The sequence below is a fragment of the Cydia pomonella genome, chromosome 6 (genome assembly GCF_033807575.1).
Source record: "Cydia pomonella isolate Wapato2018A chromosome 6, ilCydPomo1, whole genome shotgun sequence".
Taxonomy (NCBI): Eukaryota; Metazoa; Arthropoda; class Insecta; order Lepidoptera; family Tortricidae; genus Cydia; species Cydia pomonella.
The window spans coordinates 18812883-18956394 of record NC_084708.1 but is presented as its reverse complement, the minus strand read 5'-3'; the positions used below and the strand labels follow the sequence as shown (position 1 = coordinate 18956394).

The 143512-nt window shown below is 37.6% G+C and overlaps 2 protein-coding genes across 3 annotated transcripts; both read left to right on the top strand.

Moving 5' to 3' along the window:
- Window positions 1-59445: 59445 nt before the first annotated feature.
- LOC133519194 (uncharacterized) lies at window positions 59446-61240 on the top strand. The gene has a single exon (XM_061853174.1). It carries the CDS (start codon window positions 59514-59516, stop codon window positions 60729-60731), a length of 1218 nt encoding a protein of 405 aa, XP_061709158.1. The 5' UTR covers window positions 59446-59513; the 3' UTR covers window positions 60732-61240.
- Window positions 61241-79244: 18004 nt separating this feature from the next.
- On the top strand, window positions 79245-135142 carry LOC133519193 (cell adhesion molecule Dscam2-like). 2 transcript variants are annotated; one of them, XM_061853173.1, is made up of 37 exons: window positions 79245-80012; window positions 89408-89480; window positions 94693-94894; window positions 101584-101726; window positions 102380-102562; window positions 104430-104570; window positions 104798-104915; window positions 105104-105317; window positions 105399-105621; window positions 109884-110037; window positions 110277-110428; window positions 110856-110946; window positions 112203-112378; window positions 112584-112865; window positions 112942-113061; window positions 113145-113348; window positions 113424-113571; window positions 113680-113837; window positions 113916-114236; window positions 114323-114393; window positions 114481-114598; window positions 114702-114851; window positions 115074-115223; window positions 115494-115664; window positions 116592-116715; window positions 117215-117396; window positions 118310-118477; window positions 119106-119306; window positions 119710-119916; window positions 120315-120505; window positions 120760-120868; window positions 121229-121513; window positions 122212-122397; window positions 132845-132967; window positions 133794-133941; window positions 134602-134650; window positions 134913-135142. In XM_061853173.1, exons 1-36 carry the CDS (start codon window positions 79992-79994, stop codon window positions 134612-134614), a joined length of 5721 nt encoding a protein of 1906 aa, XP_061709157.1. In that variant the 5' UTR covers window positions 79245-79991; the 3' UTR covers window positions 134615-134650; window positions 134913-135142. The 2 variants fall into 2 exon arrangements, with proteins under 2 accessions (XP_061709157.1, XP_061709156.1); XM_061853172.1 differs by lacking the exon at window positions 134602-134650 and having other exon boundaries at window positions 79246-80012.
- Window positions 135143-143512: the final 8370 nt, after the last annotated feature.

Genomic DNA, 143512 nt, shown 5'->3' with positions numbered 1-143512 from the left:
CTCCATCATGCCATGCGCCATGTGTGTGGGAGTAACAATGGCATTCTGGGTATCATCGCTAACAGTTTGGACTCCCCCAAAGCGAGACACTGGAATAGTTTGCATGTAATAAATTAACTGATTTTTTAACTATTATAAATATTTATTTTGTGATTGTTTATAATTTTAAAGTATCTTTGTATTGTAATATTTTTTAATGTCCTTATTTATTGCTATTTTAACTGTGTACGTAATTTTAATAATTCTATTGTAATATGGATCATTTCTTATCTGAAATAAGGAATTGAATACGAATAAAATAGAAAAAGCGCACAGTACGTTTGTATTCATCAAAACATAGAAACACTGTTCAATTCGTTTCTTCTATTATGCTATTGAAATCAATCTCTTCTCAATCTCTGACGTCGCATTATTCAATACACGTGTGAAAACCAACATTTTGCTGTCCGTCTGCTTTTACCCTATTTGTACAACGCGACGCCGGTCACCGCCTTACAAAACACCGGAATCGTACTTGTGTACCGCCCAGAGGTTTCATTCTAACCGCTTGTAACACAAGGGCGAATCGACCACTAATTCACCAGTAAAAGTGCTTTCACACAAAGGGTATGTAGATCACGCTTATATGGTTATTTCGAGTGTTCACCTCACTCGCACTCGCGCAGTCAATGAGAATAAACGTCCAGATAATAGTCCAACCCAATGCGTCCAGACGGCTGTATAGATGTCCTGCACGCTGTGTGAGGCTTGATATCTTGCCTCTGGGAATAACAAATAAAATAAAAACTACCAGATTCGAACTTCTACTTGAAAAGCTTTGTTAGAATACGATCCGTGTAGTCGAACTACGACAATTTTTTTGCCCTAACAAAAAAGTTCTTGGCAACTTCATGAAGAGGATAAAAACATTAAAAATGAAACATACGTTATTACGACATTATTTGTCATAAAAAAAGTTTCCCCTTCATAGTAAAAAGACATAGGTACTTTAATTAGGTACTGATTATGCAAATTTGCCTATTTGTTTAACTCGCGTGAAAGGTACCGTTTCATCCCTTGGTTAAGATTTTACTATTCTTTAAGCTCCAGTTTAGCTTATTGTGACGGAAGAGTAACTACGGAACCCTACACTGAGCGTGGCCCGACATGCTCTTTGGCGGTTTTTTATAATTACTACCACATTTTTGACCCGATGCTTCAAACAAAAAAGTTACTTTTGACACTGATATTTCCGATCCATATCGTATCTAGACCTAATATGGCACCTTTATTTCAGCAATACTTTAATGCACCCACACCAATTTGTCATTTTTATCATTAGCTACCTACCCACACAATCAACAGACTAATCTATACACGGCACGCATTTAATCAACTGCTTGTCGTGACCGTTACCTAAAACCCATGATTTCTTTCTCGTATCAATTAGCAAGTTGGCGGGCACGCAGGCGGTATAAATCAACAAACAATCGTGACGAGTTGCCGGTCCGAGCCCATGCCCGGCGTCTATCCGGGTGCAGAAACGTAAATTCAATCGCGTACCAAGTACCTACAGGCGATTCCAAAGCTAAGCTGGAACAGTTAGGCGTGCTATCTGATTACGAATAGCTGTTATTGGTCTCAAGGTCCCATTACACTGGGGAGTTTCGGAGAACTAAGCTCCCTTGAGCTCTGATACAAAGGCAATAAGTAAGCGGTCAGGTCCAGGCCGCTCTCGTATGCTGTGCGGGTCGCGCCCGGTCTAATTACTGACGTGATTGCGAGACGGGACGCACTGCCTGCGGTCTGAAACATGAAAGAAGAAATTAATAGGTTTCCATGCGAAGAAGATAATCAGTTTCTCTGTAAATTTGGTACGCTAAGGTTTTGTTTGCCACGAAGATTGTTATTGAATATTAATATAGTTATAAACGACAAAGATGTTCGATCCTCATAAAAACCACGATTGACATAAAAAATACAAAACAAAAATTTTGTCACAAAGCCAATGTACAACGAGGTGCATAGCTGGACAGATTATAAATAAATTTATTCATAAATTGAAAATGCAATTTTGCAGCTGTATACCTGCGAGATTAATAATCACTATAAACAGATTGAATGGAAATTGCATTCGAATTAGATTAAGATTATGAGATAAAAAATCAGGGGTGGTAGGTTATCTGAGCCAAGATAAGGCCAACAGGCCAATTCGAACGTGTACTGACAAACTGACATCAAACTTGCATCTAACCGATATGACGATAATAAAACTTGCATCCAACCGATGGCGATAACGATAGCTGTACATTTGCACAATATAGGTACGTAATCGCTAAGAGAATCAACTTAAACCATCACCTGCCCGCCACTGCACTTCAAACTATTTCTTGATCATATGACAGAACACCAAAGTCCATAATCGTATAACACGCAGTTGGAGTCGTGCAAGGCTATGCGAGCCTTTGTCAAGAGGCTGATGGATGAGGCGGATTTATTACTCGGCGCGAGTCTCGCTTATGAAACACTCGCAACACCACACTTTGTGCACGGTAGCGAGGTGTTTGATTAAAATTACTAAGCAAGGACACCGGATCCAGACTCTCACAAAGAAATTCTACAGCGTGACGCTCTAAATTCAAAGGCGTAGTATTATGAGTTCTTTAGACGCTACAAACATTTTCAATAATACATCCTTTGTAAATCTCGTATCTACAATGCGACGCAGTATTTACTATTCCAGCAACTGATAGTATAACTTTATTCCTTTATTAATGAAACCTGTGTTCATAGTTCCGGTTGGTAGCGAGAATTAATATTTTTGGTGTATGCTATGCTCATACTTGCAGAATATTTAATATATGAAAAGACTTTAAAGAGGGTTAAGTGGAATTGAACCTGGAATGAAACCAATAATTCAATAAAGACCAGTATGTGCCCGGAAAACTGAGCTCGAACAATGCCATTGTTTCGAATGCAAGCGTGCGTTCCACTTATTTGTTATTAAAATAACTGCAAACAGATATGCAGGCGCGACAAGAGTTTACGTTAGCGCCGGCCAGTGTTACTCTTTTACATTTTATCCTTTTTATTTGCTAGCGTGGTGACTATAGAGTTGGAATCGAGAACTTGTGCCTACGATACGATATGTGAAAACGTTTCGATTATTGGCTTTAATACATAAGAATGAAAAACTATCTCAGTACGTCAAAAAATTTCCTAAAGATATTATGGATTGGATACACAGTGTCAAAAGTGACGTTATTGTTTGAAGGCAATGTTTGATGTATCTTAGAGTTCAAATCGGGCCATTTTATATTAGTTAATATTTTTTAAATAAAGACAATTTAACGAAGCATGTACTCTTTTTGAAAGGTAAGTTTATTCAGACAAAAGCTTGCTTTAATCTTTAAAAATATGTAATTGTTAACTTACACGCGCCACATACTTCTGTACATACAGTATACTAACTTTGAATAAGATACATATTTCTATACATATATATATATATTAATTTATTTTTATGACCTTTACCTCTCTCCTTCATTTTTGTTCGAACATTTAGTAGGTAACACGATTATAGTACTTTTACGACTAGTTGCGTTATTATTTAAAAGAAAAACCTGTCTGCCTGTCTGACTCACTAACCGAGCGTTCCGTATATTTTTTCGCGATTTCGGGGTTGGTCCCATAGTAAGTTGCTCAGTATGGCCTATATATTCAGCCCGTAAATTATTGCAGGTGATTAAATAAACACCGTGTATAAGATACATATGTTACAAGAATATAGTACCTATTTATAAGACCTCTCTCTTCCATTTTTGTTCGAGCATTGAGTGGATCGTCGATCGTAGTATTGACCAAACAGTATCAATTTTATTAAAGTCAACCGAGTGGGAGTTACATTGCATACACTCTACGTTATCGGACACTTTTAGTGAATTCGGTTCCAGTTTTATTAATATATAAAACAAATAACTAAGTAATAAATGAATGTTTGCAGGTTTTGTTATATAATAAAATTTTCAAGTTTAATAAGGCGTATGCTTCAGAATGATTGAAACACCCGCAGTGATTTTTTGTCTATTCTCACATATTACCGTTGGATTAAATCGATTGATAATTAACTAGCAGGCTAGTAGGCAGACGAACGTGAAAGTCGTAAAAGAGATTGTGTTAGCTAGTCAGATCCCCATATAGCGTTTTCCCAAGGGTACCAAATGGCACAAGAATGGAGTATAGTTAATAAAAGCCAGCTTTTTCCCTTACCAAGTTGAATTTTCCAGTGCACTGCTCGACAAAAGCGCACCTCGTTTTCACTACTCGTCTATATTGAGTGCAGGCTTCCGTTGCGAAATGCGTCTAGCAATAAGTAGTCTTGCACTTCTTGCAGTCTTATTCATTTTCTTCCTCTTAGTGTTGTCATGCCACGGTTTCATATGACTTTCTTTCTTTACGTATTGATTTAAATATGCATGGTAACCTCCAAACGTTCCTCGAAAAGCCAAAAATTCTATTTCGGATTTAGGTACCGGTAAACATAAATAATAATTATTATTTAATATCGGTTCTAATAAAATTGAACTTGGCATAAATTATGAAATGCGCATCAACGAGAATAATCAGTGCATTCAAATGAGGATCATTTCGATTGGCATTTGGTGTAGCTAATTTTGCAAATGGCGAGCAGTTAATATTTAATCAAAGCTCCGGTCAGCTGTATCCGTTTATTATACCCGTGAATTATATTTCAGAGGAATAGGGGTCATTTTCGAAGAGGATAATTAGGGTTAGTTTGTGCGGTTGTGCAGGTCGGCGGTGACCAGTGGTTGATTGCAGTTGCCACAACGGCAATGAGTTGAGTGTGCGCGCTTGTGACGTCACACTATGGTTATGTTGGGGTTGAATAGAGAAGACACGGCTTAAATATATCACGTAACAAAAACGTATCTGATAATTTTATAGTTTTAGTAATATCTCCAGAAAATAATGTCTCACTCACAACTCTCACAAGTCATCATTAGAATACCTACTCGTATCATAAATTGATATTTTATATCAAAGCTGAAGCTTGATTCCTCTTGTTTGCTGCATCAGAATTTTGCCGAGGACCGCCTAAAATGAGCCAGTATAAGGTCGTGGACTGACCGAAGGTGACTAACTGACTTCGGAGCGACGAGCGGGGCGGCGGGCGACGCGGCGGGCGGCGCGGCAAGCCGCTGTCATCCAATACAGGTTCTAACAAGTTACGGCCCGATTCGAAGAATGATTAAGACACGTTTAAGATCTTGGAAAGATCGATAACTAAACGATATGTCAAAATTGAAGTTTATTTAGATTCCGCTGTGATCCCAATAAGATCTATCTATGATATTTATAACGTCAACGTGACATTGGTTGCCCGAATCGAGCTGCTTCTGGCAATATACGACATAGAAACGATATCTAAATGAGAACGTATCTAAACCAGAACTTATCGTAACGTTATCGTATCCCATTCTTCGAATCGGGCCGTTATACATTGTTCGTGCCCCTCGAATCTCGGCGGCGCGAGCGGGGCGTGCGTCCAGTCTGCGCCCTAATAGTGATTCCCGGTTATGATTATTTTTTACTGATCCCGAGGTCACAGTAACAAATGTGCCTGAGCTAAATGCTCGCCTGCGCTAGATAGGCGATGGAAACATAGACCTATACGTGTATAGTCGCGCAATAATTAGTGATTGACGTGTGTCGACAGTTGTAGGGCAAATGTTCCATGTGTTCGCTAGGATGGCGCTAATTCACAATCAATGTAGACGGATGGATAGAATCTCCATCTATCTGGAATAATATAGTGATTGTATACGAATATTTGATATATGTTGGTAAACGAACAGTAAGTCAGACATATAATTGGCCTGTGCGTATCATTCACACCTTTATTCAAGCATTTTATATAACGCAGCCGGAAAGATCGACGGAAAAAGACGTTGATGCAGAGTCCTACAGGATACATTTATATCGAATAAAAAAATCAACTATCATAGTCACAAAGTAAAAATAAAATCAAATAAAATTGACATAATCCTCAGAAACCTACAATGATTTTTTAAGGCACTTTTATTAGGTCGACCTGTATGAAACTATGTAATGGAATCTAAGGTAACTAATTTAACCATCTTCCAAGGATCGTCATGAAAATTGGCATCTGTATGTAGTTCTGATGACAAAACAATAATATGGTACAGTAGAACTGTACTGATGATGGAGCCGGAAGATATGAACTGGAACTTCATGATGGAACATCGTATCATAGCTGTGTTTGGATTTGTTAGAAAAGACTTGTAATGAACTTTGACCACCATTAGGTTTCAAGGTCTGATGATGAAGCCGGAAGATAGGCACTGGCATTCCATGATGGAATATCGTATCATAGTCGTGTTTGCACTTGTGAGAAAGGTCACGTAATGGACTGTGAACACGATCAGGTTTCAAGGTTAAAAAGCGTGTTTTTCTAGTGTTTTTTAAACTATTAATTTATTATTAGATATTAATATATTGTTTTTTTTTTAATTCCCCATCGGCACACAAACCTCCTCAAGGTTTTGCCTACGATGGGTATTGTATTAAATTCTAGACTGTGTAACTGGTTAGTTTATTCAATAAATTAAAGTATATATATATATATATATATACTTTAATTTATGTTCATGTATGTTCATTTGATATATGTACTAGTTTATTTTCGGTAAACCTGCATACATCTATCTATCACAGACGCAGATCGAGAGAGTCTGAGCTAAGTCCTAATTCCAATATAATGAGCATTGGCAACTTCACATAAGATGTTGAATAATTTCATGCAGGTGAGCTCAGATCATGTCGATCTGCGTTTGTGCCAAACAGTGGGCCGTTTTTAAGTTGGTGACGAGCTAAAAGTTAGCAGCAAAATTGATATTGGGTTTTGCGTAATTGCCTGACCACAGCCATTTGTGAAATATCTGAAATAAATACAATAACCACTGTAACATATTACACGTGTATGTCTGCCACGTTGATTGCACCGCAGGACGGACGGGCGTAATTATCATAAAGCGGCCGCAGCATTCCGCGGTCACGCGCCCTGACGGCTTATATGTCCTCATCTCTTGTCGTAATCGAGCGATGAGAGCGAGATTTCTATGATAATATTAGTACAAGAGTTCCAAGCCAGCTAACCACATCCTGAACTGTCATTATGGAAGTGTAGCGGAAGAAATAATCACAGTTATAAATGTTAACGCATTATGATAAAATAAGGTTTTTTGCTACCAGCTCCATCCCATCCCACACAAGTGGAAAAAAGATTAGGAAATATCCACTTGACAAATTGCTTTACCCTCTATTTTTTTCCTACCTACACATTTACATGCATACCAAGTTACATGCTTTTTTCGGTTGAGCGGGACTATTAATACTTAACTATTTAGATAAAGATGAGATGTCCTAGTGGTAAGAAGTGTGGTTTTCAAACTTGTATTTGTAAGTTCAAACTCGGCTCATGCCAGGTTCTCGTTACCAGTGTAAAAATTTGACTAATCCCGATAAGATCTAGAGTTCCCTTTAAGTTGAAAGGTCTGATGCCTAAAACTTTAGTAAAAACCGATAGGAGCACACAACATTCCATAGGTAGACTATCCCTCATAGCGTCTACAAATAATGTGTTTCGACTTCATACAAGATTCAGCGATATCCATTGCAATTCGATCTCTGAATGGAAAAAGCCTGAAGGGTTCTTTTATTGGCGGCCCTTACACTCGCGTGGCACTGACTTTGCTGTTTCTAAATGGCTCAGGATGACTTGCACACTTGATGTAACGCTAAAAATTTTGCAATATGCTTAGATTTTCCAAAATAAATAGAAGAAACCTTTTACTTTACAGATATTCTGAAAGCGTTTCGATTCAACATTCCTTATGCGAACTGCCAAGGAGTGGAATGCCCTGCCCGAGTCTGTGTTTCCGTATGAGTACAATCTGAATCTCTTCAAGGCTAGAGTAAATAGGTATCTCATAGGTAAGCGTGCTCCACCGTAGACCGCATCATCACTTACCATCAGGTGTGATCGTGGTCAAACGCCTGCCTATCCTCCATAAAAAAAAAAAGTTTTTTACATATCCACGCTCTGGTTCTGAAAAACGATACAAACACTCACGTTTCATCTAATGACAAAAATAAACAATAATTTTACACACAATGTGACGGCTGGCTTAATTATACAGTTCATAAATCATTTACTGAAAATGTATTGTATACATGCATATCGTATCGTGTTTTTAGTATCATCTTTTAAACAGCCATGTTTAGATTCTACAGACATCTTAAATTTCACTTAACTTCATTTCACCGTGCCCTTTTACTCATGCATTGAGGTAGTGAATATATAGAAACGTGGATTAGCGCGAGTTCAGTGGGTCGAGAGGTTGTACGATGTGCCGGCAGTTTGTATTACCATCACTTACCAAGCGTAGATGAATCGTACACATAGAGATTTACTTTACTTGAACAGCTCATTGGTTCATTTAAAAGTCGGTTTCACCAGTGCTTGATAGGCGATTTTAATATCGACTCAGCTGAACAGGGGAAACGATGAATGTAGTTTGATGCGATAGAAAGATGCGATCAATAATAACATTTAATTGTTTTACTTTACTCTAACTTTGACATTGAAATTCTTGTGATAATTAACTTGTCGTATATATTCTATACTTTATAATGATATTTTTTAGAACTAAGGCGGTTCACTAATGACTTAGCTATTTTTTAAAAGGTACAACCATATATATTATAAGTAATACCAAATTATACCTAAGAAACGTAGCTATACGGGGCTGTACAAAAGAGTTCATATTCATGTAACGGTGCATCTGATTTACGAAAGGAATACTTTAAATAATAAATGTAACCTGTCTTATTTATGACATACATAGTTAACATTTCATAAAGTGATCCTGCTCGTTAAAACATCTCTACCCAATGTATCAGCACCGAAAAAAGTATATAAAATACTTTTTACGCAATTAAGCTGTAACAAATTGGTGAAATCTCTAATAAATAATAAATTTGACCGAACACCCATTTTCAGTTCGAACGTTGATCAAGAGAAGTTTCAGGGGAACTTTATATAACTGCCCGGAGCGACCTCAATTTATTAGAAACGGTCTCCATTTAACTAAACCCCGCGTAGCGGCCATCCATTTCCTAAATCAATGATCGCAAATATTCCAAAAATGTAATCTACCCTGCAGTAAGGCGTGAATTTCATTAAAACGCGATTGTCTGAAGTGTTTCCGGCAGTGCCACGAAATTAAAAATTTAAGGCGGGAAAAGCAGGATACAATGTTTACATTTGGGCTCTCTACGCTACACCACGTTTAACCATTGGGGACATATTCCCTCTAGCAGATCAAATCATTCACTTTCAAATTGACAAAACGACTTTAATTTGCCTTACTAAGACTGCCTTAGCAGTTTCAAACTGACATACGGCCCGATCCGAACAATGCTTCTAAGAAGACACAGGGATACGATACCAATCTGTCAGTGTGAAAAGTGACATTTATTTAACCAAAAAACGTCACTTTTGACACTGACAGTTTCGGTATTTCGGTACCTACCGTAAATTCTAATTTTATTGTCTCCGATACCCAAAGGTTGTCTGAAAGAGATCGCTCTTAAGCGATAAGACCGCCTGTTGTTACCTCTATCAAATTGTCTTTGTTTGTTTATGTGCATTTGTTGTCAACTATGTGAGTTGTTCAATAAAGAGTATTGTATTGTATTTATCGCTGTTCTTAGCTTTAGAAGCATTGTTCGCATCAGGCGAAATATTCGCTAATGTCTGTGTAACTTACTTTTTATGCATCTCGCTCGTAGTCGCATAGTAGAGTGAAAGTAAGTTACGCACATGCTAGCGAATATGTCAGTCTCAAACTGGTGGTAGCCGTACTTATCTTGTTGTTTTTTTAGTTATGTTTTTTACTTGATGGAAGAAATTAGCTACTTTTCCTTTGCTAAGGCAGTGTCTTACCTGAGCGAATAACTCGCGAACGCGAAGCGGCGCGGCGCGGGTGAATTCAATCCTTTGATACCTATGGAAGTGCCCCACGTGGGCGATCTCCGAATGTCGTTGGGCCGCCGCGCCGCGCCGCGTCGCGTCGCGTCGCATCCGCGAGTCATCGCCCACGTAAGCCGCGGTGTAAGTTTATTTGAACTTGGAAGTCAAACGGCGGTCATTGTTTATTTATGTTTTTTAATAAAAATCGCTTAAAGGTCAAAGGGAGGGTTTGTTTTATATATGTATTTACAATAAGATCCCTATCGTTTCGGTTGACCCCGAAAGTCAGCAGATTAGGCGACGCAAATGGAACTAATTAGCCGCACGCCCGGATCCGGAGAGTTTCAAACCCCTAAAACTGTCATTACTTCAATTTTGCTTTCCAACCATTTACATATGTATCGTGCTTCTTTATCCTAATTTAAGTTAAATAGAAAAATGAAAGCACATAGGATTTCAGTCTAATCACGCCTAAGACGGCCAACAGTCGTTTGGTCAGTTGGTCTGCGGCTACCCTTAGGGTTGGCTGTAAATCTGGCCGGCATGTAATTGCGTCGGGGATGTAATTACGAGGCCGCGGGGCCATTATCTCGAGGTGCGGCGCCGAGAGCTCGGTCCGAGTGTGTGCACACAATGAAGATGGAAATATTTTTCGTAATTTTCGTCATATCCAGGGCTATATGACTCACTTGTTTGGATGTATTCGGCTTACCCACTACTCGGATTAACAAAATTACCTATCAGACTTCGGGCGCAGCGTGTATTGAAAGTGTTATAGTCCCAAATAGGTTACAAAATTATTGTTCATTAATAGTTTTCTTCAACAACAAACCGTGATACTGCTATCTCATGGTCAACGAGATATAATAATAGTAAGATATAAATAGTCAATTAGGGTTGCCATTTGCTATACGTCCTGCGTACACGTTTACGTACTGTGTCCCGTATATCAATACAACTGTACAATAGCTATAGGTAGACCGCTTAAATGAGTCTTCGCCCGCGCGGTACAGGGGCGCGGGGGTAAGACGACAAAGGGGATCGAGAGAGATGCGGGCGGCAGGCGCATTTTTGCCGTAGCTCAGTTGGCTAGCCACGCGGTTAGCAGTCACTCGTGTTAATAAGTTCCGGGCGCTTGGTGAAATATACACATGAGATTACATTCTCAAGATGCCTCGACTTATCTTTGGACAGAAACTTAATAGTCAAACCAAGCAAATGGCTTTTAATGTGTACACATATTTTAGAAAGAAGAAATTGGACCCGAATTCTATTGAGTATCAACAATTGATTATAAATCTGCAGGACGATTCTGATGATGACGATAACTCCGAAAGTGAAGAATCAAGTTCAAGTGATATTGATATGGACATAAGTGATTGATTTATAATTTATAAATCACTTTCGAGTCGTCATCATCAGTATCGTACTTACATATTATTATAATCATAATTTGCATTGAATAAAAGTACAAAAGTTAATTAAGTTTGTTGTTTTATAAACTTTCAATAAAATTAACGTCATATTCTTTCCCATTAAAAAAACACCAACTATTAACCGCTATAACGTCACATATCTCAAAACCTGTCCAGTGCGCATTTCACCTCTTGTGTATCACACTAGGCGCGCCTGCCGCCCGCTCCTCTCTCGATCCCCTTTGTCGCCTTACCCCCGCGCCTCTGTACCGCGCGGGCGAAGACTCATTTAAACGGTCTACCTATACATAAATGAATGGTCACAATCAGAGATATACAAAGTAAATAATAATTAGCAAAGCTATGTAAATATGAATTTGAACCCCTTCCCCATCGTACGCCGTAACGCCATTACTACCCCATTGTCCAATATCAGTCCCAAATAATTATGGCAATTCTATAGTTAACATAATCTATAGATGATATTTCAGTCATAAATATCTTCATCCAAATTTGGGCACATATAGTGACCACTTCCCTTTAGATAGACTAAACTCGATTTCTGCAGCCCGTAAACAACTACAAAACCTTAGAAAAAGGTCCTTCCAAGACACATCGGTGTATTTTCATTTCTCATAACATCAACTTATGCTAAATAAATAAACAAAACTCCGGGAAGCAAAGTGTTTCAAGTGTAGTACCCTCGAGCGCAGAGTGCTGCTTAGCATAGATTCCAGCACAGGCAATAAGCACCCCGGGGGGGAAATAGCGGCTAGATTACCTTGTAATTGTTACGGGAGTCTGCTTTTTTACATATTATAATTGTAATGTTTTAAAAGTAAAGATAGTTTATTTTCCAACTTGGCATATTATTTAGAATGTCGTCAAATAAAGCTACGCTGGCTCTAACCCTACACCAACTGCTCGAGAAGATTTAAATCCATCCTCAATTGTAGGGGGGATAAAGATTTAAATTCATCCCAATATGGGACCGGCAAAAACTTTAATTTTGTCTTATGTAAGATAATTGGTACTAACGTAGGTAGTAAGAATTTTTATACTGTTACTAACAAACTTATGGATCAGTACCCCTAGTGTAAATTTGATCGACATCATAACGTGACGTACGCGTTTGCGTTAAGTCTCATTTTGTATAGGATTTTGAGTTTCCAAAACGTCCCGCTTGGCGCGCTCTTTCTAAATCCAATACAAAATGAGACTAAACGCAAACGCGTACGTCACGTTTCGAAATCGAATTTATTTACACTAGGGGTACTGATAGGTCTGAAATAAATGTTTTTTTTTATTAATTACGAGTACTATATTTAATCAAACTCTCATAAATAAATCGCATTAAAAAAATTAAGTATATAAAAAACTGAGCCACTGACAATTCATGTAAGTAATAGGTAACTAAATAAAAGAAAATAAACTCCTTATTTAAGGGCCAGTACTGATGTACAGGAAAAAATAAAACGAATAGTAAAAGCTAGTGACCCAACCGAGTCGTAATTGCTGCAGGACTGATCTCCCAACTCAATTACCAACTTACTATTCTGTCATATGGTTCCCTACTTTATAACGTAGGTAATAGAGGAATTTTGTGGACAACATAATATCCAAAATGCTAAGTTTTTAAAAGCCCTGCGCACCAGTTTTTTGTAACCTTTCATTCAGTTTTACAAAGTGGTGCCGATTGCGTAATAAAGTGAGGCCGGCTATAAACCGGGCGCATCAGTAAATTGGCCGCTCAGTTCAGCCACATCAGCGGTCGCTGGAGTCCGGCCAGAACTTTAATGGCGTTATTATATCCCGCGATAACGCGTGCCTAGTCTTTATGGGGCGTGGACCACCGTCCTGTGTCCCGTGCCCGATGTGCATTTTGCCCTCTCCTCATTCCTCATTCTGTACTGCAGGCAAATTATGGATGGCTTTATCCATGTGATAAGATAAGTGACACTTTAATATCACTCAATCGAAAGAAACGGACAATGTATAATTTATCAAGCTGTCACATAGATAAATACGACTGTCATATCCGTACTTCTTAGCAACATCCTTGAATACAATGCTGAAGAAAGCGATATCGATTATGGATCGTAAATACACACTTACGGCCCGATTCGAAGAATGATTAAGACTCGTTTAAAATCTTGGAAAGATCTTTAAAAGATCAAGTCAAAACTGACGTTTATTTCGATTCCACTGTGATCCCAATAAGATTTATCTACGATATTTCTAACGTCAAAGAGACATTGGTTGCCCGAATCGAGATGCTTTTGTCAATCATAGGACATACACACGATATCCAAATGAGAACTTATAATATCTAAACCAGACCTTTTTCCGACCGATATCGTATTTCATTGTTCGAATCAGGCCGTTACAAGAGTAATAAAAACGGATCACTTTGTTGAAGTCATAAACAGTTTTATTTGCTCATGAGGTGTACATTAGTAGCATATTCTACAGTTCCTAGCAAACTGTCTAGCTTGGGTAAACTTCCTCGAGCTTTGTTAGCGTAGAATCGTTTATTTCACTCCTGAACAAACATCTCCGCATTTCACTTCCTACTAATCTTAACCCAAAACCAAAAGTATCGTGTGCACTGTTAGTGCTTGAGAAAGGAGACCTAGGCTCTCCGAAACATGTCGCGCGAGTGACTAAAAACACGTGAGTAGAATCCGTAGAATTCGTCTAGTATTGTGTGTATTTGATTATTTTATTCAAATCTATATTTTTCATTCTTCCGTTTATTATTAAGATAAGGAGATCTTCCAGAATTATATATTTTTACAATCTAAGCTATGCCTGTTTTGATAATGGATAAGGAAGGTTCAATAAATAACTAAATCAGTATTTTGTAGGTACTTAGTTGGTATGTAAAAAGAGTTTACTTGTTTATTAGAGTCATCCGCACTCGATATACTATTTTCATACTTATACATATATATTTAAGCGTTAAGGCCGGCCGTTGTTTACCTCTATCTTCATGTATTATATGTGTTTCCATCTACATTTATTCTGAGGTTGTGCAATAAAGAAGATTTGTATTGTATTGTAAAAGAAGAAGAGCTCAGTTATAATTAATCCCCCACTTAAAGCCAACATCACACATTATCAATTTAAACACTGAGTTTAACAGAACGTTAGCAAAAAGTAAGATGATATCCTATCCTCAGGAATAAAATATACATCTATCTTTCGTGTAAAAAAAGGTTATTAGTATTCAAAACGCGAATCGAAAACTTTATAGATACAAGCACTACCAAATCGAGAACCTGGTCGTTTGCTTGTACAACAGCGACACACTAGTAATCCAATTTAAATTTTGGTTCAGTTGGTCACTATAAATAACAGATCCAAGACTTTGAATACAATTCGATTAGCCATTTAGACGGTGCCTTTGGCTTGAATACTACAATTTGAATGTAATTGTAGACAATGTCGGGCGAATAAGAGCAGGAGACCTTTAGTATATTCAACTACGTTCGATCTAGAAACGTGCGTTGTATACGAATTATTCTCGGGCTTGTTAAAAAAGGCATAGTCGAAAAAGGTAGAGGCCGACATATGGAGACTCCCATGTCGACCCGCGTCGCTCCCTACGCTGTTACTTTTGCTTATCGGGTGAAAGCGAATTTGACGCTTAAGTAAACCATTATAATTGCATTTTCTAATAACGCTTAGTTGTGATGGATCTCAAGGGCACTATTACACTGGACCACGGTCGAGTCCAATGCATTCGAAGAGCAACGCTAATATGACTTGTTTTAATCGACCACGTAACATACCAACGTCCTAATCTAACCCTTTTCCAGCTGACATCTCTTTAATGACCAGTACCGGTTGGTGCTTTTATCTACGGATCGTTCCTTTAAAACTTCAAATAATTGCATTCTCATTGAAATGGAAAAGTACCTATCCTTTGTGACATTATTTTGCAAAACGGAGTTGCATTTCTAAGAAGTTCACCTTTTGCTCTCGAGCACAGACAAAGATAGTTCAGAGAAAACCATTTTTATTTCGTCTTTGTTTTCTTTGTGGAGCGAGTATAGTGCGCAATGAACTATTTACTCGCCAATGGAGCGAGCTGGTGGGCTGGAATGAGCTTGATTTCGTTTAATGAATCTTTTAACGGAGTGGTGGAGAGATGGGGTGTGGTCTTTGATGTGTGTCGTTGCTCATTGTCGCTAATTGCGTTGATACGGGCCTGCGGACCCTAGCTTTCAGTTTCGCCACCGATATTACACAGGAAAACCTTTTGTTGTTATATGACAGGACCATAATAATTGTTAGTTATGTAAGTAGCTACTACAGGATTATAATTTGACTTTATACTTACAATATTCCCAATTAGGTTCAGTGAAACATAGCTTTGATTTATGATTGTATTAGGTGTTACCTACACATAGCTTTTAACCTGATTGAAAGTAAAGCTAAAACAAAAATATTTTTTATTAATATATCTATAACATCTATAAACTAGGTAAGGTTGTTATAAATACAATTTATAAGTAAGTTTTATTGGTAGTTAATATCCAATGTTATTTTAAAGTAGTAGACTTTATTTTTCCTTATAAAATAATTCATAACGCAAAGTGTCATGAGTTTTTTTTCTTCCAAAACGTCACAATTACTGTCATATCATAATCATAACTGTTAATTCCGATTCGATTAACTACGCTCTGGTAGATATGAGTTAGCCAAAACTTTCTATAAAATCGTAGGCCGGTAAAAGGTATTATTGAAATATCCGTCCAACTATGATATGAATAAGACACAGAATTCCAATATTTAAAGAAACGACATAAATCGCCGGCCGTCGCGTTTATTCACGTCGAGGCGGTCCGGAGGAGTGTTTCGGAACGAAGAGGCAAAGTCCAGAGTCACCAGAGGCGGCGGCGGGCGCAAGCCGGATATTAACATCCGGATCCGCGGAGCTGCCGGGCATGATCGTAATAACTATTTTGGCAATATACATGAGTTTTGCATTTAAGGGAAAATGAGTGGAAGGTGTTATGGTTAAATTGAAATTAGACGGTTTGTAAATTAACGTCAGTTAGTTTTTGGTTTTGGAAGTTCTTAGAGGCGATGTGAATGTTTCCGTAATGAGTTTCTTAAATTGATTGTTGTCACTCGGTCTGTAAAGAGTTGAAAACTAAAAATTATAGTTAATAGGGAAGTATAGCACGTACATACTCGTCCATACATAAAGAGAAAATGTTTTTCCACTTCTAAATATTTTCAATTCTCCATGATGTTTTAGTATGTTATTGAAACAACATACTAAAACAGTATGGTGTCATAATCATAATTATACACCTGCCATATTCAGATTTCTTAATATACTTTTAGATATACTCGTAAAGTTATGCGTTGCGGTACAATAGTATGAAGAATATAATATATTTTACATTGACTGCATTTATTTCTATACGGACCACTTAGTCCATGTTCACCTGTTATAACAAACTGATAGCTCGTTCACTGCGGTTTTTGGATCATTATGTGACACAATCTCGTTATTTTTTTTCTGTATATTTTATAAAAAACAAAAACAATCGATCAGCTCAGGTATCCTCTAGCTATCTCATCTAGCTATACATCTTCTTCCTAGCGTTCGTCCCGGCTTATTGCCATAGCTCATGGGAAGATGGGAGCCTAGGGTCCGCTTGGCAACTAATCCCGAGAATTGGCGTAGGCACTAGTTTTTACGAAAGCGACTGCCATCTGACCTTTCAACCCAGAAGGGAAACTAGGACTTAAAGTGTTTATTCCGGTTTCCTCACAATGTTTTTCTTTACCGAAAAGCGACTGGTAAATATCAAATGATTATACGTATCGTACATAAGTTCCGAAAATATCATTGATATACGAGCCGGGGTTTGAACCCACGACCTCCGAATTGAAAGTCGCACGCTCTTACCGCTAGGCTACTAACGCTTCACGGGCTACGCAAGCATAGTTAAACCCATGTCAAATTTTCAAAAGTATTAGGCAGGTCTAACTGCCATTCGCAATTTATTTACAAATTTACTTACATTACTTATAACCCCTATGTACAGATATAACTAAAAGTACTTACTATTGTTATTACTACCGACATAAAGATGTCGAATAAAACCCATTCTGCTAAAACTAATATTTCACAAATAATCCGCTCTAAATTTAACAGGTTCCTTATCGAAATAGTTGCCAATTAAGTACGAGTATATGATTTACATTCAGTACTGTGGTAACACTTTGAAATCCTAAATTGTAAGCTTACCTTGAGATGAAATGAAAGCCTGACATAACATATTAATTAAACGTTTGTAATTGTTATGTTCCTGGCAAAGAAATAGTCTATATTCTGTATCCATAGTTGGCAACGTAGCATTTCGAACTCATAAAATATAGCCTGTTCGTATCTCATCCGACATAATTCAGTAAACTATCCAAACTTTACTTTTTGCCATTGGCGTTTGACCCACCAACCTATTTTTGATCTTGTCTATTAAACAATGTAGCCCACGATGATACTGGTGGCTACTAACAACACAAGGGCCAATTTGAGTTTTAATTATATGCGATCTGATTCCGACACGATACTGATCTGTCAGTGTCAAAAGTCACGATTATAGTTCAAGACAGAAATCGTTATTCTAGAAGAGTTACTACTTCTTACTATAGAAGTTTCTATGTAATTTATTTAAATAAATTGAAAATATCATATTCCATTTTTCTCATTTCTGTATATCGGAATACAATCTTCTATGGAAATAAATTGCCTTTGTCTTGGAATAATATTTTCTAGTTAGTTATATTTCAACTTTATAGCAGAATACCTTTATGCAAAACGAGAAACACTAACAAGCCTGCAGGTAACACAAACATTCTCGATAATCCTGTTGCAGCGGAAGCGGATACAAAAGTAATTTTAAACTAAAGCAGCTGCTCGCGTGCTCTAATTCAGCGATTTCATTAGTTCCTACATCTGTACTGAAATTGAATTTCTTGGCAGCGTTTGCATTTTTCCGACGACGCTCAGTATTCAAATGAATGTAGCAAGGCAACCGATATACCGAATTATATCGGAACTTGCAAGAAAACTGACTTTTTCTATGTGCTCGTACCTGTCTGCAACTGGAAACACAAATATTTACTCCCGAGCCTACTACGGTTGAGAGATTAAACTCCGCCAATAAGTTGATTTATTATCCTACAGTCGTAAGCTCTCCGAAGACGCTTGTCTTTCATTATTCATGAAACATCCCGCATCGGCTGCCGATCCTTATTCTAGCTCTTCCCTTCTGATTTTGTATCTTTCCGGGGTTTTCCCTTCGAATGAAAGATAGAGAGAGTAATCGTATTTACTGTGGATCTGATGGAATAGGCTTTCCGTTGAGGAACCGGATTAAGTTTCCGCACTAAATACTAATGAGAATCTGGGTAAATGGCGCAGGTGCCGGTGGGTAGTTTGTCTGTCGGCTCACATTTCGGGCTTTGCTAGAATTCAAATCGTTCTGATTTTGTTTTGTTTTAGTTGAGACTTTAAAAGTGTAGTCTGTAAACAACAGGGTAATTCGTTCAATCATTGGGCGGAACGGGTTGTGTAACTATGTCAATTTCACTTGGAAAGTTACAGGCTAGGGTCGGAAAACGGGAAATGTTACAATTAAATTGAATTAAGAGTCCCCAGCAAGCTCGGCCGAATTTCAACTTCCCATACAAACCGGAGTTTTATTCTCATTTTAAAACTACGTGTTGAATTGTAATGAAACTTTCACATGAGGTATATCTATGCCTCTTATTAATTTATATAGCTTCAGCTTATAAAACAAACGAACAGCTTATGAAGACCAAAACAAGTTTTGTATGAAAAAGTTAAATTCGCTGTATTTTTTTAACTGTGGTATCTAAAGCTACATAAACTATTTACAGGCATAGATATACCTTATCTTGTTGTAAGTACAAAGTTTCAGAGCAAACTAGCTAGTTGTTTTTTAATGAAACCCTAACTACGTTTGTATGGATGGTGATCCTATATTATTATGTTCCATCATTGTATCTACCCTTGTTCTACAGACAATAAATCAATTATGAATTATTATTATGGAGAACCGAACTTGCTGTGGAATCTTATTATAACAAATTTCATGTCAGTAAAACAAATATTAGCTAGCTATACTTATACTCTTAAATCCTTCACGTTCATAAATAATGATAAGAATTTCAAAAAATGCTTTTATTTCAAAGATTTAGAAACTTGTTTAATAACTAGGTTCTCTAGTATATTTCGACTGCCTTTATTTCTCAACTTCCTATGTTTTAACCTAACTAACTTTAAAGGTTATTTGTTCTCAATACTCAGCAAGTTTCGTGACTTTAACACGGTACTCGACTGAAAAGCTATCTAGTATATCACGATTGTATAAAATACTATATTATATATTTTCCAATTTAAATAGTACATTACGATACAAGTGCGAAAAATAGGAAATTCGAAACGAGTGGCGATAAATTAAAACACGACCGAAGGGAGTAAAATACATTTACAGTACATATGGGGCTACTTTATAGCACTAGTGCGAGAAGTAGCATATTATGTTACTGTGTCGAACATTTAAAGGGCCATATGTACTGTAAAACGTTGTACGATACATGTGCGAATAGGTAATTCGCAACTCGTGTCGATTTAAAACACTCCTTTCGGTCGTGTTTTAATTTATCGCCACTCGTTTCGAATTTCCTATTTTTCGCACTTGTATCGTAATGTACTATTCCACATTCCTTTTTGTGTAATACATGTTTATCCTATAAATTATGTTATGTATTTGTATTCTTTGTCTTTCTGGTTCCTTGTTGTACATGTTGCTTTGCACTTCTTTCGCCTTTGTACTTCTTACTAATTGTATGTTTCTTTTAATATGTATTTTTGTACAATAAAGAGTTTACTACTACTACTATATCAGTAGCTGCGCAAAAGATTGCTATTAACTCTGTGTCCTTTAAGCATTGTCCTTCGTGGCGATGGCAAGATTGAACAATAAACATTCAGGAATGAATTGCCTAGATTAATTTACCAGCAGCCCATCCATTTGAATTCTCTAAAAGGAAAATCCAAGCAATCACTTATTCACCAATAATGTAACAATTTGATCGGTCACTGTCCCCCCCTTGCACTGGCATGTTCTACTAATCGATTGCAGAGTGTCAGTCGCTTAGTGAAACTAATATAATTGCGCTCTCTAACTACGTACGGGGTTTTGAATTCCGGGTCACAGATTGACTGGTTCGCTTACAGTTTATCGCCTGCCAACATTGGTAATCGGAATATATAAGCTGGTGGGGAAGGGAGGGCGCACTGACCCGGAAGCGATGCGGCGCGCCGGATATTAATTTCTCCAGTCGAACGCACCGCGAGAACCAACACTATTAATTAACTCATTCGTGGAAGAATCACGTTGTAATAAGAACTTAAATAGATTGTATTAAAAGCGTTGATTATTTGAAGTGAGTTCTGCGGATAAGGTAATGTAACGTCAGTAAACGTTTATTTTAGATAACTGTTTATGATAAGAAGCTATGGACTGCTTCTTGTAAAGAAAAAAAAATTAAGATAGTAATAACTGCATAAAATGTCAAACAGCATATACAGGAAATAAGCTAAATTGAACTGGAAAAGACAAAAAACTGAAAATAGCATCTAAAAGTTTGATGAATTGGCAGCGGCAACGACAGCTATGCAATTTATAACGGAATTTTACATTGACATTACGTGCGTCAATGCTGCGCTCTGAGCTGCAGCTGTCGCTGCTGCTGCAATCACCATACCATCGTATTTACTCGGTACATACAAGCACATAACATTTTACAGACGCTTAGTAATTTAGCCAAACTTTTCATATAACAATGATACCAACTCAAAAGTATAAAATGATTTCCCAAATCATTCCAGACGTCTTCGACAACTAAGGAGATGTATATAAAGAAAAGATCCTTTCGGGCGTCCCGTTCGCTAACTTGCGTGGGTGCATGGAGCGGTTAACGAAAAATAGTATGAGCAACGCTAAGGGCGGTTTCAGACTAACATATTTTTCTGCGCGTTACGGTGGTACGAGCCTATACTTGGTTTTTACGAGCTTACACCCGCGTACGCGTACACTCGTATCAAACGCTAATCTGTACCCCTAGTGTAAATAAATTCGATTTCGAAACGTGACGTACGCGTTTGCGTTTAATCTCATTTTGTATTGGATTTAGAAAGAGCGCGCCAAACGGGACGTTTTGGAAACTCAAAATCCTATACAAAATGAGACTTAACGCAAACGCGTTCGTCACGTTATGATGTCCATTAAATTTACACTAGGGGTACTGAAACCGCCCTAACTAACTTGGACACGTGCGACTAATTTTACCTATGCTACGGAAAATGCGGAGAATTTTCTCCTTTGGAATTCGAATTGTAAAAATAATTGAGAATATCATACTCCGCAATCGAATTCTCTGCATCGTTAACATCGATCTCTGCCATAATTGTATGGAATCTGGAATGCAATATTCAGTTTTGCATTCGAATAATAATAGTTGTATTCAATGAAATTGTGTATAATATAACGATTTATATTTGTTCATATTCATGTTCATTTATTTAGTATTGATTAAACATTGTCACGTTAATTTAAATATACAGTAACACAAATTCAATTTAACATTAATAAAATAAGAAAAAAAATATTATTGTGGTAACAGGTACAGGTACAGATAGATTAATTATGGTCAATATACATATTTGAACTTAAAACGTATACTATATATACTTAATCCACGTAGGACACTCCATAGTTATCAAAGGATTGAATTCACCCGCGCCGCGCCGCGCCACGCCGCTTCGCGTTCGCGAGTTATTCGCTCAAGTAAGCCGCTGCATCACACAATTAAAATATTTCCATTCGCATCAAACAAGCTCAAAAAAATAAAAGAAATCCAAAAGGCAGTTTATTTTAAAACAACTGCTACCAAGTCTCTCACCCGTAACCAAAGGCTAAATTAACAGACGAATTATAAATGCGAGTCTCCGGCAGCATCGAGAAATAAAAGAATAAACACTCACTAACCTTGTTTACCGGCGGGAGCCACTCTTATCGCGTTACCGAGGGGAGGCGGTGTACGTACAGGACGCTGTTAAGCGAAGCACACACTCTGCACACATCATTAGCGTCAGGGTTGCGACTCGGTACTGACCTGCGCAACCTGCTTATTGTTGAAACGGGACACGAAAATTAATCTAGCTATTCTCACTAGCATCTGAAAACTTTTATTAAATATTTTTTGGAGTGATACTTATTAGGTTAAATAATATAGTTGCGAACATTGAAATACACAAACCTAATAGACTATTTTTGTGCAGTCAAATAGATTCTACTATATCGATTTCATTTATTTATTAACATTTAATAGTGATAAAGATCCCTGTCTTCCTATCAAGATCTTAACATTGTTAATTATTTCCATAATTATCCATTTTTATCAACGGTCCCAAACGTATTGCTGCCGTTAACGTAGTTAAGCACTAATGAGTTAGCTTTACGTTGTTAATTATTCCCAGATGGCGGTAAACTTGAATTGCCAATTAATTATTGTTTATTTTACTCAATGGGGTTATTTTAAAAGTAAAACTCATTTATACCTACTTAGTTCGTACGAATTAGTGACATAATAAAAAAATATGCCCATGGGCACGATGAAAATTAAAAAAAAATCTATTACCACCCGTGGGCAACTGGGCATAATATAGCTCATTCCATGTACCATCTCATTCCAGTATGCTGGCATACAATAACACTGTTAATGAGCAAGTGTGATGAAAATAAATTAAGCACACAGACTATTTAATACTTTTCTTAAAACCCTTTCATCTTTGAACATGGCAATTTGTAGGCTTAGTTTTTAATGGAACATCATTTACTGCAAACGACACATTTCTGACTTTTTCGGGTATCTTTTTTAAGATAATTCCTTTCATATTTATTAAGCCGGAGACATCTTTCTTGCCGCACCCTATTAGTGACGTGTTTCTAAATTGACAACATTTCATATTTCTGACCCTATAATTTTATTTTTTATTCTCTACATTTTAATTAAACTGTGGAATACGCTAAAAGTTTATTGTTGTCACTAGGCTTTGTATTGTTTTTTTTTTAAATTAATTTTTAACAAGCAGAAACGTCTGCGAACGATGCTATTTCCGATCCAGAGGCCGTGAGTTCAAGTCACCCAAGACAGTAATTTTTCCACTTACAAATTTATTCTAATTATTATTTTTTTAAGTTTACTTATTCTAAAATGGCTAGAAGCTAGTTCTTATCTCGATAGAAAAAAAAACATGACTTCATTAATCTGACGTTGTCTATCATTTCCAATGTTTTAAACTGCGTTGTTGGTTTAAAAAAATGTTGATAAAATATCAGATTTCTACGACGATTTGGATATCATAACGGATACTGATACTTTAATACGACTTATTCATACAGGATACGACGGATCGATGGATAAACACTGACGAATGTAATGTAATTAAATGTTTGTCCGATGTCTTCGACGAATCATTTTTGAGACGAAACAGTATTTGGTATACTTTGGAGGAGTATTTACATATATAAATAAATTAAGATTAAGTACTTCACCCCCGATTTAAAAACATAATATATAGGACATTGCATAACTGTTTTTTTTCGAAACGTATATGTTGCTTAAACGAATTAGTCAGAACTTCAATCATACATTTAGTTTACCATAATTCTCATAGCAGTAAATCATTTACATGAATCAAACTCTCAAAATTATCTGGCTAGCTGGGGATCAACCCTACCGCTTCCCGCTTTTAAACAGAGAGACAGCCCTGCAGTAAAGCGCGCTTGACACGAGGCGGCCGTAATTAGAATTAAGCGGGACAACACGCGCCTGCTCGCTGTTGGCTCTTCCTCTGCTCCACAAGGTACCATACACATAGACTTGTATGGATGTTACGGCATTTTAGAGCGGTAATGTCGCTGTACCTTCAAGAGGACTGCCACTGAAACTTTAAACAACGAGGTCTATTTTCAGTAGGCTTCACTTAATTAGGCACCTAAATTGATATGTTGGCTTATAGATGAGAGCAGGGCTTGGTTTACCAATGAAAGAGATGACATGTCCACCGATTATATGGGTCTATTAATCGGTGGACATGTTTATGGTAATAAATAATCTTAATCTTATTACCTTAAATATATATCACGATCAGGTGGCTTCTTAAAAGCTACGACAATGCTAATGTAAAAGAGACTAGCAGACCAATTCGAAGGTACAGCCGATGTCAAAAATTATGTTTATGTACTAATAAACATAATTTTAATATTAATTATGTTTGTACCTTAAAAAAAAAAATTGTACCTTACTCTTTAGCAATAAGGCGAAAAACTGAAACACATATTTGACGTCGACTTTACACTGACATCAGAATGACGTTTGAATTTTATTATGCTATTTTGTTATCTTGCATTTCACTCGTACTTGTCCGTACATATACCGGCGCGGGCGAGACGCACGAAAACTAAATAATATAATTCAAATATCATTGTGATGTCAGTGTGTATTCGAATTGGTCTGTTATTTTAATCGGTACAAGCTTTTATCGCTGTCTGTACTATTCTTCCCACAGGCAACTAATACTCATCAAGACAATTCTAAAAACCCTAAACACAATTAGGTTGCGTTGTTTTATCACAGAGTTCCTATGGCCATCTCCTGTCTCCATCATCAGATCAGCTCGATAGTATCACAATATTGCATTGTCACCGGACTTACATAAGTTCGCAAATTTTCAGCTTCATTGGAAGTAGGGAAGTGGGTTGAATTTAACTTGCAAGATTTGACCTGTACATACATAGATAAATACATACTTACAATGCAAATTTAATAAAAGCTTGTTAAAAGACCCATCGTAGACAGAGCAGACGAATTGCCAACCAGTTGCTACCAATTTACGGAAAGGCATCAGTAGAAATAATTTTTTTTTCATGTCTTTACCTATCACGGAACAAAGGTGCTCCGGACATTTAGGAGGCGCGCCTGCCTGAGCTGAGGCCAACACGAAGAAACCCATTTCACACTTTAATTAAATTTAAGGGGTACACTGAGCGGATGCTGCTCTTGTCCGTGTCACCCGCCAGAGTACAAAAATTATCGAGAGATATGGAATCCAAGATGTTCTTAACCCAAAAGGCTATTGGGTGAAAGCGATGGACTGCATAATACTTATAGGGCTACTGGATTTAAAACCGAGAGCCTGCCTAATTAGATGGTATTATTATTGCAGAATTGATAGCTATGGGTCCGTTTTTTATATTACATGCCTATAACATTAGAAGTATAAAGTTAGAAGACTAAATTAGCAAGAATGTTTTTTTCGTCTGAATTATCTTTCATTGGCAACAACCAATGCGATTAAATTGGTTTGTGTAAACTTTCATACCTACTATGTACCTACAGTCAGCTGCAGAGATAGATGACCCTGCAAAAAAAATTCTATGCAGAGGGGTCAGGTCACCTCACTCTGCAGCTGAGTGTACAGTCAACTGTAAAAGTATGTATCAAGATAATCGTCTCATAAATATGATGCTACGCACTTATTACACTGGAATAAGATGCTATGGGACATATTTTTGAGTAAGATGTGTACACCCATATTTTTACACTTTACTGTACATAGCATACCTACCTATTAGAATATTTACACAATATAAATTGCGGTTACCGGTTCAGTTCGTGGTAAACACATCATTTAAGCGTTTGCTCTTTTGAGGTTACAGACAACCGGCCACCGGAACAGTGATTGATATGGTTGGCGACTAACGTCAGCCCGTTGATTTATTGACGGTGCGGCGATCGCAACCGGCCTGTTATTGCTGTAACTTTGTTCGCAGTCAGCAGTCAAGCATCCACATAATAACCAGTGAAAAAGTCAAATTGTTACAAACATACTAAACTACTACTAAATTACAAAATTTAAAACGCAACACATAATTTTAACTGAGATCACTAGTGGGCTAACATCTAAAAAAAACATGGCTTGTTTATCGAAATGCCTTTAAATTTTCCAGTGGGTTTATCAGTGTATAGTGGTCATGATGACATGAGTCATCCACGTTGACGCGTAGATTTGTCAAATCTAACCTTTAATAACATAACAATATGAGTCAAGGTATGCGTCGTCTTGAATGACACGATCTGTAGTCAGCTTCATGAGTATCACGACACATTATCGTTACTCCTCTACGATGCATTTTCGCCACATACAGGGAGCCTGATTTAGATTATACATTTTGTAACGGTTTTGGTCCTATTTTGATATACGGCCCGTTTTGAAGAATGATCAAGACACGTATAATATCTTTAAAAGATCCATAACTAAACGGCAGATAAAAATTTACGCTTATTTCGATATATTATTTTCGAAAAAATGATATTTCTAATGTCAAAGTGACGACATTCGTTGCCCGAATCGAGCTGCTTCTGTCAATTTTACGACATACAAACGATATCTAAATGAGAACGTATCTTATTCTTCGAATCAGGCCGATGACCTTGAAGACCGGTCACTCAGATTGATGCATGCGAAAATTGCCTAAGAAAAATTCGTGACCACATACCGAAAGTTGCAGTGCAGAGATACCCTCGACAAAACTGGTGAAACCGTTGTTCAACTCTACTTTGGACAATAATTTTGCCATCCATTCTAGGCAGCTTACGATTATTATTTGTGGATATTTATCGTGAGGAGGTCTTGTTTGCATAAAATTGGGGATCAGTTGGGGATTTGTATGTTGTGTCGACCAGTCAATTTTAGTTTTTGTTCAAAGCGCGGCAATTCAATCGTTCCGTTGATCTAAAACGCCTGCACTCGGTAAGCGATTTGAACGACGTTTGACAAGCGCGGTCAATGCGCTAATGGGATTTACCTGCGTCAATATTCACACGTTGCTTTTAAATTACGTTCGCAGTTCAATCACTTAATAGCTCTGTTTTTGCTATTGGATATACAAACATCATAGATAAGATTCTAGATAGATTCTTCAATACCCATTTATTTGGGAATTGATCGACCTGTTAATAGAAAACATTTTTTCATTCAAAAATTCGTTTCTGTAACCCAATTATAATACAACCTTTTTCATATCATAATTTAATTACCTGTAAATAAGCACGTGTACATATAGAGTATTCTCAGTTCATTAAACACGAAACCTATGGTATTGCACGTCAAAGTTGACATCACGACATAACATTCATGTGTGTACAGTCGCACACTCGCCTTCAGATACATCGAAGCGGTCTTGGTGTTCAATAATATCCGATCACACACTCTAACGCCTTGGCAAAAGAGGCGTGTTCAGATATTATTGAACAGCTAGGCCGCTTCGATGTATCTGAAGGCGACTGTACATTAAACGCTGTTCTCATTTCTAATTTTGAAATGCCCTTTAATCTGATATCCATATTGTTATAGTAAGAAAAAAAAAACATGTTAATTTTTAATTTTATAAAGCCTATATAGTTGATCATCATACATAATTCTGACGAATTAAACGATACCTCAAATATTAAAAACCGGCCAGGGGTTTGGACTGTGGAGCATGTCAATAAAATGGACATACATATATGCAGTCGCTCGAAAAACATTACCCTCCTTCTGAGGCAGTCGGGTAAAAATCATTCGTTCTATTTTCTTATCAGCTTTGGTGAGTAAAATATATTAACTAAAGTTTAAAGCAGGTATTTTACCTGCTAATTTCACCTGCTTCACAGACAATTTACACGTGTCCCTATTTAAATAACGCTCAGCTCAATTTATTAAACTCAAGTTACAGCAACGTACTAATATTCGTGTTAGAATGTCACAATGTTCCTCTAGATTAATTCATAATTAACGTGAAATTGAATTAAACGTAACAAGACTAAATTGGCAACTAACACGAATGCTTCTCAAAGAAGGGTTACAAGATTTTCTGAGAAATCCTACCCCGTGTACCTTTGGAATTAGTGTATATTAAAAGATATTGTACATATCAGTTGTATTATTTCGTATACTGAGAATGAAATGTTCGCCGTTAAGCCGGCATCAAATTGAATTACGTGCAGTTAGGTAACTAGCTTTAGGATCGACGAAATACCTTTTTGGAGCTCTGTGGAATGGAAAGGATTAAATGACAAGAGATTTATTTATTATTAAAACGAGGAAGCATACATGTTTGCGTAGACTTGATGGCATTACAAAGCAAAAATTTATAAATCACAATTTAATGGCGTTATAGCTAGGTATACCATTATACCTAGGTTCGCCGATGACTTTGTCCTGTTGTCATCTTCAGCTATGGAACTCCGCGTCATGCCGCAGGACCTAAACAGGGCAAGCCTTGAGGGTGGGTTAACAATGAACATGTCAAAGACTAGTGCACCAATAACAGTAGAAGTGGACGGGGGAGAAGTAGGATATGTCCATGAGTATATATACATGGCCCAATTAGTCTTCTTTCAAGCACCTAGTATACATACCGATAACAAAATTAGCCAAAAAATGCAAGTACATTTTAACAGCAGCTCGTAAATATGGGCCAAAAACGTAATTCCATGTAGACTTAGAGATTAAATAGAATGAGTATAGATTTATGTGAAAAGCCCTCTAGCTAGACTCCAATAAACTTCAACGGCAACCAATTACACAAAAGTTACACAACGGCTGACGAGCGTACAAAGATTTGGGTCAGTTAATCGAGGATCGATAGCATAGAGTTAGCGACTTGCTGGTAACTTTGAGGTCTCAATAAGTAAAGGTTCTTGTATTTTATTGCTTGTACGCTGTTTTATTCCTTGGCTAGAATTGTAAATACTTTATTATTTATAATATATATATATATATATATATATATATATATAATATAAAATAAAATAATCCATCTGACAGTAAAAAATTGCTTACATACATTCTCGTGGAACGTTTAGAAACCTACATATTCATTTTTTAAGCTGCATCTTGTAGTTTTCTTAGGACTTCGACAGAAAGCTTAATTTAAGTGAATTTCAAAACAAATTTGAGGTAACATAGAAAGGGTTTAATACGTATATCCTAAAAGTTTTAAGCAACCGGTTTGAACCGAAATCGAGGCAAATGTTGGTCGTTTAACTGTTGTAATGGCCGCCCATAACCAACAAAGGCCAACTATATTGGGGCCAGTGTCCAGCGCGCAACAATTAAGTTGGTTAGCGGGACAAAGTTGGAGGCACGCGTGACTAGGTTCTCTGTATGTGTGGGAGGGAATATGCCCGACGCTGAAACGAGGTAGGGTTTGAAAAGCATGGTATAATATCTGGTATTTTAACGACATCTTGCAGATAAAACTATTAGGTTACTATAGGTTTTAGTGATATGAAATAATTCTGAACGAAAAATTTAATTTACTCTTAACTACAACAGCATAATAAATTTTTGTAAATTTTTCGATTGACAATGTATTCCGTACATCGTAACAGTTGTGAGGTGGCGTCATTAACGCGACACTTGTTAAAACAGAGTAACGATACATTGCTTGCTGAATATATGGAAAAATAAAAGTCTTTCATTCATAAAACCTATGAAAGTATGTTCAATAAATCCTAAACTTTAATTATTTGGTCGTATCAAAAATACACGCTGTATGATTGCTGTATACTGAAGCAACACTAAATTGCTAAGAAAATTTTAACATTTTTTTGTTCTAAATATATTATACAAAAATTATTGCAACGTTGTGTGATTGACCGTCCGTCCAAGACTACGGTACTTTCTTCTAATAAAACCATTGTTTCCATCAACTGTCAGAGCTAAGTGTATACTAGTGGTAAGGTATAGACAAACCCTATCCAGCCTGGCTCCTGTTCACCAGTCAACGTTTCGACTTGCGCGATTAGTGGATCACGTCCGACCCAGCGGTGCGTTATTCCATTTTAACTTCGTTCCGTGGCTCTAGCAAATAAACTGCGAACTTGCACTCACCCCTCTGGCAGTACGGAGTTTGTTTAGCCTCGAGCTTAATCATAATATCTCACTATGAAATTATTTCCGGGGCGTTTAAAAAAATCTTACATACGTATTTAGAATGCTAATCATTTTTATTGCTTCATTTTTAGTAGTTTATAGTCAATATAATGGACGTGGTATCAATAATGAGATGTAAACCATAAATCCTGTAAAATAAATATTTGAATCCAGTTTCATAAGACTTACCATAAACAAGAGTAAATAAAGCTGCTTTAGTTTGACGTTTCATTAATTTCTGTCTGCTTTAAAAGTAATGGCGCCATACAGTCCATGACTAGAGAAAAAATGATTTACTTTGTTTTTAATGTTTTATTTTAGCATCTTTCATTGAACACGTGGAAAACCTAAAACATTCAACGGGGCATTAAACTTTTAACTCCAAAGCGGTAGAAGTTTTACAGGTATCAGTGAAATATCAAAAATACTCCATTTTTTCTAAATGTCTCATGATTTGTGCCGTTACCATACTCAATGTCAAATTTTTAAAATCATTGTTTTTTATTAGGGTTCCGTAGGCAACTAGGAACACTTATAGTTTCGCCATGTCCGTCTGTCTGTCTGTCCGTCCGTGGCTTTGCTCCGTGGTCGTTAGTGCTAGAAAGCTGAAATTTGGCATGGATATATAAATCAATAAAGCCAACAAAGTCGTACAATAAAATCTAAAATTTTTTTTTTTTTTAGGGTATCTCCCCTACACGTAAAGTGGGTGTGAATTTTTTTGTTTGGCTCAACCCTAGAGTGTGGGGTATCGTTGGAAAGGTCTTTCAAAACTAATAAGGGGTTTTACGAAACATTTTTTGATAAAGTGAATATATTCGGAGCTAATCGCTCCGAAAGAAAAAAAAAATATGTCCCCCCTCTAATTTTTGAACCATAGGTCCAAAAAATATGAAAAAAATAGTGGAAGTAGAGCTTAAGAAAGACATTAAATGAAAACTATAGCGGACATAATCAGTTAAGCTGTTTTTGAGTTATCTCAAAAAGTTTTCCCTTCATAGTAAAAAGACTTACTTTAATAGGCAAATTTGCATAATCAGTACGATTATGCAAATTTGCCTATTTGTTTAACTCGGGTGAAAGGTATGGTTTCTTCCCTTGGTTAACAATTTACTATACTTTAAGCTCCAGTTTAGCTTATTGTGACGGAAAAGTAACTTCGGAATCCTACACTGAGCGTGGCCCGACATGCTCTTGGCCGGTTTTTTATTTAGGACTTGAGAGATTGTCCGGAAAAAAACATTTGGCAGTCTGTCTGTCTTGATCGTTTCTGTATGGCAAACTTTTTGTATTACACATTTTAATTATATGACCTCCTATCATGCGTCCACTTCAGCTTTCTGTGATTAAGCTCTGTTCACCGAAGTATACACAAGCTACCATTAATTCTGGTCTAATTCGCCTTCAAATTAATACGTTTAAACAGCCTTTGTTAATTATTGGATTAATTATTGGAGTAGTCTGATCCTGAAGGCTTAATTGTGCGCTGATCATGAACGTCATAGGCATAAGTTAAATTACAATACCCGGCTTAGCAGTGAGTAACCGAAATACATATCCTATTCCACACTAGTTAAGCGCTATCCGGGAAGAGGGGAAACGAGGAATTGTTTATGGGAATTAGCAAGTGTTATCAAGATTTTCCTTCAACGAAAAGCAACGGCATAAATATCAAGTAATATAGTTGACGACTGGTTTGGTCTAGTGGGTAGTGACCCTGCCTACGAAGCCGATGGTCCAGGGTTCGAATCCTGGTAAGGGCATTTATTTGTGTGGTGAGCATGGATATTTGTTCCTGAGTCATGGGTGTTTTCTATGTATTTAAGTATTTATATAATTGATGTTTTATATTTTTATATTGAAATTATTGATGTTTTAACACACCCTATAAACTAAGTACTTCTTCTAGTTTCTTGTACCGTATTTCATGTACTTACCAAATACATAACCAACCATTCTATGTTGTTGTTGACACCAAGAGTCCTTAAGACTGTCGGTGTTTAGCTTTCGCTCTGAATTAATATAATTTATATCAATCAGTGGTAATCGCTGTGGGCCACACATATTGTAAATAATATAGTAATTATTTTTGTTAGTATTACTTGTAGTGGCTGTTTGTTTACACTAATAAAGAGAAAAAAAAAAAATATATATATATATATATATATCGTTGTCTAAGTACCCTCAACAAAAGCCTTATTGAGCTTACTGTGGGTCTTAGTCAAATTGTGTAATAATGCCCTGTAATATTTATTTTTATTTATTTATTTAAGTATAGTAAGTACGTACGACATAAAATCTAAGAAATTCATTGACACGAGCTGGGGTTGTAACCGACGGACCTCTATGTTTCGTTCAGAAGATAGATGTTAAAAATATTAGAAAAACCACAGAATTTGTGGTTTGTATCTAGCTTTCTTGTTTTCTATTATTGTTGCATATTTTTACTCATGAAACATGTACAATGTTCCAGTTTCTCAAGGTCCTAATTCATTTTACATAAAAAAATAGTACTTAAGTAAGTAAAAAAAAAAAATCATCATCATCATTGGTTTTCGAGTCCATTAAAGACTATACAAACAGTGTCAGGTCGGGAGACGTTTTTTATTGCTGATGAAAAGGTAGAATGTATGATATCTTACATATGTACTTGGTATGCCTTAGCTTACTCTGGATGTGAACAAACAAAACTTATACAGTGAAACTTACCGCAGTCACTTTACTCTTTCAGCAAAGTCTGACGCATTATAGCCAATATTTACTTATCGATTACATCGCGAGCACTCAAACAAAACATCATCAATCACACCGCTTTCACTTAACTCTACTTAACTCGTACTTAACGCTTTTATGTGCATGAATCTTGAAATATCAGATAATGATTTGCTTTGCTTTACGAAAGTATCGAGATGACTGCTTCAGTTTCCTAGCTGTATTACCAATACCAGGTGTATAGCACGTTTCATTCATTTTACGACATTTGCTCATTATTACCATCATCCATGACTGGTCACATCGACACAACCCTAACCTAAGTACAAAAACGAAAAGTATAACCAGAGGGGCGACACTCCTCCGTTCGAGCATTCCCGGCTCCGTTCGGCTCAGTATCGCTCCGAGCAATTAGGGTTGGCACAACTCACCTTTCTATGCGTGCACGACCACAGAAAAGATAATGACTTGAATTTTGACAACCCTAAATAGCTGAAAGAGATAGTGCCATACATTAGAAAGGGACAGCATGATTCGTCCCTGAATCGCTGTAAAACATCGGTTTTGTAGGAAGTGTCATTTCCTTACGGTAATATTATTATTTGTTCTGTGGTGTAACTTAGATACAGGTGTATATTTCTCACTTATAGTTTAATAATAAGTACTTTATATCCTGTATATGACTGGATAGTAGGTACTCATATCTACGTTTAAAGTACTTTATATCCTGTATATGACTGGATAGTAGGTACTCATATCTACGTTTAAAGTACTTTATATCCTGTATATGACTGGATAGTAGGTACTCATATCTACGTTTAAAGTACATCAATGGATCGGATCACTGTATTGAATATAAATGTTTAAGAGATGAATTTTTAGCCGTCATGTTTTTTTGAAAATAGATATCAACAGGTTAATAATTGAATAAAGTATCAAATAAACTTGACTGTGTCATAATTAAAAACGGCCTAAATAATTAAGTCACCAAAAAGAACAAGAAATATTATAAATATATGGTTATCGAGATCCCCTAAGTAAGCGCTAATTTCAACACTAATATTAAACGTGATTTAATCGAGCATCGACAATATACAACGAGCGTATGGCAGCCAATAATCGCAGAACGTCCGCAAAGTTAAAATCAACTCACGTATCCACTCGCTGCCGACTTAAGTTGAAGTCACGTTGGTTACTCAAGCGAAGATAATAATTCTTTATGGTTCAACTGCCTTTCCGTTGATTTGGGTGCGATAACACGATTACATTCAAAATCGAATTTAATCTGTCAAAAGTTAGCAGAGTCGAGCAAGTCATAGATAAATTGAAATATTAACTTATGATAAGGGTTTATTACTCGTATTCACTGAAAATTACTACCACTATTAAGAAACCGAAAAGAAAAATGAATGCATGAAAGAGGGAAAAAAAAATATTTTGTCGATCTTGATCTAATTTTTGATGCAAGTTTGTAATATCATAACTAGATAAGTTAAACAAATGTAATAAAATGTATTTTACTACAATTATAATTATTGCGTAGGTTAAAAAGTTGTCTTAGTTGTATACCTTTATCTTCCTATTTACTATTTGAAAAAATCCTCGTCGTTTAAACGTACTACGGGCATAGTTACGATTTAAACGACCAAGAATTTTTGGATAATATCAGTACAACTTCTGTATCTAGCAATAAATATTTCATATTGAAACTAACTAAGCAATAAACATGCAAAATGTTTCATGGATATAACTTTAATGTTGATGGTACGATTTAACCAATTCGTCGGCTAAATCGTACCGCTGGCAATCCCTACGAAAAAATACATTTTGACTAAGTTAATTTAGTTACTTACATTAAGTAGGTCAAGATACTGAACTTTAAATGCATATTCAAACACGGTTGTATCTGCCTCCATTAACAAAATATTTATGTTTAAGTAAAAACTGGCACGATATACCCGACTCTCCCCTAAAAGTTATGCAGCAGCAATGAGTTAAAAGAGTCATGAAAGGAATGAAATGGCACTCGTAGACACTTCAAAAGCTTTCGAACCTACAGTATAAAGGATTGAGAGTGATCAAAGACAATTCGTAGTAAAATAAATGTTTCATTAAGCCAGTCTAAGTTGTTAAGAAATTATTTTTGCGCTGGCGTATGTTATTGTCTCTTGTGATTTCGTTATTATATGATGATAACGAAAGGCGGGTGGCACCAAGAAAAATCTACGAACAGAAACAACGTTAAATAAATTAAACTGATATAGGTAGTATATGCACATTGAAATGAGTAAACAAATTAAGAGTACTAGACCTTTCTTAGGTTTTCTTGAGGCTAAGCGAATTATGGTGCCTCAAATGTGTCAGTGGCGAATTGATTGCTAGAAGAAGAATATTATGTTGTCATTTTATTTCATGTAACTTGAGAAGCACTTGGATTGGAAGGATTAGAGGTGTTCTGCGGCATAATATAAATTATAGTGTAACAAAATAGGAAAATGCGATAAACACCACGAGTTGATTACCATCCACAAAATCAATAATTAAACATTAATTTAAAGAAAAATAGTTCTAATCGAATTTTGTAATTTAATAGTCCTTGGTTATTGTAGAAAAATCTTATTAAGGTACCTACAACCTGCGACCGAAAGCTGGAGAGCGTGTAGTCAAAAATATTTATAAATATTCATATACTGAGATTTTTTATAACTAAGGTCGCTAAATACGATGAAGTTTCTAAATAATAAAATTAATGAGAACAAACCAACATATTTTGTTTGCAACTTATTAACAAACCTTAGGCCATTACGTTCTATAGGTACCAATAGTAGTAGATAATACTGCTTCTAATCTGAACTACAAAGAGTATTTTTAATTACGTCTTAAAATTATTTGACCCGGTTCGATAAATGTATCGAAGAACAATTTATTGTTTCAACACTTTCAACGTCTAAAGGAGTGTCTAAAGCGCAGTGAATGAAAACTTTTATCAAGACCCCCATAATCCCCTCACCTGCGCAAGAGAGATAGCCACCTCTCACGAGATTAAGGTTTTCTAAACAACGAAGTACTGGATAAGCCAATAAAGATTTTTCCGATAGCGGAGAGACGCGGGTGTTACAACTTCGTGTAAATCCTGTTTGGCTTCGTGGATTTGTAATCATGTTATTATAACTTTTTGAGCCGTAAATCGTAATTTATTTTTCTGTGTTGTGATACTTTTAAAAGTCTGCTCGAGCGAATATATCTGCTTAATCGGCTTTACTGATGCGTAGCATCTTAATTAGACGATATGAGATTATTAAACGGCAGATATGAAGTATTTTTAAGTTTTTTTTTTCTACGCATTGTTATAATAAAATTGCATGACATTAATTTTCATTTAATATACTATAATTACATCTCGGCTTTTAACAACGCCTTTACCTACATCTAGACCACAACCTGTCCTCGTGGTATTATACAAGTTTGCGGTTCCGACATAAACGAGTCGCTCTCAAGCAGAGCACAACCCATACCAACGGATGCTTTCAGTTTTTTGTGTGATATATGCTTTCAGAAGCATTTGTTAACGAAAAATTTAATAATAATAAATATAAACCAAAGGCTAAAAATAAAGGAAACATTCAAGTTATTATTGTTAAAGTCTGTATAGTATATTTTTTATGATAGATATATGTATATATTACAATTACACACACAGTACATACATACTTACATAAAAATAGTACATTTTTATGATATAAGTATTCTTCAATTTTAATAGTATCTTTTTAGGAAATTTTATAATAAAAAAAATATTGATAATTTAAACACATAAATACTTAAAAATATTAGAGAAGATTATATATATAAAAAAAAAAAACAGAATTAACTAACAATAAAAGGTAGGTACCCAAAATGTTCAGCTTCGATTTGATTTATTTTGATATAAATATGTTAGAGAGAAGTATAAAAGAACAGACACGTTTTGGGAGATATTGTCCTGTAAACTGACTAACCACACTTTTGCCGCACCCTCAGAGGTTCATGTACTGTGTACCTATATTGTGTATGAAGGTGTCAGTCATGGATGCAAATATAAAAAAACAAATGAATTGAAATAAAACACTTACAGTGCAAAATGTTATATATATGTATATTCATATAAGTTGCAAATTGCTGTACCTATGGATACTGCATTATTAATATTTTTCTTTTTTTGTAAGTAGGTTATCTACTATGACTACGTGTTTGTTTGATTCTTAATATAATTGTAGATTAATTTTAATACGCAACTGCAGCAATAAAATTAATAAAATATATAAGACCCATTTAGGAGATCAAATACAGCGATGGAGCAAACAATAGTAGATTGTGTCACAAGGGAGCAAGATAATATATTTACTTTTGAACAAAGCGAAGGATTCTATAATAGAATCCCGAGAGTAATTTTGCTAACATGTGATACGTACTGCTTTTTACGTCACCTGGGAAATAAATTTATTTCAAATTATTATTTAAGGCTAAAATAGTATGCAAATAAATAGTGTCCTCCTAGCAGAAAAGAAAAAGCCCTTTTCCGAATAGGTGACGTGAAAAAATAATATGTCGCCTCAGTTACCTTGACTCATAGTTTACGCAATGGGTAAAACGATCGATAAATAAAAACTATCGATATAAGTATAATTTGTGCCGAATCTTTTTTTTTATTGACTTTACAATGCGGAGGTACAGTTATAATTATAACATAATATTTAAAATCTACCTACTATTAAACCAGGGGGCTGAGTTTTCAATTTCGAGCGCTCCTATTCGTCACTCGAAAATCTGTGGAAAACTGCGAATTGATCTTTCAGAAACACGAGCAATAAAAATTGGGAATCAAGTGGTAGTGACCACTCGTTTTTAATTATACGAGTATTAGTAGAATTTAAATGCCTAGTAGTGGAGATAAATTGAAGGGAATTACACGAAATCGAGCACTCCAAATTCAAAAATCGACGCCTAGCCCGAATAACCAAAAATCAATGATACCTATAACTAATTATGTATCTATCTTCGGCAAAATAATTAAATCGAACGATGTGATAGTTGTATAGAAGGGAATTTAATTGCGTATCAGTTTCGCATGCTTCTTAAATTTAAAGCTATTTCCTTTTAGGAAGGTATTTTGCCCGAGTTGTGGAAAGTGACACAGCAGTACAAAGGCTTTTCCGCCTTCTATTTAGAAAGAGTAAGGTTTTATGTTTCTATAAAAGTAGTGTATTGTGACTGCATTTTTCTTTTGTAATGTACACGGTCGGTGTTGGCAAAGGGGGTGTAGCAGCGCTGCGAGAGGCACCCTTTATCGCCGGGGCACTATTTGCAGGGGCCGATGTCACCAAAGCAGGCTGGAAGCGAGCGCTCTTTTAATGTTTTAGTAGTATGTTACCTTTACTAATTAAAAAGCTGTTTCCTTCGTTCCAATTTAGATAAACAATCTGTCTATAATCTGGTATATTAGTAAATATTTTTTAAGGGAGTTTTTAATACTTTTACAATGACTGAGGCTAATCAAAATGAAGATTTTGACATACGTAAGTAAAATGCCATCAAACATAACATGTAAAAAAAAAAACAAGTCTCGCAACTCAGTTCTTCTACCGTAAAAAGTTATGAGATCCATGTAATACCAAGTCGGTTAATTTATTCAGTCCCTACTTAAGGGAACTTCTCTATTAAGTTATTACGTAATTAGTTAACAACCTCTTATAGTGACCTTATCAAGATTAAAAATCTTTTATGTTTTAAATAAACAGAATGATTTGGCCATCGCATGGAAACATAATGTATCTTAAAAGTAACACATAAATTAGATTGTTTAGTGCGATTGCCAAGTCATAAGCACATTCGCTATCATCTGCGTCACTTACTTTCTATACATCTCGCTTGCACTAATATGTGAGTACGAGTGAGATGCAGATTAATCATAAAAATATGACACATAAAATGTCAAAAATATGCGGAAAACATTGACATTATAAACGGTAACCGCCTGTACCTTGGATAAGGATGATATGGAATAGCATGCACTGGACGAGCTCGAAGCTAGAACACAACTCATAACGTTTTATTAAACCCGTTTCCCAGTCAGCACGCCCTAACTGGCCTTCTTCACTTACGAGCTAATCAAACAAGCTCGGTGGAAATGGACAATGTTTCCATAAAACCTTTGCAATGAATATTATCTTTGTCATCTCTAGGTGCAAACACATTTAGTGGTCAGTTGAGTCTTGCAGATAATTTTCATCGTTGTAATGATATAGATGTTGTATAATTATTATATAAAAATATATTTTATATAACATATATTATATAATGGCGGGATGACCTGTACAGATTCCTGAACAACTGGGCGGAGGAAACACCAAATCGGGAGTTGTGGAAATCAAGAGGAGAGTCCTTTGCCCAGCAGTGGGACACTCAAACAGGCTAATAAAAAGAAAGTGTATAATGTCATACTAGTAATTATTACTCACCCTAAGTAATATAAGTGAATATAAGTTAATGTTCTGATTATTTTTATATTGTTTTATTTACTGTATTGAATTTGATTATTATTATCTTAATTGTACTTCAATGGACATCGACCTAATTATATGTGACTTTTGACATGTAAAATATGTAATTTTATCAATAAAGGAAAATGAATATGAGTATGTTCAATGTTCGCAGACTGTTAACATACTTTGATATAAACTTTTAATTACCTTTACTTTATTTAAAAAATAGTTATTTTAGCTTACTACAATTGAACAGATTAGTTCAGATCTTACGTAACGTTTAACCTCAACCTCTTTTGTACAAGTTACTAACGAATGGCATGAGTTCCCGCCGCTCTCGGCTCTAGAGTGAGTTTTGATTTAAGACATTGTTCAACATGATAATGAGAACATTCGAGGCAAATCTGTAACGACTAAAAGTTGGTTGATATTTAAGAGCTATTTAGCTCTGCTACAAAATTATAGGAATAACTAAGTTTTATATTTAGAAGTCTTAAGTAAGTTGACAAGTAGCTACGCTACGTTGAACTTCTTCAACATTAAATTATTTAGTATGGTCTTCTTCCGTTATTATTCTCGGAGACTAAACACCTTGTCAGTTACTTAGTGAATTTGAATAGTGAGGTGATATAATAAAAATTATGCCATTATTTCCAGTCTTCTTGATACCTACTATTATTTCAAGAAACGATTCTGCGTTTCCTTACTCTCAATTAATCATCAAAACACACCATTAACTCTAAGCAATTTTAATTAAGTTTACCCTTCAATTACAACCCCGTAAAATATGACTTCCGCGTGATCAAGCGAAAACGGAATTTCAAAGCTCGCCTCGAAAACACGTCTCATTGAACAAGAGTTCAGTGGGATATACTCCATTAAGGAATAGTCGGCGCCGCGCGGGCGACGCACGTTTGATACTCGCGCTAATCAGAGTAACAGCTCCCTTGGTGCTCGCGGTTGCACGGCAGTACGGTGTGCAGTCGCACGGAATGAAAGATAAAACTGTCGTTTTATGAACTAGACAGTATGTAATGTTTATATATTGATAGTTCATCATGTAACTACGAGTACGCTTCGTACTAAATCCAAATGTAGGTCATGCGGTGTGGCGGCGACATTTATCAACGGATACCTTAAAATAAATAAATATTATAGAACATTATTACACAACTTGACTAAGTCCCACAGTAAGCTCAATAAGACTTGTGCTATAGGTACGTAGACAACGATATATATAATATATAAATACATATAAAACACCCATGACTCAGGAACAAATATCCAAGCCCATCACACAAATTAATGCCCTTACCAGGATTTGAACCCGAAACTATCGGCTTCATAGGCAAGGTCACTATATGTGAATATACGCTATCCGGTCGCGATCAAGCAAACAAACATGCAAACGAATATTTGTAATATTTCTAAAACGCAATTAAAAATAGTTATAGCATTGAAAGGTGTTAAATATTGAAGAGCTCCTGAAAGAATATACATACAATTTTGGCTAATTATATGGCATAATTATGGGCATAGTTACCTAAGTATTGTTTGCATAGTTCCTAAAAAATCAACGTCGATTAATTACGTGAATGTAACATATGCTCGCTGCTTGCAGGTGTTCATACTTTAGTCATAAATCACAAAATGCTAACAACGAAGCACCGCTCCCAACCTGGTGTCAGTTTGACTGCGTGTTATATGAGCGCGACTAATCTACGAGATTGCAGCTCGGCCCTTCGCGACAGAGGCGACGTCAATTGCCCCGCTAGGCATTGTTCCCTCGCTGTCGCCGCCTCTGCGCGATGAATCTGCCCATCTCTCGGATTGATTCGTTGAAAGGATTCCCGTTTCACTGATGGCTAAGCAACGTTATACTCAAATATAGCTCTTGCCCAACTCACTACACAATTATCGGGCCAGCTTTAAAATAGTCATAGAATCGTTATATCGCATCTTAGAATATACAGTCTCCGTAACTGGCTGCCTAGCGCGACAGTTTCCAATGATAGTCCCAAGGCAATCTAGGCTGTCTTATCTCGAAACATTGTGTTTATACTTTTGGGACTGAGTATAAGCACTATATTATTGTACAGGTACATTGAGATAGTCCGCCGGTAAGCTAGTAGCCGTAGCTTTAAATTTTAATTTGCTTTGTGGGCTATCAAGTAGAGGACCAAAAAAAGGGCTATATCTACATATAGATCATGTCATGCGTTTATATTCGATAGATACAAAGATTGCGATTGGGAAGCACACTGAAAGCTTTGGGCAGATGTCGCTACTGGGGACCGGCCTTTGTTTACGTTTTGTGACTTTGGCGGGTTCTTTACTTGCAGTTAGTAACGTAAAAATGTCATCATCTATACTGTATAAGTACATAAACTTCAAGCAAAGCTTCTAGAAAGAAATGTATTAAATAAACGTCTAAACGTAAACGTATAAACGTCTGCTTTTGCTTAATACAAAGGTAATCTTTGTTAAATTTGAAGCTATGTTCTGTAAATTCATTGTTTATTTAAATTTTGTTTATGCTTACGTGCTGTTTTTTACTTTTACGTTGGAAGTATATGATCAAAACCACATCTTTAGTGTACACCTGTATAAACAAGAAGATATTCCATATGTGTGCCCACCTATATAATATCTCAGATATTAAGTGGTGATTCGTGCGTAAGGAACACAGCATGTGTGGCCAAGCCAAGCTCTAAATTATGTATCTACTTCATTAAAACTTTGCTCACCTGTGTATTTAATCTTTACTAAATACTTTTTTTTTTTAAATGCAGCCTGTATAATTGGGTTGTATTATTTACCTTAATTTTTACGCAAAGCTTTTTTCCACCGATTTCTGCATAACGTGTCCTTGGGAAATAAGTGATCTTCTATATTTCCATGATTTGACGCACAACATGAGGCATTTTTGAGAACAAGAAGAATGTTTTTAAATTCTTCGAAATAAAGTATGTTGTTTGACAATTCTTATGGCAAAACAGAATATAGAATCATAATGCGCCAGCTGGCGTGATAAAATGTCAGTTTCAAAATTAGGAATTTTATCTTTATGAATTTCCCGATGAAAGTCTAAACTGTAGAGGACAGCGCATGCTTTGCAGTGTTATATCAATGTCACAGTCAATGAATAGTTTATATTTCCTATTTAGGCCACAAGATGGCAGACCTAACGTGCGCGGCCCCGATAGAATACTATAAATTCAATTTTTTGCTAATAAAAGTAATAAATATGAAATAACTTCGGCAGGTTGGCTACAGATAGATGAGCCGCGTAGCTACGGTGCGGAGAGGGAGCGAGCGAAGCTGTTTTAAATAAAAATCGCAGCAGTCGGCGCGATCGAGTTATTGCCTCGTAAATTATCGTTTTCAAATGAAACAGTCGCAAGCTGCTGCGGCGTGCAACGTGGGTCAAAAATGGAGCATTAAGCATCAGATTTATACATTTCTTTGAGTCTCCTTTTGTAACTGTGAAATTTACGTCTATCGTTTGGAGCAAGCTTAAATAACAATGTTAACATATGTGCCAGTTCGCAATACGCGTACAAATGACTAAGTAATTATTTAACCATTTATTTTATTTTCTTATAATTTAATATAAATAAAAAGAGCATTTTGGACAGGGCCCTGCTATAGTACATTACGATACAAGTGCAAAAAATAGGAAATTCGAAACGAGTGGCGATAAATTAAAACACGACCGAAGGGAGTGTTTTAAATCGACACGAGTTGCGAATTACCTATTCGCACATGTATCGTACAACGTTTTACAGTACATATGGCCCTTTAAATGTTCGACACAGTAACGTAATATGCTACTTCTCGCACTAGTGCTATAAAGTAGCCCCATATGTACTGTAAAATTATTTTAAATGTTTGACGGCAAGGAAGTAAGTCTAAATAAACATTTTTTTTTACAAACGGTTCAATTTAACATAGTATGTATATCCACACTGTTTAGATATTATATTAGTTATAGTTAGTAGTGTATTTAAAAAATGTATATTAAAAAATACTCCTATTTAGATGTCGATAATTTTTTCGAATATTTTTTTAGTTCTAGGAACATTAAATTTACCTAGGAGACCTTCAATGTGTTTTATTAGGTATAACAACATGTATAATCAAAGTGAAATTAATAATTATACGGTCTTCTTACTCGAAACGTGATTATTTTGTGTTTATTTGCTCCTCAAAATGGTAAACATAATAGTAAAAACAAAATATGGTGTGCTTTTATGAGAACATAAGAAAAAACATCAAATCTATGACTAAAAATTTAAAAGTTGTTGAGCTTACTAGTGGAAGCTATGTAACGTTTATGTAAAAAATGTTACCAGTGTTTATCTTCGAGGTCAGCATCTAATAAAAACGTCTCATCAAATCGTGTACCGCGTGGCTGGGGCTCGTAAACATTTATCCTTACGCGACTCGCCATGCCAAATGGGTTATTGCTTTGTTACGTACGGGCTTATTATCCCAATTGATGTTCAAGCATATTTCTAGCCGTTCAAAGCGTGAAACTATTTTTATTTTACGTTATTTCTAGTAGCTATAAATTGATAAAAGGACATCCGAAGATCCAAACACAACAAAATGGTTAGATGAAATATAAATATCTTGAGCTTCCAAGTCTTTCAGCGACAGGAAAGAAGCCACACAATACTTATAGGTAAGGGGTGCTTCATTTAGAAGAAAATAAACAATATGCATTGGAGTGCATAAAACAAGAGTGCTTGCTTATTGTTTTTTTTTTTTAAATTATGTTAGAATTGCGGTACTTCATATAAATGTACGTAAATACAAAAGTACATATAATAATTTTATTATTTATGATAATATCATCATAGTGGCCCTCTAGTCTATCGCTTTCAAAGTAAATGAGACTTTATCTCGAAGCCTAAAAACGTATTACTGAATATTCTGTTTTTACGATGATCGTTATAAATTTCCTACTGAATAAAATCAAAAGAACCAGTGACCTAACATCAGTAGAAAACGTAAAATATATTTCACTCTAACACACCTGGACTCACGTTGCAGCGCCACATTGACTGCATCCGAGTGAACGCAAATCCGGCAATCAGTAACCTGGTGCAGCTTAAATAAATCAGAGACCGCAACCCGCGGCGGGGCAGAGGGTAGGGCGTGTGGAGACAGTGCATTCAATCTCGAGAGACACGATCGAGTATCGACCGCCGATTACTGAGTTATGGCTGGTCGAGTCACAAGAGATAGAGGAATATACTTTAAAATAAAACTATGATTATGGATCGCGTTTCGAATCCTTTACAGCGTTTCTGGTCAACGGCAGATTGAGGAATAAATCTATTCACCTATGTTAACCTCTACTGGCCCACCGTACAAGAAAATTTATCAGCCTATTTTGGATCAAGAGTATTGGAAAATAGAGTTGAATTTTTTTTTGTCTTAAAAAAAAATCATAGGCAACTCTGTTCCATTTACTAATGATTCAAATTTCACTGGAGGTAATTTGTACTAGTATTAGGATATTGAACCCCAAGATGATAACATTATAATGTGGAAAACTACATACGTATATACAAAAATAACGAAATAGGAATTATAATTTTGAAGGCTGGTTTTACATAAAAAAAATATAGGGTTATAAAGGAACCGACGCTGTCTCACTGGACAGAAAAATTGAAAATAGAGAATAGTTTCGAACTGCGGTAGCCAACATCCCCAAAGAGCTTAGAAGATATGGCACCTGAAGAAGATAAAACAGCTATGTACTTGCAAGTAGGTACATAATATATGTACCAAAATCTCCTCCAGAATGTTTTGGTCCATCCGCAGACTTCTTTATCCTACCGAACATCGATACAATGTGTGGACGTATGATAAATTACTAAATAATAATTATTTGCTTCTTTAACAAAGGCTGGTGTGCTTGGATGGTGGGAGACTTCACAACATAAAAATATGAGGAAGAATAAGAGGTAGTCATTTGCCCTGCAGTGGGATACCTCGTAAATAATAATAACGTTTGTCCCTAACTTCTCACAAAACATATCTAATTTTTTTGGTACATTTTACCGTTGAAAGTTTTTGTTTACACCGCGGCCTTAGTAAGAGATGGGTTAGTCTGTTCAGGCCAAACACGATAAGTAATTTAGGCATTTGCGCTGCGTATTAGATGCATACAGCTCAGAGCTCTGAATAGAGGTGCGCTCTATTGTCTCAAGATTGGGGCTGTGGTTCGTTGCCATACTCCTGTTATAGTTGGAATAATAATTATTGTTGCCTGTACACACCACAACCGGTGATAAGGCTGAGAATTTGTACTAGAACCATATTCGAACCATGGCGCCCTTCTAATTCATCGCACGAATCTGGATTCGCGCTGGCGCACAACATGATATCTAAATGAGATCCAAATGAGATAATAATATATAGTTTAAATTCAAATTTCGAATTGGGTCGTTAAAAACATTCGCAATGTTTGTGGTTGCGTTTGGAAGGCCAAATACGGCTTTCACTGAACCAAAGGTTTTATCTGACAGAATTAGTTTTTGTGTTCCTAAGATGTAGGTGTTTAAGAAAAGTGGAGAATTTTTGATGCAGGCCCTCACCTGCATAAAAAATTCTCCACTTTTCTTTTCAGCAGGAGGGTTTTCAGCTTTGGCGACGTCTGAGGTTAATAACTGTTTAAGTTAAGGTACTAAGTCAAGTTTGGTATAATTTACAACGAAATCAAAGATGTAGACCATACCAAATTTCATCCAAATCAGTTCAACGGTTATTGATTCTCCATACAAACTTCCACCCCCCCTTTCACACACTTAAGGGATGACTTTCGGGACAAAAACTATCATTTTTCCTTCTACGGGACTCAAACTATAATATATTAACTATATTAAATTTCAACTTAATCAGTTCATCGAAGACACCTACCATAAATGAATTCGAAATCCCCGGTTTATAGGAAAACGATACCTAACTTGTCCTAGCAGCGTAAATGATGTAGAAATCAAGATGAAGTTAAAAGAAACATTTTGGTGCCTCCATTTCTTAAATCCATCCCTGGGCCCTAAGAACCAATCCTGCCAAAGGAAATGAATGGTTCACAAAACACCATCTTTCATCGACTACAAAGGCCACTATAAAGCCAGGGTACTAAAATAAAATAAGCCAGTATCACACCTGTTTCGTAAATGACTTGCATATATTATTATCTAAACATAATGGCACGCGTTTTAATTAATTGGATGATGGTTATGGATTAAACAAATAACTTTTTCTGTATAAAATAATAATAATAAATCTGTAACCCATATTAACCCGGTCTTTTCTACTATCTACCTTATATTATCTACCTTATACAACCACACAACAAACCAATACAACTAGACTATAACGATATACATGAAAATGCAGTTCATCTCTAAATTTACAGGCTTCCTGCACAAGCTTAATCCTATCGCGCTCTTAGCATAATTGAAAAGGGTAAAAGCGCGCATGCAGCGCTACTCGAGCGTGAGACGTTTGTTTTCCATGCCTCAGCCGCGTTGTCCCAGCTTGATGTAGATGCATTGTGTTTTTGGAATTATACGCTTACAAATGTAGATATCCTGCTTTGCATAATATGAATAAGCGAGTTGTGATGACTGGAATAAAAAAAGTTGTATATATTTTGCTTCACGGTATTCTATCTGAGGTATTTCCTGTTGTGTTTGTCAAACGGTTGGTTCCTGCTTTGACATATGCTGTGTGGATTTTACACGGTATGCAAATAAATGAAATTGTTTGAATAACTGTTCAAATTATTTCAAAATTAAGCACAGTTACATAAAAGCAAATTGACATTAAAGCTCAATGGGGACTTAGTAGAATTGATGACCCAGAAGAGGTCACAGCAATCAAGTGCTCGCGAGCAGCCGATGGTAATCAAATAAACGGCTAACTTCGCCTTCATTACTTGATTCATTCGATATTTTCCTCCTCCTTAATTTCTCTCCGGAACGATATTTAAAGAGGACTCAATCCGTGATTAAATGTCGCCCAAGGTTTAGCGCTTTGAACGTTCGCTTGTACTTCGGAAGCCCGAGTAAATTTAATAAACGCACAAAGGCTCTGTTTATTATAAAGAGGTGTCAATACCACCGACTCCAGGCCTACTAAGAGACTCATTAGTCGTTGCTATAAACTAATTGGGTTTTCATTGCCAAAATAAGCGACCGTAGTTATGCAGATAACAACCAAGTTAATTTTTTATCAATGCAGAAAGTTATAAAATCCACTCAGTTACGGTGTAAGTCACTTTGACAAAAATAAAATGTTGGTCGCTTTCTACAGAACAACGGTCTAAATCTTCTTTGTTCTAAATATAATATGGATTAGGTTCCAGTCAAATACAGCGATAATCAATACCATGCCGCTAAGAGTTTGATATTATTGTCACTGTAACAAGGTACGAAAAATCTACATAAAGTTTTAAATGCTTACATTCTAGAAGTCAAAAATAGAAATAAAATAAGCAAGCTGCAAATTCGTAATGGTAATATGTCTGGCAACTATGAACCTACCTATGGCACATAGTTCTATGGTCACGAATGGAAGTCACGGGATTTCGTTTGATATCGCATCGAAGCTTGTAATAATATACCGCTAATTAGTGACACTTTTAGGTACTATTTACTGGAAAACCACCACAAAACTATTTTATCGACTAGTGCTTAACACCCCTGGTGGTTAAATAATTGATCTAATGAAGTCGGGTTTCTTTGAACAACATCGCTGTTACCAACCGCTTTAAGTGACATGTATAAATAAATTGTTTTTTTATTTTCTCGGCGCTACTAAGACAAATTGTCTCGTAATGCTTGCTTTTGGGTGCAGACAAAAAAGTCTTAGATTTATTTAATTGGTTCGCATGTACGCGCAGTGGCAATGACAACTAGTGATTTTCATGGAAATGTCTGTGTACGGTCACGTCTGAAAATATCGATACGAATGAAAAAAAGTGCCAAAAATATATATACACTACTTTATTGCCCATATATTAAAGTAGTGTATATCTAGGTACATATTATTGGCACATTTTTTGTACCGATATTTTCAGACGTGACTGTACATAGGTACAAGTTTTCAATGCTTTTGATTATAACTATTGTTATTTTGGCAGCTTTATGATTACAGTAAGTTATCAAAATGGTTCTTAGTTACAATCAATTCTAAAACAAACAAAAAAAGAAACGCCTTAAATCATTACGTACTGCCTACAAAAAATAATGCATAAGTTTACATACATATACATTTATGTATCAACAAACGATGTCACGATAGTAATTAATCCTCAATATCCTTTGTCTCCGTATCAGAATATTGTGAACAACGCTGCCTGAGGCGTTCGGTGTTACGTTGCTTTTCCCTCCTGGGATCTGCTGGGGATGAATAAGTAAATAAGAAATATTATTTTTAGATTTAAAAAATAACATATTTGGTTGTTAAGTATGTTCCTAATTATTACTTAGGTAGGTGCTTAGACAAATAGCGCAGAGCATTGATCGTGTTCAATGCAACTTTAAAAACCCTAGATAGGTAAGTACACAATTCTATTGTAGCGTACGAGTGGTTGTAGTCCTCAAACTCGACAATATTAATTTCTAAAAAACTTTAATTATGTATTTAATACAATAACTTAACTATAAAAGAAAAAAAATAGTCTGAAGAAAGTCATCTACTGCACTAGTCATAGAAATAAAATGTTATGTATTTTAATTGAAGATATTTATTACGGTTTTATAAGCCATTTTGTGTGCTATTCAACGCATATTTATTTTCGTTTCATATATAAACGGTTCATATATTATTATTAACTGACACAAGCGATCATAACTCATGAGAAGTGGCTCGGCTAAAATATTGCAGGAAACACGCCAATATTTTATCTCAGCGAAATCTTTTAAGGCATCTATCAAAATACATAAATCCATTAATGTGTATTCGTAACATATGTGCGCCCAGAAATAGCTTCGGCTTCTTACCTAAAACGACACACAGTAGATTGCACACGGGCCAGATAAAAGCTTACAAAAATGTGTCACCATTTTCGAGATTTTCGACTCTAAGAAGAAGGAGATACGAGTGAGGATGTCGTGTGCGTCGAAGCGTAAGGCAGGCGAACGCGCGGGCAGTCGAGCGTGCCAGCGGATACGGGCGCTCAAAACTGGGAATGTGCTGGACTCTGGACGATTCTGGCGGTGGCAGTCAAGCGATATGAAAACCTGCTTCAGATTCAGCTTCATGTACACGGAGGACATGTAGCTTCATATAGCAAAGGACAGTTAGATAAGAATAAATTAGTTATTTCCTCCAACCATCCCCAGTTATTTTTTGAGTTTATAGCTGCGCTCTGGACTTGACTACATTGCACTACGAAATCCTAATCTTATTCAAATCGCAGTGTTTCATGCATCAAATATGTATTATAAATAACGAGATACTTACAATAAGGAATATAAGCTGCAATAATATATCTCAATATATTCTTCATAGCCTATTAGGTTGGAGTTTTCATAGCGAGGTGGTATTGTTCCTAATAGGGTTGTTTCCAATTTTTTGAAACGCTTGTATTACGTTCTATATTAACTAAAAGTTGCCCTAATATTCAACTTTTATACTAAAAACGGCTTTAAATATGTTAAATTACCAAATTATATTTTGACGGATGCTTTCGCGCCCAAAACGCTCTTTGAAAATTGTGTGACGTCACAGTTTACGGTTTGACACATAACTACATACACACGTAGAAGATACGAGCTGTCAACTGACATTTGTCATTTGTTGTTTATCGCCTAACTGTCAACAGTGTCAATCCGAGAGTTGTGACGTCATCAGAATCTTCAAAGACGTTTCGAGTTTGGTCACGTGACGTGTGCCAAAAGATATTTTAAATTCAATATTTACAAAAATATGGTCATTACAGGTCCCCCAAAAGTAGTTTAACATGTTCTTATAATCCAAAAGAATTTATTGGGATACAATTATACCCTAAGATTTGTAGATGGAAACAACCCTATTCTGCCTCAAATTTCAGGCATATTTTTAATAGGTACCTGAGAGCTAAAAGAAATGTTTCAGAATGACAATGCAGTAAGGTTGGTCATTAATCACGAGGAAAGCACAGCTATTTTAAAAGACATTTGCAATGAAATGCCAGAATACGGCTGTGGTCGCGAAAGTTATGACTCCGGGCGAGGGCACGGAAGATGGAAGTATTACCCGTTCAGATGGATTTATGTGTCCAGCGGTAGCTGCCTTTTATTGCGCGCTATAATACTGCATACTGAGCAGCCGGCTGCACCTCACTGAATATTTAGATGCATCTGGTTCTAACCGTTACTCATTCCAACGTGCCCAATCTTGTGCAAGCTTGCCTGTGAGAAATATTTTCCTAAAATTGTAACCTTTTTCTTTATTAGACGTTGTTGTGTTGTTATTTAAAGTAACTAATAAATATAGGTAAGTAGGTATTCTGATTAGGACTAGACAAGATAAAAAAATACGCACTTTGTTCTGTATTTACTTAAGTATCGTTTATTTACATGAGTATCGAAGACTAAATCAATGTTTTATATCTTCATATAGACCTTGTACAGTGTGTCGATCCCAATGTTTCCACCACCACCGGCACCGGGCACAAAAGAGATGCTTTCTAACACTACTTTTACTATACACACATCGTGTACTTATAACATACAAGACCTTCAGACAAATTGGGAAACGAAAAAGCTATCTTACCTAGAGGTTTCTTACGTAACATCGTGGCCAATTTTACGGGCGGTGACCACTGAAATAGCGGGACAGGAGGGTGGGAGGAGGGGCGTGGCCCAGGATGACTTATCTTTGGCCTTAATTAATTAACGTGAGATGTCTTGTTTGCTACTAATTAATCGAATGTATCCAGGGACATACCTACATTTATCACTTTTATGCGTCCTTTTTACAACCTTCTCCGAAAATTACACAAAAGACAAGATAATATATATATAAGTAATACTTAAGCCCGGTACATTCTCATAGCGCAGTGTAGGAAACAATTCTGTCGCACGGGATTCTTTTCGTTTGTTCTATGGCATTAAAGCACCACTGATCACTTCATAAAATGCCTTTCCTCTATTTTCGTATCACTAAAAACGCTTGAGAAATGTTATAATGACATTTTGCGCTTAATTGATTAATAATGAGACCCAAAACCTCGAGGCTGGTTTGAAACACACCTGGTAACGTGATATCATTTCGAATTTAGACGGATTTAACAGCACCATTATCCCCGAAATGTAATTCAATACGTTTGGGGCAGTGCAATCACTGCCTTTGAACTGGCACTGGCACGGCCGGCAACCATCCGTGTTTACGTTTGTACGACAATCAGGTCGTGTATTGCGCAATGAACGCTCGAACTCAGGTGAATTTAATCGTTGGATAAACCAGTATCTCAAGACCTGTAACAACTATGGGTCCAGAACTACATATCTAAGTATATTTTTTTATATGAGTTTGCCTAAGGTTTCGACTTGCTGGTGCTCGGCATGTTGTTGGAATTTCGCCAATACCTTTGATATCGAACCGAATGGCTTGGTTTTACTTGTACATGCCCGGTTCTAATAACCTGTCCCTGTTGCTCCCATTTCAATGTGGCAGTAATGCTCGATATAAGTGCGTGCTGTGCCAATTGTTTTCCTGAAATAACCTTGTAAATATTGTCAGTACCAAAAGTTACGGATCAAAATACGCGTCAAAAGTATATATTTTTTAATGGCTTAACAAATATATATAATTAAGTCCCTGTACTTATTAGAGCATTGACAGATACATTAAATCGCGAACAGTAGAGATATATCTCTATTTGGAAAATAAATCCAGGAAGGCAGGTACTTGTTTTTAATAACACGTCGGTGGCAAACAAACATACAGCCCGCCTGATGGTAAGCAGTCGCGTTAGCCTATGGCCGCCTGCAACTCCTGAAGTGTTACATGCGCCTTGCTGACCCTAACAGTCCGCACTCTCGTTGAGCTATGGCAACCTTACTCACCGGCAGGAACACAACACTATGAGTATGGTCTAGTGTTATTTGGCTGCGATTTTCTTGAAGGTACTTCCCCAGTTGGAGCTGGAAGAGGTACTTTTGGAGTATTGTTTCATCCGCCTCTGTTGATGCTGACTGTACCTAGCAGTTTATTAGATTTTTTTTACACAATAAAGTCTTATTTCATAATTTAGTAATTAATAATGTTTATTCTTCACCATACTTTGCCTACGGTATATTCAAGTTAAAAGTACGAGTAAAACATCTCTTTGCAAACACAATGCGGTGGCCGCCTGGGGCGTACACCGCATCGTCTAATTACGAGATGCTTCCAGCGTAATTAACCAATCACATGCCATCGTGGCGGTACAATTTAATTATTCATAACAATTATGCACATTGAATTATGTGCCCTGTCGTACTTAGGTAAATAAAGTAGTAAAAAGAAAGAAATAGTTATAAGGCATAGGCCTGTGAATAAAATAAAATAATTAAGACAAAAAATATTACTTTGCTTATCCGCGAAACGATAACGTGCTAGTTAATCAGTGCTAACCCGTTATACTTACTTGCGTATTTTTACATGCAATTAATGTTCCGATCCTCTCACTGCAAAAATAAATACGCAAATAAACAACCCATCACCGAATATACAAAACTCGACACGTATTTCGCCTCTCTACGAGGCTTCCTCAGGAGATGTTGACGGTCCGAAGTCCGACGACTAAATTAGTTGTCTAGAATGGTCAGCCATATATACTTTAATACATACCACAATATTCACATATATAAAAGTCATAGTTCCTGAAAAAAAAAGAAAATACAAAAAAGACGTATACTTCTCATGATGGCGCCTGATCCTCATGGTCCCCAAAGCTCGAATTTTAAGGAACGTTAACATGAATTTCAGAGGTTGTATGTGTCAAATTTTATTACTGTCACTATTGTTTGAACCCCAATTAAGACCTAAAATCTGTTTTTGCAATCACAATATTTAGCCCTAAACATTTTTCTTTCATTAATTTTTATAAATTTGTATTGCATATCATTTGTGTACCAATTACGGATCTATTAATGTATGTTTTATTGAAATCTGCTCTATAATTTAGGCACTACAAGAATAAAATTGATTAAATATTAGGAATTCTTTCAAAGTGGCTCTACAGATTTTTCTTTAATAAAACAAGTGTAAACAGGTCTTGAAGGGCAAGAGAAATCTACCGATATGTCATTTTTTTAAATCCGGCTAGTATCCCAAGCTGAATCATCAGTACTTAAACCCATAACCCTACTTTCTGATTAAGTCACAGTCGAGTAAAATGTTGATATTGGGGTAGATCATGTACAAATGTATAGACAAAAGTGGAATTCATATTCTCCCGTGTTTCCTATTAAGAGAATGTCCCCGGGAAGTGCATTAAGCGCTAAACCTAGATTCAGCAAGTATTTTCTATAACAAGATGTAGTTTTTCCGCAAAGATATCCAGCACTTTTTTGTATAAAATTTAATAAGCTTTAATGTTGTCTTACACCATATTTTCCTAGACAACGTAGACTTTGAGTAAAACGCGAATTTCTCCAGGATGATACATATTTTTCTAGATGGCTGCAATTTTTTGAGGTCCCCAAATGTCATGGTGTGGATATGAAAAAGGGGGCTTAATTTATATACATATCAAATTTCAGGACTGTTCCAGAGATTTCGAGGTTTGTTCTATTCCGATTGTGCTATTAGCGAATATTTGACGTATGTTGGAAATTTTGAATTCGTATCTTTAGCAAATGTTTGACGTATCTTAAAGTTCAAATCAGGCCATATTATTCATAAAACTTTTCAATCAGAATGTGACGTTAGTTTTAAATTGCCAGTAAGATAATAATATCATTTCAACACAAATACGCAGTTATACAATTGTTCTAATTAAGGATCTTCGGCGTCTGAGGCTATGACTGCTATCAGCTATCGACCATCAGCGGGGTTGAGTTATGGGTGTGTGTGAATTATTAGCGCGTTATCCGACACCGCGGGCGACGGTGGTGCTGCCGGGCGCGGTGCGGGTGCCAAGCGAAGGAGATTAGAGATTACATTTAGTATTAGACAGGTTTTCCGATGTCTCGAAACTGGCTTGTTAACCGCGTTTTACAATATTATTTCAAAAGTGTCTACATCCATGCCTAGGAGAGACACTGACGATATCCTACATTCATTTGAAGACATTTTGGATTACCTGCAGTTATTCACAATCGAAACTACCTATCAGTACCTGTGGTGCTTTTTTCTAAATATTTTAGATTAAATCAAAGCAAGTTATTTTAATATAAATTTAAAAATAATACTAAAGAAAGATGAAGGCTTAAGACTCAGTAACACGAGATTATTCCACATGACGGATCATGTTGGCATATTTCCACACGGCGACATGCCGCCGCGTCCTGCTCATTGTTCCCTGATCCCGGACGGAATTATTTACCTATTTGTGTGGAGTAAGCGAAGTGATGAGTGGCGGACCGGAAACGATCCGCAGATCAACGTAAGCCGGGCTAGAATGGCGGTTTGTTTACTGTGTAACAAAGGTATAAGACACACGAAGTCGTGCGATGCCAAGCTCCGCGGCGGATCTGCAATTAAAAGATTTATATGACAGTGTATCATACGCGTACTGCTCAGAGCTATGGGCACTTACATACACAGGTTTCGTGACTTTTAAACTGTCGTCAAAGCATTAACAAAAATTCTCGGAGCGCGGTGTCATGCGTTTCATTGTTTTCTGTGCCTAATCTCGCGTGCGCTACAGTGTTCGTGTACAATCACCGTCATAAATACGTATACACTTTTCTCCTTCGGCTATTGGAATAAAGTGTACATTTTGTATACTTGCTTACGCCCGTGATTGGACAAACTAAGAAAGCGGCAATATGTTGTAAATTCTTACGACCTTTCTCATTTAGACAGCATTGTGCAAGAAACCCTTGGTTAAGCTTTACTTTCTTAACCTCGTATCTCCCTATACTGCCATTTCAGAAACGACTTTATGCTATACACATTAAGATGGTATATAGTAAGGAAACGTAAATAGACCATGACGTTTACAACATAATTGCATGTTTAGAGCCTCAATTCACTCGACTTTAATCATCTTAAGTTCAGCTTGAGCCGTGTAATACAAGGTCTCTATTGTCTTGAGACCCGATGGAATCCGTTTGGTCCGGTAGGTAGCTTTTGAATAAAATATCTGCTTCAAGACTATCTTAGAGCAAATAACATATATAGTAAGTTAATTATTTTTAAGCGTAGGTTATGCATGCAATTTTGTATTTAAAATAAATTTATTCGACTCTATATTTAGATACATATATGGTAATATTCACTTGCAAAATTTGGAAATAGTCATCTGTATACGTATGATTATTAAAACGAAATGACCTCTCTTGTCCAAGACAATATTTATGATAAAGACACAATAAACCAGAAACTGTAGATTTTATTTTTTTCTTTTTTACAAGAAAGGATCTAAAACTGGGTCAATAGTTACAATGTTGACAAACATGGGTGTGTTTGTCGTCCGAGCTGCCAAACTCATTCTTATTACTTACAACTTTATAAAACCCGCTTACTTTTTTCGTAAAGTACTTTGTCTCTATTGCGAGCTATATCCCCGTGTACCTTTTGGTTAGGTTTCTGACAACAATGCGTAATCGGAGAATCTATATTATTTTTTAGCGTATTTTTATCATGCCTGTCACTTTATAACCAGCAGTGGCAGCATGGTTTCTTTTTTATCGCTTGTCACTATGCCCGTCACTTTCGCACTTACATACTTGTTAGAACGTGACAGGCGTGGTGGCAAATGATAAAGAGCCGACCATCTTAGTCCTACAGTATGTACGATAAAATCCGCAGCTGATAAGAACCCGGCCGTGCTACCGCCGCTGATATCCAGCTGGTACAAGTTTTAAACAAAAGGCTGAATTACATAATTTATTTGATACTGGACACGTATCTGTTTGATTGACACAACTGTAGATTACCGATACATTTTATTTATTTATTCGAAACAAATTTTTGTAGGATCAAAATCCACTTAGATTACTTGTCGTTGTTGTTGTCTATATATTCTATTGATTTAGTTAAAACCTTAAGCTAAGATGTCATTTACGATAGAAAATTAAAATCACCAAATAAGCCTACAGTGGCCAAGGCCGGAATCGAACCAGCCTCTTATACATTTGCGGCAGATGCTATAACCACTAGGCCACCCGGATCACAGGGGTATAAGTGGAAAAGTCTCGAGTATAATTATGCAATCTTCGAACAGCTAGGCGTTTTTGATCGTACTTTTTAGAGCTACCATTGCCTGTTTGCTTATTTAATCTTTTACTTAGCCGATTTGAGTGTCCCACTGCTGGGCAAAGACCTCTTCTCAGATTCTCCGTATCTCCTGATTTTGTGCTTCTTCCCTTGTATGGTCATTTTTAACACTCCTGGGTCTGAAGACGCTATCTCCAGCACCGCCGAACACTCAGGGTTGAATCGGGGTTATTCGGGAAAGGTTGGCTTGGGTTCTGTGCAATGTTGTATCTAACCCATTACACCCCCGTTCTTACGTGCTAAGAATACAACAAATAAATAGATTGTTGTATAAAAATGTCACTGTGTATTACAAATTCATATCGGAAGCGCGTAAAATTTTACCGATCATCTTACTGGCCCGTACAATTCTAGATTATGTAAAACGACTTCCTGAGGTTAGCCCCGGGGCGATGTGCTCGATAAATTTTGTTAATAACAGCCCAGGTACAAGAAAATCTATCCAGGGACGGTACGGGGTGACGGTAAATAAAAAGCTCCACGTCGTTGTCACAACTTTTCTCATTTCCTAGCGGACAAAGCCTGGGGGTCATTAGATAGCTCGCTGACTCACTCACTCCCTGAATGATCGACGAAGGCTGCATATTCCGCATCAGTCTAAAATGCCATTTATGATTTAGAAAAGCTCAACTCTTAAGCCTTTTTTATTTTACAAACACTTTGTTGTTCAATATCAATGGGAGGGGACCTTTGTTTAAACCTACCTTGTCTACAGCAGCAGAAATATCACAAGAAAATAAATTCAAATAAAATTTGACGTGGAAACAGTGAATGAAAATAGATTTGGTAATTTATTTAAATTCAAGTCGTGCAAAGCTTTGCTTTATCGAATTAACAACCCTGAATGTTTTCTGTCAAAATTCGTAATGTCGACGACTTGAATTTTTATTGACATAATTTGAATGGAATATTGGTTCAAAGAGCGGATCGCTCCATCCAGTCGCGAGGCCAATTATTCGCTGATATTACCTTCCATCGTCTTTGTTTCCGCTGCATTCGCTGTGATTCATTTGATTGCTTCATTTGACATTTCAGTATAAATTTTAAAGTAACAGTTTAAAAATCCAGGATAGGTACAATGAAAAATTCATTATTAATTTCAATCATCTTTGCCTATAATTGATATAATAACTATGGAAAGTTAGCTATAAAATACAAATTAAAAAGACCTACATGCTTATTCTCATCGTAACTACCGCTTATAAATTTGACCTCGATTTATTATGGATATAAATATGATCTGTGAGTACCAAAAGTGAAAATCCATAAGCTAGAAGCGTCACTTTTGAAACTGATAGATCATATCCATAACAAATCCAGATCAAACTCATAATAAGTTATTAGGTATAGTCAATGTATTAAATATTGACACGGACAAAGTGCCAAAAATATGTATACACGACTTTATTGCCCATACATTAATTTAGTGTGTACATATTTTGGGCACTTTGTCCATGTCGATATTTAATACCTTGACCGTACAAACAGAATACGCCTTTATTTTATAATAATAATAAGAATAATAAGATATTTTCTTTCTCGACCTCCAGTTCCTGCACCGACGTTGATGACGCCATTATTTTCAGAGTCCTGAATGTTTCACGCCGATGCTATGTTCACTTATTTTTGATGATATCACTGGCGCGGCACGTATACCGTCTGTGACGTGATACTTTGACTATTTAATGCCTAAGTGGCAAACACATTTTATGATTCTACTCATTAATCTTGGATCTACTGGTTGGATCTATCGAGAATGAAGGAATTACCCCTATAGGATAGGTATTCTTAACCTCTTACATATGCTATTATATTAAGCTTTTTGGCAGAATACAATTTTTTTTAAAATGATTTATGAAATGCCTGATGGTAAGCGATTACCTTACCCCATGGACACCCGCAATACAAGAGGGGTTATAAGTGCGTTGCCGGCTTTTGTTGACCTAGAACTATGGATTTGGCAAGTCATATCGTCTTATACTATAGGTACAAGTATATGGAAGAATCTATTAACTACATACATTTTTAATGAAATCATAAGAAAATATATAATATACCTACAAATTTGTGCGGAATCATCGGTGGGAGAGTTCGACTCGCACTTGTTTGTTTTTTTATTGTTTAGAGAATAAGAGCGTGGAAAAGTTATTTTGAACACACGCTAGAATGTTTCTTCTAGTGACTGGACGTCTTACATAGTCAGTCGCGCGCGCGCATTCGATCGTGCCGGGCGGTTTTACGTTTGCGGCAGTTATTGTCCGTAAAAAACAAAAATGACATCGTTAGTGAAGTGCAATCAGTGCAATATCGTAATAGACGAAATGTTATCTTACATCCAAAATAAAATCTCAGTGATAGACAGGGGCACCTTAATTAAAATATGTGTGTCTGCGTTCACCACTGAAGAAATAAAAACGTCAAAGGCGTTATTATTTGAATCGTTACCAACGGATATACGAAAAATAGTGCGTAAAAATAAAGGACAGGAGCAGCGTGATCTGGAAGATATTGTCAATCTAATATTAAAAACTGATCCTGAAGTTTTGCCGGTGTTTGTGGCCAGAAATTTAGAAAAACTACCTCCAGTGACGTTTGACCATATAGATGTCACGAAACTAATAAAAGACCTTACGTTATTTAAATCGGAGCTCAATGAAGTAAAGTCTAACTACGTTCGTATACAACAGCTTGAGGAGGTACGTGCCGAGGTACTTAACATGAAACAAACTTCGCTAAGCGGCTCAATATGCAATGTAAATTTAAATAAGCGTGGTGCCGCCTTTTTAGATAGTGGCCCTATGGGCATGTCGCATTTTAATGATGCTTTGCTGGACAATTCCATCCAAGCCCCCATAACAAATTCTTTATCAGCGTCACATACTCGAAATGAACTGGAACCATCGGAGAGTTTTATAGCTACCGTCGAACAAAAACATGTTACGCGTAGTCCGCCCGGCTCACCGCTGTTAGCAACGGCCGGGAGTGACGTCATCGTGACCGAGATAGAAAACTGTCCGGCCGGCACAGCTGATCGGCAGTGCAATGCACCGGAGATAACGCGCGGTCAGCAAAATAAGGAAAACGAAAACGGGGACCCCTGGATAACTGTAGAACGACGAAAAAAATATAAAACTAATTATCGTTATGCAGGGTTAAGGGGCATAGCCCGTGACGCAGAATGTAAATTTAGAGCTGCCGAAAAGAAAGTGCCCATTTTTATATCTAATGTTCATAAGGAGGCCAACGAAAGGGACATACAGGACTATGTGCGACAAAAAACAAATGAGACAATTAATTTGCAGAAAATTATTACGAAAAAACAGACTGAGCATAACGCATACAAGTTTTTTGTTTCTGAAAATAAGGTCTCATTATTTTTAGATAAAACCTTATGGCCGCGAGATATTATATTTAAGCGCTTTGTGCATTTCCGACATAGATATGCGGACAAAGAAAATATTGAAAACGGCCTTAATCACAATAATGAGTAAAATAGTGTGTAGAATGGCAAGTTATAATTGTAAAAACGTTAAGCGATCAATAGATAGTATAAAAGAGCTGTGCCAATCTTGTGACATAGTAGCCTTGCAGGAGACATGGCTCCTTCCTGACGAATTATCCTATCTAAGCTGCATGGATAGTGATTTCTCCGCCACGGGTACTTCAGCAGTGGACACATCGGCTGGCATGTTGCGTGGTAGGCCGTACGGAGGTGTGGCACTTCTGTGGCGGTCGAGCGCCTTTAGTAACGTGAATGTGATACAGTGCGATAATCCGCGTATATGCGCTATCAAAGTGGAGTCAACAGATAGACACTTTTTAGTGGTGAGTGTTTATATGCCCACGGACAGCACGAGCAATCTTCCCGATTTCACAGACTGTCTGAGCGCGGTGAGTTCTTTAATAGACAATAATAATATTGAGTCGGCATATATTTTGGGAGATTTTAACGCTCATCCTACCGAACCTTTTTATAGCGAACTTATCGGTTTTTGTGATGATCAGAGATGGAGTTGTGTTGATGTGAAGGAATTAGGTTTGAACTCGGATACCTACACTTTTATAAGTGACGCGCATGGTTCTAGGAGGTGGTTGGACCATGCTGTTGTGACAGAATCTTGTTTAAGTTCTATTATCAAAGTGTATGTTAAGTATGACGTGTTATGGTCGGACCACTTTCCCTTGATATTAGAGTGTCAACTAGATGTACTAATTCCTAAAATAACTAGTCATACTCTTTTGGATAATAAGGTGTTATGGGGGGTTAGAAGTCAAGAACAGATTGATAGGTATAGGCAAGAATGTCATAATAAACTAAGACTCATTGATTTCCCGGCAGCCCTCAGAGAATGTTCCGATCATAAATGTCACAAAACTGAACATTTAAAAATAATTAATACTATGTATACTAACATCGTGTCTGCCTTGTGTGAATCTGCTGCAGCCAGTCGAATTTTAGGCAAGCGTAGGAAGAAAAAGCAGATAGTCGGTTGGAATAGGCACGTCAGCCAAGCCCATACTGATGCTCGTATAAAGTTCCAAACGTGGATATTGCACGGAAGGCCCCCGCAAGGTGTCATATTCAATCAAATGTGTGAGAGTAGGAAGATTTTTAAGTCCCGATTAAGGTGGTGCCAAAACCACCAGGACCAGATCAAAATGGACATCTTAGCTACTCATCAAACGAATCATGATTTTCGTGCGTTTTGGAAATGTACCGAGAAGTTAAATAGTAAACCCGGCCTTCCGGTGAGCGTGGGGGGGGTAAGTGACCCAAGAGGCATAGCTAATGTTTTTAAAAATTGTTTTAAGGTTACGTCACCTTTAGGACCTGCAGCTGGGGCGCTCGACCCTGAGATTCGTGATGACATATTGGGAACAAGTTTTACTGCATCTGAAGTCAGACAAGTGATAAAATCTATTTCAAAAGGAAAATCACCAGGTCATGACGGTCTCAGCGTCGAGCACCTCCAGTTCGCGGGCCCCCACCTCGCGAGGACACTTGCTATGCTCTATACCCTCTGTGTAAGCCACTCATATTTACCGCCTGAGCTCATACGAACGGTAGTGGTTCCTATTGTAAAAAATAAGACGGGGGATCTGTCCAATACTAGTAACTACAGGCCAATATCTCTGGCCACTACCATAGCTAAAGTGTTTGACGGCTTGCTGAACGCGCGATTGCAACAACACCTGCAGCTGCACGACAACCAATTTGGGTTTCGGCCTGGACTTTCCACCGATAGTGCCATCTTGTGTTTAAAGCATGTCGTCAGATACTACACAGATCGAGAAACACCTATCTATGCCTGTTTCCTTGACCTGTCGAAGGCGTTTGATCTGGTTTCATACGATATCTTGTGGAAAAAACTCAAGGAAATTAATGTTCCTTGGGAGTTAATACAAATATTCAAACATTGGTATGGAAACCAGGTCAACGCTGTTAGATGGGCAGGTACATACTCTGATTGGTATAGGCTGGAGTGCGGTGTTAGGCAGGGAGGGCTGACGTCACCCTCGCTTTTTAATGTGTATATTAACTCACTCATCGAGGAGCTTAGCAGTCAACATGTTGGCTGTCATGTGGACGACATAGCCGTCAATAATATAAGCTACGCGGACGACATGGTCCTGCTGAGCCCCTCGGTGTGTGGGTTAAGGAAATTGCTGAGTACCTGTGAAAAGTTTGCCAATAATCATGGGTTGTTATATAATGTAAATAAATCCGAATACATGGTTTTTAGCGGGGGAAATAAAGCGCCTAGTAGTGTACCGGAGATTAAATTGTATGGTTCTCCACTAAACAGAGTGCAGCAATTTAAGTATTTGGGGCATATACTTACTCCAAGTCTTAAAGACGATAGTGATTTAGAAAGGGAGCGTAGGGCGTTGTCGGTGAGAGCCAATATGTTGGCCCGCAGGTTTGCTCGTTGTTCCAACGAAGTTAAAAAAACGCTTTTTAAAGCTTATTGCACATCTTTTTACACGAGCAGCCTGTGGGTAAACTACACTCGAAAAACTTACACCGCCCTACGCGTACAATATAATAATGCGTTCAGGGTGTTGATGCGGCTGCCCCGCTTCTGCAGCGCATCAGGGATGTTTGCGGAAGCGAGAGTTGACTGCTTTTATGCAACAATCAGAAAGAAATGCGCGTCCCTGGTGCGGCGGGTGCGGGATAGCCGCAACCGCATCCTGGCCATGATAGCGGATAGGATTGATTGTCCTTATATACGACATTGCTGCAGTGTGCACATCTCTTACAATGCTCAAGTAGTGGGGTGATGTGCCCACTGTTGCAATGGAGTATTTATTTATTTGTGTACATAGCCATAGCAATATAAAAACCTTAGATATAAGAATACTAACGTAGATAATAAGATAATGAACTATTTTGTTACTAACCATGTATTATGAATCCTTGTTATTTGAAATAAATGATTAATAATAAAAAAATAATAGTGTAGACAACGTGTTAGCTAGGTACAGGCACAGTATCGCAACGGCCACTCTTTAACGTTTATTACGTTTAGAAACTTCCGAAAAAATTCAACTGTCTCTCCTACACCTAGCTATTTCATCCCAAACTGCAGTCCATACTCTCTCTTAGTCAAATCTCTTAAGAGTGACACGAACCCGCCCCCATATAATCGAACTTTCGCTTTCATTTTAAAACGAGATACTAAAATGACATGAAATTAAACTTGGCCTGGACATTAAAGTAACATATATCTATGACTGGTATTTTTTTCGTTTCTATATTATTTTTCAAACACGATTGGTACGCTGCCACGTGTCATCTCCATACAATGTATAACCTAAAAGCACTAAATCTCGAAAAATTTTACTGATTTTACATCTAGCAGCCTCCTTGTTTGTGCTGTATCCGTGGACATTTCTAAATTGACTTTATTTTGTTAAGAAATCGTAAACCATTGATAATGTCATATAACTATTTATTTCTTTTAAACAAGTATTTAATGGTCTATGATTGCAGACTAGTTCTATCAATTTAGCTAAATAGGATCCACAGATATAAAAGAAATATTAAAATCCTGGTTCAAATCCTGGTAAGGGCATTTATTCGTGTGATGAGCATGGATATTTGTTCCTGAGTCAATGGTGTTTTCTATGTATTTAAGTATTTATAAATGTCTATATATTATATATATCGTTGTCTAAGTACCCTCAACACAAGCCTTATTGAGCTTACTGTGGGACTTAGTCAATTTGTGTAATAATGTCCTATAATATTTATTTATTTATTTATTGATATTTTTGTACCGTCTGTACCTATGTACATACAAAACTTCATCTCCATCGCGTTGTGCCGGCATTTTGCTACGGTTCATGATAGCCTAGGGTCCGCTTGACAACTAATCGCAAATAGTGGCGTAGGCACTGTTTTTACGTAAGCAACTGCCATCTGATGACCTTCCAACCCAAAGGGTAAACTAGGCCTTATTGGGAATATTCCGGTTTCCCCACGATGGTTTCCTTTACCGAAAAGCGAGTGGTAAATATTTCGTACAGAGGTTCCGAAAAACTTAGTCGAGTTTGAACCCGTGTCTTCCGAATTGAAAGTTCTACGGTCTTACCGCTAGGCCACCAACGCTTATTGATATATAAAACTTCCATTCTCTCCATTTTCGTTGTATTACAATTCTTAGCAAAAAAAAAACTAATACCAGATATTCATGACAAATTTCATGTTATTACAGAATAAGACATGCTTATTAAAATGAACACGTAACTTGGATTTTAATGGCAGGATCGTTGGAATCTTAATATTGAAGGAATGTCATCGTTTTTGCTCTAGATTTTTCATTTATATTGAATTTTTCTCTGAATACGGCCGTAGGCGGAATTGGCGCACCGAATCCCTCGCATGTTTTGTTACACATTGCATTTGTTTTATTGCGCGAAGCGTTCCTTTTGTTTTACATTTTGCATTACACCGTTGCGCCGTTTGCCGGTTACGCTGTGCACTGTTGTAGTACGCTAGTAATGGACACCACGAAACTGTTTCGCCTGGGGACATGTTGAACGGAATTCCGTGAAACGGGAACTTTGTTGCGACAATAGAGGACATTTACGTTGCATGGCGACCTGCGCTAGTGAATATAAAAGGAAACGATTCAAAAAGTGTTTTCGAGTTATGTCATCATTGTTTCAATATCAAATAGTTTATGGCTCTGGATATTTACTTCAACTTGGTATTGGTATTTATTTGAAGTAGGATATTATACATTCTTAGTCTGTGAGAAAATTAATATTATCTATGTTTTAAACAGTGTTGGTAATCTGTTTTGGTTTCCACCATAGCGTAGACACAACTAAGCCAATTTCTTTAATAATGTGTTAATCAACGACCTGAAACATGACGATCCGTCTGGCCTAGTGGGAAGTGACCCTACCTGTGAAGGCAATGGCCTTGGGTTCGAAATCCGGCATTTATTTGTGTGATGAACACATATATTTGTTCCCGAGGTGTGAATCGCGGGTGATTTCTATGTATATAAGTATTCATACGTATATTATATATATCGTTGTCTGAGTATCCACAACAAAAGTCTTCTTGGGCATATTGTGGAGCGTATTAAATTTGTGTGAAAATGTCCAATATTTATAAAAATAACGATCTGTTTTGTTAGCCGGTGATACATAGACTACATTAATAATTATCTTATAAAAAAGACAAATAAAAAAATCCTTCATCATGTTGACTCTTTTGTAACATTTTAATGGTTAAAACTCATTTTCTATTTCAGCTAAGTCAAGTTGGGTCAAGAACTATTGTAGCATTGTTAAGCTCTGTTTGTAACAAAGGCGGTAATACGCGAGTTCTGCCGCTTGCGTTAATAGCCTTATTACCGCACAGAGGCCGGTTCTGTTTTCACATTTGATAAAGTTTTCAATCTCGTTTTGACACGACCTTGAGCCCGATTCAGATTTAACAACTTTTTTAGTTTTTGATCATGTTTTGTTTGTGCATACGAAATTGAAAAACGTATTTTGAGATGGACGCCAATCACCAAGACGATCGTCCAAAATCCAGTTCATAACCATAGGAAGTTGTGTAATCTCAATCAGGGTCCTGAAGACCAACTGTCATTTTATTTTATGGCAAATACAAACAATGTAAAAAGTTATCTAGATTCAATTAAAACAATATGGTTCACCTAACAGGCAAATTATAGCCATTCTACCAAAATATGTACATCTATATTTTTGCAATAAATGATATCTTATCTTATCTTATTATCCTGACGGCCTGTCTGGCCTAGTCGGTAGAGAGTGCGGCTATATTAAATCGTACTACATACTACTAGATTTCTAATTGAACAACCTAGTCTTTATTTACACATGAAGCACCAAACAATGTTCCAATGGAATTACCCTCTACCTATAATCTGAGGGTCTACCGCTACCGAGACTTCTAATAATCTGCAATGGTTATCTGCCTCTGATCAAACATGCCTAGTCTTTTAAATTGTTCTATGGTTTACTGTCATAAGTACGATTTAAACGACCAAGTATTTTTTAATTGTAAATGAGACCCTGCCTATGAAGCCGATTCTCCAAAATCACTTTGATTCAGACAAAAGTCCATAATAATAGAATAAGGCAAACTAACATACAATAAAATTAAAACTTATACTAATAGTTGCTTCAGTCGGTAGGTATGACTAGTCTTAATTTATTTACAGTATTATTGCAATGTAATGGCATTATATTTTTTATGTTATGTCACGTGTCCACCTACTTTTTGTTCTCGTTCTGATGAACGGATGACGAGTAATGGAATATAGGGTTGTTTAACGCATTCACTGCCACCGACGCATATATGCGTTCACCGTCATACAAGTTTGTTCCTAGGCCACGCCCCCTGGCAGTGAATGCGTTAAACATTTGCTAAAACAAGAGCTCGAATAATATCCATCATATTATAATTATAGTATGTATTCTATAAATATGTGGTAGTTTATTGTTATTATTTATTTATGTAGTTTATAAGTATGGTTTGCGTTTTTATTTGTACATTGTTGTATATATTTTGTGCAATAAAGTTTAAATAAATAAATTAAGTCCGCCATTGTGTACCTCTATGTATTGTGCAAAAAAGATTAAATAAATAAGTAATAGTATTCACCACACACGTTATAGTCGAATCCTTTATTCACTATAAAGTTTTCAAATTAGTGATTATATTTACAATCCTTGAATTTCTCTTGCAAAAACTTCGTACGTTCTAAATATAATAACTAGTTCCGTTTTAAAATTGTGTCTTTAATTTTATATTAAATACATTGAAGCCATAATCTGGGTTGATCCACGAAATAAATCCACTAATATTACACTGAAAAGAATAACGTTCAGTTTAATTTGCGGAAAACGTGGAATAAAATGCTAAGAATTTGGATTCCCCTGTGCTCAGTGGTAATAAGAACTTCGTAGCAGTGTCTACGCCTCGGGTCTACGCCGTAGCAATGCACGAGTAATGCACCGGGGAACAATGCTCTTTCATTCTGTAACCAAATTAGTTCCTCGAAAGTTGCTTTGAATTTCGAAGATTAGCTAGACTCGTAGCATTAAAGTTTGACTATATGATTGAGGTGCTTGCGGCGTGACACTGGCAAAGTTGTGAGCGTCTGAATAGAATTAGTTGCATCGTGTTGCGCGCTTTGAGAAAGTAAAGATGTGAGATAGGAGCGGTAGCGCATTCAAGTTTTCGAGCGGTAGAGACATCGTTTATGGACAAGCAACAAATGAAACACAAAACTTGATCTGGATAACAAAAGTCACGTCATCATTTGTTACGTTAATACTAACGTACTTTGTTTTTGTCCTTTAAGGATAGTTCCTTAGATTAAAAGAGGAACAGTGTGAAATCTTTAAAAAAGTTTTAAATATCAGTGAGAAAACAGCTAGGTTAAGTGAAAAGATGTCCACCTAAAAATATTAATTCAAGAAATCAAGAAGTTTGTTTCAAAACCTGAGTAATTATCGCTTTCGCTTTAAACTCAATCTCAAGACGACTACAAGAACTCGGAACAAAACAGGGCGTGGTAGCTTCATGTCACGCTACTTCGCGAAAACACAGTACACACAATTAAACTTTTGCTAAACTTCGAACACGTCCACTCAAAGTTGAGATCTTTCGATAGTTTCAAATTCAGATAAGTGTGACTTAATTTTCATGACCTCTGCGCCTAGGAATAAAACAGCTTGCAGAGCGGTGGGAGTGGATATAGGCTCCGGCTTGGGCCAAAGTTTCTTTAAACAAAGCGATGAAGGAAACCGGACAAGTTCGAAAAATGGAAAATAAACAAGGTCAAATGGCAGTCGCTTGCTTAAAATCTAATACCTGTGTCATTTTTGAGTTTGGATTGCATGAAAAGCGGTCCAAAGTCCTTAGATTGATATGTTGTTGTTTACAACGATAAAGAGTTATTAAAAGCACATTATCTTTCACATTGAAGTTTGCGGTAAATAAATCTCATTTTTTTTAAACAAGATAATATTAAAATAGTATATCTTATGGTAAAAACTATTTATATAACATGCTTACTTTCATAATTTGTAATTCGAAGGGAATAATTTATTTACTAACCAAAAAATAGCATACCATCAGATCGACAGCGCAGGCTTCGTCACATTACAGAAAGCTCATCCACCTCAGCAGCGGTATCATGGTCGCATTTTTATCACTTGTCATGTTATCCGTCACTTTCGCACTTACATACTTGTTAGAACGTGACAGGCATGGTGACAGATGATAAAGAGCCGACCATCTTAGCCCCATAGGTTTCGTCAAAACAGAACGGTAGTTACAAATAAGTCATCTGCAACATGTCATGTTAAAAGTAATGAACAAAAAGTGAGTATAGTAATAATAATAAAAAAAGAGGAAACCTATATTCTAATCCGGTAAGTACCCGGCAAAAACGTCCCCATAACACCGGCGGCGTTCCCACGTTGAACAGCCAACGATATACGTTGGACCAGGTACGAACCAGACCTAGGATCCCCTATCCCCCCCACCTTCCGTATCTCGCAAGCACTCACCCAGGTCCCTCACAAAACCCTTTTCCTCAGAATACCAATACCAAGGCCTGGCTGACTCGACAGCAAGAGGGGCAAAGGGTGTGTGTGTGCGTGCGTGCGTGAGTGCGTGCGTGCGTGCGTGCGTGAGTGCGTGCGTGCGGGCGTGCGTGCGTGCGTGCGTGCGTGTGTGCGTGCGTGCGTTGACATGTAAGAATACTATACTAATATTAATAATCAATATAAAAAAACAACATATTGTAGAACGCTCCCTCTTTCGACTTAACTACTTGTTTAATCGAATGTAAGAACTCGTGATACAACCGTCAAATAGCAGCTCCGCCTTGTCGCGCTCCTTCGCGAAGATACTGCCCCGGCACACACAATTAAACTTTGCTTTAACTTTGTGTACGTACACTTAAACTTTAAAACTATACATAGTAATGAAAACCAGTGCAGGTGTGAAATATATAAAGACAATCTTCAATGTTTCTCATTCATGTCAATGGCCATGTTTATCCCCCACGAAACTGAGACGATAATATATGCATTTAAGCACTCTAAAGATTCTGGATGTGTGTTTATTGTTTTGTCATGATTATTTTTTTACATGATATATTAGCAATGGTTATTAGAAGGTTATACATATACATATTGCATTATAATAATACTGTCGAGAACTTCTAATTAAAATATATCTGTGGACTCAATATAAGTACAAAATGTACGAAATATAATATAAATTTTTGATAATTGCCCCCAATTTTCACAATAAAAATTCAAGATTTACACTGATAATATCGTGATTATATTTTATTATTGCACCCTTACATGTTAATCACAGAGTACAGTCAGCTGCAGTGAGAGGTCCCCCCACCCCCGCATACGATACCTACTTGATTTTAAGAATCGAATCAGAAAATGTAACCTTCGTTCCTGTTTAATGTAATTTTTCGATATTAAGGTCTTTATCCAAAATGAAGGATCATGTCAAATGCAAGTAATCTACCATACAAAATAAAATTTTATCTTGTTACAAAATAGGATAGGTACGAGTAAATAGGTAGAGATCACAAAGGAAGCATATGAATGTCCTACTAAAAACAAATACCACTGTTTTTAACTCGTATTTAACCTTTGACATTCAACATTATACATATAAAGACGTAAGACTCAGCGTTTCAGCGGACTGCAATAATGCTAAGGCATTAAATTAAGCTTACTGTAGTACTATTTCAATAGTTTGACAAGTCAAACGCTCCAACAAACCATTACATATGTGAGCTCTCATTAGTCTCAGTGACTAACAATTCAAAGGTCAGTTAATACTGGATTGTCTTGAACTAGCAATAGGAACAGAGTTAGCCACCAAACCCGAGATCCGCGGGCGCTGAACCCGCGCTTTATTTCGTCCATTAACATAATGGAGTACCGGCATAGAGCATAGAGCAAACAACACGGCGCCCTGAATGGGGATGGATTCAATTAGAAGAAGTGCGACCGCCTGAATGCGAGGCGCGTGAATAGTGCCACCAGACTTTTATACTGACATTGCTGGGACGACTCGAGCGTCCGTGTCGTACGATAAGAGAGACCGTCTTTGTCTGTTAAGTGCATACGATTTGAGTGATTTAAGACGGTTCTTGCATCACGTTCAACTAATTAGGGTCATAATAGAATTATGACAAATTATAAATAAGTTAATAATATTGTCTGTGGTTACTCGTGCACGTGACGTGATAGTTACTTGTGGTAGTACTCGTTTAGAACCCTTCCTAGTTTTCCATTGATCATGAACGCTGTAGAGTGTTCGAAACATTGGGATGTATTTTAAATGTATTATACGCTATAAATCCATTTCCATAGTTTGATTTCATAATAATAAGTTAATTAATATTTTTTTCTTTGTAGGTAGTTGGCGCTATTTATTATGTTTACAATTTAGCATTTTGAAGTCACGCAAAAAAGACGCCAGTCGTCGAGTTGTAGAAACTTGCCCGTGCTACAATACATTCCAATAGCATTTTGAACTAGTTTGAAGGTTGTAACGGGGACAAACTGAGAATGAGAGCATAGTAAAGGCCTTAAGCTTTGTATTAAAACAACAGCGCCGTCTTGTGATATCTTTGAGAGGGTTAAAAATAAATAACGTTGTCCAACAAAGCGAATCTTCATTGTTCATATGCGTATACGTTCCACGTTTTCCACGTTTGTTCGTATATAATGATAATATTCTGGTAAACGTGAAGCTAAACAGCTAGGGATTATAAGGGATTATAATATATACCTTTTTTTTTTTTTTTTTTTACATTTTAGGTTATTGTATTTTAATGTGATATTGTAAATTTGTAATTTGTGATATGGGTACATTGCCTGAAATAAATATTATATTATTATATTATTATTATTATAAGGTACGATATCCGGTTTTCATGAATTATCACATCAGGTACCTCCGCAGTGCTATATTTATTACATTAGGCGCCAAGCTTTATTTTCTCGTCCGCACTTTATACATGGTTTGCCTAACGAGTATTATTTATTACAAAATAATGTGGTTATATTGCCAAATAATAAAACATCCTGATTTTTCATCCCGGTTAAAAATTCGCTTAACATGGATGCAATAACCGGGGACATTTAGAACTAACTTCGGCAATATTGCAGGTGGTGACAATAGAACCTGAGCAAGTTAGCGAAACTGCAGAATACACAGTACAGTTGGTTGCCCAAGTGCGGGTGAGTAAACCAGTGTAGCCTGACCGTTTAATCCGTGATAACTAAACGTAATCAGAGACGCTGGTTATAATGGGTGTCCTGAGTCTGTCTCACCATTGCTCCTCAAACGAGCGGAATCAGTCAGATAGCCGAATTCAGTCGTGCGAGAGAGCCACTTATAGGAAAATCGAACTATTGTACAGAATTCGATTTGAATTACTAGCTAAAACTTCGCTGAAGTCACACTAAACGAATTTCTTGGATCGGCTCTAAAGTCCGATCTAAAATATATGATTGTTAAAAGGGCGCTGTTATTCTCTTGTATAGGGTGCAGTTCAATTCAGTATGAAAAATTTAGTTCCAATGAAATTCCGCAATATGGCGCGTGATCATATATCAGGTCAGGTCAGGTTTTACTTCACTCATCTACAAGGAATATATTAGGTAGTTACGTTCATGGTGCAGTAAACAAAGAATAAGGTGTTCTTCTGAAAATTGTCGGGTGAATCCAAAAGAATAATAATAATTAAATATTTGGGGACAATCTTACACAAATCGACCTAGCCCCAAACAAAGCAAAGCTATGTACTATGGGTACTAGGCGAGGTTATACATACGTATATAGATAAATACATACTTATACTTATATCTACGCAGAAAACACCCATGACTCAGGAACAAATATCAGTATTCATCACACAAAGAAACGCCCTTACCAGGATTCCAACCCGGGACCATCGGCTTCGTAGGCAGGGTCACTACCCACTAGGCCAGACCGGTTGTCGAAATGGACTCTAATGTGATGAATTTAAGTGTGATTTTCGGAATCACCCGACATTTTGCTGTACTCGAAATAGCCCGAATTACACAAAAAAATACAAAAACTTTTAAAAAAAGACAGCTTTTTATGATGTAGGTACTAGGTACAGATTCAGAGATTCAGATTCAGATTTCACTGCGCAATATTTAACGTTAACCAGTGCGTATTTTTTTTTACATAACCTGCCATAAATGTAAGTTTATTTACGCCATAACATTGCTTTTAACTATAATAGCCTTTTCTTAGAAATACCCACAAATGATTACGTCTGGAAGCTACGATGAACGACGCCGTAGCAATTAAGTGTCTTCATAGAAATTCATTTCACTTTAATTTGTGTCTTTTCATTCATCTGTCTCGACAGCCCGCGGGGCAATCTTGTGTCTCCCGGCGCCCAACCGCAGTTTTACTCACAGCTGTAGGGGCAGCATGGTTCCATTTTTATCACCTGTCACTATGCCCGTCACTTTCGCGCTTACATATTTGTTAGAACGTGACAGGTATGGTGACAAATGATAAAGAGCTGACCATTTTAGCCCTACTGATTCTGAATACTCTTGCGATAAGTTTACACTTTCAACTTTTGTTGGTAAGAGAGTTAGGTTTTTGTTTCTTTTTAACACACACCAATGTCAAACGTCCTGTAAATTGAGGTTTAACAGATTTTTGTAAGTTAAAATCTACAATATTTCTAGGAACCTTATTATAATGTTTCCTAACAAAAATACCTATGTAAATTGAATAAAATAATTTTACGGCTTCGCTCAAGTGTTTTTTTAGTTACTCGCGCGACACGTTGTTTTGTTTGGAGTATGTCTCACGTCAGTTTTAATTTGATTAGATTGAATAAATACTATCCAGTAGCCTTACCACTAGCTTGACACTAACCTGACTCTGACATATTCGCTAGAGTATGCGTAACTACTCTCTATGCTTGTCACTCTTACTGGTATGTCAGTGCGAGCGAGATATATAAAATGTACAATAAGTTACGCAGACTTCAGCGAATATGTCAGTGTCAAACTCGTGGTAGCCGTACTGGGAGAAAATACTTTATTCTAGTTCGCGTAAAATCAAAACTCTACAAAATAAACCCCAAACGGGCAATTTTATGAAGATATTGATAATAAATTTGCCATTTTCTTCAACATGTAGTCCTCAGTAATGCTGTGCAGCATCACTGCTGCAACAATGCAGTCAGCAGGAATTCTGCACCGCAATACTGCCAAGTAACGCTGGTAAAAAATACCCGTGGGAATTGAAAATGATAAAAATGCCTATAGGTAACCAAATTCTATCCAAAACGGAAATTATTATACACAAAAATTTTTGATCCGACCTAATTATCCCTTATTTGCCAAACCCGCTATCTAATCAGAAACATTATTAGAAAATAGAAACGCTTACGTGAAACTAATTAAGTACGAGAATAAGGGCAGCATGAAAGCTAGTTCATTAGAGAAGTGATAGCTCGACAAAACGCGTCGATGCAGGCGCATCCTGCAGCGCGCGATTAATTAGGACGGAAGATCGCTGACGGCACACAAACAACGTGAAAGATATTGCGCCCTATGGAATCCATAATTTACAACACGCTGTATGAGAAGAATCTAGAAAATGATATCATGGAATACAGTGGATACGAAACAGGTAAGAATACTTTTAAATGTGCAAATGTACTTAAGATTTGTTTTCCGTCACAAGCATATATTATGTTGGTAGTCGTGTTATGAAAATATAAACCAGAAATATATCACCCGAGTGTTTTGGTAACATGACGGCAATTCGCGACACAGACGTTTCGTAAGCCTCTGCGTAATGAAGTCATGACCCGGGTTTTATGTCACAGCAGACCCGTTATCAGCAGGATCACTCATAGACGACTGGCCAAAACCTTTCCCTAACCCATACATTTGTTCTTTTCTTCGTTGACTATGAATTGAAACTATCTTATAGACTATAGTTAATCGTTTTGATTCAGCTAACCCTGTGTGCGAGTGTCTAGTGGTTTATATGCCTTTGTATCCTCAAATTTTATTTTATAGGACTATTAATTTCATAGAATTATCATACCAAAAAAACTAGGGGTTTTTTAAAACTACCATCAAAACTCCATTGAGTAGGTATTTGATAATAACTTAAATCATTTCAAAATATTTGATAAAATAGCTTTCATTAACCTACCTTGAAGGAATGAAATTAACTATTTGTGTGGCTTCAATATATTCTTAAATTATACTCAGATTTTTAATTAGATTTTTAATTTCTTATTCTGAGATAAAATAAATAAAATGGAATTGAATGAAAGCATTCATTACAAATGTAGAAATGGTTTGTTTTTTTAGCGCACTGGATGGCAGCGTCATATCAGCTCGGTGCAGTTTCATTTTCTTTTCATCTGCGTCTTCGCCCCCCTCACCCCCGTGGGATTCACGACTCTCTCGTCTCAATAACCAAGCGCTACAAGTACCTACAGGTTGCATAATGAAGTGTTTAAAGTATCATCGCTGCGTTGCGGGTCCTATTGTTGTTTAAAGCATTGAAAGCAGCGAATATTAAATTGGGAATAAGTAGTCGAGATGGGACTGTTATCACTTGACCTATTCTGATTAGAAATGGCAAACAGACAGTATCTTACGCATGATTTCCTTAAAGTAAATGTTACGTTAATGCCATATAGGACAAATAATGTTAGGAATGAATGTTGATGGACGGAGAGCGGATGGTAGACCCAAAAAACGATGGATGGATTGTGTGAAAGAGGATATGAGAAAGAAAGGAGTGAGTGCTGAGGTGACGAAAGATAGAGGAGAATGGAAGAGAAGAACATATTGTGCCGACCCCACATAACGTGGGATAAGGGCAGGAGGAAGAGTTACGTTAATTCTCAGAAAGTATAGCGAAATTATAAATTCCTAAAGGTATATGTGATTAAACTTTTTCCAGTTTCGCGGAAACCGGTTTAGTAGATGTATGTACTTTGTTAAAACAATCAAAGTGAATCAGGTTCAAACCATCAAAATGAAACATTATACCTATTAAGACGCCGTAGGTTAGTGTCCTTCGCTCGTTCTCACTGAGCGTAAGCGTGAGCAAGATGGATGTGCGTGCTCAGGACCGCGGATATCATGTTTTAGAATTTTAGTTTTCTGTAAAATTTAACGAGAAAAGTAATCGATGGGTTTTCTTTAAAATATAATTGCGCATTTTAGAAGTAATTTTTAGCTTTTGTGCATATATTGTTACAAATTTTTATAATGCGTCTTAAACCTACCTATATGTATGTTCGTGATTTTTCTCTATCAACAGAAAATTAAATAATCAGATTCGAATCCATGATTTCACTAAAGAAAATCTTCAAGATTACTCATAAAATTTTTGGCAACCGTATTGTTATCTAAAGGAGCAATACGATTTATCAAAAACTCCGCTCTGTGAACCTACGAAACCTTAAGGTTTCCCGTTTATTCTGTCTTCTGTAAATTTATTTATTTCCGTCCCGTTTTTTCTATCTTCTGTAAATTGATCTATATCAAAAATATTTTCAGCTGAAATAATAAAGCTTCAATGCAAGGTATACCCGTAAATTAAATTTTAAGCGAAGAGATTCCTCTTAATGGAAATCCCCTCTCGCATCATGTTTTGCTGTCAAGGAAAAAGCGAACGAGTAAGTGGATTGAAATTGAATGTGTTTACTGCTGCGGTAAACGAAACAGTAGATAAGTTACGACCTCAGTTATTGCGGAGTTACGGCGTAGTTGCATAAGGTTTATGGCAGTGAGTTGTCCACCTGGCTTTAACTTGTTAAAGGAACCAAATATGATCTATGTACTGTTTAATAGACGCGGGTTCCGCAAACGTTTCTCAATTTGCGACGATTTTAAATAAATCAAACTAACAAAAAAAAAACTGTGGTTAGGCTTCACAAACAGTTATCCAATCTGTCAAATGGTCTAAAGAGTAGCCGGTAGTAAATAATAAGATCATCAGCATCAGGGTCAGCGCAGCATATCTTTTTCTTCCATACCTCTCTCTCGCCTCTCGCTCGTCATCTCATCATTCACTCGTGTTCGTTTCATATAATCTCTCACACAGTCTACCCACCTTTTCCTCAGTTTTCCACTCCCATTCTTCTCTCCAAATTCAATCGTAATAACTTTCTCGTCACATAACCTTCAACCCTCGGCATCATATACCAGTACCACGCAAGGCGATTCGCTGTTAAATAAAGATACAAGTATTTAAAAAATGAGCAGTGCGATACGGAGAGACAAAATGGTTTTATTCGTAAACGTCTTGAAATCTCAGAAACTGTTGATAATCGATGATCCTTCACCATTTTGATATTTCTGTTTGTTGGAAAGATACAAAATTGAACACAGATTTTAAGGAGATTGCTATGTTTTATGAATAAGGGGGAAAATAATTCTTGACCCTCCGCTTATTCTGTAATTTTGACTTATGTTAAGTATGTAAATAAATGTTTGCACTTATAGGTATAATTTATCACTGTCTGTGTTCACAACGCGTCGTAGACATGTTGACGACAGCAGCCGCGTGTCATCTGTCGTCACGACTGTCGCGACGAGCTCGAGCAGTTTAATTAACGCCTCGAGGTGAAATCGAGATTTACCTCTTGTTGATCCATTCCGTTTGTTGTGTGACGCTTATAATGTTTTCGGAGTTTTAACGATCTTTACGAATCATTAACTAAATTAAATTGTGTTTTGCTTGAAAGGTCCCTTTTTGCAAGGGTTTACCCTGTTTGGCAATTGTGTAACACTCTCTGTTGTGAATTCTTTTGATTTTTTTTTTTGCCAAAAGTTCTTATATTTAATATTGAGCTTCCCTTTTAAATAATTTAATCATAATGTATACGTTTTATTCGGCAAATATACGCGTATATACCTTAATGCATGCCAAAATATAGGTAGGATTTTATGTGTTTATTTCCTGTAAATTCTGTCACGCGCAATAGGATAGGATATGTAGATACAATGAAAGTCCGTTACGGAAAAAGTTCTGAATTGAAATTTAACTAATGTTTCCGCTCACAAAGCTTCCCTTTCGGGTACCCAGTGGTGCTGCTGTCATGACCATTCCAACTTTTCGCAAACCGTTTGCAATTAGTTTCAACATTCCAAGTTTTAGCACAAATAAATTCCCCAATCTGAATTGAAATTTATATTTTACCTACGTATAGTTACATAAATGAAATTTTTTGAAAAGTAGGTAAATGCCAATTGCATTAATTTTTCATAATAAAATGAGTTCTTATATTTATATTTAACTATCTGATCGTCGCTAGTGCCGTCCTTTTACAAATTCAGGTATTATACAATACATTTATTCCACTCTAGGACTATTTGCCAACTCCTCTATTTCACTCATCGTTGTATAATTTCCCATCGGAATTGCAACGTAGAAACAAATACCGATATGAAAATATCTACACTTCTAAACGTAGACTGATAATCTACAATGTTCCGTAGATCCGCTGCGGAAAGATCAACAAAGAGATGCTATTCCAATCAGATCGAAAACAGGTGAACTATACGCCCTCCTTTTATGAGTAACACTGACTGATTCGAGGTCACAGTTAGATTGGTTACGGTTGTTTGAAGCCAGTAACCAATAGGAATACGCAACAAATGCACCAATCAGCAGCGACCAGGACACGGACAAAGGCTTCAATCAGAGATGAGTTTAGCGCAAGAATCTTCGCAAGTGTGCCCATGCCCAGCACTATTAGAGATTGGATTAGATGCCCAGATTTGGTGACCAGATGTGACAGTCTCGCGCTGAATGATGGTCCCTCTGGTCCCTATGATAATTCATTTTTATTTGGAGTATCTGTCACGTAAATTAATGTCTTTAAATAATGTTTGAAAGATTAGCACATAAATTTATTTAGAAATGTAACATTTAATAAAAAAGTATACTTCTGAGACACTCGTGCCCTTAAAAATAAATAATCAGGATACTTAAATCTAAAATTTTGTGAGATTTGACTGAAACCACCTTTTCCCTATGTTTGCTGTGAGGCCCTTTGTGATAAAAACATTCAATTATTTTATCTATTCAGTCCAACCAAAACAGACTTGAAAAAAGTGTCATAGGATGCAATATCACTTTAAATTGGTTTAAGAAACTGACTAGTAAAATAATAAAATTCAAATTTAGGTAACAAACCGAAAAACAGATCAGATAGGTATCTAATGTATATAAATGCTACCTTTTAAAACCGTCTATACAATTTTCGAAGATTTCATCCTGCCTCAGGAAAGCCCTACCAATTAATCAAACGTCCATAAATCCGACAAATATGTATATATTTGAATTCAGCCGAATGTGACAGCTTACATAGAATGCGATAATGGCTGGAAAGTGATAGCAACTATGCTATACTGTGGTGCATGCCTAGTAGAACGGGTCTTTATTGTTTGCCATAAAGTTTTAAGTCATAAATTCATAATGTATTGTTTGTCCGCATTTTCGTTAGCCATAATTTGGTTAGAAATGCATAACTTTTCAGGATTGCCATAAAACAAACCTATCCTAACCTATCTATAAGATAACCGAAGAAAATTCCTGAAAAGTTACCGGTTAATGATAATCATTATATTATGACTTTCAATAATTATGCCAAACAAAGGGATCCGCTAGTAGAATACCACCAAATGTCAACTTAAATAGGTACTTAGTATGGATATTGTTAAGTAGATTTTAAGATTAACTTCGACTGTACCTACCAAAAACGTTTGTGATGTTAAATAAAATTCATCTCTCTCTCAAATGTCAAATATTACAAAATCTATCTATACTGCTACTACTTACTACTGTATTATAGTTTTCTCAATTCAGTTGATGAGGTTTTTTCCATTGGTTACTTTCACGAGTTTCACGCCAGCAGTAGATAGTTATTGACATCGCGCAGTGTTCAAGCAAAAGATTAGAGTTCTAACACTGTAGGAGATTCATAACGTCTAAGGGTCCTTTTCGTTTGCACAGGAGTGGTGCCCGATCCGTCCCGCAGGTGTCATTCGGCGCTGGGCGGCGCGCGCGGCCGGTCACGCGCCTCACCGCAAATCGTCGCGATGAGCTCCTTGGTGCGATCGTTATTACTTCTTACGTAGTTGTGTGATGGTTGTGCTTTCGGACTTTGTAAATGGGATTTTTATCGATTAATGTAAGTATTTTTAAATTAATGATTATTTGAAAGTAAATATGTGATTTATGAATTTAAAACCACTTGCAACCGATTTCGTTATTTACGTACTTAATGAAAGTTTTCGTAATTTACTTTTGAACGATGTTTGATGAAAGATAATTTAAATCCCAATTTGGTTGGAATTGTAAGCGTGACAATTTGAAATCACTTTTGTAAAACGGTAGATATCCCACATATTGTAGTCACTGTAAAATTTATGTAACGATTCTACGAATATTTAAAATACATCAGTGTTTTAGCTATTATTCTTTCAAACTAATGATATTTGCATATTATAAAAAATATTTTGTAAGGTTAATCTTTAAATGCCTCAATTTAATTTACATAGTTAAATAAATTTTCATCAAAATATTTTTAGTGTAAATTCAGATACTGACCATATAATTGGTTGGTGACATTTAAAATCATTATTTAAGAGATACAGTGGGATTTCCGAAAGACATATAATTATTATGGCCATCATGGTGGGAATTCATATATTTTTTGTACGTTATGCTCGTTTCAACATTTTATTTAAAAATGATTCTGAATTTGTTTCAACCTATCTTCTGGTTCGATTTTCATATAACGCGATGCGTTGCTCGATTGTTACGTACCTATGATATAGAGATTTTCGCTACAAGACAAATTTGAAATCATTTTTCAGCTCAGCTTAGTGTACATGTTAAAATTTGGGAGAAATTAATGTGTTCCAAATTATATTTCATTACGAGTATGATGTCAATTCAAATAAAGCTTGCGTGTAAGAATATCATATGTAACTTATTGACGCCTCCAACTCCAGAGTTAGCACAATGTACACTTTCATATGGGTGGCAGAACGTTTAATGAAGTTTTTTATCAAACTGTTTGGAAGTAACATCTATGACAATTAAAGTCAACAAAGGGTTTTTCCACACGAAAGTTACACAACTTTGCGGATCACTTCAGATGCTTCTAGGGATCACCAGTGTTCCAAGAACCACCGGTTATGATCCACTGCTTTAATATAATGATCATGATTGGATATTTCAACAAACGTAGACCCTTCCTCGTCTGCGTAGTGCAGGCTCATAAGGAGTTCCATTCATAAAGCGAGTATGCACTTTTGCAGCTCGCTGCACAATATCCAATAGGGCACTGGCTATTTTATATGACGTTAATTACTTGACTAACGATGGTTTATAAGATGGCTCTACAGCTCCGAGGAGCAACAAAGTTGGCTCCTTATTAACAACATTCCCAACTTTTCCTGTCAGCCGCTTCGTTACTGAGAACAATAAACCTTTGATTATTTTCATGGAAAGTTGTTCCATGTTAATGTACTTTAAAACTGGATATTTTTGAAACTAATTGTGAGTAAACCTTAAGTAGGTAATTTCAATTACGTTTATGGTTTTTGTGCAAGGAATATCTTTATTTAATACTTACAAGAATAGACGCTCTCAGTAATTCGCTTATTAAACACTATAAATTTTTATAACAGAAAAATACGCTTAATATTGTTTTTCTACCAATCCAGACACTAAATGTAACTTAAATGTAATTTAATGATAATTGAACAGAACGGGATCACTCGGAATTTTGGGATTTATTTACTTCTACATTTAAAATAAATAAACCTTTTATTATTTCTCATTTTTGTACATGCAATGTAACATAGCAAAAATAAAATATTTAATTTATTGGGACCGAGCGAAGTACATAGTGGGGGTAAGTAAAGCGATCCCGGCGCATATGCTGATAGAACTAACTGCGAATAGCGTCTTTAACATTTCGTACAAGTTATATGGCTCGAAATGAAACTTTAATTTACGATAACTCCTGAAATATTCTTTTTAATTGTATGGTATAAGGGGCCATTGTAATCTGTATGAAATGCTTAATATAACTAACGTATTTAATATGATAATTATTAACACTCTATCCGTGGTAATAGCTTTGCATTGGCCACATAATTATTATGCGATCTTTTTATAGAAGTTAAGAATGGGTAAGTTATCCTTAAAGGGTAGACATTCCACATCACGGACTTTTTTGTAGAAAGTGAAAGAGAGTCAACCACCCCATACATTGTGTTGTTATAGCTCAAACGGTTTAGGCAGCGTTGTCGATTAAAGCTCCTAGCCAGTGTGATTTTTTTCTGTCAACATCGCTATATTTCAACCAATTTACACAAAACCTTAACAAGTTATATACCTAAGCCTTCCTCATGAATCATTCTATTCATAGATGAAAGTCGTATGAAAATCCGTTCTGTAGTTTTTAGTTTTGGATTAGGTTTATAAGATGTAGTGAATTGACGTTTTCCCCTAGATTTCCGGCTGCTAGGTTGCGTGAGAGTCGTGCACATAGCGATATAAAAATATTCAAATATAGGTATGAAGTCATTTAAGTAGCATAAAGATTGTATGTAAAATTTAATTGTGACAAAACCTCCATCCATCCGTACGCTCCATCACTCGCTAGGAATCCTTGAGCTTCGACTCCTAGAGCCTCAATTAGTGACCAAATTTGAGCACTGTAGGTTAGGATGAGCAGGATGCACATGTCGAGGAGTTTGCGCTTCAGACAAGGGAAGGTCGCCCTTCATTAGCGCTTTCATGGACCAGAAGCTCTTTTAGGCGTTCTCGATACGTCTATCGATTTCTATGGACTGCTTGTTCTCGAAGGATGCTATCTGGCCCAAGTAAGCTCCAGTAGTCGAGTTGTAGATGTAGGCGTCAATAACGCTAAGCTCAAGTAGAACTGGGCTGGACATGTCTGCCGCATGTACCCGGAAAGGTGGGCGAAAATGGTTACGAAGTAGGACCCACGGAACATCATAGACGGTGCGGGGCGGGGTGCAGGCAGACCGAAAAGGTGATGGCGGGACGACTTGGACGTTTTCTTTCCAAAATGGTGGGATAATGCCAATGACAGGGTTGGATAAAACGAGGGGAGCCTCTGCCCAGCAGTGGGACACTAAAGAAGGCTGACAACAAAGTCGTACACTGTTATATATCTGTTTCAAATGAAAACCTCTCGTTCATTATGCTCTTAATACAAAAAAATATATGAAGAAATTATTTCCACACTCGACAATGACATGACTATAGAGGATATTAAAACGATATTTCAATAGTATAAATACCAACGTACAATAAAGTGGATCTAATTTACCAAGTGTAAGGTACCCTTGTCGGCGTGAGTGTGACAGGCGGAAATTGTGCGGAACCGGGCGCGGGAGGAGACAGCACTACAAGTTTATAATTGTTCCCACACTGTAGTTTGTTCTCAATATGTCCAAGTAGTGAAGAATGGGTCACCAAACAAATACTCAATTGAAAATTAATTTTAATAAACGCAAAGCATCTGACGTACCTGGTGACCGAAGAGCTGGCGGCTTCCTCGCACAAAGTATCAGCATTGCGATACAACGAGGAAATGCCGCCAGCATCCTTGGTACAATACATTACAAATATTATTTATTGCTCACCAATATGAAAAGACATACAAATTAAACACACAACTTAGACTATGGTAGACAACGGGCGGTCTACAATAAATAAATAAATAAAATACATTTATTTCAGACGAAAGGTCCATACATGGTTAGTAAACATTAAAATCAAATCTTATTACTAGTGTTAGTACAATATAAAAGTGCTTCAAGGGTCTCTTTTAGATTAAAACTAGTTATGGAAATACCTCTGTACCTCCTCATACATCAATGATGAAAATAAATTAAGTGTTTCACTTGTTTTTCTGACAGATTAGGCTTCTCGTTATTTAAATAAATTAATAACAATTATGGGACAATCTTAGTCAACTCGACAGTCACTTATGTTACTGACATTTCATATTAATAACAAATCCAGATCAAATTCATAACCTGATATTACAGTTAAAATCAGTTTATCACTCGCACTTTTACCTTCAACTTATAAAAGCATAAAGGGAGATACTACGATAATTTTGTAAATGTTAACACTGTACTTTGTTGTCAATTTATCCGAATTTCACCGACTCAGATTGAAAAGGATTTCAGAAAATTGGAAATCTCTTTATTTACTACGAATGGAACAAAGGAACACGGAACCACACTAGTGCTACGAGTTGCTACGAACCTCGTAGCTTTGTAGCGCTCAGAGCCCTAATGTTGCTACGTTGTAAGAATCCTTATTCTGTAGAAAAACTTATTGAGGTTTTGAAAATATTCTACCACCGTAAAACAACGTAACGGCCCGATTCGAATGTCAATTCTTCAAACAAAAACGTCACTTTTAACACTGACACATCCAATCCATATCGTATCTTTAGGAAATATTTGACGTATCGGGCCGTCAGTCTGTTTATTACCTTCGAATAATATAGTTTCCAAATAAAACTTGAGTGATCTGGAGAATTTTCTGTGCTTAAATCATTAAAGCTTTACAATAATATTGGAGTGTATTTGAACATCATTTGTTATGTTTTATTCGTCAAGAGCGTACTTGCATCTTAAAGGCCAGCAACGGACTTCCAACCCCTCTGGTCTCCATGGGCGACAGTAATTGCTTACCATCAGGTGATTCATCTGATCGTTTGGCTCCTATATCATAAAAAAGTAGAATTAAGATACTGGTTTCAACTGATTGAAATTGATCAAGTAACTGCCTGAGGCCGTAGTTAGCAAGTTTTTATTCAGTACGTATGTAGGTACCTATGTACCTCCTATTAAATTAACAATACAAATTTTGCACTCAAAGTCAGAACAAATTTACTGAAACAATATCCTTTTAACACGTCAAATACACAAGATGCACGTTCTTGTACTCGTAGTAATTTTGGCAGATTTCTCATTATAAGTTTGATATAACTTTATAATAGGATGTCATCCTACACACACCAGCCATATGCTATAAGGGGTAAACCATAGTCTACCACTTTTCTTGGCTAGTCGGTAAAGTAGTTGCGCGGTAGTTTTTAAGTAAAGATAGCTTAGTTTTAGACAAAATTTAGTTTAGTTTAGTTCCTGCCGGCGGCAAGTTAGAGGGTGCTTTTTATTTGTAGGGTTTTTATAATGTATACTTTTAGAGTAAGTTGACGAAGCCTGGGGTTTGTTAAGGTTGCTCAGTATAATCCCAAAGTCTCCCTGGTAACGGGAATACACATATTTTTTGGCCACCTTGTGTAGACTTTTCGTAAGGTAGTTACACAAATTTTCGGTTTTCACATTTTGTTGGGACAACAGTTAGCCGCGACCATGACCAGTGAGACCTGTGTCAAACGTCAGTAAATAAAGGTAATAAAATAAATTCGCTATGGATCCAGTTATAAATGTAATTTAATATGTGTAACAATTATGTGGTATAGGATAAGCAAATGGAGCTCAACGAGGGGCGGGAGGAGGTTAGGGTCGGCAACGCGCATGTAACTCCTCTGGAGTTGCAGGCGTACATAGGCTACGGATACTTACCATCAGGCGGGCAGTATGCTTGTTTGCCACCGACGTAGTATATATAAAAAAAAATGTATTAGACCGGTGAGACGTGAAAATTTCTAACCGTACGTCATGAGTTTAATCCTGCCATGTAATCTCATAATAATCTAACTATTGAAATGTAGTTTCCTAGCCTTGCTTGCTTTCGTAAATTGGCATTAGCACTAACCCAGAGAGAAAACCTAGTTCCATTTCCTTGCGATTTTTTTTATTCACCCAAAAGCATATAGACAGAAAGAAATTCATCGTATGAGCCGTGTTCACCGCCGCCGTGGTCTTCCTGACCGTAACATACGAAATACTGTATTAAACATTTTATACCGACTACTCGTTGAACTAAGAGCCTTATCACACTTGTGATTTGTGAGCAAGTTTGCCGCGAGTGCGCAACGAGATCGCCACAAGTGCGCAACGATTTCCCTGCGTACTGACATACTGGGGATGAAAGCAAGTTGAAGGCGAAGCTGCGCGCTCGCTTAATTAGGAACGCTAAACATCATTAGGAAAACCGGACGAATCCTAAAGCCTACTTTCGTTTTTGTGTTGTAAGTCAGGTGGAGCTTTTTTAAAAATATTGCATTTGTTACTAAAATTATAGAGAATACAAATGGCAAAGCGCTGAGATGAAGAGGTTGATACTTGATATCTACATGTCACGAATGTCACGATGCGCACTACACCAACAAGCTTAGTTGTACAGTCAGCACCAAAAGTAGCGGATCAGACAAACGGCCCGTTTGTTCGCACAAAAACTTTACTTTTGACACTGACATATCCAATCCATATCGTTTCTTTAGGAAGAATTTGACATCTTAAAGATCGTATCGGGCCGTACGTTTCAAAAGTAGATACTTTTTCTCTAATAACTGAACAAAAATAGACAATTAGACTGACAAATACTTTCAAATGCGAACTGTAGAGAGATATAAGTATATTTATATTTGGAAAAGTTGTAAGATGTGGCATCAAGTGGTTTTGTTGGCCTGGGTGCGAAGCTAACGTGCCAATTGTTGACCCTCCGAGTCGCAACGCAACTATTACTGTCGCAAAAAATAAATGACTACGCTACGTAGAGATCTAGAAGATAATCTTCAATCATGTTGTATTGTGACAGTATGAAAGTTTATTGTCGAGACGTATTGTGTTAGTACCTATTGCAAGCTCCAGCTTTATCATGCGAGCGGCTAAGGAGTGGAATTCACTTCCTGCAAATATATTTCCAGTCCACTAAGCCAATTATTTATAGGTATATGTTTTATAAATTATAATCAAATAATCCACATGAACAAAGTAAATTGTAGAGAAACAGTAAATTGTTTGTAGCTATGTAATTTAGGAAACTAGTAAACTAGTGCAAAGCCGCAACGTTTGCGGCGGAAGATTCCTAGACAGCGGCACAGTCATAAATTGCCCGGGTCCGGGTTCCCGGACATGTGAATACCGGGACCCGGCGGGTACGCGAGCAAAATGTTGCAACGATTGCGGATAAGTTTGCCAAGACCGCCTAGGTTGTAGTATTAAAAATTAATAAATATATATATAAATACATAACTAAACATATTAACATATCGATGTTATATACCTACTTAAAAATGCACGAAATAAAGCACCACAACATTAATAGATAAACGTAGACAGCAATAATTTTTAGACACTATTTCTATTTTATAATTCGTATAGAACTATATTGAAAACTTAACGATAGTGAAACCACATCTCGATGTTTCATTCACAATCAGACTTAATTAAATCATCTTTGAAGTAAACATTAACAATACTGAAATTGGACTTCGCCGAAATGTATTAACTAATGTGAGTCAAGAAGAAACCAAACCTACTCCTCGAATCTCGATATACTTATGTTCTATGGTAAATATCCTGCTAATTTATGTCGCGAGTTAATTACAATGGAAATGCTAAATGAACAGTGCTGAATAGTAGATCAAAGAGATATTTGAATTATTACGAGATGAGTGTGTGTAACCGCTTACAATCCATCTTTTCGGATTACGCTTGATTACAGAATCGCACCCAGTACGGTAGCCTCAAGGCATAAACTCTCAACTAAGCGTCGACTGAACCAATCAACGCTGACATACATTGCTCCCTACATGTGTAACTTTATGCTAATGGTATCGAAGTTAGCAGTAACAGATGTAACACACGCTTTGGGGTCGGCTGATGATGATGGGATCGCTTAGAGGTTCTCTCAAGTGTAATAACGCGCCCGGCTCGGGCTCTATGCCACAATTAAGACCCGACCTTTGTCCATTCCGCAATTAAAAACGCATCTAGAACTACAGAATTTCTCAATGGTCTTAATTAATGAAATTGCAAAGAAAATTTAAATGCGTAAAGAAACTACAGCAGTTTTTATGGGCGCATCGTTACGGCGCGTTTTAATTAAACGCTTTGTGCCTGGCGAGTAACCGAGTTTAATATGAGCCAGCGAGCCGTATTAGCGGTGTAATACCGACAAGTCTATCCCGCTGGGTTGGTTCATGTGCTACTTGCCGCAGAACAATGGAAAAGTTCAGAATAACGCGTCGGCGACAGGAAACGTGTGCTGCACATCAACCTCGCTTTGATCTATCAATTTTAGTTTTCCTGTGTACAAAATTGTCCAAACTCAATTTATTGGACCCGTGAAGCCTTATAGCCGCAGCTATTAATATTTCGAGTAAAACATCAACGGGAAGCTAAGTTGACGTGACGTTCGCGCCCATTACCCTCGTGACAAATCTAATTTGCGCTCGACACTCGGAGCAGGGATTACTCAGCAATTGCGTTAAATAAAGTATACAAAACAAATACAGTGTACTGTTATCTGGGAAAGTGTTTAGCTGGGGTTCTTGAGTAGAGCAGCTGAGTGCGGTGTCGCATGGCGTGGAGTGTCGTTGTGAAACTTGTGTAAGACGAAGCCTAGAGCCACTCGACGTGCTCACTTACTGTTTGTGATGCGTGGGATGGGAAGAAGGCTAGCTGCTCAAATCGAAGCTTTTAGAATATTCAATGTAATTTGGATTCCTCTTAATTTTTTTGCATGCAATACAAAAAAGAAACTGTTTTAGCCAGTTTGTTAAAAAATCAAAGATTTATTTTTAATTTATTTATTCAGGCTTAAAAACTACCGTTCAATCAATTAGTAATCAGGTAACAGTTTTCCAAAACAACTACAATAATTTGCATTGTCTACGTTGTAGCCCAGTAACAAAGACAATTAATATCATCAAATTATTCTGCATTGCGTAAAAAGGCAAGAAATTCGGGTTCAACACTGTGCTACATGCACTCAAATTACAATTAAGTCTAATTATGAATGTTTCAAGTTGTTACCTACTTTAAAGTGATTAGGGGAACTCAGGGGCGTGTAAACAAGCCGTAAATTAAGACAGACCGAGGGTTCCGCGGCCAATAAAGGTGTTTGTGCGCACCTGGGCCATATTTCCTCGCTCCGTGACTTGGCGGATTGATTCATGCCACTTGTTACTCGATTGTTTTATTGCATTTGGCAATCGTTTGTAGGTACTTGAAGGGCAGGGATTAATTACAGTATTTTACATAATTTCTATGTTCGGTATATAGTGCCAGATGAACTTGGCTCGATGCCAATTATAATGGTGGACCCATAGGTATATTTGTTTCACCCATTTTGAAGTTGTTTTTTTTGTTTTGCTAAATCGTTTATAATTTTTGCCGTATTCACTACTGAACTCCACGATGAATTTTACGCGACTTTAAACGCTATTATCTGCGTCAACTTAAACGCAGTGTATCTCGCTTGCACCATTGCCAGTACGAGGGAGATGCATTGTTAGTTACTCGTAGTTTACGCAGTTCTCCTTCCTTCAATAGATCTCCTATAATTAATTTTAAAAGTGTTAAGGCAAGTGGTTTTGTTTGTCAACAGATGGCTCTCATGCGGCGCGATGCGGGCGCAATGCTGCAGCTGCTGTTCGTGGTCCTTTTGTTCACTTCATACCGTAAGTATCTAGACAATTTTCACAGTAGCTACAAAACACTTCCTACCTAATTTTATTTTGTTGTGTGAGAGGGATTGGATTGGATGATACTGTCTTGCATGACTCGTGATGTGCTTCCACAGACGATGCTTAGTTCAATAGGCGATATTTAGGTATTTATCGGGTTTTTTACTAAAACCTTTACTCATGAAGATATCATCTCAACACTTAGTAGTATTCATTTGTATTTAGCGTTTAAACATGTATATCCAAGTATGATAACGTATGACACGTGTACGGTTCCACTTCGATGATTTTATTTAGCTTTAGGGGTGTAATATCACTCTCTTGACATGTGATGTTGACGTGACACCAGAACAATACGTCCACGCGGCTGTCCGCAGCCTCCCGACCTTCGTTATTAAGATAACGCAAGATAAAGCTCAACTCCCTCCTCCCCACATTGTTCTTTATTTCAATGTCGACGTTTCCCCTCATTTTGTTACAAGTACGAAGATTGTTACCTTTATTTTTCATGTTCGTGTTTTTATTTGGAACCTCGTTCTGACTTTGATTAAAGTAGGCTGGAGTGGAAAGGAAAAAACATATAAAATTGATTCGTTGCGTCTCGGAGAGCGGAGATAAATAACAGTGTCGTGGGTGGGGGAGGTACCTGATTATTTGTGTAGAATGTATTTACTTTCTAAGCGCCACGCTTAGGAGTTAAGTAACCAAGACATAAAAGTTATTTATTTATAAATACTAAAGTATTACACGTTTAATTGTTCGCATATTGGAGTCCAATAGAAATTGAAAATAAAATAATTGAAAATTTAATTTGTAAACATACCAATTTACCTTCAATACTTCGTAATCACGTACTGTTTGGCGACAAACATGATCTTATCAACAATTTATATACTTAAATATTTTATGTGTATCTAGCTTTTGTTAAAATATATGTTAATTAATATTTCAGTGATATGAACCTCCATAAAATTTTTAGGTTAAAGCCTGACCAGTCATATCTGGTCACGCGAAATATTGCGGAATTTCATTGGAACTAAATTTTTCATACTAAACTGCATTGTCGCCCTATACATGAGAATAACAGCGCCCTTTTGACAATGATCATATATTTCTGGTCGGGCTTTAACTTCCCTAGTCAAACTATAGAGTACAAGAAACTAAATATATTCAAGGAACTTCTAATTTTACTTCTTTAAATGAAACGGTAAGTTGGAAATTTGTGTCCTCCAAAACTCCAGGTCCGCTTATCCATTTCCCCTCTTGGGTCCGTTCCGTCCGTTAGAATGAAGAAAATTAGATAACACATTTGAGTATAAAACACGAAATATAATAAAACTGTCGGCATTTTCAGGCAGGTTTGATATATGGGCTCACTAAGCTTTTGCCTTTTTAGCTCGTATTTTACATGTTCATCAATTATAAACTAATTTTCTCAAAAACAATTCTAACTTAATCAAAGCGAATTTTAGAAGAAATGTAAAATTAAGGCCCCCACGTTGTTTGTTCTCAATACAATTTTGAATACTCAAGCCGTAGCTATTCTAGTGGTTACACTGCATGTTTAAAGTATAAGAAAAATCGTGCGTACATCTAAGTTTGTAATTTTTCTGAATTTTAATTTTTGTAAGATGTAAAAAGAAAAAAGTTATCGCTGAGTTCCCTCAACAATAAAAAGGCGCATTTCTAGAAGCAAGTATCACATCTTTTTAGCTATTGTGCATAAATTGTTGCAAATTTTGACAGTGCGCCTTACGTTCGTGATTTTTTTCTATAGAGCGCAAGTCAAAAAATAAGGATTCAAATCGCTGAAGTCCTTAGAGAAAATCCTAAAGATTGGTCATTGAATTTTTGGCTAACGTATTGTTATTAAAAAGGCGGTACGGTTTTTCAAAAACTTCGCTCTCTTAATCTACAGCACCTTAAGCTAACATGTTCTATTTGCCACATTACTTTTTGTGAGCAGCCGCTGGATGCCAATGGCGTAGAACCCACTAGAAGCATGCTCGCCCCAATGGACTCATTGTAAAGTGAAACAGAAACTAATTCCCCAACAACCGCCAACAAACTTAACCGGATTACACGACGGAGGACAATTCTCCGCCCGCCCCCGCCCCACCGCATCAAACTTTTACCAACTTTTCCTCGTGCGCGTCTAGCCGCAGGCCAGTACTGGAACATATCTGGCATATATCATCTGGTCTTATGGTCTAAGACTACAACGTACCTCCTACTATTTAATTAGCCTTATTTACACATTGAATATTACAAGATTTCCCACATGCACTTACTATTTGTAGTTTTAAGATTATAAGCGGTTTTCAAACAGAAGGCCGTGTGCGAACCTCGGTTCGTGAAGTGTTTTTCTTACAATACACCTAAACATCTTTCCCATTTTATTTACTAGTTGCTCTTTAGAAAACGGAAATATTGAGAGGAAATTGGACTAATCCCAACAAGCACAAGTTTCCCTTTGAGTTAGAAAGTCTTTCAGGGAATATCGTAATTTTAATACTTTGTTTTAATAATACCAGTTCGCACATGATGACACGCTAAATAAATCAAGTACCTAAGTATTAAGTGACGACTGGTCTAGCCTAGTTGATAGTGACTGTCTATGAAGCTGATGGTCCTGGATTCGAATCCCAGTGAGGACATTTGTATGTGATGAGCACAGATATTTGTTCCCGTGTCTTGGGTGTTTTCTATATATATATATATGTATATTATACAGGGTGATTTCGGGGTGGCTGTGGGATTTTGTCAATCTGTATAAGAATATCCTATAATGTTTATATATTTATTTATTTATTTAAGTATATGCATATTATTTTATTGTTTATTTATACATATAGGTATTTGTTTAATCGGTAATGCGACGTGGCTAAAATGTAGCTTTGTGATATGTGGCAATATCATGGCCAAGGGTTAAATTTTGTAATTCGACATAATTTCCTTAATCATTTGTTGTCTTGTTACATGTTACTGTCCGGCCGTGTATAAAATAGCCATATATTGTGAAATATATAAGACACATAAACGTCTGTTGCTGTTTAAGTGTTATAAGCAGTCGCCTAAACGAAGCTCGAAGTAGGCTGTATTTATTTTTTGAGAAACGGTCCCAATCTCCACTTGAGTTCTTTGAGACTTTAAGTGGCTTAAAGTTAGCGTTCTTTAGCAAAGACTCCCTCAGCCTTCCGCCCCCAGTACTACACACGACGGCTATTGTCTGCAAACACTTAAGTTTTATTTATTTTAAAAGCACCCAGCAACAAAGCAAATAAAAATAACAATGAAACAGATAGAAAAAGATCCAACTCCGCTCCGGCAAGAGATACTTTACTTCATTGTGCTCCCCCCACCAGCCTCCAGCGTGATACAATCTCTCTGCTCGATTGTTTGTCTACATTACAGTATTAAACTTCTCCATCTTGGATTAAGCGCATATTATACTCAGGTTAAACAGTTTCAGTGTTTTTATTTAATGTTACTTGCATTTCTCTTTACTGCGCAAACTGGGAGTGCTATTCAGTTTTTTTTTGATCTCGTTATAATACGACTTTGAGATGACTCGCAGTGCTTCGAGCGCGCTCAAATAAGTGCGAGCGAGTAGTGTAATGACCCGACTGCAGATTGTATTATGCTTGTAAGTAGGTTACGAGTACACCGAAATTCGTAAATCGATATGCCTTAATGTCAGTGGACATAATAGCACAATCGGATTAGGATCAACCTCGAAATCTCTGGTATATAAATTAAAGGCCCCTTTTTCATGCCCACACCATTTGACATTTGGGGACCTCGAGGAATCGCAGCCATCTTGGAAAATGTGTACCATCCAGGAAAAATCGCGTTTTACTCAAAATCTACGTTCTTTACGAAAATATCGTGTGAGGCAACATTCAAGCTTATTAAATTCTGCACAAAATAGTCCTAGACATCTTTGCGGAAAAAATACATCTTGCTATAAAAATTACTTGCTGAACCCAGATTTAGCGCTTATACCCTTTCAGGGGATATTCTCTTAATAGGAAACTTGGAAGAAATGAATTCCACTTTTAACTATACATTTGCACATGATCTGACTACTTTAAACTATACATTTGTACATGATCTGACTACTTTAAACTATACATTTGTATACATTATTTAAATTCGTGGGTATACATTATTTAAAGTACTGAAAGGGGCATATACATTTGAAATAAGCCATTTGAATTTGTAAGCCGCTACTGGATTAAGTGCTCAAAATTGTATGAAATATTAAGGTGCGCACACCATACATGTAACTATTTGTCACAAAAAAAAATCAGAAACCACCAACGTGTTGCAAATCATTAAATGGGTCTTTAAAAATAACGTGAATGTTTCTAAAAACTTTTTTGGATAAATTGAATAAGTACTTTGGAAAAAAACCGTTCCTAAAGGACGAAATAATGTTTATCTCTCTACAACTATGGAACCAAAGTTTAAAAAAATATATGAAAAAATATCGGGAGATCAGCCGTACAAAACAAAAAATCTTTTAACATGATGGGTTGAGTCATTTTTGTTTGGAGTTTTCTTTAAAAAGCCCTTAATATTAAGTCAGAAGTGCAGCGTAAACTCGCACTTTTGTCGCGACATGCAACAAAACATCGATGATTGATGGGGTGTTTACATGATCTAGAACAATTGCCTCTCACTTACGATTATTTTTTTTAACGAGTGGTCTATATACTTTTTATTATGAAAATATTGTTAATACGCGATAATAACACTCTTCAAAATATTCTTCAATTTAGTCCTTAAATCTCACTTTTTAAATATTTTATTAACAATTCGTTTTTACCCACCTAAATGAGTATTTATCGTATGCATTGAGTAAATACTGAATAAATACTCTGTATTTTCTCACCCCTACCCATCTCTAAATGTAACCCGTAAGGGATGACTCGCGCTAGGACGGTCCGCGCCCGGGCCGAGGGTTCCGACACTTCGTTTTCTATGACAGGTAATCGGTGATCACGTGATGCTTCAATAGAAACTAGAAGCATGTGGTACAATGTTCTGGATACAGGATGGGTCGTCCGACACTTCAGTTCAAAACAGTCGAGTGCCTTGGCTCGCTGCATTGACTGTTGTAACGCGTCGAAATGTTACAAGGCAGTCTCCCCGTTTGTTTTGTAGTGTTTTGGTCCTTAATTATACCTATATTTTTTATCAGGTGGAGCAGCAGAGGAAAGAGAGGAGCAAACAGTAAGCTCAGAGCCGCGTCTAGCGCCGTGGTTCACGAGTGAGCCGCCATCGCGCGCTGTGTTCGCGTCTGGCGCGGGCGCGCGGCTGCTGTGCGCGGCGCGCGGCGACCCCCCACCTGCCATTACGTGGACCACTGAGGATGGTCAGGAGCTGCTCTCCGATCAGCACAGGTACCACTTCTAACAAATTACTTAAACCTTTCATTCATGATTGCATAAACAGTTTTGTATTCACTAACTATTGCATATTGCCTGCTACTATTGCATTTTGTTTTTAGCAGGTGTCTGTGTTCTGCCTTCCCTTTTCAGATCTAATAATACGCGCGTTGTATGGCTATTCATGTTTATAATTGGTCAATATCATAAAAATTGTGTACCTTTTATATGTAGATACTCAGCTAAATGTGTATTTTGTGTTTAGGATCTGTTATTGTCATAATGATGGAACTACTATTTACATTTGTGTGTACGCATCATTTAGTTGCAATATAATACTTGCACAGCAGTATTGATTAATGCACTGACAGTTGATCCTGCCCGCTATCATGAAATTCATGAATCACAACAATACGAGTATCATGTTAACATCCTAACCATCCTAATATTGCGAAAATATATTTCATCACTTAGATACTTACCTTTGTACCTCTGCCACGACCGCCAGCGCATCCTTATTGTACGAATTTTTCAATATGCTGATTCAAACTTTCATGATTTTTGGATCCCAGTTATATGCAATAGAAATCGATTATAGCGCTTATTAGGTACACTAAGTAAAACGGGACAAAATTACGTTGTCTATACGCAAATATTGCCCATATATTAAGGTAGTGTTTACATATTTATGGCACTTTGTCCGTATCTATATTTTTAGACGTGACTGTACTTATAAAGTGTGGGTCGGATAAAATTAGCAATTACCAGTAATTTTTCAGGAAAACTATTGTAATCTAGCGGACGAATATCCCTAGAAGTAATAGAAGTCTATTTATCCGTAAAACTCTCTTTTAGTAAGTTATATTTTTTCCAAATTTAAGAACAATGAACATGATCTCATCCATTATTCCTGATCTTTCAAGTACTGCGAGAAGGTGCAATTTCATTGTGTAATGGTAGATAAGTTTCTGCTTAGAATATCAGGATCGTTGGTTTTACAATTCATAATCTAAATGTGTTGTGTTGACACGCTCGCACCTTCCCACCTCCACGGTACTACACACAAAGCCGGCGCGGCGGCGGAAGCGGCAGAGGCCCTCAAAAAGAGCAAATACGGGAGTCTCGACACCAACTACAACTTTGTTGCATTTGGAGTCGAGACTCTTGGTCCGTAGGGCCCCGCAGTACAGGGCCTATACCGGCAATTGGCGAAACGGCTGGTGGATGGGACCGGGGATAAGAGAGCTGGCAGCTTCCTCGCCCAACGCTTGAGCATAGCGATCCAGCGAGGAATTGCTGCCAGCATCCTCGGTACCTTGCCACGGGGCCCATTTTAGATTTAGATTTTTAGGTTTATATAGTAGTTTAGTTAATTGTTTTACTTTTTTTTTATTAACGTCGCTATAAAATTGTATATGTTATTCCAATAAATGTTAACATTAGTATCTAAATGCAATATCACGTTAACCCTGCTACTTTCGTAAGAAGTAGGTAAATATATTAAGTTCCTACCAGCTATGTGTGGACACGGTATTTCAAAATCGATCTGTGTTGTCAACTCATACAAACTATCGAAGTTTATTCACGACTCGTACTCGTTCCCATTCAATGTGCGCCCAGCCTTAGGGTATTGGTTCAAGTTTAATAATCCCGATTTGGAGGAGGCTGAGGTCAGCCTGCTGTGAAGTCGTGCAAATGCCGATCCGCATTACCAGTACCCACGCCGACGCGCGCCGAATCACCGATCATCGCCTTTCAATCACCAGCAAATTAAATACCGACCGTCGTAAGGTAAAATAACTAAGGCCACAAAGCCACGTTAAACGGATGGAAATTTAGATTAAAAGAAAACTCACTTGCCACGCTCACCGCTGAATTCATCTTGTTTTAAATTGATTCATTATCTCCCTGGAGTGCCGTCGCTTGAATTATAACAGTATTAAATTTACCCTCGTCTCCGACACTTATCAATTAGGCTGAGGGCAGCGGGACAGTGTTATGCACAATGCCTCTAACAACCCCTAACGTGGTCGGACCAAACTCTGAAGAGGGGCCTTCCCCCTCACGCTGTCTTCTGCCACAAATTCTGGTTCGAGATAATGCTTCGAACGATGTAAATTCCTGTACCGAAATAATATTTGCTTAAAACAATGAATAATTAAAGCCTAGATTGTAGGTAACGAATATAGTTTTCATGTTTTAAGATTAGGTACTGTTAGCAGCAGGAAACCTGAACTATTTTACATAAGTGTGAAAATTAAGCTAACGTACTTACTTACATTTTAAATCTTAACTTTTGAACTTGTTCGCCAGCCACTAACTTAAAAGTATGAACTTGCGTGAAGCTTAATCCATAGTAATTAAGGGTTATTCTTATGTGAAGGAACTTTCTTTCCCCTTCCCGTTTTCACATAAAGATTTCGAAAAGTAAGACTGCCTGATATGTTCGTTTTTACCCTATAAACGCCAAGAAAAAGAGTGAATTAGGGGTAGTTACGTGTTATGCTCAGCAAGAATATTTATATAACATACATTTAATTACATGTTTAGTCATGTTCACTAACCTGCTCCATTTATCACACAAATATCTGATCTGAATGTTAGACGGTATAAAAATATAATAAAAAGATCTACTTACTGATTAACCTGTCACAATTTATATTACCACTGGGCGTATTAACGCCCACGCACATTCAGAAAAGCCAATAAAACAGTAGCCCTGAGCTCGTTACAACCCCCCATCGGTTTTCATAGATCCCTGAAGAAAATTGGATGCTTATAATAATTATTAACTGTGTATCGACATCGAACACAATAACAGATTTTTTCATCAAAGGAATCCAATTTGATGTCGAGCGTAATATTGAAATTACCTGCCGTATAATATATTTGTATTCTCTCCAAGAAACGCTTTGAAGCGAGATCCACGTTTATCCGACTTCAAATATTAAATACGATTTTTCTTTTTATGATTTTGACCTATATTTAATATACTTTTTTTATGAAGTACATAGTACCTTCCTCTATTACCTAAGATAACTCATGAATATTTACCAAAAAGTCATTATGCTCTCTAGAATAAAATCAATCAGTATTATCATTGGTTATTTAAAACCATTTTTTCGATTTTATGGCAGTAATAAAAGCATTGTGTTATTAAATATGTTAAGAAACATATCAATTTCGCTCAATCAAATTTATCTCAAGATCTTATCATTGATTTGCATTTATTTAGTATTATTGAATCTTTTTCTGATGAGATTGATTTGACTAATCGGTTGACAAAACCAGCTTCGCTGCTGTAATATCTGAAGACGTCATTCCAACCATTACAAAGCGCAATGGCATATGCTCTGGAGAGCCAGTTTAAGAGATTTCTCAGCTTACGTGTTTTCGTGTTCGAACTCACATTTACACTGGATTGTAAGCCGCTTACTCGCTTGTGTTTGGTTAGCAATTGAAATATATGGCCATGAACATAGCCCGCTCGTACCGTTCGGTACAGTGTCGGACGACAAACGGTGCTAATGAAGGCAATTTTTCGCAACCGGAGGAGTTATAATTAAACGTAATGAGGGCAATCATAATTTGTCCGTGTAATTACCCACACTGACGAGCGTCTGAGCCCCCGGGGGTGGCTATTGCTGGGCGGTGGGCGGTACGCTCTTAAGGTCAATTTTTGAATGGGAATTTGCCATTTTGTTCAATAAAATGAATCGCGCAAATTCAAATAAGCCTATTCGATTCAAATTATTAAAAAAAACTGTGCACTTGTTATATATAGGTACGTGCATCTTGATCATATTTTGCTACGAGCAAGATGCAATAGATAGCAAATTAGCAATTTATCATAATAATGTTGATATTTATTCAAATAATTAATGTAAATGATAAAAAAATACAGGACCTGAAAGATTCCAAATTTAAGGTTTATTAAGCCTGTGGACCAACTATACGCAGAAGGCATACAACGGCCTACGTGTCCAATATAATAACGCGTTCCGGGTGCTGATGGGGTTGACGCGATTTTGTAGTGCCTCTGGTTTGCGGAGCTGTCAAGCTTTGCGGCGATAATGCGCAAGAGGTGCGCCTCACTGATGCGTCGCCTGCGCGGGAGCCCCAACAGCATTCTGAGCGTGTTTATGGAATGCTCAATCGTTGGCAGAGACTGCATGCGGCCGCTGATTAGGTTTTAGTTCTATTTTATATTATATTGTACTAACACTAGTAATAAGATTTGTTTTTAATGTTTACTAACCATGTATGGACCTTTAGTCTGAATTAAATGATTTTTTTTTTATTACTCTTCAAAAAAAACCGGCCACGAGCATGTCTGGCTATGCTCAGTGTAGGGTTCCGTAGTTACCCTTCCGTCACAATAAGCTAAACTGGAACTTAAAGTATAGTAGATTGTTAACCAAGGGATGAAACCCGAGTTAAGCAAATAGGCAAATTCGCATAATCAGTACCTAATTAAAGTAACAGACTTACTTGCAATCGGAGACTTTGCATGTCTATAGATAAATATCCCATAGCGAAAAACATTTAGATTGCTATATAGATGAATAAAACCCATATTTTAGCAAACTGCAGTAATTTAAAAATGATTTGATTCATTAAAGGATGAAAAAGTAAAGTTTAATTAACTGTGGATGTACGTCTTTTTAGTATGAAGGGGAAACTTTTTGCGATAGCTGAAAAACAGCTCAACTGATCACGTCCGCTATAGTTTTCATTTAATGTCTTTCTTAAGCTCGACTTCCACGATTTTTTTCATATTTTATGGACCTATGGTTAAAAATGTATAGGGGGGGGGACATTCTTTTTCTTTCGGAGCGATTATCTCCGAATATATTCACTTTATCAAAAAATGTTTGTTGAAGACCTGTATTACCTACTTTTGAAAGACCTTTCCAACGATACTGCACACTGTAGACTTGTAGCAAAAAAAAAATACCCCCACTTTACGTGTAGGGGAAGTACCCTAAAAAAAATTAATTTTTAGATTTTACTGTACGACTTTGTCGGTTTTATGGATTTATATGTCCATGACAAATTTCATCTTTCTAGCACTAACCACCACTGAGCAAAGCCTCGGACAGACAGACAGATGGACATGGCGAAACTATAAGGGTTCCTAATTGACTATGGAATCTTAATAATTTGTGAAAATCGTGAAAATTTATATCAGTATAAGTAATGGATGACTCACCATAGAACGGCCCGCGTTAGGGCCGGGGCAACCTAGACTTCGTTTTCTATGACAAGTGATGGGTGATCACGTGATGCTTTCTACAGGAAACGAAGTGACGGATGCCTCGGCCCGGACTCGAGCCGTTCTAACGTGTGTCATCCTTACGGGTACCATTCAATTCCTTACTTTTGTCCAAAAAAAATTATGGTATAGTAACTACTAAAACTATGGTATACATAAACTACAAAATCGAAATTTTCTTGTTTTCCATACTCCAAGATGGGATCTCAGTGACCGTGACGTCACGATCACTTATCCTTTTGCTAGGAGCGTTACGCGATGAAGTACGACTGTCAATTCTCACTTTTGTATTGCTTTAATGCAATGGGTCCCATATAGACCTTGAGATCTCATCGATTGAAACAATGTATAAAAGAAATGTTTCCTTATCTATTATATCATAAAAGCCACTTGCACCATCCCATTAAACCGAGGTTAACCAGTTACACCGCTTAACATGTGTCAAATTGTACTGGTAAGCGTGGTAACTCCAAGATTAACCGGTTAACCCCGGGTTAGTGCGATGGTGCAATTGGCGCTGAATAATAAATATTTTTTTCTAGATTAATATACCTATGATTTCCAAATTTTTATTTTTAAATCTATCAATAGTCAGAATTATTGAAATTAAATTAGTATGCAAGGTTGTCGATACATTTATTTTCAAAGTGTACGAGTATCAATATTGTGTAGTAGCCGTGGGCAAAGCTCTTTAATGTCCATTAAAGAAAGAAAACACAAACCCGTACCTATTAATTAGGCACGGATTTTTTCCGTCCGAGAATTCATTAGACGATGTTTTAATCACTAATTGGACCGTATATAGAAAACGAATGAATATTAGATACCCCATATAATTTCGCTTGGGGTCGTTATGTTTGCTTGTGATATTTAATGACCCAATTACAGAAATATTGCTATATGGGTTTGATTACATTGGCAATGAGTTGGATGTTATTGTATAAACGCACTATTTTGGTACCTACCTATAATATGATTATTTAAGTGAATCAGAATTATTGTAACGTAAGGAAATTACGAGTATTAGCCTAAAGTTATAGTCCGATCCGAATCAAGATAGTGGTGATGAAAGTCGTTTTGTAAAAAAGTATATAATGTTGTATTTTGGTTGGGAAGACAGATCAGCTGACTTAACATTAACATATTTGCGGACACCAGTTGGACACCTATATTTTGTATAGTGTTTAAGACGGTGGGTGTAAAGGAAAAGAAGTAAGTAAATCGGGTTAGCACTGATTGACTAGCACGTTATCTTTTCGCGGATTATCAAAGTAATAGTTTTTGTTTTAATTAATATAGATTTCCGCAAAGTAACGCCTTATTTGATTAATTATTTACTATACTGTAATTCACAGGGGTGATAGATAGGTATATAAAATACAGAGGAATAAAAATATATTAATGTTTTATTTTTGTTTTCTATCAAAAGACGAGTGTACAACAACGGCAGCCTTGAGATAGCGCCGACGCCGACGGGCACCAGCGTCGGCGGTAATGGCGTCAGCGTGCTTCGTTGTCGCGCCAGTAACGCGCACGGCGTGGCGCTTTCCGCACCTGTCACGCTTCTACCCGGTTAGTCTCAACTAATGAATACTACCTACAACTAGATGGAGTATAATTATGTCGACTAGCCGTTACCTCCCATACTTAGCTTAGTACATGACCGCTATCGTTCATATCAATTGCGTTTGCCATGTGTGGGTTAACGTGGATGAAAACTGTCGGTCAAATTGATTTTTTTACTTATTGGAAAATGGACATGTCATCACTAGTGTGCATGTTTCGTTTTCACGCTAATACTCATACTTAGGGCAGATTGCTCTTTGCGTTTGTCACTCTCCTGTCCGATCAGACTCATCTCACATACTTATCAATACTTCTAGCGCAAGTAATAAATAAGGCCTGGTACTTTTCACGCCTGTCACGATCGTAGCTAAACGGCTAGTCAAAACAAATGGATATCATATTTTATGTTTCTGAATAATAATAAAAAATATCTAATTTAATAAGGAATTAGAAAATGGAATACTTAATGAAAAATATCTGAGTGAACGACATTGATATCGCAGGTATTTTCAAAGTTGCCAATGTCACCTTGGTGTAGTACAAAGTTTTTTTAATCATTAACGTATTTAATCTTATTTTACTAACTTGCCCTTTTGTGTCTTATTTAGTAATCTGATCCCAAACAGAAATGTTATTTATCATATATGGCTATCGTTCAGTGGCCGACGACAGCTGGGAGGCGGTGGTAACGACATGGCCGGCGGCCGTGGGTGGTGTGGCCATGTTAACATGTGGCGTAGGTGGCCTAAGCAGTACGGGGGACGAAGACGAGGGAGATGAGCTGGAGGTGGCGCTTTGGTACCATGGAGAACGCGTCATCGATGTGCCACCACCTACACCAGGTTAGCTCTGTTCAATTTCTCACTTATTACTGCCAACAGGATAAATATAGTGGTCAGTGGCCGTGACCGTGTAGCGTGGCGTTTTTACCATGTAGCGGGGTCAATTCTAGAAATAAGGAGATGAAAAAAAGGCTAAAAGCTGGAGGTTACGTTATGGTACTGTAAAGGTTTGTAACCTTGACAGCCTTTTGGTGACAGGCAACACTTACATATTTGAATTTAGAATCAGATTTCTTTGTCAGATAGAACAGATGTGCGAGCCGGCATTCCAGAAGAGGCAGGCAGTTTAGTTGTAACGTCTCTAAAAGGTTATAAAAAATATATAAAAGTGTCTATTTGTCTAATTTATATGTTGTTTTGATCTACGATATCCACCCTGTTAGGCCGCTAACTCTTACCTTTTCGCTTCGTTACAACTCATCTAGTCTTAATGGCTGCCTCTTCTATAATGCCAGCCATGCCAGAAATCTGATTATAAATTCAAATATGTATTTATTGCCAGTCACCGACCAAAAAAAGGTTGCAAACCTTTACAGTACCAAATAGAAGGCGTCATCAACATGCCGCTATGTACACACAGGTTTGTACTACTCATACAGTATAAAATTGCTCTATGATAATTATGTGTAACTGTCCATTTTATTGAAAGTGGACCTTTATATCATAGAATCGGTTGAGTATTTAACAGGGTGTAGTATTAGTCATATCTATGGTGCTTTAGCCTGAATAATATTAGGCATAGATATGTTACGGTAAAATAGATGTAACTATTAAATTCAAGTTCAAAGTATTCTGCAAACAAAACGGTCTAAGAGTTATTGGACAGTTCAGTGCAATTCAATACAAATTATAATAATTTAGATTAATGGATACATAAATTGCACGCATTTGCAGCAAAAATCACATTAAAATTATTCTGCTATATAAGACCAAAAACATAAGCACAGAAAATATATTTTCTTCATTCATTATAAAGTACAAGCGTTTGGATTACAGGGAGCAAGGCCTTGGCAGCTGTGTCACATTTAATTAGGCTGGCTCGTTAGAAGTATAACAACGGATCCGTTGAACTAGCAAAGCCAAAAAACGTCTTAATTAAAAGCTCATGTTCGTGTTAACTAGTTAGCTAGTTTTTGTGGTTATCAGCGGACAAGTAGTATTAATTAAGGCGATATCTCACAGAGGCGTATATCTGGGAGGCGAGTAGGTAAGTTGTGTATTCCTGTCGCTTACAGAGCGTTAGAACCAGTTAAACTTTTTAGTCGGGGTCCAAATAAAAGCGTAATCGTAGATCAGGTTTATACTGATTTGGTTGAAGTAAATGCTCGCCGTTGGTCAGTGAAAATGGAAATAATAGGCCAGGGTAAGCACGTATATCACGCCACGTGAATGATGGCGCTGTGCGTGTCTTGATTGATTAAAGCGCTTATTGGTAGGTACTGTCTTCTACCATTTGATAAGTTACTCTTATTCAGTTATCATCTTATGAGCTTTTGTCTGAATAATGATTTCTATTTCACGACTTCTTGCTTTGTTTGTTGTTAAGAAAAAAATACGTTTTATTGTGATTCTAATAGTAAGCAAATGGAGACATAATTATCAAGGGATATAAATAAAGCTTAACATGCTGGATGATTTGGAGATCGCGTAGTTCCATCTCAATTATTATTATTCATAGTTATTTTATGTTATTTATGTATCATGTCAAAATAGCGAAGCTAAAGTTAGATTAGAACACTTACTTCCAATAAGCTAGCTGAGTGGTTTTAATACAGTTGTTTTTACAACTTTCAATCGACTTTTTTAGGGCAAACAATGACAAGATGTGTGACAATCTGATGCGATAACATATAAATATGATGTACAGAGACGCGATACCTGTCAGCGGGTAACACGCTCCTAATACGTAGCGTAACAGAACGAGATGCTGGTACCTATGGCTGTCTAGCGCGCCACCGCGCCACGCGCCGCTCGCGCCGCGCGCGCCCTGCCGAGCTACGAGTGTCACGTTAGTACCCACAACTGTATAATAATTGCTAGATACGCGACGTCTGTCAGCGGAAACTCGCTACTGAATTCTAATAACCTGTTCCAATTTATCAGTTCTTGAGCCCTAGTCGTCATCGACTATTATCCCTAAGAGGTCATCCCTAGGATCAAAAAGTCGACCTGTGCAACGTTGGTTCCAACTACCAGCATTAGCTGTATGACTACAACACTGTATGCTGTTGACAGGAGGTACAACAGGCGCTGTGCCAGCCCCAGCGGCGGCGGCTCGGACTGTACACGCGGCCGCTGGAGCGGCTGCTTGCCTCCCTTGCGCCACTTCGCTTCATCCTGCTCCTCACTACACGTAATAATTATTATTTATGTATTTTTTTGACACAGTGACATTTAATAAATTATAAAGAAATTTCTCTCACATTAGCATTAAAATTCCCAATTTATTTTCCCTTTATCATTAATGATATTTAAAAAAAAAATGTTTTTAGATGATGCTCAATTGGCATGACAGATATTTAACTTTGTTTAAATATCTAGGTGGTACCGGGAGCGAGAGGGTCGCCTTCAACCGGTAGCAGGAGATGGTGATACCTGGACTTGGGCGGGCGGTGCAGCACTATGCGTACGCGCTGCTCGCACGGCGGCTGGCGCTTGGTTGTGCAAGGCTTACAGCGCACTTGGAGACGCCACGGCGCGGTTGCGTCTTCTCGTCGATGTTCCTTTGACAATCTCATTACATCCCCAGCTTGTGGTATGTTTTGAAGTTTCAGTGTTAAAAAGCTAGTGTTATATTTAGTGTAACAAATTTTGTTAACAAAAATTACATGGACAGGTGGCTGCCAGCGGAAGCACAGTTAGATTCAACTGCTCAGCGTCAGACGAAGAAGCGGCACTGAGTTGGCGGCACGATGGCGCGCCGGTGGCAGGTGCGGGTGGTGCGGGAACGGCGGCGCTTGTTTTGCGTGGTGTGACGCGCGCCGCGCGCGGCGTGTACCAGTGCGAGGCGCGTCGAGGCACTCGCGCGGCGCAGGCCAGCGCTGAACTCCGACTTGGAGGTTAGTACCCTAAGTACCTATCCTCCTAATTTTAATTTAAACTTTAAACTACGAGTACATAACAATGTTCTAATTTCAACCACTCAGTTCATTAAACCACTAGAAGGACGAACTCACATGCCTTCAAAAGCACGGAAGCACATAGTTAGTTACCACATAAAGCGTAAATCCAACCAGAAATTGACCCTGGTCAACGTTTGCTAATTCCCAATTTGGTAATGTACCTACGAGTAAAGCTTTTAAGAGCCCTTCAGAGCACAGTACGATGAAAAATGAAGCCACTTATCAACTTGTTGCAGTATAAAAAGCACTCGACAATCAAGCGCCCGGACGGCTCATGAACGCAATCTCTGTAATGATATCAGCTAGATGAGAACCCACGGGAGAGAGAGGCAATCGGTTTCGCAATAAAACGGTTTTTTATTTTGAAAAAGAAACCTCATAACTTTTATAAAAGGCAATAACATATCGGGGATTTGTAACAAAATTTATATCACTTTATTAGATGGAACCCGACCGAAAAAAGTGATTTTGGTGATGTGGGAAGGGGCGGTCGGGTGTTGTCACTCGATCAATCTCAATGTAGGAGTTGAGGAATCAATCAGGGATCGGCAGGCGGCGAGCGACAGGCCGGGCCGCGGCGGGCGCCACAAATATTGAACCCGACGTGTCCTTTGTCAAGTTGACAATGCCTTTCTTTGCGATATTTAAATTAAAAAAAGATTCTGCAGATTCTTGCGGCTGCTTTGGTCAGTGTCGGCATTCTAATTTAAAAACTAATTTTTAATTCATCAATGCACTGTATTAATTTAACACAAATGTAAAAGGCCAAGCCAAAGTTTATTTCTGAAAATATTTAATTATTGTATTTCGAAACCTGTGTCATATTGTGTTTGAATCCTCTCACGATTATGACGTTAGCGGCCTTCGTTCCGAGTAGGCATGAATAATGGATTACTCCTAATGCAATCGACGCTAAGAGAGTGATGATGGCCCAGGAGAGCCGAGATGTCACTAAGCGACGCGATCCATCCATTGCATACACACTGCTATAGTTATACGTAATGGGTTTTCATAGCAAAGTATGGTTGGAAAAAATATACACAAATATTTTTAATATCATCATAATACACATTTATCCAAAATATGCTAAAAAACAACTAAAATTTGTTCAATGAATTTTGGTGTTAGTTGTTGATGTCAATTTAAAAAAAACATTGTGAATAACTAAATGACCTTTCTACGTTGACGGAAATTAGGGGATTAGCTCAAGAAAATGAATAAAATCAGGAGAACTAATTCGTGTAGTTTTAAAAATTGGTACAGTTATACCTTGTGGTCTCTAGATAAACATACTAAAAGTGTTCGAGGGTGGGGGTTGTGCTGCGGGTGTAGGGGGGGTTGAAGGTACCTTTTCTCAGATTTGTGCTCGTAGCTTGAATATTTTTATAAATAAGATTATAATTACTTCGGTCAAAAGATTTACCATAAAATTCCCTACAAATTTGATTGTTTATTTTTACTCTACGATCAATACTTTAGGAGTTTAAGTTAACAAAGAGACAAAAATAGACAATTTAAGAAAACGTAGTTTTTTCGTAATTGTTCATTATAACTATTTTTTTTTGCTTATAATAAGCAAGCTTAGTCACCCGTCCGTCAACGTCCGTATATATTTGGTCATTTTTAATTTTTCGGCCGCTTCTGCCGCCGCGCCGACCTTAGCAGATGTGCCGTGGAGATGAGACGGGGGATTTTAAAATGTTTACTTTTGCCTTTAGTTGTATTTTTATGACACATCATGAATGCATAACAATGACATGTCATACGACGTAGGTAATTAATTTTTGTTTTATACAAAAGGTCGAAGAAGGTTTACTAATGTGAACAATGATATCCTGTATTAAATAAATAAAATAAATATTATAGGACATTATTACACAAATTGACTAAGTCCCACAGTAAGCTCAATAAGGCTCGTGTTGAGGGTACTTAGACAACGATATATATAATATATAATATATATAATTTAATAATATATTGATTATTTAGATGTATTGATTTTTTTGCCAACCATATTATGCTTTGCTATGAAAACTGCACGTTGATAACGATCACTATTATGCGTAACGTGTATCTCAGGATATTATGCAATTACGTAATTACAATATTTTTGTATATTAGTAGTGTGTTTGTGTGTGTGTGTGCGTGTGTGTGTGTGTGTGTGTGTAAAATAAACACCGGTAATTGTTACATAATTAATTTTTATTAATAATATTTTCCCATAAGAGGCCACAGCTTAAAGATTACTCGCGTTTCCAGCACATGCAATCCTAGGAAGCACTTTCTATCAAACTGCGTCGTGCGCTAGTGGAATAAATTACCAGAAGCAGTGATAAATGTTGCTTCAGTGAATAGTTTTAAAAACAGACTTAACAAACATTTAAAATTGTCAAAACGAACATTAATCGTATAAAAACAAGTACAGTGATATATGTATACGCATCAGCGTTCAGCTGCTAGTGCATTAAACAATATAATAATAAACAAAATTAAATATTAAGATACGTAAAGTAAACAGTGCAGCAGCAGATCTTTCAGTTGTATTTTTAAGGAGTGCTTAATGTTTAATATAAAAAAAAAACTATTAGACATTTGCCATAATGTCATTTCATATATTATTACTTGTTATACCTACTATAATTATTATTATACGTAGATTTTCTCTTATTATGATTTAATTTAAACCGTAATTAATATAATGCCTACTTGTTTAAATTTTTTACTGGTACAAAGACATGTTGTAGAAGACCTAGATATAATTATATCATGTCACTTAACTAGTTAGACCAAATATGTTGTACAGTCTGTAATAATTATGGCAGTGTATATTAGACGAAGTGGTTATATAATGGTTATATACCATATAACCATTATATTACCAAGGATAACATTATGTTTGTGGTTGATTAGGTAATATAGTAATATGCCTTTTATTACGCTATTCAAAATGATGAAATATCAAACGAATATATGAAAAGTAATTATAAAAAAAATAAAAAATTGCACCCTTTTTAAGCGATTTACGTTTTGTGGTATACTTGTACCTATAATTGATTGATTTGTTAAACTTGAGTCATTTTTGTACAAATTTACGCGTCTTTATTTACCTTTGTCTATGGTTACCAGTAATGCATTATCGTTGCATTACTTATGTAACATCCAGTCCAGTCGTAGTTACAAAACTAGCAAGCAAGTGACACAGTTAGGAAACTGCGATTTGAATTTAGTTGTAAAGTGTTCACTTGAGAATCCTTGTGTTAAAGTTAAAACTATCTCTGCCAAGTTAGCTAGTTCGGAGTCAAAAGTTAGAACTATGTTGATAATATGAACATACACAAAGAGAATAGCTTTTCTGTTTTAGGGAAAGTACGAGTAGGTTTGCCCACACATAAATAAACGTATAAATTCGTGACGAAGATTTATTACTGTGAGTGGCTCCAGCTAGCTTTAGCGTTAACGAGATAGAATGTGAATAAAGGAGACAAAAAGTGCACATATAATATGTAAATTTCAAACAATGTGTTTCCTTTCTTGTTTTGTGTTCCATTTTTGTGATAAGTAATTTCATTAGGTATAAATAAATTTTATGGGTGTACCAGGGCACTTCAGATGTTTTTTGCTCTGAATGAAGACATTCTAAATTATTGGTTATCTACAGAAACTAGTCAGGAAGTTACATATCGAAGAGAATAAAGTTTTATGTATTTTACTTATGTGGCAATAATTATTAATGTAGGTATTACGAGCAATATCCAGTGATACCGCTTGTACCTCATACAATGTTTAAGACAGCACATTCGGACGTCGGATTTAAGTTCATGTATAAACCTAGAGCTTTATTCGAGATATACTAATTATATATTGACTCGCCTGACGCCGCATTCTTGATTTATCATTTGACACAATATCAACGGTTTGTTTGATTTAACTGGATGTTTACGAATAGAATCAGACCAAGACAAGTCTGCAACGGTTTTGATAGCACACGCAGTGCAAGTGTTATTTTAAACGTCAAACTTCTATGAAATTATGACGGTCTATTATGGTCTAACTCTAGTCTCGTCATAACGTCATATAAATAGGATCGGTTGCCAATTTTATTGAGTGACGAATTTTCATAATTTTAAATGCTGATCAGTCCACTAATTGTGGTTGGTGCAAATATTCCATAGTCTATAACAAGTCAATCCCTCAAACAGAATCAGCACCGGAGCTCCAGTATACGTTCATCGAGCAAGCGCTGCGCGCTGGTGGCGACGTGGCGTTACGCTGCGCGGCCGCCGCTGCGCCACCGCCGCGGATTGCCTGGTTGCTGGACGCTCAACCTCTTGCGCACTATCGCGCACCTCATAGGTATGAAACCATATTTATCACTAGCATAGAACTAGTTTCCACTCTTTGAACAGAATATACGTATAAGTACACCAATCGGGCCCATTCAAATTGAAAATTTTAAGTTTTGAAACAGACTTACTGAAAATTTGATTAAGAAATTATTGTTTTATTTAACCGAGCATGACCATATATTATACAAATTCAGAATATTATTTACTCACTTAATTTTTTTAAGTTAAAGTGCGTATTTTACGCAGATACACAGTCACAGAGGAGACAGGTGCGGGCGGTGAAATAGTTTCGGTTCTGAAATTACGCGCGTTGTCTGCTGCGGACGGTGGCCGCTACACTTGCCGTGCTCATAACTCCCGAGGTGCTGCAGAACACTCAGCACGCCTCAATGTTTATGGTGAGAGCTGAGTTATTTCTACAGGCCTGATAAGTTTGTGGCCATTAAGCAAACTATGACGTGTGTACGATTCAGCACATAGTTCACTGTCCTATTTACTGCAAACGCTGATTCAATTTCACACAGCAACTTCACTTGCGTCAACTGCATTTACATCATGACGGTACCTACGGTGTATCTGGTGTAGGGCTGTAAATGTTATTTGTTAATATGTACCTACTTAATATTATTATGCGCGTATAAGTCTTGAGCCACTAAAGAATACCATAAACTTATTACACATTCCACATACTCTGTTGGCTAACTTACTTCTTCAGTTTGTAACTGCTAATTCAAATGTACACTGTTCTCAATGTTATATTATCTATTTACTACATTAAGGTTCCATTTGAATAACGTAGAATCTATTTTTGATTTCGCATTGCAGGCCCGCCGTCCATCCGAGCTGCAGGTCCCGTGCGAGTGGTAGCGGGCGCCAACGCCACCATCTACTGCCCCTACGCTGGATATCCGATCAGGTCCATAGAGGTGCATTCTATAGGATGATTCCTTATACACATCACTACACTACACGAATACACACTCACTAGTTAATTTGACTAACTAACGTTCCAAGGGGAACACGTTTAGATAATAAATAATTCTACTCAAGGAATATCAAACACGACAATACGCTATATTTTGATCACTGCTCACGTATGATAGTTATTCCTGTACTATAATAGTTTGGGATTTTGGTCATGAAGCAGCGTCGCTCGCTGGTTGACATATGTATTTGATTTACACCTTTCTAGTAGTGTAACTGCGTGATGGTTTCCCCACATTTGATTATCTTCTTTATCATAATAATTATAGTATTTTTCAAACAGCTTGGGTACGGTGACAAATATCATATCAGTACAATTTTGCGATTTAAGGCTATAAATTTACTGATTCAAACTTACACGATTTTTACTCATTATTAAATTAAAGGACGCGACTTAATCGTGTATTAAGTTTTAAATTTACTTCCGCCGTTTCGAGGACGGCGTTGTCCTCGTTGCCTCGGAGTATACTCCGCCTCCCCCTACCACCACTTCCGACCACGACCACGACCGAGATAACCGAGACCACGGGGACAACGCCGTCCTCGCAATAATTACGGAGGTAAATTTAAAACTTAATAAGCGGTTACGTCCCGTTCTCTAATTATTAAGGTTATAAATTGTATGGAAAGTAAATATGTCACTGTACCCAATCTGTTGGAAAATACTGTAAGTCTATCTTAGAAATATATATAATTGTCTATAAATTTTATGTTAGGTTAACTTATACATAAATTAAATGTAAAATAAAACCGTATGCTAATTATGAAAAAGGAGTAATCAATTGTAATGGCCTCATGAGTGTAATTGTAATTGTATAGCATATTGAAATGAGGAGTATGTACCAACTATGATTTACTTTATACCTATCTTATTTAACTTTTCGTTAGACCTATAGAAACCCAAACATACTGTAACTTAGTTTTGAGTGTTTTGACTGCACCTGCTTCATTTATTGAATAATATTTTTATGGCATTTTTACAGACATAAATTTGTCGATAAGGCATTTGTTTTTTTTTCTTATGATATACACATAAATATGAATAGATATTATGGAATAACTGTTAAAATACATGTCATTTTAGTTAATTAAATTAGCTAGAAAAAATTCTATGGCCCTTTTCTTTCGCGCCTTACCGGAGCACAAAGTCATCCTTTTTTGAGTTTGAATTTACTTTTTCGTTTACAGCGAGGTGTGGTGGTGGCGCGACGGCGAACGCATCGGCGGCGTTGGGCGCGTATCAGCGCGTAGCGCGGCGTTACGCTTGCGTCCCGCGCTACCCGCCGACCAGGCGGCGTACGCGTGCAGTGTGACCGCCCCCGATGGACAGGTCGCAAGGCGGGAAATCGAGATACAAGTCCGAAGTGAGTATATAGCTAGGTGACTTCTACGGCTCGCGCTGTCCTAAGAGCAAAGTGCACTTTTACCCCATCTAGAAGTGGTGTGACAATAAATAGCAAATTAGGTTATTTGAGAAAATCAATCTCTCCAGAGCGTAAACTCTTGAATTCCGTGAATTAAAAAATATTTTATTATATGAATTGAAGTAATAGTCCTTTTCCTTCACAGATCCACCAAAAATTTCACCATTTATATTTTCGGCCGAGTTGACGGAGGGCAGCAGCGCGCAAGCGCTCTGCGGCGTATCGTCCGGCGACAAACCGCTATACTTTTCGTGGCTGAAGGATGGCGCCCCACTGCCGGCGGCCTTGCAGGTTCAGGAGAAGAGTCTCGGCGAGTTTTCTCTACTCGTGTTCCCCGCGTTGGCTGCAAAGCATTCCGGCGTTTACACCTGCCGTGTAGCCAATCACGCCGCTAGTGCCAACTACAGCGCTACTCTCAGCGTTAAAGGTGTTTACCTCTACCTATTGTAACGTTTTTGTTCTTGGCGGCCCCTTTATCAAAACTCTGTTTTGTTTTATCACAGTGGCTTCTTCATGGACAACAGAACCATCTGATGCTGCGGTCTTGCTAGGCGCCCCATTGCTATTAGAATGTGCCGCTAGAGGTCATCCAACGCCAGTGGTAACGTGGTTTAGAAAAGTTGGTAAGACGAATAGTACCCAATGCTGCTCTTCTGGACATCAAAGCTCCTGGGTATCAGTAAAAATGTCAGCTTTTTTATTTTAGGTGAGTCTCCAAATGCTCTAGAAAATGAGGAACAATGGGAAGAGGTGAGCAGTGGACAGTGGGGTGATCCTGGAAGGGCAGCGGCGCGAGGTGGTGTACTGTCAGCTGCAGCTGCGGCTAGACGCCACCAGGGCCGGTACCGGTGTAAAGCCGATAACGGAGTTGGTGCTCCTCTGCTCAAGCACGTCAATGTTACCGTCCATGGTCGGTATTCTTATTCTTTGTCCACTAATCCTTCATCTAATCTAACGATTCTCTAATATACCCTATTATTTGTAGAACCAGCACACTTCGAAGCTACCGAGCCACGAAATGTATCAGCAGTACGCGGCCGCGAGGTTGTACTTTGGTGCCGCGCACGGGGCGATGCGCCACTTAGTCTCACATGGACAAGACTTGGCCGCCGTTTAGACCTTGACTCTTTTCGGTTAGTTTTATTCTATCAACTGATTTGGCCATAAATACTATAACTGAACCTTTGCGACCATAGGTCTAAAACTGTACGTATTTAATGTATCTATATTTCATTGTGCAGGTGGTCAATATCAGAAAGTGGTGCAGGTGGTGCTGGAGAAGCACTACGATCGGAACTTCGATTACGAGCCGCCGAGGGAGCTGACGCGGGAGAATATCGTTGCCTTGCCGCGAACCATTACGGCCGCGCCGAAATGCTTGTATTTCTTCATGTTGAAGGTAACTAAACTAATTATTTAGTATTTGTTGGCTGCGTTTTTGATCATCAAAATATTGATGATTTTTGTTGTCAAACAGAACCTCCCGAGGCGCCAGCTGGACTGCGGCTAGGTGGCGTAGGCGCACGCTGGGTCAGATTAGTGTGGGACGCGAGCTCTGCTGACGCTCGCTATTCGGCTATATATACACCTCTACACACACCACCTGGTTCAGCAGCTTTGACAGTTAATCTCACTATAGAAACAGCTCTGCTTGATGCGGAAATTCCTTCGGGCGCATTGTCTGCTATACTGTCTGGGCTGCGACCAGCAGCAGCTTATTCTCTGCGTACTGCTGCCGCCAATCATGTAGGCGCTTCGCCACCGTCCGCGCCACTCCTTTTTACAACGCTCGAGGAAGGTGTGTCTCGAATACATATGTAGTGCTTATTTATATCACTAAAGCTTCCTTCGTCGTTTTATGGCATAAGTAATTTTTATGTGCAGCTCCCTCAAGCGCTCCCCAAGACGTACGAGTGCGAGCAATAGCACCAGGGGAACTGCTAGTATCCTGGACAGTAAGTTTTATACCTATTTACTATACTATTTACTACTGTATCCAGGTGGATTCGGGGTTTATCTAATCGTATGTTTAATACAAACAGGCTCCATCGCGAGACTCCTGGAACGGCGAGTTGTTAGGGTACGTAGTGACGTGGCGAGCACTATCCGGAGCAGATGATGACGAAGAAGGGGAGGGCGAAGAAGGAGCGGCACGTTCAGGTGCAATGCTATTTACATACATGAATAAAGAATTATAATACATACTGTTGAATTATTTTTTGCACGTTCTAATCTGCTAATTGAGAACATTGAATGCAAACAGGTAGTGCAGCGGTAGCAGGATGGGCGCGCGCCGAGTTAACATTGCGTGGATTGCATAGATACGCGCGCTACGCAGTATCTCTACGAGCTTACAATCGTGCCGGAGCTGGCCCGCCTGCTCCACCAGTTTACGCATCAACTGCAGATGGAGGTTAGTCAAATCGGTGTACAAATGGGAAGCTTGGCATTGGCTTGCTCTGGCACGTGAGGATCAGAGGGGTTTTCTTTCAATACGGCTGCTTTTTGGGTCTTCTTGCATAAAGTGTTTGTTTGTTGTTAATATTGTGTTTAAAAATATATGAGTCTGTTTTAACCATATCCTGATATCAGTCACTTTATTTTATAACCGCAACCGTGACATGTTGTTTGACAGTGCCTCTCGAGACTGTGGGCGGGGTGCGATGCGCCGCTGAGGCGGGTGCGTTGCGCGTATGGTGGTCACCTCCGGCCCCGCCTGCTCCACCGCCAGCACCGGTTCTCGCTGGCTACGATGTCCACTATGCTCCTCAATACGACTCACCAGGTAATTCTATGTCTCGCACAGTACGTGATAGACAGAGAGTAAAAGACAATAACAATACGTTAATGTTCACTATTCGACACATACGAGATCAGCATTCCAAATTGGCTAAACAGAAGCTGACCGTCTATCCAACGTGGTTTAAATACATTATTTCTCCAGTTAATTTTTTTCTTAATCCTAAACCGATTGCACGATCGCTTGATTTTGTGATTCACGAATACTTTTTGTGTCACATTTATCAAGTATTTTACAAAAACGACGATTGTGTAGCATGGACTGGTCCTGCTGGCGGCGGCGTGGCAGCAGCGGCGTCAGGCGCGTCGGGCGCCACTTTACGCCAGCTGCGACCTGCGACGAACTACTCCGTCTGGGTACGAGCCCGCACTGGATCTGGGCCTGGACCTCCTTCTACGACTGTCACTTGTACTACACTTGATGACGGTAAGCGCCCAATATGCCTCGTCACTTAAGTCTAGTGTATAGCGTTGCGCGCTTTCTTAATCCTTAGTAGTTTAATATGTCTTACAAAGCCCTAAAGCGAAGCAAGTCCCATCTACTAAAAATAGATACCAGCTTTATGTCATATAAAACCCCAAAAATTGTGGTAATTTTTTCCTCCAAAAGTAAATCTGAGTATTTATGCACTGAATTATAGAGTCATTTACATTTTATTGTACGGCAATATTATAAATCATAGGAACCCTAGAATTTTGGAACTTTGAGGTTAGAAAAATTCTAATCTTAAAAAAAAGGTGTAACAGGTACCTACCTGCGACTACCAATCGGCCAGATTCAAAGTATAAAATACGTCAAATATCCTCTACATCGTGCTTTTTTTTTCGTTAATTTCAAGGGTGCATCCCTGAACGTAAATTAAGTAAGTTTCTCAAAGATACGGAAGTCTAATAACTCCATTTCGGAGATACACAATAATCATTTTTTATCTGATAAGGACCTTACGAGCGTGTAGATTTGCCTTAGGGCCTATTTACATATTGATTAGTGTTTATTCATAATTCATAATAATTCGTTATTTTGGTTGGGTTAAATGTAATGCCCGTGTTACAACAACGTTCTATGCAACATTTATTTACTTTTTATAAAAATATTTTTTTTATATATTTTTTATAAAAATTAACTATGCCATTTCGTTTCCTTAATCGTACTCACCGATACCCCGAAGTTTAAGGAATTCAATAAAAACACGGTGTATATAGGTACGATATGGATCGGATATGTCAGTGTCAAAAATGAAATTTCTTCAAACAAAAATGTCACTTCTGATACTGACATATCGTATCTAGATCTTGACTTATCTTAAAGTTCGAATCGGGCTGTACCTATAGGTTTACGGAATATTTTGAACAGTTCCGGGAGCAATACGCTCAGTTCGCGCGTTGGCATCAAGCGCGAGCACTGTGCGCGTGTCATGGCGCGCGCCACCGCGGACTCGCATCAGCCACTTTACACTATACACTAAGGAACGTGACAAGTAAGTGTCTGTTAAACGTTTCATTTTCTAAAGATATATCACGGTGAAAGGTCATGTACACCATAATAGTTTGGCGTTTTAATTTAGAATTTTACCTTCATTCGTATAACATGTGTGCGGTTCAGAGGGCATGTCATTTTATTCGCACAATCTTTCATTCTAAAGCAAGGACGCACGAATCATTTCGTGCATTGGCCCGTGTGAGTCCTATCTCTATCGCACTCTAGTTACTGTTCCGCTCGCACTGTTGCAATAACCGCCAGCATCATGCGCGGGACAGCAATAATATATATAAACAGACGGGTCAATGTACAAAATTCTTCGTGCTTATCGTCGGGATTTTAATCGTGAACTATTAGGTAATTATTTTTTTTACATTAATTGGCAGTATAAAAACATGTACATTAAAAATTCGCGCTTATACAAAGTACCAGCAATGAATAATTATGTCAAATGAAAACATATTTTGATAACTTTATTGTATTGTTTCTAACGCAAGAGTGGGTGGGGAATGGTCGCAGCGAGTCGAACCAGACGAGGAACTCGAGGAAGAAGGCGAAGCATGGCACGAAGTGCGGGGACTGCGCGAGCGCGTGCTGTACGAGTTCTGGGTGCGCGCACACAACGCTGCTGGCTCGGGTGAGCCGGGGCGGGTCGCCACTGCTGCGCCGGCCAGTAACGGTAATCAGACATCTAATTCTAATGGTCGTCATAGGGCATTTTAAGTGCAGTGCTTTCCAGATAAAATTTTTAATTTTATAAATGAATTCTTTATATTACTTAATATTTAAGATAATAAGAGCACGTATTTTGCATATTTATTTGCCCTCTTAACACATTCACTGCCAGCGCGAGCTAGGCATTAGAAGCGTAGTCAATAACAAGTATTTTCCACTTTGTAGCGAAAAGGGTCTGCAAACAGAGAACTCGCCTAGCGAGTCACTGGCAGTAAATGTATTAAGGCCACACCCGACGCCAACGGCCTCGCGCGTTTAGGCGCAACTCATACCCTTCACCGCTCCACCCGCTGCAATCGAGCGGGCAGAAGTATGCGTTCAAAATAGAATTTCACTTGCTCGCGCGCGCAACGCAGCACAGGTCCGTCTAGCACCACGACTTGCCCCGCACTGACTATAAGGATGAGAGCGGGGTAAAGGTAGGAACTTAGGTGGGCTTAAGGCTTATTTTGTTAGGAATTGAGGCACAGTTTTATGCATTTGCAAAAAGAAAGAAAACCAAATAATTTTAAAAGGTTTTTTTAGAAGTATTATAAAGTTTCATATATTTTCGATAAAAGTTGTAATAAGGTTACAACTGAAACAAATAGGGGTGACTTCAAAATTTTTTCTTCACCTATTTAAATTCAAATAGATTTTCAGAAAAACCTTATCATTTCTCATAACTTGTAGATTGTTATATATTTTATTACGCTCAGAAAGTGCCATAATTTTATATAAAAAATGGTTCAAAGTAACTCAGCTTTACGGTATTTTGCGGGAGGAGGAGCCTTAACTACTCCTGCTGCAGACTATACAAATGCAACCAATATCACCCCTCAAAGTGTCTAATAAGCGATGTTTGAATTGAACCATAGCTCCAGTGCGCGTGCTGTCATGGCCGCGAACAATACGCGCGATACGTGGCACCCGCGTGCGATTACGCTGCGTTGTGGCGGGCGGAGGTTCCGGGCCCATCCGTCGGCGCTGGGCGCCTCTGCCACGGCGGCACACTGTCACTGCAGCCGGCGATCTGCTAATACATGGTAAAAGGCTACTAATTAATATCAATCAAACTATATCTGTTAGCCGTCAGAGGTATGTAAAAAGGTCTCCCATTCCATTCTGTTTACAATAACTATTTATGTTGACAAATTACATTTATCTTGGCAAGTTTTGATGTGTAGGCGGGTAGAGGATAAATAATCTGCGCTAGGTCACAATTTCATATGACACATTGAGTGAGTCCATAAATTCTCTTTTCTATACACCTTTAATTCAAAATGTGATTTTATAAAATTCTTGAATTTTATTGATTTCGATGGAGTCTATTGCGGCCAAATGACGGTATTAAAAGAAACATCTCCAATTGACTGCAACACTTTCCAGTCTTTCACAGCTTTCATAGCCATCACTACCATAGCCATCGAGTGAGCTATAGAAAAAGGCATAGAGCTAGTTCAACCAATCTTTTAAATTTGTTAACGTTGAAGAAAGTGCTAGAAAAGTACCATAATATCCTTTTCATATCATACGTATAAATAATATAAATCTGAAATATAAATCTAGTTAACTTATGTTAATTCTTAAACTGTGAACAAATTAGACATCACTACGGCATCTGCCTTTGCTTGTACTTCAAGTTCCCGATTTAACTCAGGTTTATTCCTGTAGAGCTAGAAACGGAATCATCAGGCAACTACACTTGCTTTGTATCCGGCGCGGACGGATCCAGCGACATAGCTACGTGGAGACTGGATCTTCGAACGCCGCCGGCCGCACCGCAAGCGCCGCGCTTGCTGCGCGCTGATCACCATGACATGCTCGTTGCCTGGGACGTGGCGCCGGTGCATGTAGAAACAGAGCCTATATTAGGTATCAAATCTGTCAAAAGTTGCTATAATCGTGAGACTTTTGAGGTTATTTCATGATAAAAGTTCCTTAAGGTGCCATGAGTTCTGGTCGCAGCTTGCTAAGCAGTATGTGGACAGCCGAGCGTGCCTGTAATTGTTATTAAAGTGTTATTTTTTGTATTAAAAAAAAACGAGGAGTTCGGTTGCTTTTAGACCCATGTTTGTGATTTTTTTAGCAAGCAAAACTTGTTCAATCAGTAACAGTATTTAGTAACCGTATTTTGATCTAAAAAAGTGCTACGAATAATAAATTCTGCGGTTGAACCCACGGTACTTTAATAAGTGCAGCATACCCACTATCTATTCAACGCTCAATTATGTTTTAACAGTATATGAAATATTTGACAAAATGTATTGTAATTCAGGTTACACGATATGGTGGACGCGTGAAGGTGCCACAGGTGGCACGGCGCGTTCAGCCCGTGTCCCAGCGGGCGCTAGCGCGGGGGGATATTCCCGCGCGCTACGAGGGCTTGCATGCGGGGCGCGGCACAAAGTGTGGATACGCGCTCACTCGCTAGCGGGCGTCAGCGTGCCTTCAACACCATTACTAGCCGCTACTACTGGTCGCCGTAAGTAGACACCGAGTCCACCTACTATGGTCATACATTTATTATGGTATGGTAGTAGCGCGAGGTAGATATTATAGCGCGCTAAGGAATCGGCAGCCAGTTCGTAGTGAGACAATGGGAGCGAGAGTGAGTAACCGGTCAGCATCACTTAAGATAAGATAAAAGATAAAGATAGTTTATTATTCAAGTAGGCATATTACAATGCGCTTATGAACGTCAAATAAAGCTACACCTAGCCAGCTAGCTTTGGCTTCCCAAGAATTGACTTGCGATTGCTATGTAACAATATGATACAGTGAACATAGGCACGGAAGAGGCACAGAAGTTCCAGCACTAGTGTCTAAAATACAAAGCGCATCTGAACTCAAATCTGAACAAGTTTGCAAATTTATGCGTAGAAGCCGGAGCACCGCCGGGCGCGACGTTCATCTGGGCCAACAGCACATCGCTGCGGCTCAACCTGCTTGTCTGGCGAGCGGGGGCCGCAGGCGGCGAACTACCATGCCCTGTCGCACGCTGGAGCGTGGCGTTACGGCCTGCTGCTGGCGGCGGCTGGTCCGCGCTTCCGGAAGACGGCGAGATAGCTGAAGTAACTGTCATATTTATACTATTTCAGTTTCTTGTTTAGTATATTTGAGGATTAGGAGCTACAGTTGGTGAGTCAACTTGACTCTTCGTATGCAGGTGCGTGGCACTAAGGCCTACGTGCGAATTAACCGCAATGAGTGATCTTTACCTATCTAAGAAACAACTTTGCCGTTTTGGTGGCCAAGCCAATCTAATTCTCTTTTTTTTTTGCCCGTTGACTTGGGATTGGGATAAATTGTTAAATCTTATGCCCAGGCGGGTGGTCTGGCGCCTGGCGCATGGTACGAGGTGCGAGTGGCTGCGCATGGTGCAGCGGCAGTTACACGCGCGCGATACCGTGCGGCTACCCGAGCGCGGTCTGGTGGTAAGAACTACTTTATCTAACTTATTCTCCTTCTACTGGAGCAAACTCGTAGCATTTATTTGTGTGTTTATCACATATATTCGTTCCTAAGTTATATATATCTCAAGCCTTATTGAACTTACCGTGCGACTAAGATAGGTCGATTTGTGTAAGATTGTCCCTGTTTTCAATAATAAGTTTACGAGTAGCTAAATTGGCCTTAAGGCAGAGGTACTAACTAAAAGGTTTAACCTGATGCCTTGCTTTCCCAGGTACAAAAGTAACCTTCGATATGGGAACACGGTACCTACTGATTACTTGTTAAATTTGTGACTTGTTGTGAAAAACTGTGTAACAGAGCTTCACACATTTATTTATTAGAAAGAATCGGTGACCCTGTCGAGCTGGCCGTAGAAGAAGGAGCTTCACCAGCCGGCGTAGAAGGCGTTCCAGGAGGCGACACAGAAGCGCGCACATGGCGTGGCGGTCTCGCGCCAGCACTAGCGGCAGGGGCCCTAGCAGCACTGTTGGGTGCTGGTGCGGCGGCGTTATTACGTGCCCGTCGGGCATCAACCCCGCCGCCCGCACGCCCCGCACATCCTCATCCGCAGCTCTACACTACAGAGCCGGGGAAGAGAAACGGAAAGACTCTCACGCCACCGAATGGTAAGTAAACGCGCGATTACAACAAAACTTGATGACTGCCGATTTAATGTTACGTTCTTGCAACTGCACAAGAGTAGGTATAGCATGTAGGTATGGGCTATCTGAATAACCTATGCGCTTACTTTATGTAAGTATAGGGTTTGCAATCCGAATCTGAACTATATGAAATTATCCGGATCTGGATCCAGATCAACGGATCTTCTCATACATTTCAGATCTATCGTGCAAACCCTATGCGAGTATTATAATATGCTGTATACTAATAATTAATAATAATAAATAATAATTCAGCCTATATACGTCCCACTGCTGGGCACAGGCCTCCTCTCATGTGCGAAAGGGCTCGGGCTATAGTCCCCACGCTAGCCCAATGCGGATTGGGGACTTCACATTACACCTGCTGTGCTGTATACTGCGTTACAAAATTAAATTCAAATATGTACCTAATAACAGAAAGTAATTCCAAAGTTTATCTGATACTGGTGACACGTATTTTTGTAAAACATTTTATTTAATTTTTTTTTTTTAATTTAATAATTTATTTCGGATAACAAGACCCATACATTACTTATTACACAATATAATAATAAAAATAGAAACATTTAAAAATTCATTTTATCTGCCGTCCGTTTCTACTAAAAACTCTTTTAATATTTAGACGTTGACAGTAGTTCCTTACATCGGCTTCATGTTCAAAGGTGAATTAGAAGAGATAAGCCCGTATGCCACGTTCAGCATGGGCGGCGGCGTGACAAATACAGGCACGACAGGGACGACGGGCGCGCGTAGTGGCTGCGCGCTGCACTTACACACGTTTGGGCGCGCATCGCCACTGGCGATGGCGGCGCCGCCATCACGTCCTAACTTACTACATCACGCGCCAGGTAAGTCTATTATTCTAAGACGTGTCCTACGACTAGCGTGTGATGCCAGGCGTGTGGGCGGCGGCACGACAAACCCGGATATGACCAACATTTGCACGACAGCCAAAACTGGCAAGTGACACGTGGCGGTTCTGCTGTGCTCATACTTCTACACTTTCGCGCTTGCTGTTCACCGCGCCATCATCTCGTTCTAATCCTAACTTACTACATCTTAGCACAATGACAAATTACAACGTAACCACGATACCAAGTGTATTTTAATACGTTACTTTATTGTCATTAATCTTGAATCACTTGGGAGCAATTACCAGAGTACAGGAAAATCATTATTATTTTATTTAGGTCACGTTTCCACGGTTGTTCAAGAAAAATAATATAAAACTGCACGTGGCATGAGATATTGCTATAACGAATTTCCGCAACGATGAAATTCTGAGAGATCTATTTCACTCTTTATGGTCCCGCGATTTTTATCAAAATACCAGGCAAGCTCTTTTCTTTTCAATATAAATGAAACTTAGTTATCGGTTAGTAAAAGCTTTGATTAATAAAAAAGCGATGGTGGCCTAGCGGTAAGAGCGTGCGACTTGCAATCCGGAGGTCGCGGGTTCAAACCCCGGCTTGTACCAATGAGTTTTTCGGAACTTATGTACGAAATATCATTTGATATTTACCAGTCGCTTTTCGGTGAAGGAAAACATCGTGAGGAAACCGGACTAATCCCAACAAGGCCTAGTTTACCCTCTGGGTTGGAAGGGCAGATGGCAGTCGCTTTCGTAAACACTAGTGCCTACGCCAAATCTTGGGATTAGTTGTCAAGCGGACCCCAGGCTCCCATGAGCCGTGGCAAAATGCCGGGACAACGCGAGGAAGAAGAAAAGCTTTGATTAATAATTATGCGATCTCTATTTTTTTTTAAGTTTCTAGCTTACACACATTCGCACCTAATGTACTTATAATATGTAAGCTTAACGCAGCTGTTAAAATCAAATTAATATTAAAATAAAGCAATTTAAATAAATCCCTTAGGATAAACGGTGTTACCTTCTCCTTCTTTATTCTCTTCCAATCACGTTAAAAGCTAAATGCAAACCTTACCCAGTGCATGCTTGTTTATTCAGTTTCTGCAGGCATCTGCCGTAAACAGAGACTCGCAGGCGGTTGCCGATTTCAATCTCGAAAACTCAAATAAAATTTCGATTCCCGGCCATTACTTTTGTGAGGAAATAAAAACCGCGAACCATAAAATTTCTTCAGGGGCCTTTAAAGCATTATCTTCCGCGCCTTTTATGCAAAACCCCGCGTTGATTGCCTCCAATAAAATACGTCCTGCAGATTTTCGCAATAAAGCGCCACGAGGCACCGTCGTGGAAGGGGGAGGCAATATCCGCTCGATCCTTGACTTTATAATTGTGTGCTGGTCTTACAACGGGCAGAGCTGTCCGGCGCAGCGCTAGGGCTGTGATATCTGACCTAATCGCTCGCTCGCAGGGCTTAAAAAACTTCCGTAACACCTTTTGATTTTTCAATATTTAAATAAAATATTATCTTGCATTTTAGCTTTCATCTTTTCTTTTATACACAACAAAAGAAGCCAACTGCCTAATCTGATAATGGGGAAAACTGTCCTTAATTAAAATAAGAATGAAATAATTATACTTACCTAAAGTGGATTCAATAAACAACTGCAAATAATGTATACAAACTAATTAACCCGCGTTACTTCGTAATCTCGCACTTTTTAAAGACAACCATGATCTTATCAACACTTAATATACCGACTTGAATCATTTTTATGTTATTTTTTTTAAAGAAAACAACATTCGTCTTATAACCTAACATTTATATGTTAGGTTATAAGTATGTCAAATGCTTACAAAATCTGTCATATTTGTTTACTTTATTCGCAATTTCTATAGAACTCAACTTTAACCCTAACTAGCGACCCGCTCCGGCTTATCACGGGTTAACCTTTGCAAATTATTCACTTAAATCTTCCTAAAGAATCAGCTTATTGATAAATAAAAATCGCATGAAAATCCGTTCAGTGCTATTTGAGTTTAACGCGAACATACAGACCGAAAAACGCGGCGAGGGACTTTGTTTTTTAAAGCTATATCTAGCGTTTCTGCTGCTGTTGTCTTCATTTTATTGTACCTAGTATTAAATTGTCTTAATTTTGTTGTAGGCAAATATATGTTGATCAGATTTTCATTACCTTTAAGTTTATAATATACCTACTGGTATTCGTCCGTTCTCAATCCTATTTTCACTGATTGGGGATTGAATTCCATAAATCTTTCCTTATCGGAGTCATGCAACATTAGTTTTATATATTGTGTCATTGTCTTGTCAATCGATCATGTCATTGGCTTGTCAATCGATCATGTCATTGGCTTGTCAATCGATCATGTCATTGGCTTGTCAATCGATCATGTCATTGGCTTGTCAATCAATCGTGTCATTGACGAGTGCCTTGATTCGTATTGTCATGTCATTAAAGGTTAGATTTGACAAATCTGCGAGTCATCGTATATGACACAAAATATTTTAAAATTCTACCTTCAACGGTTTAGGCTGTACGTTGCTTGTCAAAGTGTAACGAAACTTTTTTTATGTTTAAAGATAGAAGTAACGTGACAAGTAAGATTTTTTAGCTGCTGGTATTTGGTAAACAGATGATGGATAGTTCCGTTGAAAAAGTTTATAAGACTTGCTCGGCTGCAGCCGACGGTTCCCGCGCAACTTAAATATTTTAAGCTAAACATAAAATAAGAAAATAACGAACGCTTAACTATTAAAACTCATTACCGGAGTCGCGGCTACGAGCGCGACAGGATATTAAAAAAACGCCGTAAAATAATAATAGTTCATTCCCGAGGCATTATCTCTGGTTCCATTGAGCGAGTTTGCAATTTCCGCGAGGAGCCTCCCCGGCCTTCCACTTTGCCGGCTACAGGCTCAGATGCAGAGACATATATCTAAATAGTTGTCCTATGTACTGTCACCTCTATGAGCATAACTAGGGTAACATTAACAAAAAAAAAAATGAAAAAAAAAATCACTCAATCAAAAATCAATCGGAAAAATGTCACTTCTGTGGACAATATTACTAAGGAAAAGGATTAGGATTACTAAGAATAACTAATCAGATGGATCCCAGACCCGGTGTGGAACCTTTCCACATTAAAAACGTCATTAGCATAACGTATATTTAAAAAAGTTAAGATTACTACGACAAGTTCTGTGGGAATGTTCTGTGGTGGGTCTATGGACAGGCTTGTTTCGCTTATATGTGTAAAATCATTTATTGACAAGGGTTCTACAGCGACTAAACTAAACCAATAACTAGCTTAAACTTAGCAGTTATTTTAATTTACAATGTTAATGTTAGCTTGAATTACATAATACAATGACCTGTGATCAATAACAGTATGTGATAACCACTCTGATGTTTAAGTTTTAACATACCAAGGTTTCAATATACATACGTATGCAAAAGCGGCTATAGTTATTAATATTTACAATACTAGTTGATGGAGGGTAGATTTAGTTTTTTTTTTCTGCCAACAAACTGTACTGCAGTTTGGCAGATTAGTAGTTTAAGGCTTTTTGTAATCTTCTTTTGATTCAAATAAATTAAAAAAAAAAACATGAAACATCACTAAGTAACGCTACTATAATATGTAATAGGAAAAAATACAAGAACTTAACTCGAGTTTTTATTTTCTTTCTTTCTAAATTACGGTATCGGCCAATAACATATCACCTTTGTGTATTTTATATGAACGTGTATGGCGTAAACAAAATAGGTTAGTTTATAGATTGCATATTATACTAGTCATTCTATACAAATATATGATACATACTTCAATGAAATACTGTGAACTACAATAATAGATTCAGCATATTACAAAAAAAGCTCTAATAAAAAAATGAAGTTGACCATATATTAAAACTAAAAACCTCTTCCAAAAATACCATTACACGAAACCAATTTTTTTCATCACTCGCACAAAGGAATACTACTAGACTACCTAAAGTAGTGAGGTGGAAGTCACTCACAAATAAAATAAAAAGTATTATTGGCCGGTACAGTACGTATTTTATTATATGCTTATAAGTAATATACAAAAAGTATAAATTTTAATTAGCACGTGAATTTTTATCTCAACAAAACTCCATGTATTAACTGATTGCCATTCTAAACATTCATTTAAATCGATCTAACCGTAGACTAGTCAGAGAAATGAAAAAATACATTTAACAGTTATTCTATAAACTGAAATATAACTTCTAAAAAATATAAATGAATTTTCTACTGAAAGTATGAAATTAATATCATGAAGTCCGATTCTCTTGTTTTGAAACTACTTATTATGGATAGGATCTTGTCCATAAATGTACCTCACAGATCATATCCATAAGAGTTTCAGAATAAGAAATTAAAATCAGAGGGCCTACCGCGAACAATGAAGTTCGCGAACTTCGGGCATATTTCTCCTTTACTCCAATAAAGGCATAATTAGAGTGACAGAGACAGTTGCTTGAATTTTACAAACTTCGATTTTTGCGGTTAAAGCCCAGAAGCAGGCTCCTGGAGGCGTATTCTGAACAGTTTGTGAATTTGATCTGGATTTGCTGTATATATATGATCTGTCAATATCAAAAGTGATGTTTCTGCTTAAAATCACTATTCTAGTTAATATTCTTCGTTAAACAAATCTAGATCAAATTCTTAAGAGCCCTTATTCCTTGGAGCGTTCTCCGATTTCACGAAATAACGCTCGATAGATGGCGTTGGCGCTCGGTACGCAAGCGCCGGCAACGCGACGCGCGTTTCAATGCAGACTAGAATAATCTTGATAGTTTTCAATATAATTTCAAGTAACATTAATTTTAGTGTTATATGATATCATATGGGCACTCTTTATTTTATTTTATATGCACAGTAGTTTTTTTATTATGTACACTACTACTAAGTGTACAGACTACAGAGTGTACTATACCCTTGCTCTTTATTCTGTCTCTTTCACACCAATGGAAAATGAAAAAGTTAGTAAATGACTGCAGGTATAAATAAAGTACATTAGTGCGATAGAGAGACAGATAGTGTTTCGTTGTCGTGACGTAAAAGATTGGCATGTTGGCTATGCACCCATGGCGCCTAGCCAACATGACAATCGTTTGCGCATGTTAGTGCGATAGAAAGACAGATAGTGTTTCGTTGTCGTATCGTAAACGATTGGCATGTTGGCCACACACTTGCTTGGTGCCTAGCCAAAATACCAGTCTTTTGCGTATATTAGTGCGATAGAGAGACAGTAGTGTTTCGTTGTCGTATCGTAAACGATTGGCATGTTGGCTACGCACCCATGATACCTAGCCAAGATGCCAATCGATTGCACATATTAGTGCGATAGAGAGACAGATAGTGTTTCCTTGTCGTATCGTAAACGTTTGGCATGGTGGCTACGCACCCATGCTGCCTAGTCAAGATGCCAATCGTTTGCGCACATTAGTGCTATAGAGTTTCAGTGTTATTTGAAATCACGTTAGGGTTTGTATTATTATTTTTGACCCGAATGAAGTCCATCCAGGTTCTCATGATGGAGTCAGGAGTTGGTCGCCAGGAGGCCTACCGCGAACCACGTTCGACGTGTTGCCTCTCTGTCGCACTTGTAAATTCGTACGTAAGTGTGATAGGGAGGTAACTCGTTGAACGTGGTTCGCGGTAGGCCCTCTGAACTCCTAATCTATTCATTATAATTCCATCGTGTTTGGGCTCAAAAGATTTGGCCTGACGAACACCATCGATCTAGATGAGGTCCAGGGTCTCATGACGGAGTCAGGAGTTGGTCACCAGAACTCCTAATCTACTCATCATAACTCCATCGTGTTTGGGCTCAATAGATTTGCCCTGATGAGCACCATCAATCTAGATGAAGTTCAGGGTCTCATGATGGAGTCAGGAGTTGGTCACTAGAACTCCTAATCTACTAATTATAATTCCATCGTGTTTGGGCTCAATAGATTTGCCCTGACGAGTACCATCGATCTAAATTAAGTCCAGGGTCTCATGATGGAGTCAGAAGTTGGTCACCAGAACTCCTAATCTACTCATTATAATTCCATCGTGTTTGGGCTCAATAGATTGGCTCTGACGAGTACCATCGATCTAAATGAGGTTCAGGGTCTTATGATGGAGTCAGGAGTTGGTCACCATAATTCCTAATCTACTCATCATAACTCCATCGTGTTTGGGCTCAATAGAGTTGCCCTGACGAGCACCATCAATCTAGATGAGGTCCAGGGTCTCATGATGGAGTCAGGAGTTGGTCACCAGAACTCCTAATCTACTCATCATAACTCCATCGTGTTTGGGCTCAATAGATTTGCCCTGACGAACACCATCAATATAGATGATGTTCAGGGTCTCATGATGAAGCCAGGAGTTGGTGCTAGAACTCCTAATCTACTCATTATAGATCCATCGTGTTTGGGCTCAATAGATTTACCCCGACAAGCACCATCCATCTAGTTGAAGTCCGCGGTCTCATGATGGAGTCAGGAGTTGGTCACTAGAACTCCTAATCTACTCATTATAATTCCATCGTGTTTGGGCTCCATAGATTTGCCCTGACGAGCACCATCGACCTATCTTCGATCTATCGAAATCTTTTGAGCCCAAACACGTTGTAATTATAATGAGTAGATTAGGAGTTCTGGTGACCAACTCCTGACTCCATCATGAGACCCTGGACCTCATCTAGATCGATGGTGTTCGTCAGGGCAAATCTTTTGAGCCTAAACACGATGAGGTTATGATGAGCAGTTTAGGAGTTCTGGTGACCAACTCCTGACTCCATCATGAGACCCTGGACCTCATCAGATTGATGGTGCTCGTCAGGGCAACTCTATTGAGCCCAAACACGATGGAGTTATGATGAGTAGATTAGGAGTTCTGGTGACCAACACCTGACTCCAGCATGAGACCCCGGACCTCATCTAGATCGATGGTGCTCGTCAGGGCAAATCTTTTGAGCCCAAACACGATGGAATTATGATGAGTAGATTAGGAGTTCTATTGACCAACTCCTGACTCCATCATGAGACCCTGGACTTTATCTAGATTGATGGTGCTCGTCAGGGCAAATCTATTGAGCCCAAACACGATGTAGTTATGATGAGTAGATTAGGAGTTCTGGTGACCAACACCTGACTCCAGCATGAGACCCCGGACCTCATCTAGATCGATGGTGCTCGTCAGGGCAAATCTTTTGAGCCCAAACAGGATGGAATTATAATGAGTAGATTAGGAGTTCTATTGACCAACTCCTGACTCCATCATGAGACCCTGGACTTTATCTAGATTGATGGTGCTCGTCAGGGCAAATCTATTGAGCCCAAACACGATGAGGTTATGATGAGTAGTTTAGGAGTTCTGGTGACCAACTCCTGACTCAATCATGAGACCCTGGACCTCATCTAGATCGATGGTGTTCATCAGGGCAAATCTATTGAGCCCAAACACGATGGAGTTATGATGAGTAGATTAGGAGTTCTGGTGACCAACTCCTGACTCCATCATGAGACCCTGAACCTCATTTAGAGCGATGGTGCTCGTCAGGGCAAATCTATTGAGCCCAAACACGATGGAGTTATGATGAGTAGATTAGGAGTTCTGGTGACCAACTCCTGACTCCATCATAAGACCCTGGACCTCATCTAGATCGATGGTGTTCGTCAGGGCAAATCTATTGGGCCCAAACACGATAGAGTTATGATGAGTAGATTAGGAGTTCTAATTTATTTTTATTTATTTAATCTTTATGGCACATAAGAAAACACACTGTACAATAGGCGAACTTAATGCCGGTCTAATGACCAACTCCTGGCTCAATCATGAGACCCTGGACCTCATCTAGATTGATGGTGCTCGTCAGGGCAATTCTATTGAGCCCAAACACGATGAGGTTATGATGAGTAGTTTAGGAGTTCTGGTGACCAACTCCTGACTCCATCATGAGACCCTGGACCTCATCTAGGTCGATGGTGTTCGTCAGGGCAAATCTTTTGAGCCCAAACACGATGGAGTTATGATGAGTAGATTAGGAGTTCTGGTGACCAACACCTGACTCCAGCATGAGACCCCGGACCTCATCTAGATCGATGGTGCTCGTTAGGGCAAATCTTTTGAGCCCAAATACGATGGAATTATAATGAGTAGATTAGGTGTTCTATTGACCAACTCCTGACTCCATCATGAGATCCTGGACCTCATCTAGATCGATGGTGTTCGTCAGGGCAAATCTTTTGAGCCCAAACACGATGGGATTATAATGAGTAGATTAGGAGTTTTGGTGACCAACTCCTGACTCCATCATGAGAACTTGGACTTCATCCGGGTCAAAAATAATAATGCAAATGCAAACCCTAACGTAATTTCAAGTAAAAATGCGTTTTTCAGAAAATCGCAGCCAAATAACACTAGACCCTACTCATAGTGTTGTGTTCCTGCCGGTGAGTAAGGTTGCCAGAGCTCAACGAGGGTGGGAGGGGGTTAGGGTCGGCAACGCGCATGTAACTCCTCTGGAGTTGCAGGCGTACATAGGCTACGGATACTGCTTACCATCAGGCGGGCCGTAAGCTTGTTTGCCACCGACGTAGTATAAAAAAAAGGACCACTGTAAAATCCATCAATAAGCGAGAGTCTGTTGTTAAGCATAGTGTAAAAAATGAACTTTTATTAAGATTTTCTAATCGCAGTATATAGCACTTCTCGGAACTCCGTAGCTGATTACGAACTCAACGAATGCCTGACAATCGAGCACAGGTCCGTCCTCTAAGCGCGCTCCGCGCGGACTGAGAGCGGGGCGTCGCTGCTGCGTGATTTATACGTGTTTTAAAAAAATATAAATTTACGGCAATGCAGGTCCCATAGTTATGATTTTTTTTTATATAGGTTAACATAAAGTTACAGTTTGCTATAATATTATTTTTAAAGCAAAATATGCGTACAATTTGCGGAAAAAAAATATAATAAAACCCTGTTTTCGCCAAAAAAATGAAGAAAACTCGGAAGGTATTTTATCAGTTTTTTCAAATGAATCATCGATTGTTAATCATTCCAGCCCCTCGTACGAGATATGTTGAATCAAATTGTAGTCATTCATGTACCAAATGATTCTTGTTTACAGCAAAATTGAGAACCGAAACGCCACATCTCACTGCAAAATTTGGAAAAGACTCCCAAAAAAACTCATTAAAAAAGAGGTTTAAAAGAGAAAATGAAAATTTGAACTGTTGGAGCCGCTAGTTTAGGAAACGATTATTTAAGTACGTTACCAGTTTTTGAATAAATACTAATAGTTACGTCGTAATCTTGAATGAAAAAGGAAGCATTTTACAAAATACGCTCGTCTGTAGGAATAAGGACTCTTAAACTATCATTATAATCAGAATACGCCTCGCGTGTTCTGCAGACCATAATTATTTACACGCAACGTATTTTCGTGATAAAAATTCTGCGCTTTGTGTGACATAATAACGTTGTATGTCTACAAATATTTGGGAGTTTGATTACTATCCTGAACATTTTACAAGCAAATAACATAATATATGAATGACAGGCAAATTTCGTTTAAAATACTTGGCAACATTCACTACGAGAGTGACCCAGATACGTACTTATTTTACAGTAAATTATTTTTGCAAACAAAATTAATGCTAGAGCTCAATTATTTATTAGCTTAATGAATTGTTTAAAACCACCAAGATATTACATTTTCCTACGTGTAAAATAGAAACCCAAGAGGCGTTTTTATTGGCCACTTCCACCCAGCTTGCGCGCCCTTCAGCGCCGTAATTAAACTACTTCATTTCAGTGAGAAAATTTCATTAAGTCTGTGCGAAGTGTGTTTCAAGCAGACATGCTCGTTGTAAAATTTCAACATTTGAAAATACTATAGTGCATTACCAATAAATGCAAGAGGAAGCTGCAATAAAACATACATTATTCTGGATATTTATTGGTTTCTCCGAATGCGGGAATATTTGCCAAGAATCGGTTTTGCGCTAGATCACTACCCCCGCAGTCGATGCAGTTCACGACTCAATTCCCGATCTCGTAACATATATATTCTCTGTGCGAATATTGAACCTACATGAGTTCACAACTTTATTGAGTCACTAGCATTTATATTTTGAGACGATAACGCGAATCATTTGGCGCATTATTCGTATATCGTTTATTGTTTCACAGGAGGAGGTTACTTACTGATCGCTTAGCTTTTTGTATGTTTAATAATTTATTAGATGTTTCTGCACTACACACAGAGTCTAATTTCGTAATGATAAATAGTAGGTAATTTAATTTTTGCCAAGAGACAATGATCATTGATATTGCATCGATTGCAATACAATTGTTTAATTCTTATGTGTGCAGAATTCGGCGGATGTTCGAGCGACTCGGAATCAAGCGGGTCACCGTGCGCCGCGTGTGCGGAACTGTATCGCGTGCCCGCCGGTGCGCGGCACACGCCGCACGCTCATACGCGGTCACATTCAGGTACTACTAGAGGCCCTCAACAACACATAACAACTCATCTACACCATCCATCTTCATATCTTAACATTCATTACCACCATCACCTTTCATAACAACACAACATCATCCCAGTGTCACATAATTAATTCATTAGAGATATAAAACATCACACAGACCTTACGGATCCAGCCGCCCGTACACTTCGCGGGGACTGGACCCAAAATTTTAAACGCATAATAAAAAAAAAAAAAAAAAAAAAACTAGAGGCCCTCGTATACCTATACCTACAACCCAGCTAGCCAGCTTCATTGCGCACCATGCGATCGCATTTTCAAAACCAAATTTGGCTTTGCAAGCCATATTAGAGCGTTCCGTGTTTCCGAATAAAAACAGTTGAAGGAGTCGCCGTCGTCGGATACGGCGAGGAGGACTATATATATATATATTTTACACGAATTCCGAGTGCGCTTTTGCGAGACGCTAGACCAAGTGAAAGATCCTGGAAAAGTAAACAGACAAATTTGCGCATATTTTAAAATGCGCGTGCATATTTTTTTTGTAAATGCCAATAAAACAAAAATTGCTAAGATAAGACCTAGTGTTATGGTTTTCCCCTGAACATACTGAAAGTTAGTAGTATAATAGTCACAGCAGCTCATTTTATGTCACGAACACTAACGTAAATTAGGTGTAAGTTACTTCACACTTAACTCATAATATAAGATCATGGGGTAACTAACCATTTTTTTTGCTCAGGGCAAGAGAAACTGTACGAGGATTCGCCACAAGTGTTTCTCTTGCCCCAACGTTTCGATTACCTCATCTAACTTTATCAAAATTATGACAGAGTCAGTATGCGGCGTGGAATCGAGCGCAGATGACACGTCGTACAGCGCGAGTGGGCGCGGGGACCGCGCGGTGCGGGGCGCGCGCGGAGAACGGAGCGAGCGTGGAGCGCGCGGGCGCCGGCGCCGGGATCACGCGCCTGCAGTAAGGTAATATTAAATATAAGAGGAGTAAATCTTCGAATATGGTTTTATATTGAGTTGGTTTCTCGTAGACAATAGTTTTTATAATAAAAACCACACATTTCGCAATGTACAGCGAGCTGCAAATTTGCATGGACGCATTATGAATGAATTCATTCATAACGTGGCCTTGCAATTTTGTAGTTGGGTGTAGGATGGAATATTAAAATCTTGCTTGAGTTAATATGCATATTTTTTATCTGAATTAGGTGTAGGTCATAAATTTACTAAATTATAAAATATTAACGTGTACCAGTTTCATAATTAATCTTCGTAGATGGATTCTTCGGTTAGTGGATTATTGCTAAGTGGATTACTTAATGAATTTTAATATTTATTACATAGCGAGCAGAAGTATTACTAGGACAAAATATTGACAAAACTGTCAAAAGATAAACGTTATATATATTTCTCTAAATATATATAACGTTTCATCGCAATAAATACTTTTTAATATTTTTTTTTTGGAACAGGTATTGCAAATAATTTTATTTTACTCCGGTCTACTCTACTAGGTCTCTTTTGTCAATCGAAAACATAAACATTCTTCTGTAATATCTTCTGGTTTTGATGTTTGTCATGGTACACTAGAGTGCTACAAATAAATTTGTTTTCTTTCCATAAAAGCCACCGTTTCTAAAGGAGCGGTAGCGGATAGGACACGGATCCTGGTTCGGTAATAAGTAGCTCGACCCGGAACTAGATCCCTCTTCCAGCATGGCTTCACGCTTTTCGACTGGCGCGAGGCACGCGCGCTGCAGATTGGATCCGATTGATATTGACTCTAAATTCGACGAATTCCTATTGTTCCACATTGGATATGCATTGGTTCACTCGACATTGTAAGAATGCCTGCTCGCTCCGCATGCCGCCGATGATAGTTGCCTGCCGTACGTATGTTCGGATAAGTGGATTCATGGACTCGTCTCTGTGCACAGGTATGGCGAGAGCATGCGCGGCCGGGGTGGTGATGGCAGTGCGTACACGCGACGCGACGTGCTTTAAGCGCGCTGTGAATACGCTGGGGGAAAGCTGTGAGCATTAGGATGGAGTTGAGCGCGTGGTGATTTCTAGTCTTATTTGTAAATATAATTCGGTTAAAACTTTGTAAACAGTCCCAATGTTGTGTGGCGTGGTGGCCACCATTTTATTAAATAACTCAGTTTTCTACATATGTTTTATTTACTCCCCTTATTTAGGTAGCACAGTTCTTTAAATTATAGTCTGTTTTTTTTTAAATAATTCATTTTAAATGTAGACAGATTTTATAATGGCCGATTTTTACTAGATGATTCCAAATAAGATAAAATAGTTGTAAAAGTAGTTTTCAGCACGTGCATTTATCGCACCACATAGATCTAGTAGTATGTAATTGGCTTTATAATCACTAAATTATAATAGTAACTACTACCTACTGTTCGTAGTAATAAGCGTTCAAGAAAGAAATATTTACTTACCTTCTTTTAGCTCAGGAGAGTTTCTTGCAAAAGTATGCGTCATGGCGTGTAATTTAACCAAAATCTCATTAAGTACTGAACTTTTTGCTAATGGAGTGTAGAACTATTATATTAGCAAGAGAGGTTGCAGATCTATGCATTGAGAGGCAAACCTTGTGTATATAGAGCTGTCGGAATGTGAGGACTTGGGCTTCTGCGTAAAGGCTTTTTGAGCATAACTTTTAGGACAGATCGTTGAGCTCTTTCGACAACAAAATACTATGCTATGACAAAATATGTTCAAGACTGACTGACAGTTAAGGGATAAGGGTCAGGTTATGAGCAAAATTATTAATATCCCTTGGGGCCGATAAATAAATAATTATATTGAAGAGATTTGCGTGTATTTTTAAGTGACTAGACCTGTTAAGTTTGACGACGGGTCGCGTACATTTTTAAACGGACGCATTTTACCGCGGGTGGCTATTCTGATGATCTGCCATCAAATATTCACACAGCCTGACAAATCACGCTCTGGCCCCTGAATATCCGTTATTTTCATGGTATTGAGGGCTTACCCACTTGGTACCTACTTATAATAGCTATATTTCATATCCCCTGGAGTATTGGCACTGGATCAGTCACGTCTATTGCAAGCATTCGGATGGTGGACTAACATACCACCACTAAGTGAATGCCGCTAGAGAGTCGTAGGCCCAGGCGAAGATGGCAAGACGACATATTTTTTAACAACTGGCTGAACGAAGCACAGAATCAAAAGTTGTGGAAATTGCAGCCCAGCAGTATTAAGACACTTAGAATGGGTATAAAATTTGGAGAAAGTTGTTTTGCCATGACTGGTTGATACTCAACTGCATATCGGTAATCTCATAGCATTTTAATTGGCCGGGCAGTTGAGTTGAGCAAGAAATCGGTTTATGGAATTCCAGTTGAAATTATTTAGCTCTTTAAAAACTCATATTAACACGCTTCGAAATTACCGATATGTGTAATTGTGTAGAGATAACATGCCTCCGATAATATAGGTACCTATCTAAATTCAATTTATGTTTTCTTTCCGTCGCGTTAATTTTACTAAGTATTTGCCACTGCACCGATTCACCGGTCGACACACAAGTCAACTGAATTTTGTAACTAGCTACGAAATGAACATTATTTGCTACAGTTTTTACTATTTTGTTAAACTGATTCTCGGTTTTCAAATAGCCAATTATATTTAACTACAATTTCTAGTTCATAATTACTAATTATCGGATATACAGGTCATAAACTAAAAGAAAACTACATTAAGAACTGATAGATACCAGTAAAGAGGAGTAAAATAAGTAGGACAAAGAAAGCCCTCTCGTGCAACTTTTATATAACCTTTTCTGAATCGTCATCTTCAATTCTAAACCAGAACATCTCACGAACATTTTCAGATGAAAATGTACTATTGACTATTTTTCGAAATAGTCAATAGTACATTTTCATTTAACAGGAAAAAAAGTCCGATAAAATAAAAATTTACGCACCAGTTTGTAAGTCTGAGCGGTCATCATTTTATCTTAATTTTCTTGCCAAATTCTTAGCAACTATGATGGCGTGTGAGAACTTTTTTTATTATAACATTGAAAAGCCTATGTCCTAAAGCTAATGATTATAATATTTTGAGTTTTATTTGACAATTGTATTTTGTGTTTCATTAAAATAGATAACACCACTTGTGAAATTAAATATTGCTTGCAAAAACTGCACTTCTGCGAAAGAAATAAAACAGACGAATATCAACGGTTTTTTAATCTCACTTCAACCCACTTCCTACAACTAAAAAAAATCAACATCGCTCTTTCGGTACGACGAGAACGAAAATGCAGAACTTTCGCCTCCAATTATGGTTATACAATCTAACCTATGCCTTTACCACCCGTAACAATTATCCATATCTTAGATCCAACTTACACTAGTTCATCATAGATACGTGATGAATACCTACACGAATACACGTCGGTAAAAACAATTCTGTATTATGTTTCCCTAAAACTATTTCAAAAAACATTGGCGTTGCATCCTCATACCGGGAAATCGAGGGCAACGGGCTACGAAACAATGCAGTCGTTTTAATGAAAAACGTTTAATCCATCGCCGTCAAGCTCAGCTTTAGTAGACTTATTCATTTGCGTAGGACACAAGTAGTGTAGGTAGTAACTAAGTATTTAATTCACCTGGAAATTAGTGTATTAAGTTTAGTGAGAAGTACTTTGAAAGGTTGACACATTAAATAAAAGGGATTTTGTTAAGGGGAATGGCTCGACATTATTTTTAAAACACGAAGGGTACGATGACAGGTGTTATCACAATACAAATTTGAGAGACAACTGTCACCGTACCCTTCGTGTTTGAAAAACACTATAGTGGAATAATATTTTATGTATTAACTACTCATATCCATATTTTTTTAATAAATGAAAAATAGGAAAAGTTTACCACCATTTGGGGGTTCGAACTCACCGCTGTTGGACACCGGCCTATCGCTCTACTGTGCTACCAAAGATTTTTACTGACTAGTGATCACGACGCAAGGGTTACACAAAATCCCTAAACCTTCCCCAAGAATCACTCTATTTATAGCTGAAAATCGCATAAAAATCCGTTCAGTGGTTTTGGAGTTTATAATATAAGCGAAAATACATATAAACAGACAGACGCGGCGGGGGACTTTGTTTTATAAGGTGTAATGATAATTATACAAAGATTATCTGTAGGCACTTATCAAATTATTTAGAATGGAATTTGATATTCTACAGTAAAATACACACGAATAAGTGCGTGAGTTACATGACACTACCCTTATCTTCTGGTTTTTGAGGTTATGAGATACGTATCTGTATAGCTGCCACATAGCTGCTTTTAAGAACGCGCCAAATATTAAACTTAGAAGCCATAACCCCTATAAAGCAATCGACCTTACGGAATACAAATATTTATTTAATACTGAAAGAGACTATAAATAATTCATTATTTTTAATGGTGTTTTGTATTTGGCTGAATCAAGTACATTATGAATCCAAGAAAAATCCATAGATATGTAAGCTATATAAATAAAGTAATGTAAGGTAAAAGTACTAGTGCTCGACGCTGCACTAGTACTCGACATGGGCACTTTATGTCAAAGTGACAAGGATTAAGTTCGAATACAGAAAAATCTTCGTTGTTCAAATTTAATCTATATTTCTATGACATAAAGTGCCCATGTCGGTAACTAGTGCAGCGTCGAGCACTAGTACTTCTACGTTATCTACCTAAAATAAAATGTGTACAACGATTTTTAAAAGCATTCCTAATATTAATGGGAGCCATTACCCCCATTATGTTAGCTTCAGGTGACCGCTGTCACTCCTCGTCACCCTGCCACCCGAGTCCTGTCGCTGTGTCGCCGTGGCTGTGACTAATGGCGCCTGTGGTGACAGATAACAAGAAACAAGAGCCGAGTTTATGGTTATCTTTTATAATTTCTAGATTTTTTACGTGACCTTTCCGAGTAGAAATGAAAATATTGATACAAAATGTACATCCTATGTGATTAGTTATGTAGGTGGCATCATTTTACAGTAGTCGAAATCTAAACTTTTTGTCTATTGAATGATTGTTAAATTGTGTCCAGATATTTTTCCTAAAAGTTTTTATTTTTCACATATTGTTACGTATATCAAAAGTACATACAAAAAGCAATTAATTTAATGCTATGGTCAAAGTTAATACCCTCAGGAAAGGTAAACAAAATGAGTACATTATACACGGTTGTGACAAAGTGTCCCTCAGTCGTAACATTTCGGCATTTTGGCGGCCAACTCCACTATTTAGAATTATATAATAATTTTAACATAGCTTAAGTCACTCTGATACTACTACGCCAATTCTAATGACAGCTCATAAATTGAAATCCATAAAACCATAATAAAGGCTGTAGAGTGGACGAAGAATTGGATACACATCATACATACAGACACGTGAAAAACATTTTTCTGCTTTGGCAGTCGGGCAATAACAGCAAATCTATATAATATGTGTATAAAAATTTATTTCTAAAGAGTGCCTCTGAATTAATCAAATTAATTAAAAATGTCACGACCACGTGACTATATGTCACGAACGTGGACTCAAAAATCAGTGGCGGTGACATAATTTTGGCCACGACCGTGACAACGTTCAGTATTATCTAAAAATTATTTTTGACTTAGCAAATGTTAAATAATTAATCTCGAATGTATGAGGTATATATCATATCCCAACAAAAAGATAAATGCGAAATGAGAGACATGTTCAATATTAAGAAGTTGTTGACTTGCCGACAAAAGAATTGAGATCTATATGGGTGCCAAGTTCTGTGCTGTTTTGAAATTATAAAGGTTTTGAGTTAGGGATGTCAGTACTTTTTGTACAGAAATTACTATAGTATTAATCATGAATGTAGTTTTACCCAAGCTAAAAAGGAGACTCTTGCCAACGCGCGGTCAATTATCAAAAAAAATTCCTACCTTCATGCCAAATATCATTTTTAGGTCATCTGGAAGTGAGTTAGGTTTTTGATATATAAGTCATAATTAACCTAATAATTATCAATATACATATATTTATATTTTGTACCTCTCGCCTTCGAGACAACGGGGTGTTGGGGGTCTGACGCCATAGCGTTTATAAGGGAAGTGGGACGTAGGATTAGGGAGAAGACCTTTGATGCCCGCGCGGGTTCGTATAGGGCTCCTGATATCCGTGATACACGCCGATCCGTAGCTACGGGTTCTTAAGCCCGGCGGTACTAAGATCACGAATTTCACGAACACGCCAAGGTACGTACCTCGTACCTGCGTTCGCGACCGGATTCACGTGACACGCCGTGACACGCCATGATACGTAGCCCGTACCTGCGTTCGTGTGCGGAGCTTCGGGCTCGGTTCCGTTGGATAGGTACTTATCGCACGTCTCGTAGGTTCGACACGCCCGGGAGAAAAATAAATAAGGCCTAGGTATTATTGAATTGAGTTACCACTTAGTATTGTATTTTTTGCATCGATTTGAATATAATGGTTATATCTAAATAATTTATGGGGTTATCCTGTTTTTTGTATAACCAGCCAATGATTAATAGTCAAAACTAGCGACCTGCTCGTTGCATAGCACTAATATAAATATAAGGTGTAAAACTCCCTAGTAAGTATCATTATAATTATGAACTTAAGCAACGCTGTGCTACTGGTTGTCATTATTAAATCAAGAGAAGACATTTTTTTCTGTTAAGTATTAATGAAATGAATGAAACATACTTGTAAAAGCTTGCTACTATCAAAGAATATAACGTAGCCTAAATATAAACAAGGCAATCCTAATCCAAAGAAACAAAAGGGTCTGCAAATCTTCGGTAGGTATGATAAAATTGATAAAGGTAATACAGGTAAACAAATTCAACAAAAACACATGTACCCGTACACGTTGCCACGGAAAAAAAAGTACGCAGCTGCAGTTCTTATCAGTTTCGGACTTTCGGGACATTAAAGAGTACTGTTTATTTCTAGATTGAAGGTAATAATGACATATTATTGTTAGAGCGTTTTATTGTATGACTAACAAGCTAAGCCAACATACCGGGTTTTTTTTTGGAGATAAGAAGTGCAGTTGCACGTGCAGACAAAGATAATAAGATTTGCGAGCGACTTATTAAAATGAAACAAACAATATACATAAGTAGCTGTGGGCTTTACCTTTTATTCGTGAAGTTGAAAGAAGTGACCGCGATGTTTTGTTTTACAAATTCGTGGTATTTTTATTTAATCTGGAGGGAGCAGTTTAGAATTTTGAACTCACATTCATTGTCATTAGTTACTCCTGACATCATAGTTGGTCTCCTGACACACAGTGTTGTTGTATTATTTTAGCAACTCGTTTGTGTTCCTGCCGGTGAGTAAGGTTGCCAGAGCTCAACGAAGGGGGGGCGGGTTTAGGGTCGGCAACGCGCATGTAACTCCTCTGGAGTTGCAGGCGTACATAGGCTACGGAGACTGCTTACCATCAGGCGGGCCGTATGCTTGTTTGCCACCGACGTAGTATAAAAAAATATATATTAAAGTAGCTATTCATTGTAATTAATGTTTGGTTCTTTTCATTTATTACTCATTAATATTTAAAAGGCCTTACTATTGAAAATAAATTTTAATTGAAAAGTAATGAAACGGAATTAGAGCTATGAATAAAAAATTCATGATAAATATTTATTCGTAGCTCTTAGAGACCGCATCGTATCTTCACTCAACGTCGCGGGCGGACCGAACCGGCGTGTTCTTAAGATACGTGAAGCCGTGATCACGCCTACACGGATCTACACGGATTCACGTACCCTAATTTCACGTAGCCGAATGTCACGTGCGGAACGGACCAGAAAACCGTAGCCGTGAATCACGAAACCGGGCGCACGGCTACGGGTTCACGAATCACGGACACGACCGCGAGCCCTAAGTACGAACTTCGTACTTCGTACCTGGTGCAGAGGTTGGTCATCGCTATACAGCGCGGTAACGCGGCAAGTGTGATGGGCACCTTTGCACCCGGTGCAGCTCACGGAGGTCGTTTAAGATAAGATAGTTTATTTAGCATTGTACTCGTAGTTTATTTATATATTATTGTTTTGTGTGTATTTGTTTCTAATTGTATGTCACTTTAAACATATACATATGATTTTTTATTCAATCTAATTTACGATATTTTTCAGTTTTCAGATCCCCCCCCCCCTATGTACCCCTAACCTAATAGTCTACCTTGATGCGAAGTATCAAGTTTCTAGGTCATCTGGAAGTGGGTTAGGTTTTTGATTTGAAGTCTTAATTAATCTAATAATACATGATTTTATTTCATCTAATTATCAATAATTTTCAGTTTGCAGATTAATTCCTATATAAGCACCTAATAGTCTACTTTGATGCTAAATTTCAAGTTTTCAGATAACCTAGATATCTGAAAGTGGGTTAGATTTTTGTCAGGTTTTTGATCTATAAGTCAGTCAGTCACAAAAATGCCGGTTTTTTAAACGTTAATTTATCAATAACTGTATATGCTACGTGTATGAAATATTGTATTTATAACAAGCTAAGGGGCTTAAATAGATGAGCTAAATTTTATGTGTGTAGGTTAATAAGGTTTCAAGTTGTGAAGGAGTCAAAAGTAGCTCAAATTGGTAATATTACACACGATTGCGTTGCCAGTGCCACCTTTTTCTTTCAACTTGACTGGCCACGCTACCGCGTGTCTAGATATTACAAACAAGAACGTGAAACTAGTACTGACCTTTAAAACTCTAACATGGCGGTGACGCGTTTTTTTTTTTTAATTAACGCAAAGAAATAATTTTTTGACAAAACTTCTCCCTTTTACCATTTGCAAATCTGACCACAACACAGTATTGCTGTCATTAAAAAAAAAAAACTTTGAAAAAAAAAAGATAATTTTTCGTAAAGATAATTTTCTACCGAGTACCGTATGTTTATATTACCACACGCGGGTATGACTCGACTACTGTTCACAAAACGTATGTGGATCAAAATTATACAACGTCGTTATACAGAATGTTTATTTAGTCACCTGCAATAATTTACGGGGTGAATATACATATAGGTCATACTGAGCAACTTTTACTATGGGATCAACCCCAAAATCACTTTGTCAAGTAAATTATTAATAAAATAATTTTTTTTGGATGTTAAAATAGTATTACCAAAGAACCGATATCAGATAATTTCGTTCTAATACCTGATTCTTCTCTTTCACGAAAGCAATTTAAGTGATATATCGCTGAATGTTTTTTATAACGAAGTTTGGGTAAAAATAAACCGTTTTATAACGTAGGTAATAGGTACATATTGGCGATATATCGTGCATAATTGAGTTGATATTGCTTGATTTACAGTGAGGAACCGATAAGAATATTCATTTCAGATATCTCTTTAACTATATTGTTACTTATTTTATGATCTAGAATAAGTAACAATATAGTTAATTTTGATGATTCACGTATGTATGATGGACAAGGCAGGCAGGAGGCAAGGTTTGACGTC

What these genes read in the sequence shown, in the direction of transcription:
- LOC133519194 (XM_061853174.1), top strand. Translation starts at nt 59,514, where the DNA reads ATGACATCGTTAGTGAAGTGCAATCAGTGCAATATCGTAATAGACGAA.
- LOC133519193 (XM_061853172.1), top strand. Translation starts at nt 79,992, where the DNA reads ATGGGATTTTTATCGATTAAT. An exon ending in TTGTACTACACTTGATGACG is followed by an intron (nt 115,665 to 116,591) that starts GTAAGCGCCCAA and finishes TATTTTGAACAG; the next exon opens with TTCCGGGAGCAATACGCTCA. An exon ending in TACCCGAGCGCGGTCTGGTG is followed by an intron (nt 120,869 to 121,228) that starts GTAAGAACTACT and finishes TTTATTTATTAG; the next exon opens with AAAGAATCGGTGACCCTGTC.